Genomic DNA, 144,179 nt, shown 5'->3' on the forward strand with positions numbered 1-144,179 from the left:
ATTTGGATGTAGGACACTTAACCAAGTTGAAGTCTTGAAGAAATCCTCAAAATCGCCCAAGAACCGTGCTCCAAAACTCCAAAACGAAATGAAGGAAATGACCATTTTTGGTCCTTAAGTTTCTGCCCAAAAATACTATTTCGGTCGCTAAAAGTCCAATCCCGTCGCTAAAAGTGTCACATCTGGTCGCTAAAGGTGCACACCAGGACTATTTACACCAGCAGTTATATTTCACTAAAAAGGCTCTAACTCCATCATACGAACTCGGAATTTGACGATTCTTATTCCTATGAGTCACAAATAAAACTATGAACCCATTCGTTCAATCGAAACTCAATTCGGATCTCATTTGATCAATGTGATACCAGTTTCGCTCGTTAAACAATTAACTCATATTTCGCGCTTAAAACTCAATCGCGACTTGATGAAATTAGACCAAACTTTCCAGATCACTCCTATAATTCATTATCAAAATGTCGAAAGTCTCAAAATCGAATTTCGATCTCTAGAACTAAAAATGGACTTTTGGATCATTACATGCTTATGTTGAAAACATCAAACTCTTCCTCGACAGCCTGTAGTGTATCAATCATAACTTCTTGTACTCAACTCCAACTGCCAAACGGTTTAAAGTTCTTCAAACTAGATACAAAGTACTACAATTTTTATGTTTTTCTCATCGCCCAACTCCTTATAAATTGCGAGATATAAGCTCCCAAAGTCAGTTCTGTGCAGCAGAAATTTCTGGCGATGCACACTGCTATAGCCAAAATCTGCAGTATCAGCTTCAGTCAATCGATCATAACATTTTGTATAAATGTCTGAATGATAAATGGTTTATCATTCTGGAAACTAGAATCAAAGGGCTACAACTTTTATGTTTTGATAATGTTCAGATTCCTTATAGGTTTCGAGATATAAGCTTCCAAAGTCAGCTCTGCGATTGCACCGGTTGCTGTCCAAAAATAGCTTCTGCAACAGAAATATTCCAGCAGTTCCTTTTTGTCCGAAATTCATTCCGTTAACCTTCCGAAATCCACCCCAGGCCCTCGGGACCTTAACCAAATATACCAATATGTCCCAAAATACAATATGAACTTAGTTGAGGCTTCAAACCATGCCAAACAACGCCGAAATTACGAATCGCGCATCGAATCGAATTATGAGCTTTCAAATATTCCAACTTCTATATTTTGTGCCGAAACATATCAAATCAATTCCGATTGACCTCAAATTTTGCACACAAGTCATAAATGATATAATGGATTTATGAAAATTTTCAGAATCGGATTTCGACCCTGATATCAAAAAGTTAACCCCTCGGACAAACTTCCCAAAAATTTAACTTTCGGCATTTCAAACCTAATTCCACTACGGACTTTCAAATAAAATTTTGATCACGCTCCTATGTCCAAAATCATCATACGGAGCTGTTGAAATCATCAAAATTCTATTCTGGGGTCATTTGCACATAATTCGACATCCGGTCACTATTTGAACTTAAACTTTAAATTTTTCATCAAAATTTCATATCTCGGAATTTGAATCCGGGCATACGCCTAAGTCCCAAATAACGATACGGACCTACCGGAACTGTCAAAATACTTATCCGAGTCCGTTTGCTCAAAATGTTGATCAAAATCAACTCAGTTGAGTTTTAAAGCTCTAATTCACATTTTAATCCATTTTTCACCTGAAAACTTTTCCGGAAAATTTTACGGACTGCGCACGCAAGTTGAGGAATGATAAATAGTACTTTTCGAGGTCTTAGAATACAAAATTAACTATTAAATTTAAAGATGACATTTTGGGTCATCACACCTTCGATCCTCGGCTCGATTGCACAGCAGAAGAGAATTTGCAACAGCTTTTGCAGCAGCTATTTAAGTCCCATTTTTGATCCGTTAACCATCCGAAACTCACCCGAGGCCCTCGGGACCTCAACCCAATACACTAACAAGTTCTAAAATATCATACGAACTTATTTGAAACCTCAAATCACATCAAACAACGCTAAAATCAAGAATCACACATAGATTCAAGCTTAATGAACTTTGAAACTTTCAATTTCTACAAACAATACCGGAACCTATCAAATCAAGTCCGATTGATCTCAAATTTTGCATGCAAGTCATAAATGACATAACGGAGCTATAAAAATTTTCAGAATCGGATTTCGACCCCGATATCAAAAAGTCAACCCCTCGGTCAAACTTCCCAAAAATTCAACTTTCGACATTTCAAGCATAATTTCACTACGGACTTCCAAATAAAATTTTGATTATGCTCCTAAGTCCAAAATCACCATACAGAATTGTTGGAATCATCAAAATTCTATTCCGGGGTCATTTGCACATAATTCGACATCCGGTCACTATTTAAACTTAAACTTTAAATTTTTCGTCAAAATTCCATATCTCGGGCTAGGGACCTCGGAATTTGATTCCGGGCATACGCTCAAGTCCCAATTTACGATACGGACCTACCGGAATTATCAAAATACTGATGCGAGTCCGTTTGCTCAAAATGTTGACCAAAGTCAACTTAGTTGTGTTTTAAGCATCTAATTCACATCTTAATCTATTTTTCACCTGAAAACTTTTTGAAATTTTTTTTACGGACTGTACACGCAAGTCGAGTAATGGTAAATAATGCTTAGATCACATAATTAATCATTAAATTTAAAGATGACATTTTAGGTCATCACACGTCTACTATCAAATTTACACATAAAAAAAATGCATTTATAAGAAATCAAATTTAACTGTACAATATATTGTCAAATTAAATATGTATACAACAGATTTAATAAGAATATATAATAAAATCAAGAAACATTGCAGTAAGAGATTCACATTTACCAAATCAAGTGAGAAATTTTATTAGAAAAGAAAATTAAATAAAAAGTTATTTATTGTTCATTTAATATGAATCTGATTTGAATTTCACAATAATTCAATAAAATCTCATCACTCTCCGACTTATTACGTATGACTAACTACGTGTGAAAATTAAGGAAATAACGGTTATCTTGATATGTGAAATAGACATAATAAATAGAAATAAAAAAATAATGAATTTGAGAATATGAAAAAGGTATTGAAAAGAAAAACAAGATGTTATATAAAACAAAATTCATGAAAAATTGAACATAAATCACACATTAAAATAAATATAAGATGGATTAAAAAGGCGAAAGCAAAATTAAAGAGAAAGAAGATAGTACCAATGTGCTGTAACGGAGATGAACATCTCCTTCTTCTCCTTTACGCAAAGCAATTAGATCCCCGTAGGAGTTGGAGTTAATTGGAACTCCATAAAATTCATTATATTGCACTGCGTTTTTGTGGGATTAATAAGCTTAAACATTAGGGTTTTCTAGTTCAAATAAGGAAAAATTTAATAACTAAAATTTTAGCTAATTTCAAATCTATAAATATTAGAAAAATATTAAATTGCACTTTTATCCAATGTAAACGCTATTTTAAAAGGGTAAAAATGACGAACGATATTTTACTAAGAGTTTTCGTGCTTTTAATATAATATAGATATAGATATAGATAAATCACATTATGCAGAATAAGATCTTCATGTGAGTCACATATTGTGTATTTACCGCTTTCGAATTTTTGAAATTGGATTTATGATTTATCGACTTATTTCATATCATGGTTCAGGCGTTAAAAATCGGTGAGATTTACTCTTCCTTTTCGATGCCCGTGGAACTACCGTCAATGGTTTACTCAATTACTTCTTGGGAAAAAGAAGAAAAAAAAGATTACTATTGCGTTTACCTATTGCATTTCACAACTCGCATGTTGAAGCCCTATTTAGTTATCTCTATGTATATTAAGGTCTTTGGGGAAAAAAGATCGTCTATTTTTGAGATTTTTACGTGAATAATCTTTTTTAAAGAGTTAATAATATAAATGGTATTTCTTTTGCTTTATTCCAAAAACATCAAGTTGATTTACAATTATGGCATGTTTTAAAATCTCATACGTTTATTTGCCTATAAGTTTTAAAAGATTCATTAATTAAGGAATCACTAATTAAGGGATGGATTACTAATTTGTTCTCGTTAATTTATTCCTCTATACCTAATCTCTCTCTCTCTCTCTTCCCTTTATACAGACGACTCCATTCTCTCTCTCCCCTCTCATCTTACATCTTCATCTTTTTCAACTGGACCATAATGGCTCTTTCATTGTTTCATAATATATAATGAATATTATGCTATGTATTTTTATCAATTCCATAAATATACAAGAATATGTTCTAGCTAAAACAAACATGCGCAAACACATATACATTATACCATTAACATATCATTTATATAATAAAATATTTTTAATTAGATATGCTATATGCCAAAATTATTTCATAAATATATAATGAATATATTATATACCATAAATATTCCTTGTATAATTATTAATGATTTTAAAATCTTGTTTGTTGTACAAATCATAATATATAGTTCATATATATATACTATGTAGCTTTTGTGAATTATAGGATTTGGTATTGTTAATTTATATTTATCTTGATTCACATTTAAATACACATGATACGATAATTATACAATTTATAACCATCAGAATATCGCAGTTGCTTATGATAGTATAAGTTTATTATAGCAAGGGGCATATTTTTGGAAAACAAAGAAAAAAGGAAATTAAGAAGAAAAAATTGTAAGGAAAATAGAGCTATTCTCATATGAAAGAAGGATATAAAAAATTTGAATAGCTGCTATTCTCATGTGAACATCGCTGCCTTTTATTGTTCATCTTTTACTTTTTTACCAAGTCTTCATTCATTATAGTTTTGCTAAAAGTGATGAATTAAAGAATGCAAAATTGACATATTATATACCATGTATATATCTAGTATAATTTATAATAATTTTTAAGAAATTATATTTGTATAAATCATATTATAATTCATATTACATACCATGTATTTTTCCTAGTATATATACAATGTATTTTTACATTGTAGGATGTGATATTTTAACTTAAATAACAAGTATGTTTAATTTATATACCTTGATTCCCACTTATATACACATTATAAATATGATTGTACCATTATTATACAATTTATATATCATGTATTTTTAATTTATATATCTTTATATTCACACTTAAATACACATTATATTACTATTTATACAATGTATATAACATAACACATGATGCAATTAATATATGCAATAGTGGATAACGTATATAAACTTAGACAAATATTACAGCCATATGCAAGTGTCCATTGTGATGTACTGTGCCAAAGGCAACAAGGGGATCTAATCCTTTTTGTTGGATATTTATCGATAAAATAGGAAAATAGTTAATGGGGTTGAGTGGGCGACATATACGGATACGTTTCTGCTAATTTTATAATTATTTTACTGCTATCTTTGTTTATTAAGTAACCCTGCTGGGTTGGTATAATTACTTTTTAAATATTGCCCACTTATGAAACTTTCCCTTTATTTATTTTTCAATAACTGGCTCGAAAATGGCTAGCCTGCTACTTTCGCCACATAAGTCCATGGATTGACGACTTTATTGGGCTTTAATTGAAGTCCAGTCTTCAATTTATTAGTTAGGTTTGTTATAATTTTTTGAGAGCTAGTCTTGTCTGATCCATCCACTGGCACATTTAGAGTTGAGATTAATATTTATTTATTTTTGGAAATCTTATAAATGTCCCAAATAAATTCAAAACTTACCAACCTCTAGTCATTAATCATAAACTTACCAAAACTAGCCAAACACATATAAAATTGAAAAACTCAAATAAATAAGATTCTTTCTCTCCAAGAATCACACACAAAGATCTCCTTCCATATTTTTAAGCGTGATCAGCAATATTAGATGCAATACAGAAAAAAAAATTTCATGGATGAGATAGCAAACAAGGTGATGAAATACAAATATATATATATATATACAAGATTCCAAAAATCTAAAGATTTCAAAAATCTAAGAAAAAAAGGATCTTTTTTCAATGGGTATGATTGAAATTTATTGAAAACATATAGATGAGTCAATATACAAATTTTGAGAAAGATTAGAGGTGATTTGGACTGATTTGGCATTAAAATTCGTAGTTAAAATCGAGTTCAAAAAAATTTTCAGTGACACTTGTATCCAACCTATATCACGCATGTATCTCACAAATAGGTATACATGAATATACACGTGATACACATTTGATACAAATATGATACATATATGATACACATATCATTTTTTTCATGTTCGTTTATCTTCTATTTAGAATTTTCAATTCAAATCACCTCAAAACTTCATCAAATTATCTCAAATTGAGATTCAAGCTCCTTAAGATATACCTAATCATTCTAATAACACCACTCAAAAGAAAGCAAAAATTTAGCCTTTTTTTTTTTTGGTTACAAATAGTGAATTGGCTAATATATTAGTAATATTTTATGAATTGACCAATTTTTGTAATAAGTTACTTATAAATGGATATAGCTAGTAGTTTCCCTTTATTTTTTACTTAAAAGGAAAATAAAAATCTGCTTAATATCATATGGATCATGCATATATATTGAGAGAAAGAGTAGTTAGGAAATCAAGATTAATAAGTTAAGTGGTTAGTAAAGTTAGTAGAAGAGGGGTTTAACGTCTCAGTCTTATGTATATCGCCACTTCTTCAACGAAGTTAGGAGACTTATAGAGGAAATGAATAATTAGAATCTATAAAAAAAAATCATTTGCTCTCTTTTTATCTTCTCTTTTCTTTCTTCGAGCTAATTTGACATAATATTTGGATGCTCAAAATTGTGACAGTCAATAAATTGTGACAAATTCGTTACAAAGTCATATTTGTGACAAAATTGTGATGGATTTTTCGATTCGAGTATTTTTTTTTTCTTTTAGTGAAGGTGTATAATGTACGTTTTTCTTAGGATACCTCCCGTTGGAATTTACAGAATATAGGCTGCCTAAACATTATACTTTTTGGGCTGCAGCCCTTCCCCGAATCCTACGTGAACGTAAGATACTTCGTGCACTAATCAGTTGTCTTTTATCGATAAATTAAAACTCTCCTTTCATCTTAATTTTACGACCATTACAAAAACCATACTTGTTTTCACCTTTTTTTTGTTCTTCTAACTCGGAATTATGCAAAAGACATCCTAAAAGTTAGAAAATTTTAAATTCATGTGCATTCTAATATGCCTTGTCAAGACCTTATCATGTATAGTACAAGTACAAGATGCTAGAAGGAAATATTTCTCCTATGAATACAAGAAAAATAGTGATCAAGCGATCCACTACATATTTTTCAGTTTCTTCCCCGATCTCCAGTATTCGTGTAGGTCCGACTAAATTTAGAGTCGCATCAGAAAGTCCTATATTAGGATAATCGCTCCCTAACAAACACGATTTTGTATTCAAAATTCAAACTCAAAACCTCTCATTATGACAAAGGAATACTTACCCCTCCATAACTTTTATTGATGATTGGCTACATTTAAGTGCTAGATAAGCTTACTTATTACTCCTAGTGGGATCCCATACTCAAACCATTAAGATAGAGTTGGAGGATACTTTTAAAAGGCACTACACTTTGTGGAATCTCCCCAATATGGTAGCAACAAAGAGAGGACACAATACGAAGTCAACTAATGATAGTTTATGTCATTAGAATACAATTTTAGTTGACCTTGTTTTGACATGGTGTAATCTCAAAGAAGTGTTAGAATTTTTTTATTTTTTTTTCCTTATTGGTGTTTGTTACTTTCTTTGGGGCTCGATTAATCGGGATTCGCCCTAAACAGTCTAACTTTTGGGGTAAACTGTTCCCTTCAAAATAAGGACTCCATATTAAGGCACGGGCACAAGACATACGAACATGTTTGCTACTTATTGTCCAAATATATTATTTTTATCAAATAGAACTAATATCACTGCATTGCATTCGAACAATTGAGCCACCTACTATCAACCTTCTTTGAATAGGTTATAGATTTTTTTTTTCCGCTCGTGCGTCTTTACTTTTCTCTAATTGATTTTTAATAAAAATGTGTTACTACACCATGATAAGCTCATTCATGAGCTATGCTTACAAATAATTTAGTACTATAATTTAGTCTTCAAACCAATAGACTGAAATTAATTATCCTCTTAAACGAAAACAATTAAAGGAAAAAGAGAACTCGTTTTCCATGGTCAACGAATTGAGGCACCAATTAGTTTATTCTGCGCTCACCTTTGACTGGACGTTATCTTGTCTTGTTAGTTTGGAAAGGACAAAGAACTCTTTTGTTAAATGTTATGTTTGGAAGGTATTATATAATTTATTTTTGGTAGAACTAAATGTACAAATTAAATGAAGAAATCTTCACCAGAATATGACAAATCAACTTGAATAATGAAAAGATAAGTTACCTTAACCAGAAGAGAAATTTGACACGACCTTTTTTTTTTTTTTTTTTTTTTGTCATTTATGTCTTCAATTTTAAGAAGAGAAAAGATTTTTTTTTTTTAATCCCAGGAAAATCCGCAGTCGCTACAACTTCTGCCACAGTATCTGCCCTTCGGGTGAGCACTCTGTGCGCACTGGGTAAACTTCCCACTGTATAATGGCCTACAAATCATACAGGGGATGTAAACCGCACTAGGCAAACCTCGTGCGACATGCTCAGACCCAGAGGGCATTGAGGGGGGATCAAACCCGCGTCGCCAGTGGCGAAGCTACACATTGGTGAGGGTGGTCAACTGACCACCCTTTGTTGTGAAATTACATTGCGTATATAGGTAAAATATCATGTTTTAGAGGTACATTACATATATTGAACACTTTTTGTCGAAATTTTTTTTTTTACTTTTTTCAAATTTGAACACACTTGAAAAAATTTCTAGATTCGCCGCTGCGCGTTGCCGTTGTGGACAACACCTTCCAAACTAACTGGGCCGTCCTTCGGGACAGCAAAGCAGAAGAAGAATAGATAATATAAATAAATAAATAAATAAATAAATAAAAGATCAGGAAGCTACAGTCAGCAACTACGAAATCAGTTATTGAGACGTGACTATGTAATGACAACAAAAATGACAGTACCAAATGATGTTATGCTTACAAGAGGCACAAATCACTTTTATTATAATAAAATTAAAAAAAATGCTCTATAAAACGTGTTCATTTGTTATGTTAATTGAGACTTTAAAAAGTCGTTTATCCTAATTTCTTTCTTGTACAAAATCTTGTCTATTAAGGATCTAAGGCATCAAAAATGGAATAAAAGATTTGACGACGTTATTCTTTGAATGGAAAGAATAGGATGAAAAGGGAGTGAAAAAGAGTAAAGGATTCTGTTCTTATTTGGTTTATAAAAAACTATAAAATTATAAAAGAAGAGGGAATCTTGAAAGGAAAAAAGAAAAGTTTTATGAGATATATACAGTGAACGTAACTTTCAAATTTCACCAAATTTATATTTACCCCAAAAAAAGGAAGCAAACATGAAATTTATCTTTTATGAAAATCATTTTCCAACAATCGATTTCTTCTCTTCTTAAACGTTGTACCGTCGGTTCTTCTTTCCTATAAATAGAATTTAATTCAACGGCATTGGTATAATGTTAAATAAGCTACTAATTTATTTGTTTTTTCCACGTGATATTCTGTATTAATTTTTGTGATCTCAATTAATTTAAATTTTGTGTCACGTAAAGTTTATTATTTCTCTATCAAAAGTTATTTTTATTAACAAGGTTCGAAGTCGAAATCGCTGATTAAAAGTAGATAGATAGTATCTATTCCACGCAATCTTTAATATTTTGGTATAATAATATATCAATTTACAATCAATAAAGAAAAGAAAGGAGGAAAAGCACTACCTTAAATTCCACAATGTATTACGTTCATGCACATAAAGTTTTTTCAACTCTAAATGCAATATGCACTACAGTATTATAATGAAAAGTGCAACTAAGGACTTCTTCTAGAAACTTTGCCCACAAAAGGCATGATGAATGGATAACGCACTTTTAACTTTTTGAAACACTTACTCGTAACTCCCTCTTTTTCAATTTTGATGAAATATTTCATTTATTCGAAGTCAATTTGATTAAATTTATCATAAATAATCCGCTTGCCCCGAAATGACCTGGACCAATAGGGAAATCCCAAATTATTGGGCCTTTCGATACAATCAAATAGAAAGCCCCAAGGGCGCCATATTCTAGGAGCCCAATTCTTCTTTCATTTTCCATTCTTTTCGGGTCGGAAACGCGGGCTGCTAGTGGGGGACTGCAATTCGTCTGAGCTTAGTCTTCTCTTCTGAGACGATTGGAGGCTGGGGAAAGGGCGTTGCAAGCAAATGGTTTTTGAAAAGCGTTAGAAATCGTGGTCAACATTTTTCCAGTGCTTCAGCGGGCTTTGGCCTTTTTTTGTTATAGGTATTTAACCGTCCGATTTGCTGAGGCTAGCTTGACTTCACTCAGTTAAATTAGATTAGTTCAACTTAGTATTTTAAAATTAAAATTTATATATTTAAACTCCGAAAAGAACTATAAATTATAATTTTTCTCATGTCAATATGGTAAAAAAATATTTTAAAATATTGGTCAAACTTTACATAGTTATCTTATATCTGGTTCGTAATTAAATATTTATACATATCTAATAAATTTTATAGTACAAATATAAGATTTACGCAAAAACTACTGGGTTCATTTGAATTGGCAGATAATACTCTAGTTCCATCCTTACTTACAACAATGAAAATCACATAATATTAAACTACAAATAAGGGAACAATTTTTTCTATTGTAATTGAATATATGGAATGACAAGAATGTATATATAAACTTATAAAGGGATATAAATTGCAATTTTTAAAGAGAACCAAAATTTTGAAATAATCAAAGGAAAATATGAAATTTCGACATTTATTATGTAGTTTTTTATAACTATGGTATACGAGCCAGCTTGCATATACTTCGATTAACTTCGCGGAACACCTGCTACCTCCAACCAGTACATAACATTCATTCCTTATTGATGAAATGCTCTATGTTGAAAAACTTAAAAAACTAAAACTTTTCGTTTCTTGATGTTTAGTTGGAAAAATGTTGAAAAAAATTTCATTTGAAAAATATTTTTTACAAAAAGAAATTAAAAATGGGGTTGAAACTCTTCTTCAAAATTTGAAAGAAGCTCCATTAAAAAATCTCATTCCAATAACAACAACATACCCAGTATAATCCAACAAACATTTTCATTCCCTTTGGTAGAAATTTTGATAGTGTATGCTAAATATTCTTCTTTATCAACAAAATTGCTTTCAAAAATTTTCTTTTACAAAGGTTTTTCCCCATTTAGTAATTTCTACAAATACATTTGACTTTAAAAGAGCTTTTCACACAAAGGAGAATAGCCTCCATCATGATGACAAAAGCATGAAATCATCATACTTGAATATCCACAAACTAAACTCCAAAAGATATTAAAAAAATAATAAAATTAGCTGTCCCTTTCAACATTCAACTTACAGAGTTTCCTCAATCTGAACTCCCATTGTCTCATTTCCCACATTCTAAAAACTCTCATATAAATAGGAGAACATAGTTTACAAGAGAGACACAAAAAATTTCCAAGAATTGGCCATTTATGAGAGCTATTTTTAAACAATTGTTAGTGAATTATTTCCCATTTGTTAGAGCTAAAATACTATCAAGAAAGGCAACTTCTATCAGAAATATTATGTCTGAATCAAATCAATATGATTCTTGTTTTGATAGACCAAGATTGGTAATTAAGAAAGTTTTGGCTAAGCCTCAAAGTGAAGGGAATAGAGCTGTTGTTAGAAGAAGCATTGGGAGGTATATATTGGAATTTGAGATTTTCATATTTGTCCCTTTTTTTCTTAATTTTACAACTTTTTGTCATCTGGTTATTCTCCTTTTTTTAAATAAAAAAATGAATTTCTTCATTTTGGAGTCTAAAACAGAAAAAATTCCCTTAAATAATCTCAGCATGTGCACATAGGTTCAAGGTGAACACCATTCGTCGAAAAACATTATTTTTTGTATATATATATTAAATCTTGAACAATTATAGAGATTTTTCCGCCTTCGCCACTAAAATTCTCAGCCCCTGAAAAAAGTGAGGAATATATGTGTTTGAAACTTGGACCTTGATTTGTTTCATTTTGTAAAGTCTTTGTCTTGATGATATATGTGTGTGTATATATATATATATATATATATATATATATATATATATATATATATATATATATATATATATATATATATATATAGAAAGTGAATGTTCATGAAATGTTGAATTTTGTTTTGTATAATTTGATTTTGCAGGCCTGAATTGAGGAATCTTGATCCATTCCTCATGTTGGATGAATTTTCAGGTACTGTATTGAGCTTCTAACTGGAATATATTGTTTATTTATTTCTCTTAGTTTTGTTGAGTCAAATGAAGTTGAAATAGTACTGTTTTATTGTTTCAGTTTCTGCTCCTGCTGGATTTCCTGACCATCCACACAGAGGTTTTGAGACAGTAACTTACATGCTAGAGGTAAATAATTAAGTTCCATAATTCAATCCAATATAATAATATTTGACCATGACCTGTTGACACTGTTGAATTCGTACAGAGGCGGATGTAGCATTTACTTGAACCTAGTATTTTAACACGTAAAATAGATATGCGTGTGAAAAATCACTAAAATGTCAACGGACACTAAATTTTTGAACCTATAATTTTAAAAGTAAAACATTGAAAATGCTAATGTGGTGTTTTAATATTTTAGGGTGCTTTTACTCATCAAGATTTTGCTGGTCACAAGGGTACAATCAATACTGGTGATGTGCAGGTACAGAATTATCAGCTCTTAACATTTTTAGCTACAAGAACAAAGAGAATTCTTTTTGGTTGTTGATAATCTGATATATTTTTCTTTTGGATGATATATATTGCAGTGGATGACAGCAGGAAGAGGAATAATTCACTCAGAAATGCCTGCAGGAGAAGGCAGTCAAAAGGGGTTGCAACTTTGGATAAATCTTTCTTCTAAGGACAAAATGTAAGTCATTTACATCAGTTTTGTCTTCTCTTTTCTACGGTCCATTGGAAATTTACACTATAGGATTTCAGTGCTTTTCATCCCTTTTGACTTGACCCCATCTAGATACTTTTCACACCACCACTTCTTATCTATTGTACTTGACTTTTAACATATTAGTAAAAAATAATGTTAGCTCTTATCTACCATTTTTTTTTTTTTTTTTTTTTTTGTGTGTGTTAGCTTCACTCCCAATTAAGAGGTTGTGAGTTCGAGTCACCCCAAGAGCAAGGTGGGGAGTTCTCGGAGGGAGGGAGCCGAGGGTCTATTGGAAACATCCTCTCTACCTCATGGTAGGGGTAAGGTCTGCGTACACACTACCCTCCTCAGACCCTACTAGTGAGATTATACTGGATTGTTGTTGTTTTTGTTGTTTCTTCTAAATCAATAGAGAAAATGGAGATTTCCAATAATAGGCAAAGGGAATGGACCTGGTGGATGATGTTTTTTGTTGAGGTTAATCATTCACTTTGATTAAGTGCTCAAGATTTTGGACATCTTATGATAAGATGTTCTAGAAATATAGAACTATAAATGTGAAATCTAGACTTGCTGTCAAATTCATGTATATCTTCTCTAATCATGTCAAAATGGACTTTAAAAAAGTCAGTTTTCCTGCTTGTCCTATAGCTCACTTTGATTTAGTGTGAACCAATATTTTCCCAAGTCAAGTTATAGCACGAAAAATGAAGACTTTGTGGCGCCAATGGGACACTCCAAAAAGTCTATTGGAATTGGCTCCGTATCAGTCGAATCATGTTTGATGTTGGAGCTATTGCCTTTTAAATTACAATATTTGAAATATATTAGAAGTGATAGATTATAAACTATTCTAGTTCCTATTCTGATGATTCAATGGAATGAAAAATGATTCTCTCTGTTCACTAAATTGAAAATACAACTGCAGGATTGCGCCAAGGTATCAAGAACTGCTGAATGAGGATATACCAAGAGCAGAAAATGAAGGAGTTGAAGTAAAAATCATAGCAGGTGAAGCAATGGGAGTTCAATCTCCAGTTTATACGCGAACGCCTACAATGTACCTCGATTTCACCCTACAACCAACATCTTATTATCATCAAGCCACTCCTGAGTCTTGGAACGCGTTCGTATATATAGTTGAAGGAGAAGGCGTATTCGGAATTCCAAATTCAGGTCCTGTATCAGCTCACCATTGCTTGGTTTTAGGCCCTGGAGAAGGACTTAGTGTGTGGAACAAATCTTCAAAGCCATTAAGATTTGTTTTATTAGGTGGACAACCTATTAATGAACCTGTGGTTCAACATGGTCCTTTTGTGATGAATTCACAAGCTGAAATTGATCAAACATTTGAAGATTATCAGTATTGCAAGAATGGTTTTGAGAATGCTAGATACTGGAGATCAGGGCACTGAAGAAATCAACAACAACAACAAATACTGTGTAATCCCACTAGTGAGGTCTGCGAAAGATAGTGTGTACACAGATCTTACCCTTATCTTGAAGGTAGAGACGCAGTGCACTGAAGAAAGCCACAAAATGCATCTTTTTATGTTTCTTGTTCTTTTCATAAATATTCCTACTAAAGAAATAATGGCTCAGCTTATCTTGAGTTTTCATTTGAAAATTGTAAGTTAATGTTATTCTATTCTTATTTCAATGTTGATAGGTCATTGTCAAAAAGTTGATTGTTGTTTCTTCTTCCTATAGTGAAGATTGATTCCGAATCTTTGATAATATCTTGATCTTGGATATGGATATAGTGGTGGAATAGTGGTGGTGGTGATGGTAGGGTAAGATTCTTTGTTGTAAGTTGGTTTCTCAATTATAAACAGGTGACCATACACCAACTAATGTACTTGCTAAAAATAATGCAAAAAAGATGAAAGTTAACTAAATGGGTCATGGCTGGAAGGTAGAGGCGGAGCCATAATTTGAAGCTTATGCGTTCAGGATTCAAGTTCTTTTAAGTTACTGGGTTCTAATTTAATAATTTGTGCATATTCAATGAGTTTCTTAAGACAAATATAAGGTTTGGACCAAAAATACTGGGTTCGGCCGAATCCGTAGCCAAAAGACTGGTTCCGCCCCTGCTCGAAGGGCAGGGCAGTGCAAGGTAGGGCAACATTTTGGAAAAATGCTAGACGGGACAGGGCAGGTCAAGGCTTGTCTTGCCCCGCCCCATTTACATCCATATAAACAGGTGACCCTACACCAACTAATGTAACTACCACTTAACAGCATAGCAGAAAATGTTGCAAATTTTGTCACAGGTTGATTTGCCAATTATTGAGAATCATCTTCTATCATTACAGTCTGTTGCTTCAAGGTCATATCACTGCAATGATCTTAGTAGATTTTGATGGTCTTACCAAAACTTTTTATTAACACATCCTATAATTTTATTTTAAAGAAAAAAGAACTTATGAAGTGAATATAGCAATTTTGGTAGATCAAGATTGAATAGCAGAATATCTTCACAGTAAAATTAGTTTAAAACAATCAGAAAAGATAATAATTATTAATTGTTTAATTTAAATTATACATCATGAAATAACTGATAATTAGTCCTGTCATTGTAATTTATTTCACTTTATATATGGTCGACATAAGACGTCAGTTCTTTATTAACAATATTCTTTTTTCCATAGACTTGTGATAAATGCAGCCCCTACCATGTTACTGTAAGAGAAATTTCATTTTATAATATATTTTTTTCATTCTTTGGAAGAGGAAGAATTTGATAGGACAAATTAAGGCCTTATCTTTTACTCCATTTTTTAAGAGAGTGAGGAAATTTCATGTTATCTATCTCTTTACCTATTATTTTTGCAAAAACGACTTAAGAGATAAGATCAGACTGAAGAAATAATCTATATTAAGGTGGTAGATGGGTGTATACTCTAGCTATATTGAACATCCTAGTGCCTCATTAAAAATGATCCACCTACTACTAAATAGCATTATCCAAGGTATGACTGTTCCCATTCTTTACGCAAATAATCAGTTATATTCATTATTTATTTTTTCTAATCATATACATCGTTTATATATTGATTATACATAATTATTCACATATAATACGTAAATTATGCGTATATTATACCTTCACTGACTTTTTAGTTTAACCGATTTGGTGGGCGACTATTCGGGTTAATTCTTCCTAACTTTTTCCCCTGTCAAGTTTGAAATGTAGGGAAATGTCTCATAATGTTTCTAGAACAAGAATAGTAGTGAGGATGAAAGAAAGCATTCACTCTTATTTGGTGAGAAAATGATGTTTGTTCAGTTTCTAGAAGATGTTGATATGCATAGTTTTTTGATAAGCTGACCTTGACAGATTCTATTATCTTCTTCTTCTTCTAGCAAAACATTTTGGCCTTAAATGATTGGATACAACTAATGTAGGATTTACATCAAACTTATCCAAGTTATTATTTCCTCCCACCTTTATTATATATGAATTTTATTCTGTACCCAAGGGTGACACAGAGGAGCATTAGTGTAAATTAATAGATGAGTTTAATTACAAATAGGATTTGTATTGCTTGCGCCCTATAAATTTGCAATAGCAATTGCGATTAATAAATCGTATTTGCTAATCGCATTGTATAAATCGCATTTGAGTATTGCGCTTTATAAATCTTATTTCAATTGCATTTTATTCCAACTGCGCTCTATTAGTTAATTGCGCTTTGTAATTAGGAAGGTGAGGAGATCGAAAATCAAGGTGGACGGCTAGTAGGTAGTTGAGAGTATTAGTGTTAGTCCTTTTTTACCTGTTGTTCTTTGCGTCTCGATTTCTTACTATCTTATTGTTGTTAGTGCTAGATTTTTTTTTCTCGTGAGCCGAAGGCCTATATGGGAAACAGTCTTTCGACCTTCAAAGTGGGGCTAAGGTCTGTGTATAAACTATCTTCCCCATATCTCACTTATGAAATTATACTGAGTTTGTTATTATTGTTGTTGTTAACTTGTAATTGTTTCTGACGATTGCATTTTGAGGCTCTATTTAGTTATCTCTATGTATAAAAAGGTCTTTGGGGAAATTAATTTTCTTGCAAGGACGCTGCTTGGAATCATTTAACTGGTGATTAGTTTAATAACTAGTGAATTTTTCGTCCTTAGCGCGATTTTAGATTAAAGAAAATTACTTTATACATCTATTTCTTGTTAACTTAAAACTTCTTCCAAACACATAAATTTCACAAACAAAACAATAAATAAAAGGCAAGACGTACATATGAATAAATAAATTATTAAACTGTTTTAGAAACTCTACGATAGTTGTATTATCTTGCTTAGTAAATAATTTGGTTACATGTATATTATTTAGAAAAATAGTTTCGTCAATGACAGAATCAATTATCAAACCCAAATTTACACATTTATTCTTTTTATCTATCCTTCTCTTCCCTTCATTCCTGTTTTCCCCTTTATTTTTCTTCTATCCTTATAGTTGCCTATTTTTGCCTACTCTATTTATTAAATGTTTCGGAATGGTATCCTATCGCAGTTGAAAAAGAGTTTTAATTTTAATTAATAATTGCAATTTCCAAGGTCATTGAAGGAACCGTTGTAGCGTTTAAAATTTTGGTAGCCTGAACACTTGCAACTGGTTTTGATAAAGTAGAATTACAAATCTTGCTCAAACATTGTTAAATTGTATTTGAAAATTAAAACAAAAACGTAAAGAAGGATTCAATTTTACCTATTGTGAGTAGTACTTGTTGCCTGAACATTTTTTAGTTTTTTTTTTTTTAAATCATTACTTTCTTCTCGTGCAAACGAATTACTATCAAGTTCCGTAGGAGTATTATTATTGTCTTATTGAATGTTTCATATCTGCAGATTCCAAGTCTAAAATTTTCACCATTTTTGTGACGGATCAGAATATAGATAAGCAGGGGAGGACGGAGAATAGACGGTACATGTTGGTCGTAGTTTAGAATTCAATAACTTAAAAAGTTTAGAATCTCGAACCCATAAACTTCAAATTCTGACTCCGTCTCTCTAAATAAGTTGACAATCCTTTCAAACTCATGTGTATTTGGATATATTATCACTACCAACCTCCTTTGAAACCGAAGAACATCCTAAAAAGATTGGAATAAAATATCTCAACTTCTTCGACTTCACTTTTCGGTCCTGACCCGTTGGACTTCCTCCATGAAAGTAGAGCTTTTTCAACCTTGTTTTTCATATAGCACTAAACGCTCTTGAAATTCTCTTACACCCTGAATTTCAAGCAATATTAACTACATATTAATAAATATTCATTATAAGGAAGCGAAAAATATTTAATAGAGCGTTTTTGAATTCTTAAACATAAGTTGGTGAAAAGAATGGAGGAAGAACTGTGAATTTTATTCATACCTGGATATAGACATTGCAGTCAAAATCCTGAGGAAACAAACACATGCATATTATTACATCTCACTGATCAGCATAGTGATATAGAAAACTTTTGTTTATAAATTGAATAAACTACATACCAGTACATATTAAATTAATTACCAATCAAAACTATTATATATTTATTAAAATTGAACAACGGCACTTGAAAAAACTTGTCACTATCGATAGGAAAGAACTACTAACTTTTTAAATATTTAATACAATAAAACAACACGTACATAGCATTGGTGGCTTGGTATTTCAAAGAAGACTAGCTGTCGTAGAACTTAGCAAAAAATATCATGATTGTCAGTTGCCACGCATTTCCTAACCGTTGAATGGCGTCCTCTTAAATTATATGGAGTAATATTTGCATGCACCGTTATAATAACCGTTGCATTTCTTCGTTATGGAAGTAGAAAATAGATGTTGAACACGCAAAATGAAGAAAAAAAATGAGAAAAAAGATAAATAGCTTTCTTGATTATATAGAGGCGCCACATCACTTTTTTATTGCCCTGCTTTATATTAATATATAGATATTAATGGAGAGAGTAGAGACTACCTAATTTATAGATATGGCATCATTTACCGTCAAAAGCATCTCAGAGATTTCTGACCCATAGATTCCGTAATCTACCATAATGTTATACTTCGGCAAGCAGTGACGAAGTCAGAAAATTCAATAAGAGTGTTCAAATTTTAAATTCCTTTTGCTATACAGAAGTGTTGAAGGTCTATTTTTATATCAATAACAAATAATATTTTATCCTATACATAATATAATTTTTTGGCGAAGATTGTTCAGTTGACTATCCTTGGCTACACATAGCTTCGCCCTTGTTGACAAGCTAGGTTGTTGGTCCTAATTAATTTCACAATCAAGCAAATAAAATAGATTCCATAGAAGTATGATCCTTTTACTAGTATAATTAGATTTGTTTGTGGAGAAGGAATACCTTAAAAGAGTTACTTAAGGATTATAAGATGACAAGATTAGAGGTTGTGGTAAACTCACTGCTCGAATTATATATACATATGTTAAAAATTAAAATATTATACATATAATAAGATCAAATTTGTCTTAAATCAATTGGCTTTAAAATTTTAATTTCCGCGTGGCGGAATAGAGCAAGACAAGTGAAACCTTGTTGTGTATACCTCGTTTAGAATACATGTAACATTTTATCAATACACAGAGGCGGATCTAGGAATTAAAGTGTATGGGTTCCTACCGCAATTTTAAGTCAATATATCATAATAATCGAACTAAGGAATGAATATCGATATTCAACATAAATTTCAAAATACAAAATACTTAAAGAAAACATATGAATATAAACATTATCATTACAATTGTATTCGACGACTTGTCATGTTTTGAAAATGATCAATGATCGCATCATTAGGTACACTTTCAAATACTTCATCCTCTATATAACAAACTAAACAATCATTCAAAAATTCATCACCAATTCTGCTTCGCAAGTCATTTTTAACGTACTTCATCGAAGAAAAAGCTCTTTCTACCGTTGCTGTAGCGACATGCAATATCAAACTTAACTTTACAAGCAAATAAATAAGTCTCCAAGTCATGTGCAAATTTGTTTTAACCAACGTCTCTGAAAGATCACCAAGTCTTTTAAAGTTAGAAAATTCATTGCCCGCTTCTCGCACATAGTCAATATAGATGTCAAGCTCAAAACTAAGATCCTCAAGCATAGAATCAGTGAACTCGTTCGGATAGTGTGTAGCAAGTTTCATAATCCTATATTTATCATAATTTGCGAAAGATTTTCTGGACTCAAACTAGCCATACTAAAAAATTTTCTGGATATGCTACTATGTGGACGATTATTGCAATAATTTGTGGTTGACATGTACATCAAATTGGAAATAACGAGACTTGAGTATTTCATATTTGACCAATCAAATTTTAGAAGGGAAATATTGCAAGGTATAGTCGATAGTATCATGGTTGGAGAATGTCGAGGAGATAAAGTTGGTCAGAGAGTAATACTTCCGACATCATTTATCGGAGGTCCTAGGGATATGCGTTGCCGATATATGGATGCTATGACACTGGTTCAACGTTTTGGCAAACCAGGCCTAGTTATCACAATGACATGTAATGCTGATTGGGGGAGATTCAAGAAAATTTATGTGAGGGCCAACTTCCTCAAGACAGGCCTGACTAATTGGTGACAAGAGTTTTCAGAGCTAAATTGCAGGACTTAAAGGATCAAATATTCCACAAACAAATATTTGGGCCAGTCGCAACGCATGTATTTGTGGTTGAATTTCAAAAAAGAGGTCTACCTCACATACACCTTTTATTAATACTTAAAGAAGGACACAAGATAACATCACCAGATCCGCATAGCAAGTTTATTACAACGAAACTGCCAGACAAAGACGAATATCCACTATTGCATGAATTAGTTGTCAAGAATATGATGCACGGTCCATGTGGAAACTATCGTCCATCAAATCATGGTCAGTGCAAAAACCATTATCCTCGACCATTTAGCAATAAGTCAATACAGGGAAAGGATGGATACCTTATTTATAGGAGAAGAAATGATGGAAAGAGCGTAAAAGTTTGTGGCACGTTCATGAATAATCAGTGGGTTGTGCCGTATAATCCTTATCTACTAACTCGATACAATTGTCATATTAATGTGGAAGCTTGCTCCGGAGTTAAGGCAATAGAATATTTGTACAAATATATATATATATATAAAGGTCACGATAGGTGTGCTGTTTATATTGAGTCAGATGATGGGAAAAGAATAGTTGATGAAATTAAAAACTTCCAAGATGCGCGTTGGGTGTCTCCGTCAGAAGCACTTTGGAGAATTTATGAGTTTATTCTCAATGAGATGCAACCTCCGGTCATTAACCTTCAGATACATCTTCCAGATAAAAAAGCAGGTATAATTTTTATATCTAAAGTGAACTTTGTTACAGTATTCTTACTAATTAAGATTAAAGTGACCTGAAGAAAGTTATCTAAGTTTCTAATAAAAGTTTAATAACAATATTCCATTGAGTATACTATGCTCAGTTGCATACTTCTGCCATGAATTTTTAAATCAAATTCATATTAAATTATGAAAACAGAAACAATTTATTGTCTTCATTTGTCTTCATTTTTCGATAGTGCATAACATGAAAGACCCTTTCAAACCTTTATTGTCTTTATTTTTCTTTAGTTCTCTATCTTCTACAGGATTTGTCGGGTCTCAGGATTTCAAATATATTAAGTTACAATGCAGGATTTTTCTTTTCATAACCATGATAATTTAATTCTCTTTATTACCTTCTAAGCTGCTACTTTTCCCCCCAACTTTCAATGTCTCTTTCGTATGCAATGAGTGACAAAACGCATTCCATGATATCCTGCTTTGACGAAGGTTCAAATTTGTGTGTAGGTTATTGCATTTGCCACATTCACTGTTAAATACAAGTTTTTAGTTCTTATGTCTTTTTCGGCCACATGAGATATATTGTGTTCAAATATGTTGTGCTCACGTTATTGGTTTTATAACTTTAACACAAGATATACTGACCTATAATTTTATATCTTTATTTATCTACTGGAAAAGGCAAAATTTGCAAACTGTTATAGCATCAGACAATGTCAAAAAAACAATGCTCACTGAGTATTTCAAGATATGCTCAACGGACGGGGAAGCGCGAATGTACCTATACAAAGAATTCCCAGAGTATTATGTATGGAACTCTCAATCAAAGACATGGGCAAAAAGACAAAAAATATCGGTAATTGGTCGAATTGCTACAGGTAACGAAATTAATATTTCACTCAATAAATATTTTATATCTTTTTAGAAATTTCATCTATTTTCCTTTTATCTTGAACAATGCAGCTAATCCTAGAGAAGCTGAAGGGTACTACTTGAGATTGTTGCTGAATCATGTCAGAGGACCCTTTTCGTTTGAAGACTTACTCATGGTTAATGTAAGAGAGTGTCAAACATTCAAGGAAGCTGCAAAAGAAAGAGGGTTACTAGAATCAGATAACAGTATTTCTGAATGCTTACGCGAGGCAGTTCTCTTCAAAATGCCATCGGCTCTTAGAAATTTGTTTGCAACTATATTGGTACATTGTAATCCAATGGACGTTAGAAAACTGCAGGACACATATTACGAGGATATGTCCGAGGACTTTAGAAGAATACATGAAAATTTATCTGATACTCAACTGCAATACACGTTGAAGAGCATTAATTATTTCCTACAAAGCATAGGCAAGAGTGCTGAAAAATATGATTTACCTAAACCCGATCAGTGTCGAGATGAAAATGTTCCCACAGAATGCAGAGAGATTATTGAAGAAAAGACTATACAAGTGTCTGAAGAAGATTTTAATGCACAATCAAAGCTAAATCTTGAACAAGAGCAAGTTTTCAAGATTATATTGCAAAGAGTCGATTCTGGTAGAGCAGGTTTGTTCTTTGTGGATGCTCCAGGAGGAACCGGAAAAATATTCCTTTATCGTGCATTACTTGCAAATGTCAGATCAAGAGATATGATAGCATTAGCAACAACAACAAGTGATGTAGCAGCAATAATTTTACCAGGGGGTCGTACCGCTCACTCTAGATTCGACATACCTCTTCAAACGAGTGAAACAACCATCACAAATATGTCGAAGCAGAGTGGTGGAGCTAAATTGATACGAAAAGCAAAGTTTATAGTATGGGATGAAGCGCCTATGGCAAGGCGTCAAACTATTGAAACAGTTGACAGGAGCTTCCGAGATATAATGGATGTAGATGAACCGTTTGGTGGAAAAGTAATAGTTTTTAGAGGTGATTTTCGTCAAGTACAACCAATAGTTCCAAAATCAACAAGAGCTGAGACTGTAAATGCTAGCTTGGTTAGATCGTACTTATGGCCTAAAATGGAAAAGATTCAACTAACAATAAATATGAGAGCAAAGACAGATCCATCATTTATTGATTTTTTGCTTCACGTCGGCAATGGCGAAGAGCATACAATAAAAGTGTCACGGCCCAAAATCCAACTAGTCGTGATGGTACCTAACCTAACCCATTAGGTAAGCCAATTACCAACTGTCCAATTTCAATGAAATTAATTAAAAGAAAATATCTAAAACCAATATATTTTCCCAAGAACTGGTAGTACAAATCATGAGCTTCTAAGAATAGAGTTTACAAAGCAGAAATGAAATAAATACATAGTCTGTTTGAATAATACATAAACAAAGCTTTTATAAATCTAAGGCTACCATGAACAAGAGGCAGCTACAACAGGAATGTAGGTACATCTTCAAATCCCGCAACCATCGAGCACAACAACAGCAGCAGCCAACATCTGCACGCAATGTGCAGAAGTATAGTATCAGTACAACCGACCCCATGTACTGAGTAAGTAACAAACCTAGCCTTAGGTTGAAAGTAGTGACGAGCTTCTACCAAGGTCGGGTCCAAAATCACTAATCCACAACAGTCCATAACAACATAAAATAAATAATACCAGAAGTAACTCAGAGATAAAATGCACAGTCAAATCATGATTTCAACAATAATAGTTCTTCCTTTCAAGTACATCACTGAAAACCCAAATCTTTTGCCGAAGTTGTCAAAAGTATGAATAGTTTGAAAACAATAAATTTCTCCCAAAATCTTTTCAATAATAAATAAGATGTTTCATTTTCCTTCCGGATAACCTGTGTAAAAACAAATGCATCACTATGCCCATCTGCCAAAATGTGTGGAAAATCATGAATGATGTGATGTTGTACATCTTGAGAAAAATACATCTCTATGCCTGTATGTCATGTGTGCGTGACAATGCTATGCAACTCAGTGATAAAATCATAAACAGTCTCTCGGGCAGACCTCACAATCACTCGTATACATCCCCTTAGGCTTACCTCATAATCACTCGTAAACAGCCCATCGGGCATACCTTACAATCACGCATGCCTCCCAGTCACTCATCACTCGACACTCGCACTCAGTAGGTACCTGCGCTCACTAGGGATGTGTACAGACTCCGGAGAGGCTCCTTCATCCCAAGCGCTATAATCTGCACGGATAACTCACGTGCTGCACGGCAAACTCACGTGCAATAGTGTAATATAAGGATCCGCAAGGCCAACTCACATGCAATTGTATAATATATGGATCCGCACGGCCAACTTATGTGATGCACGGCCAACTCACGTGCAATAGTATAATATATATAAAGCCAACATGGCATGCAGCGGCGTGCAACCCGATCCCAAAAAGATCCTCACAATCAGGCCATCGGCCTTCCTCAATCATCAATCTCTCCAGTCTCTCTCTCATGGGCTCACAATGTCATGAGAATTACCCAAAATAATGATATGATGTATCAATAAATAATAACAGAGATTGAGATATGATATGCAATGAAATGAATATGATTGAGTATGAATTTTCAATTTAAAATAAATAATTCACAATAATATGTCCTCTATGGGTCCCAATAATATTGGCACATAGCCTCAACATAATTTTTAATATATTTTTCGGCTTAATTACATAAAACTGCATGGAAAATGCCAAGATTATTTACTACAAAATTTCCACAGAAATAATTATATCACAATTTCTATAGTGCACGCCCACAAACCTGTCACCTAGCATGTGCGTCACCTCTTAACAATTCACATAATACATATATTCAGGGTTCATACCCTCAGCTCCAAGATTAGAAGAGTTACTTACCTCGAACGAGCCGAATCCAATGTCGAGCAAGCTAAACAATGCTCCAGAAATCCCATTTTGCACGTACCAACTCCCGAACGGATCGAATCTACCACAATTATTTTGATTCAGTCCACACAATTTATAGTAATTAATTCCATATCATAATACTAATATTTTCCACAAAATTATGCCCTAAAACTCACCCGTGGGGCCGATATCTTGAAATCCGACGAAACTCAAAAAATCCGACAACTCATCCAATTACGAGTTCAACCATACTAATTTCACTCTAATCCGACTCCGAATCGGTGTTCAAATCTCGAAAATTTATTTTATGAAGTTTCTACAAATTTTTACCTCAAAATACTAATCGGATGATGAAATCATTGATATATTCATGTATATTAACCAAATTCGAGTTAGAATCACTTGCCCCGATGAATTTCTTGAAAACCTGCGAAAAATCGCCACAAACCGAGCTCCCTAGGTCCAAAATGTGAAATGATACCCTAAACCCTATTTATATAGTGCACCTCTGATCTCCTACTTAGCGGTCCGCAAAAGTTTGAGCGCGGCCGCGCCTCACAAGTCCTACAGTCGCGAAATACTGGTGCGGTCCGCAAAATTCTTGGTGGCTGCACTGCCAGGCTTTAGTATTTTAGCCATAACTTTCTCTACAGATGTCCAAATAATAAGTTCTATACCTTTCTGGAAAACTAGACACGAAGGGCTACAATTTTTATTTTTTCATCATCTCAACTTTCCTTGTAGATCAAAAGATATAGGCTTCCGAAGTCGGACTAGCGAATCTGCAGAACTCCCTGGAGCGCGGTTGTGGACAGAATTGTGCGGTCCGCGAAATTCCAAGTGCGGCCACAAAATTCTGCTGCGGTTCGCACTCTTATGTGCGGTCAGTGCCCCTTCTTCGCCTCAGCACCCAAAAATGTGCGGTCCGTACCCCCAAAAATGCCAGAACAATATTAGAGTTCCGAAATGCCTAGACTCGCTCAAAACTCACTCCGAAACTCATGTGGAACCTCCCGAACACAAACCATATATGAATTTCAATCATAAAACATGCTACGGACCTGCTCGTGCACTCAAAATACTGAAAAGATGTCGTCTTGACCTGATATTGACCATGGCCAAACTCCCAAATTTCTTAACTTTATTAATCTCTCAACTAATTATCCAAAAATACATCCAAGCCCCTCGGGACCTCAACCAAATATACCAACACGTTCCATAACATAACACGGACCTACTCGAGGGCTCAAATCACATCAAACAACATCAAAACGTCGAATCGCACCTCAAATCAAAATCTATGAATTTTGAACTTTCAAATTCTATATCTTGTGCCGAAATACATCAAATCAATCCGGAATGACTTCAAATTTTTCACACAAGTCATAAATTACATAACAAATCCATTCAAATTTCCATAATCGGATTCCGACCCCGATATCAAAAAGTCAACCCCTAGACAAACTTCCCAAAAATTCAACTTTCGGTATTTCAAGCCTAATTCTACTACGGACCTCCAAATAATTTTCCGGAGATGCTGCGAAATCCAAAATCACCATACGGAGCTGTTGGAATTATCAGAATTCAAATTCGAGGTCTCTTACACATAGGTCCACATCCGGTCAACTTTTCTAACTTAAATTTTCAATAATGAGACTAAGTGTTTCATTTCATTCCAAATTCCTTCCGGACCCGAACCAACTAACCCAATAAGTCATAAATAAACTGTAAGGCATAAATTGAGCAGTAAATTGGGGAATGGGACCGTAATACTCGAAACGACCGACCGGGTTGTTATATTCTCCCCCACTTAAACATACGTTCGTCCTCGAACGTGCCAGGAGTTATTTCCAAGCCACCACATCACTATTCCATCTTACCACGCACGTACTCGGGGGTGATCTCACGTCACCCTGTTCTATATAGGCTTGACAACACAATACCACTGAAATTATTGATTTAACTGTAGCCCATAAACCTTGGAAATTAATTTCCAACCTTTAGAATTTCTTTCATGAAATGAATCTTATATTTACACACTGTATGAGTTTAAACAAGATGTATCAAGCCATAACCATTACCATAAAGCGGAGAGTTTGGGCAGCTTAGCACATTTACCGGTAGTAGAGAGGCCTTTAGCCTTGGATGTTCAGGCCTTGGCTAACCAGTTTGTTAGATTGGATGTTTCGAAGCCGAGTCGAGTTTTGGATTATGCGGTTTCTCGATCTTCTTTATATTATCGCATTAGAGAGCGCCAATATGATGATCCCCATCTGCTTGTCCTTAAGGACACGGTTCAGCACGGTGATGCCAATGAGGTCACTATTGGGGATGACGGTGTATTAAGGATGCATGTCAAGCTATGTGTGCCTAATGTAGATGGTTTGCGTGAGTTAATTCTCCAGGAAGCTCACAGTTCGCGGTACTCCATTCATTCAGGTGACGCGAAGATGTATCAAGATTTGAGGCAACACTATTGGTGAAGGCGAATGAAGAAATATATAGTTGGGTTTGTAGCTTGGTGTTTAAATTGTCAACAGGTAAATTACGAGCATCAGAGACCGGGAGGATTACTTCAGAGACCGGGAGCGCATTACCATAGACTTCATAGTTGGGCTAGATATTGAGGAAGTTTGATGTGGTTTCGGTGATTGTACATTGGTTGACCAAATTCGCGCATTTTATTCCAGTTAGTACTAATTATTCTTAGGAGCGGTTGACTGAGATTTATATCCGCGAGATTGTTCGCCTACACGGTGTGCCAGTGTCCATCATTTCAGATCGGGGTACATAGTTTACATCATAGTTTTGGAGAGCAGTGCAGCGAGAATTGGGCATACAGGTTCAGTTGAGTACATCATTTCACCCTCAGACGGACGGACAATCCGAGCTCACTATTAAGATATTGGAAGATATGTTACGCGCTTGTGTTATAGATTTTGGAGGTTCTTGGGATCAGTTTCTGCCACTCGTGGAGTTTGCTTACAATAACAACTACTAATCGAGCATTCAAATGGCTCTATATGAGGCTTTGTATGGTAGATAGTGTTGGTCTCCGGTGGATTGGTTTGAGCCGGGTGAGGCTAGACTATTGGGTGCTGACTTGGTTCAGGAAGCTTTAGAGAAGGTCAAAGTGATTCAGGAATGGCTTCGCACGGCGCATTCTAGATAGAAGAGTTATGCCGACAAGAAGGTTTGTGATGTTGTTTACATGGTTGGGGAGAAGGTTCTACTCAAGATTTCACTCATGAAGGGTGTGTTGAGGTTCGGGAAGAAGGGAAAGTTGAGCCCTCGGTATATTGGGCCTCTTGAAATACTTAAGAAGATTGGAGAGGTGGCTTATGAACTTGCATTGCCCCCTAGTCTATCGAATGTTCATCTTGTGTTTCATTTATCTATGCTCCGAAAGTATGTCGGGGATCCATCTCTTATTTTGGATTTCACTACAGTGCAACTGGACGGTAATTTGACTTATGATGTGGAGCCGGTGGCTATTTAAGACGGCAGGTTTGAAAGCTAAGGTCAAAGAACATAAAGTCAGTGAAGGTACAATGGAGAGGTCAGCCAGTCGGAGAGGCTACTTGGGAGATTGAGCGGGAGACTCGGAGCAAATATGCACACCTATTTGAGACTCAGGTATAATTCTAAACCCGTTTGAGGACGAACGTTTGTTTAAGAGGGGGGAGAATGTAATGACCCGGCCGATCGTTTCAAGTATTACAACCCCGTCTCCCCATTTACTGCTCAAGTTATGATTTTCAGTTGTTTTATGATTTACCGGGTTAATTGGTTCGGGTCCGATAAAATTTGAAATGATTTGGAACACTTAGTTTGAAAGTTTAAAACTTAAGTTGAAAAGGTGTTGTGGGGTCGAGGTAGATTAATTAGTACAAAGGTTGTAGAAATTTCTCGCGGCGAGCTTGCGAACCGCGGCTCGGACTTTTCGGGTTGAACAATGCACCGATGTGTAAAGAAAATTTTTACCGGAAAAAAGGTCATTTATGTGGCCCACTATGCAGTCGCAAAATCAATTTGCGGACCTCATAATGGCCGCAGAGTGGATCAGGAGAGGGGCAAGTGTGGAGGAAAATTTGCGGCGCATTATGCAATCGCATATCAGTTATGCGGTGAATTATGCGACTGCAGAATAAGTCTACGGACCATATACTGAGGCAGCCTTGCCCAGTTCCGGAGGCCACATTTCGCGGCCATTTCGCGAGCCGCAGAAGCATTATGCGGTCGCATATGCGACTGCATTGTGTGTTTCGGGGCTTAATTTTTCTGGTTTTATAAACCCGACCCCATTCTTATAAAATACTATTGGGGGTCATTTTGAAGGGTTTCATCTGATATTTTAGAGAGAGGTAAGAGCATTTTAGAGAGTGAAAGTGAAGACTTAGTGTCACGACCCAAAATCTCAACTTGTCGTGATGACGCCTATCTCGATACTAGGCAAGCCGATAATCTCAATAAATCAAAATTTCTCTTTAAGGTTGAAAATATAATATTTAAATACAATACAAACACTCCCTAAAACCTGGTGTCACTGAGTACATGGGCATCTAATATGAATACAAGTGTGGAAAATATAGTCTATAATAGTCTGAGACCAAATACAGTAAACAAAGAGATAGAGAAGGAGAGACAAGATCTGCGGAACACGGCAGCTACCTCAAAATCTCCTGAAAATCAACCGCGCGAAAGGATCAACATCCGCTATATCCGGGAACACCTGGATCTGCACACGAAATGCAGGGTGTAGTATGAGTACAACCAACTCAGCAAGTAACAATAATAAATAAGGAACTGAAGATAATGACGAGCTACACAGTCATAGTTCACTTTCAGTAGTTCCAGCAAATAATAGACATGCTTTTAAATCCGGCAGTTTAAGTCAAATCAATTTTATACAGTTCAATTTCAAGTAATTCGGATATAAATTCTTTCAGAGATTTTACAACAATGACTGATAACAACCATGTGCAACAACAAATGCAAAGCAAGTACAGCCTCTCAGGCAACAATCACTCAACTTATCAACCAAGTGCAACAACAAATGCAAAGCAAGTACAACCTCTCAGGCAACAGTCACTCAACTTATCACAACAGCTCAACCATTCGGCTCTCAACCCTCAGCACTCATACTCAATGGGTACTCGTGGTCACTGGGGGTATGTACAGACTCCGGAGGGGCTCCTACAGCCCAAGCGCCATAATCTGCACGGACAACTCACGTGCTATAATATCCTGCACGGACAACTCGCGTGCCATAATATCCTTACCTCATCGACAGGCCCTCGGCCTTACTCAGTCCTCAACCTCTCAAGTCTCTCGGGCTCTCAGAAATCACAAAGATTAGCCCAAACAAAGATAACATAGTATATCAACAAATATCCAGAAGACTGAGGTATAATACGCAAGAAAAATCATGATTGAGTATAAGACAACAATTAGCAAATAATTCAACAAGTATGCGACCTCTACGGGTCTCAACGGTACTATAACATAGCCTAAGCATGATTTCTAACATGATTTATAGTCAAATTTCTTCAACACATAGAGATCATATAGCTAACAATAAATTATTCAACTTTACAGTTTCCCGGGACGGACCAAGTCACAATCCCCTCGGTGCACGCCCACACGCCCGTCACCTAGCATGTGCGCCACCTCCAAAATAATCACATGATACCAAAATCCGGGGTTTCATACCCTTAGGACCAGATTTATAATTGTTACTTACCTCAACCCGTGTACTTATTTATTCTGCTACGCCCTTGCCACGAGAATTGGTCTCCGAAAGCCTCGTATCTAGCCACAATTAATTCGATTCAGTCAATACAAATTATTGTAATTAATTCCATAAGGAAATACTAAGTTTTCCAATAAAATCCGAAATTAACTCAAAAATCGCCCGTGGGGCCCACGTATCGGAACCCGAAAAAAGTTACAGAATATGAACGCTCATCCAATCACGAGTACAACCATATAAATTTCACCAAAATCTGACATCAACTCGACCCTCAAATCTTCAATTAAAATCTATGAAGATTTCTACCATTTTCAACCCAATCCGTACCCATTTGAACTTAACAATCCTTTCACAACCTTATTGGTATGTATACATAATACTCTTACACCCCAAGAATCATACTATTAATCACCCATCTTTAATCCAAACCCGAAATTGAAGAATTAGGGAAAGAAATTCTTACCTCTTTGAAGCCCTAGCAAGATCCTTGTGAAATCTTCAAACTTTGAACAAGAATTGATGGATAAATGACTAAGTCTTCACTTTCTCTCTCTAAAATGCTCTCACCCCTCTCTAAAATACCAGATTTGGGATCAAAAATGAGCTTCAAGGGCTATAAATCGAAGTTGGGTCGGGTCAAAAATTAAAAAGAATGGAAGCTCCGACGCAGTTATGTGGTCGCATATGCGATCGCATAACAGGTATGCGGTCCGCATACCGGCCGCATAATTTGGCCTCAAAAGCTGGGCGTTACTGACCAGGTCTGCGGTCATTATGCGGTCCGCATACTTATTCTGCGGTCGCATAATGCACCGCAAAACAGATCTGCGATCGCATAGTGCACCATATATTTTTCTCAAATCTTGCCCTTCTCCTGTTCCACTTTGCGACCATTATGCGGTCCGTAGGCTGATTCTGTGACCGCATAGTGGTCGCAGTAATGACCTTTTTCCGACAGAATTTTCCTTTACACATCGGTACATTGTTCAACCCAAAAAGTTCGAGCCACGGCTCGCAAGCTCGCCGTGAGTATTTTCTATAATCTTTGTACTAATTGATCTACCTCGGCACCACCAAACCTTAATTTCCTTAGCAAAATTTCACCGGACCCAAACCAATTACCCCGTCAAGCCAAATAACAAATGAAATTCAAAATTTAAGTAGTAAATGGGGAAACAGGATTATAATACTCAAAACGACCGGCCGGGTCATTACACTAAGTTATTTATCTATCAATTCTTGTTCAAGGTTTGAAGATTTCACAAGGATCTTGCTAGGGCTTCAAAGAGGTAAGAATTTCTTTTCCCAATTCTTCAATTTCGGGTTTGGAATAAAAGATGGGTGATTAAGAGTATGATTCTTGGGTGTGAGAGTATTAGTTATACATACATATACCAATAAGGTTTGTGGAAAGATTGTTGAGTTCAAATGGGTAAAGATTGAGTTGAAAGTGGTAGAAATCTTCAAAGACTTTAACTTAAGATTTGAGGGTCGAGTTGATGTCGGAATTTGGTAAAATTTATATGGTTGGACTCGTGGTTGGATGGGCGTTCATATTTTGTAACTTTTGTCAGGTTCTGATACGTGCGATATTTGAGCTAATTTTCGGATTTTTATGGAAAATTAGTATTTTCTTATGGAATTAATTTCAATAAATTTTATTAACTGAATCTAATTAATTGTGGCTAAATTCGAGGTGTTTGGAGGCCAATTCACGAGGAAAAGACATTGCAGAGTAAAGAATTTCACGGTTTGAGGTAAGTAACAATTATAAATCTGGTCCTGAGGGTATGAAACCCCGGATTCTATGTCATGTGATTATTTTGGAGGTGACATACATGTTAGGTGACGGGTGTGGGCGTGCACTGAGGGGATTACGATTTGGTCCGTCCCGTAGAAACTGTAAAGTTGAATAAATTATTGTTAGCTATGTGCTCTCTATGCGTTGTGAAAATTTGACTGTAAGTCATGTTAGAAACCATGTTTAGGCTATATGTTGGTACTGTTGGGACCCACATAGGTCGTGTACATGTTGAACTATCTGCTTAATTGTTGTTTTGTACTCAGTCACAATTTACTTGATTATTTTATCCCAATATCTATTGTTCATTATTGATGCATCATATCATTGTTGTTTGGGCTGATTTCATGATTGTTGAGAGCCCGACAGACTGGGGAGATTTATGACTGAGCGAGACCGAAGGCCTGATTGTGAGATATTATACTATAGCACGTGAGTTATCCGTGCGGATCCAAATATTGATACTATAGCACGTGAGTTGTCCGTACAACACGTGAGTTGTCCGTGCGGATCCAAATATTGATACTATAGCATGTGAGTTGTCCGTGCAACACGTGAGTTGTCCGTGCGGATTATAGCCTTGTCCGTGCGGATTATAGCGCTTGGGCTGTAGGAGCCCCTCCGGAGTCTGTACACCCCCAGTGAGCGCGGGTACCCATTGAGTGTGAGTGCTGAGGGATGAGAGCTGAGTGGTTGAGTTGTTGTTACGAGTTGAGTAATTGTTGCCCTGGGAGGCTGTACTTGCTTTTCATTTGTTATTGCACTTAGTTGCTATCTATCATTGTTGTGAAATTCTCTGAAAGATTTTATATCGGGATTACATGAACTTGAACTGTATAAAACTGATTTGACTTAAACTGCTGAAATTGAAAGCATGTCTACTCTCTGTTGGAATTACTGAAAATGAATTGTAACTGTGTAGCTCGTCACTATTTTTAGTTCCTTATTTATTATTGTTACTTGCTGAGTTGGTTGTACTCATACTACACCTTACACTTCGTGTGCAGATCCAGGTGTTCCCGGACATAGTGGGTATTGATTCTTTTGCACAGTTGATTTTCCAGAGATTTTGAGGTAGTTGTCGTGTTTCGCAGACCTTGCCTCTCCTTCCCTATCTCCTTATTTACTGTATTTGGTCTCAGACTATTATAGACCGTATTTTCCAGACTTGTATTCATATTAGATGCTCATGTAATCAGTGGCACCGAGTTTTGGGAGTATTTATATTTGTACTTGTGAGATTTCTTCCGCTGAGTTTAAATCATTATGTTTTCAAATTTAAAAGATATGTGGTTTATTGAAATTGTCGGCTTGCCTAGTAATGAGATAGGCATCATCACGACGGGTGAGATTCTGGGTCGTGACAAGAAATAACAATAATTTTCATAAGATATTCCCGTAGAAAACCTCAAATATCACAATAAGGTATATATGCATATTTCCATGGACAACAATTCTTCCTTTATTGAGCTAACAAAATGGAATCAACATTCATTATTTTCAAAAACCAGTATTTTTGCTTTAATTTTAATTTTATAAGTCAAATATATTATTTGATAATATTTAATTTTTAAAATTATGTATTCAATAGTATGAGTACACGCGCAAAGCGCGTACCCCTAAATAACCTTATAGAGAAAAAAAACAAAGCTGCTCAAGAAATGATTATACTAGTGATTAAAATAACAATCAAGAATGATAAATGCATAAAGCAAACACGGAATACAGATATATTAGGGAAAATAAGCTTTTTTCATTTTAGCTGCTATTTAGAATAGAATATAAACATCAAGTTCCTGACCATTACAAAAGTATTCCATCAAAATGAAATCAATAAACAGTATAAAACAAACCAAATAATTTAATGAACAATTCTTATAAGCTTAATAGCCCTGATTCTCTGGTTTGATTACCATTCTTGTAACAATTATCAATCACCTAGAACAACAAGAATAGCCTTGATTTTGTTTTGATCCATCGGTACCATTGTCGACGAGGCTAACTCTGTTGACAGATAATTCAGCTTTATAAGAATCAGAATTCAAAACCTTTCTGCTAACACTATTATAGATCTCTCGAATCACCATCTCGAAAGCCTTGTTTACGTTCGTCGCGTCAAGGGCAGATGTCTCCATGAAGAACATCCCTTCTGATTCCGCCAGGCTTTTGCCTTCTTCTACGCTCACAGCTCTTATGTTATCCAAATCACATTTATTTCCCACGAGCATCCTTGCAACCGTGGTATCAGAATGAGCTGCATGTAATTAGTCGTTTTAGTTAAACAAGGATTTGAAATAGGTAGAGATTGAGTGTGATAAAGAGAAACCCTGTGCACTAAGCTCCCGCTATGCGCGGGGTCCAGGGAAGGGCCGGATCACAAGGGTCTATTGTACGCAGTCTTACCCTGCATTTCTGCAAGAGGCTGTTTCCACAGCTCGAACCCGTGACCTTCTGGTCACGTGGCAGCAACTTTACCAGTTACGCCAAGGTTCCCCTTCAGAGATTAAGTGTGATAAACATTGAAAATCTGAAAACTACATCGAACACTTCCGTTACATGTAATGTGTATATAAATAAACTGTCGGAACCAAAGAGAGGTAATCGTAGAAACTAGAAAGTATCATTTCAAGCAAAAATGTGAAATAGACTTGTGAATGCAATGTTTAAGCGCAGCACCTACACATATAAATGGTCAGTAGAACTTAATATTACCACTACTTTCCATATTTCCTTCGAAAGTATGTAGGTGAAAATTCTTAAGTTTTAGCTATGTCGTTGTCGCTTTCACATGAGGAACAAAAATGTTACACCTCATTAACACAGAATCCCCTCTTTGCTTCATAGGCATTTGTAGGCTAAAGATATGACTGTGACTGCTTGGAGAATGAATCAGTTTAGTTGACACGATTGTCACGGCTATTGTGACTACTGAATTTGATTTTATGACATAATCCTCTGCTCATTTCAGCCCATATTAAATGAAGCTTGCGGAGTACAAACATCAGTAAGGGTTACCTATGCTGCAAACGCTAACATTCTATCTATCACATTGCCTTGGCACTAAATTAGAAGGCCGTGTTTGGAAAAGGACTAAATTAGAAGAGTTGATGAAAGAAGGATCATACATAGTTTGTTGGATATCTGGTTATACTTAGATGTTAACTGATCTCGAATATTTTAACTACATGCACACAAAAGAAAAGATGCAAATACATTCTGCACAAATTAGAAATCCCACACCTTGCGCATTGTCATGCCAAGCTAAGCAATATACTTAGTTTTCCCCCCGAGTCAATACTCATCTGCTTTATGGTCATTAAGTTCTAAAAGTTTCAATTTTTGCGAAAAGTGAGCACAAATTCATTCATTTTCAATTTTCAAATGATATTTGCAAGACAAGAACAGATTGCGCAAGTATCACATAGCAACTTACGGCCCAAAATGACATAAGTACACTCATGTCCAGCCAAAAGTTTATTAGCTAAGGGCTTAACAGAGAGACTACCTAAATCATAGATTCATTTGACATCTTTCACCGTCAAAAGAATCTCTGAGGTTTCGATCAATCCCAGAGATTCATTAGTACCATGATGTCATACATCGGTAAGCTAGGCTGTTGGTCCTAATTAATTTCACAATCAAGCAAATAAAATAGATTCCATATAAGTATGATCTTTATACTAGTTTACTTAGATTTGTTTGCGGAGATAGCAAAGCATGATTTGAGTTTCCATTACTAATATACATTCAATTGACAGTCTGTCTATTTTGTTCTTATCCTAGGTTTCCAAACTGCATCTAGACAAAATTGATCATGACAGTTACATTGGCATATATACAGCTTTCTTCATCATTGCTTCAAGTACAATTATACATAGTCAAGGCCTTACTAGTAACAACAACAAACCCAGTGTAATCCTGCAGGTGGGGTCTGAGGAGGGCAATATGTACGCAGACCTTAACCTTACCTTGTGAAGGTAGAGATGTTGTTCCCGATAGACCCTCCGCTTAAGGAGCAGTGAAAATAAAGCAACATGCCTTACTAGCTAACATCACCACTTATTTCTATGCCTGGTAAGTAGAATTTCACTAATAAATTTGAATTAGACATGATGTCAACTGTAAAATTTTGCTTTATCCAATCAAAGCGAGAAGATACAAAAACAAGATTCAAGAAACAGGACTCAACAAATCCATTATTCAATTCTAGGAACACCCAATTAAGATTACCTTTACTCCATTGTCCTAATAGTGAAAGTAGCCAGGATTCTTCAGATCTACAAGATATCTTACATACTAATTATCAAGAAACAGGAATAGTACAAGTCAAATCTAAGAATTACCATTATATCATAACATCATCAAATCTAAAAAACTACTAAACCCCTCAATATATCTCAAAAAGGTGAGAACTTTTTATGCACAAAGAAAAGATATGTACTAAACTTTGATGGTAACTCAACATAAACCAAAACCAAGTTTTACAAAAATGGATCTTGACAGACTTGGCAATTTATTCAATACATAATTACCAAGAAACAGAATGTAAAAGTCAAATCTAAGAATTACCATCCTATCTTAACACCATCAAATCCAAAAAAAACCTGAACTTCATAGCCAATCCACCAAAAAAAGGTGAGAATTTTTTATGCACAAAGCAAAGATAAGCATAAAACTCTGATGGTAATTCAACATAAACCAAAACCAAGTTCAAAAAATTGGGAACTGTAGCAACAAAGACATACTTTTGAACCTATCAAGTTTAAATTCCGGATCCACCTATGGGCTATGAATCTCATTCCACTTTTATCTAATACCTAATTATCAAAAAAAAGACCATTTTATCATAACACCATCAAATCTCATAATCCAAACTTTATAGCCAATCTACCAACAAGGTGAAAACTTTCTATGCACAAACACACAAATGCATAAAACTTAAATAAGAATTCAACATAAACAAAAACCAACTTTAAAAAAATTGAAATTTCAGCAAAAAGAGGCATACTTTTAAGCTCATCAAGCCAACGAGGGATGCTATCAAAAGTGGTACGTCTACTAATATCATAAACAACAAGAGCACCAAAAGCACCACGGTAATAAGCAGAAGTCACAGCTCTAAATCTTTCTTGACCAGCAGTATCCCAAATCTGAGCTTTTACTTCTTTACCATCAATTTCAAGAGTTTGGGTCTGAAACTCAACTCCAATAGTTGCTTTTGAATGCAAGTTGAATTCATTTCTTGCATAACGTGTCAACAAATTTGATTTTCCAACTGCTGAATCACCAATTATTACAATCTTGAAAAGATACTCCTCACCACTTTCATCATCTGATGAATCCATTTTGAAGTTTTGAAAAGTGTAAGAGTCTTTGGGGGGAAGTGAGAGAAAGTGGAAATGGTGATCTAGAGAGAGAGAGAGAGAGAGAGAGAGAGAGTTGGGGTTTTGTACAAGAAGTAATGGGCAGAGCTGGCAAAGATTGGCACAGAGAATGTGTAAGAAAGTGGTCTTTGCTGGATTTGTTTTTTAATTTTGTTTTTGGGTGAGTTTCCTTATTTTGAATGATTAATTAGAAAAAAAAGAGATTAATTAGTGGGTGTCCTGTTTGGGTAAATAAAGAGGTTTTTATACTTAACATCTCTTTAAAAAGGAAGATTAAACCGTTGGAGTTCTATAGTTAAACTTTCTCATTTTTTAAATTTATAGCCCTCAACGTTTACATCAAATCAACCAAAGTAAAATAAATATTTTTCATACACACATTTTGCCATTTAGCTAAGTGATATATTAACATCACTTTAATTTTTAACTGCTAAGATTATTTTTATTGGTTGGTGTAAATAGTAGATACATGTAAATATTTATTCATGAACTTTAACTTTTATAAAAAATAAATACACATTTGGAAATTACATAAAGATAGTATAAGTTACAATTTTCAATAAGTAATGTTAAAATTATTGGTTGTTTGGTGCAAAGTGATGGCAAAGCTGTCAAAGATAGGTACAGAGAATATGCAAGAAGTGGTGTTGCTGGATTTTATTATTTTTCCTTTTATTGAATGATTTCATAAATGGGAGATATTTTAATAAAGAAAGAGGTTTATTATAATTATATTATTTTTCTTTCAAAGAAGAAGAATGAGCTTCTATTATCTTAAACCGGAGATTTTTGCAAGACTAATGGTAAATTGAAATTAATTACATAATTCTAAATTCGATACTTCCGTTGTCCCAAAAGATGATTGACCCGGATTAGGACGATTAATGTGTCTGATTCTAATGCGAATTTGAATATCAATTCTTTTTTTTTTTCCGTAGAAAACTCCAAGTTAATATGAATCGCACGAAATTAATTCTCGAGTCAATTTTTAAAAAACATATATTGTTTGTAAAAGAATATTTTTTGGAATTAGTGTGACGTCGTTTAAACTTTAGATCAGGTAAATTGTAATTGAATTGCTGATTTTATAGCGAATTTGTCTCAATCTATCAAATGGTACTGAAACTAATCCAATCTCTTTCACCCTTCTTGTGCGAGTAAGTAGTAGTAAGGTGAAAGAATTTTCTTTTTCTTTTTTGAAAATCTTTATCATTGTATAAGGAGATGAAAGATGGATTAGAAAGAGATAACATAAGGTGGAATTTGAACCTTCCACTTATGTGATGGAAAGTGGATTCGCAAGCTAACATCATTCCTATTGTAAAAGAAATTAATTGCAATTATAATACCACATGTACTCAATAATAGAGAAATGATTGTGAAAACTACATGCACCATGTTTTCATTGACATCCACTCACTATAAATACAGCAACAATATAATTTATATATTCTCACAAGTGGGATCAGGAAAAGGTGGATGTATTCAACTTTATTTTTATTCGAAACGGTAAAGAGTCTGTTTTCGGTAGACCTTCGGATTGTCACGAATAATCAAAGCAATAAAAAAGGAAATATAGTAGTGAAATCACTCACCATAAATATGATAATATACTGCCATTACATTTCCCATTCCATGATCCAAACAAAAGGTAAGATATCAAGAAATGAACATACTTTCCACTATGGCTACAAGAATTACTATCAATACAATCTTGAACAAATGAAGGAAATGAAAAATAAACTTCAACGAAAACACATCAAATTTCGAAAAAAAGGACTATAAGAAGCTGAAATTCAGAACATATCAGAAAACTATTGAATGCTGCAGTTTGTAGGCTTATTTTTGAAACATAAGATATAGCTCTGTATACTTATTTAGAATTCCAGTGCCTTGCCCTTTCAAATCCATTCTTCCCAAGCTGATAATCTTGATAAGCCTGCATTATCTCACTCTTGGTGTTCATAACAAAAGGACCATATTGCGCGACCGGCTCGTTAATTGGCTGTCCTCCTATCAAAACAAACCTCAATGGCTTCGAAGATTTGTTCCACACACTTAGACCTTCTCCAGGGCCTAAAACTAAGCAATGGTGAGCTGGTATAGGCGTTGAATCCGAAGAGCCAAAGACGCCGTCTCCTTCCATTATGTAGACGAAGGAATTCCAGGACTCGGGGATGGGTTGGTGATGTTCAGATGCTTGTTTTAGGGTGAAATCAAGGTACATTGTTGGCGTTCGTGTGAAAACCTGAGATTTTACACCCATTGCTTCCCCTGCTATGATTGTGACCGAAACACCATCTTTTTCTACCTTTCGTATGTTCTCTTGTAGCAGTTCTTGATACCTTGGCTCAATCCTATACATAGACAAAAGGGTCATTCTTTTCATTTCAGAAAAGCAGACATAATCATCAACCAAATGTACATTTTACTATGTATTCTGAGATTCTCAAGTTACAATTCCATTATTTTTGTTTATAAGCAGATGAAGACCTATGCTATAGGGATAGGGGTCACCGGCACCCGTAAAGTTCGACAAAAATTTCATGCATAAATGTATATATCTTTAGAAAATAGTGATATATTAGTAGTGAGAATCTAAAAGTACATCCGCGATCTTCAAATTCTGGGTCCGCCTTAATAATACGGATGATTTATTGTGTCTAGAACCATAGTATAACCAAAAGTTATGCAACAGTCTTAAGAATTTTGATCAAATTGCATGTTATAGGCATATGATAAAATGAAAAAGATTGTTCAGACAACTAATATTGTTTAAGCCAAAGTTAAGATTGAATTAATGTAAGAGGACTAACTTACATTTTGTCTTTGGAAGAAAGATTAATCCAAAGTTGCAAGCCCTTATGAGTACCTGGACCTGCAGGCATTTCTGAGTGCACTATACCTCTACCTGCTGTCATCCACTGTATTGAACCAAATGGAAAATTATAAAATTAAAAAAAATTAAAAAAAATTCTTTCTACCTTAACGGGCGTAACTTTCCTTTTTATTTTTATTTTTATGAGTTTAATTGTTTCTATGTACTGATAGCGTAAAACTTTTTTTAGCACAATCATGTCATATATAATGTAATTATAGGTAAATCTCGAGAATAAACATTACCTGCACATCGCCCGTCCTGATTGTACCCTTGTGACCAGCAAAATCTTGATGAGTAAAAGCTCCCTAATACAGAAAGCACAAAATTAGCTCCAAAATATTACTACTGTATAAAAAGGCAGCCTGGTGCACTACGCTCCCGTTACGTGTGAGGTCCGAACCACAAGGGTCTATAGTACGCAGCCTTACTCTGCATTTCTACAAGTATTTTTGCAAGAGGTTGTTTCTACGGCACGAACTCGTAACCTACCGGTCACATGAATTATTACTGTATAATGTTTGGAATTGAGCAACAAAACTGAAGTTTACCTGTAACATATAAGTTACTGTCTCAAAACCTCTGTGTGGATGGTCAGGAAATCCAGCAGGTGATGAAACTGCAAGAAATCAGAGTGTATGGTTTTCCCAATTAGTAAAAATCAAATTCATTTCTAAAGTAATAAAAGAATTAAATAAAACAAAGAATATCATTGGTGTTGTAAACATTTACCACTAAACTCATCTAACATGAGGAAAGGATCAAGATTCTGCAATTCAGGCCTGAGAATCAAAATTTTCAAACAATTATAAAAGAAAAATCAGCACTCAAATAGATTAAGAACATTTCCAGTTCTAATGGTAATCAAATCATAGACCTGAATTTTTACACACTTTAATACACTATAAGTCCTAATGGAAAACAAGTTACCAAGAGTTTAAGACATCTTTAATTTAAAAAAAAAAAAGGAAAAAGAAAGCACACACACAGAAAATATATGAATTTTGGGAAAGACGGAAACACAAGTAGGAAAGTATTCATTTTCCCCAAAAGCTAAAAAGGAAAATCAGAGCGCATGATGTGTGAGCTAGTTATAAGTCATAATACGGTCCATGCTATATTAAAGTGGAGAAGTACAGAGGAGAGGAGCGAACTCATTATTAGAAATCGGTCTCGGAATTTTTTGGAGGGAGCCTTGGCGTAACCGGTAAAGTTGTTGTCATGTAACCAGGAAGTTACAAGTTCAAGCCGTACAAACAACGCCTTGCAAAAACACAGGGTAAAGCTGCATACAATAGACCCTTCTGGTCCTGCCCTTCCCGGAGCCGTGTAATTTCTCAGTTATAAAAAAGAATTAAGAAAAAGGAAACAAATTTCCAAAAATACCTTCCAATACTTCTCCTAACAACAGCACCATCACCTTCATTTTGAGCTCTGGCTAAGATTTTCTTGACAACCAATTTTGGTCTACTGAAAACAGAGGATTTAGACATGATTTTTGAGGATTTTGATGTTGTTTGAATTGAATATGTTTTGTGTAAATTTATGTTGTGTTATGTTTCTTTTGAATCTACCCTGCTATTTATAGGTGACGAACATCTGATTTGGCAAGTAGAATAGAAGTTTCAAGTGGAGTCATTACTTATTTTTGGGATTTTTGTAGTTTTGATGATTTCATGCTTACATCATTATGACGATTGCTTCTCATTATAATATTTTTATTTGGTTAAAATGATCCATCTATCTTTTGCATGAATTATAAAAATGGAAGGAATTAATGATACACAAGCAATTAACAAAAAAGAAAAGAAGTAAAAAGAATTAACAAAAAACATAAATAAGATACCAGAATTGACCAAAAAACTATAGAATCTTAGATTGTTCTAGATTAGTTGATAGAATAATTGTTGTATAATTATATAATCTTGAACAATTCTTTTCTCAATGAAAAATCGAAAATCATATAAATGGATTTAAAAAAATACTAAAAATACCATAGTCATGATTTGAATTTTACACGTAAGAATCAAAACTATATTAAAGTATCTATAAAGTTGTGTGTTTACCTCAAAAATAAAATATAAAAAACTTAGACGTAAAACAAATTTTGAACTTTATTTTTGCTACACTTGAATACTTTTTTGTGTCAAGAGAAACTTTTTATATATAACAAAAATATTCGTTTTGCACTATTGTGTAAAATAAGGTTTTGGCAAAAATATTGTTTGAACAATTTTATCGACACCTAAATTCGCTTTTAATCTCATGAGCTAATTTTTGAAGCGAAATTAACTACTGTATTTATTTTGTTAGATAATAAAAAACTAGCAAATTCATAAATCAACAAGAAACAGCGTTTGGTAGTTGTCTGCCTGTAAGTTTATTTATTTTGCCGCCTCGATTCGTTGACCGTCACATGGTCTCTGGATTGACCAAATTCTTCATTTAAATACTTTTTTTTTTTGTTTCATTTCGTTTATTTGTATGTTACAAGTGACTTCCTAGTAAAATTTACTATTTTAAAAAGACAATTTACTATTTGGCAGAGTAACGTGGTTGATTTTGCAAAGTAAAAGGAAACATCCAATCTTTTTTTTTCTTCAAAAAGCAAATTAGAAGAGTTGACGATTTCTAGATAATTGGAACTTCAAAATTTAAACAATCCATTATTTAGTTATGGAGCTTGGAGAGTTTTGACGAAGACATGTTTAACAATGAAAATGCAGAAGAAAGTTACGGAGATACAAAGAAGGACTAAGGTAACAGATAAAGAAGGAACAAGATTTCAATAAATTAAAAAGAATGATGTATTTATGAGGAGGTACAACAATCGTTAGCATTGGTCATTATGAAGTGTCATGATGGAATTGTCATTTCGTGACTGACACAGCTGCAAAAAAAATCTAAAAAGCGTTGAGAAACTGCATATTCAATCATAAGAAGCCACGTGACACGTACATTAAATAAATATGACATACGTCGCATCGATTCTGAAGGAAGCATAATAATACCGGGGAAACGACGGCAAAATTTAAGCAATCCATTATTTGGTTAAGGAGTTTGGAGAGTTTGTATTTTAAATGGATTCAGAAGTTTCAGGAAAGATGAAACTAAACTTCAAATTCATTTGCCAACGTAAAATTAAATGGCTGTTCCCTGTTGACTTGATATTTTATACTGTTAGAATATAATAATGTTTGATCCAACATGAAGTTTAAGAAAAGATTTTTTTTTATCACATATTAAAAGTACTATTATAACTTGTAATGCTAAATATACCATAGCATATTTAAGACTATAAGAATATATAAGAATAAAATTTAAAGTATAAATTCAAGTAGTTCCAAATATAAAAAAATATCATTTTTATACAAATTAAAAAGCAAGGTATATGTCATATAAATTGGAAGGTAAAGAGCATCAATTTTGCTACTTTAGTGGCTAATGCAACTTATGTTAAAACATTCAGTAATGATTATATAGTCATACATTCAAAAAAAAAAAAAAACACTATCACTCATGACTTGTCTGGCTTTTCAGTAAACTGTTGAATTTAAAAATTCGAAAATGATAATGCAATCTGCGGTGTTAAAATTTACATTTTGCATTTTTCAAAGTAAAATTTTTTGGTGTAATAACACTTTATCGTAGAAATGGCGTGGGTAGCCATTTTTTAACATCGTATTTAATTTTTATCCAGTATTTTTAATATTGAGCAAAAATAGTCACTACTCTAATAAAATTAATACGATAAGATATTTTTACCCTTTCTTTATGAGTGTTGTGTAAATATTAAGGATATGGTGTCCTTAACATTTACACTGCACACATAAAGTTAAGGACGCCATGTCCTTAACATTTACACTGCACATATGAAGTTAAGGACATGATGTAAAGTTTAACAACGGAAGGTGCAAATACATGACACTTTGTCCTTAATATTTACACAGCATTCATGAAGTTAAGGACACCATGCACTTACTATTTACACAACACTCATAAAGTTAAGGACATTATGTCCTTAACATTTACACCGCACACATGAAGTTAAGGACACCATATCCTTAATATTTACACTGCACATATGAAGTTAAGGACACGAGGTTCTAAAGTTTAACAACAAAATGCGCAAATACAAGTTAAAGACATTATGTCATTAACATTTACACTGCACACATGAAGTTAAGGACGCCATATCCTTAACATTTACACTGCACATATGAAGTTAAGGACATGATGTCCTAAAGTTTAACAACGAAAAATGCAAATACAAGACATTTTGTCCTTAATATTTACACAGCATTCATGAAGTTAAGGACACCATGTCCTTAATATTTACACAGCACCCATGTCTAGTACATGGGTATTTTCGTCCGAACAATTAAAAATTTATTTAGCACTCACTAAAAAGTAAATATATTTTAAATAGTGATTAAAGAGTAAAAACATATCTAATTAGTGGCTAACTATGCACCTCTACCCACTTTATTAGCCTCGAACGCCACGTTCTTTTAACCTTTTTATGCGACAAATGCCATCATCATTAAGCAAAACCTTTAGTAGGACTTTATACATTATTCCTCCGGTCTAGGTTAAGTTATTATCTTATGTTTCGTACATCCATTAAGGAAATACGAACTCTTAGAAATAAAAAGATATATTTATTAAATTAATTTTAATTAATTGTTACCTTGACACATTGAAATATGTAAATAAAGGCAAATTTTTAAAAAATAAAAATAATTACTTCTTGATTATGTAAAAGACATTTATTTTAGATCAAAATAAAAAGATAAAATTGTCAATTATTATGGATCGGAGGGAGTAACATTTTTCATGATCATATCAGACAGGGAAAATTTAGAAAAAGTATTGTTGAAAATTTGATGGATGCATTTGATCATAGAAAAGAATCTATGATAAAAATGAAACCACGTAGACGCATTTCGATTGATAATTTAGTAAAAAGACAGCGATTTTTCTCTTGAAAAAATTACACATTTTCACAAAAAAAAAATAAAAAAATTATCGATCGTGATAAGAGATTTTAGAAAGAGCTAATGGTCTTAGTCTACATTTGAATTAATTTGAACTTCTTTCATGTAGTGTCAAAGCCATATCTTAGTAAGAGTCACGATCCTTTCTTGCCTTAAGATTTTGCATTAGATCGCATTTTACCATGTGAGACTTTTAATTAAAAGTAAATTATCAAAATTTACCTAATGAAAATTAAACCTAAATTATTCACCCTCATATAAAAGTCAAATTAACTCAAATTTACCAAATTCAACAAGAATTAATTGCTTTTTAAAAGGATTAACACATTTTCATGAAATACCATATTCATACACAAACCCTTTCTCGCTTTAAGATTTTGCATTAGATATTCATAAATTACGGGGCAGATCCAGCCCTTTGTTATTGGGTTCATTTTAGCGTGGATGGAGCACAAAATTTTATGAGTAAAAATTTCTTAAAATTACAACAAATAGTAAATATGAACTCACAACTTTAAAAATATAATAAGTTTAAAACTAAAAATCTTAGAAGTTGAATCAACAAGTTTTAAATCTTGTATTCGTCTATGATAATTTGTATTCTACCATGAGAGACTTTCAAATAAAAATAAATTAACAAAATTTCACATATAAAAAATTAAAACCAATATATTTTACCTTTATATAGAAGTCAAATTTACTTAACTTTACAAAACTTCAACAAAGAATCACAATCTCAATTAAATCCCAACTAAGCACCCGTTTGACTATAAGAAAATTTTTAATTTTTATAAAAAATTTAGTGTTTGGTCATAAAAGTTTTCAATTTTACTTAAAGTTGAATTTCAGAATTTTTCGAAAATTTTAAAAACTCCAAAACTGTTTTTAAGTCACTCACAAAAATAAAACAGTACCGAATTATATTATGCACTTAAATTTTCAATTATCATTTTCACGAATTATTTTTAACTTTTTCCGAAATTTCACAATTCTATATATCCAAACGCCCATTAAATTATCCACAAAATGGTTTCCATATGGTGGGTCCCACTTCAACATGTCATGCCAACCCTTTCAATTATATGGGGCCCACCAACTTTTGACCTTAAATAACTCAATCAAACATTATTCAACAAAACCAAAACCTCAAAATTCTTGGATTCTTAGAACTTGCAAAATTTCCAATGGCAAAAAAAGCAGTGTTAATCGGAATTAACTACCCAGGAACAAAAGCAGAACTGAAAGGCTGTATTAACGATGTTAAGCGAATGTACAGTTGTTTAATCAACCGTTTCGGATTTTCAGAGGATGATATTACTGTACTAATTGATACTGATGATTCTTACACACAACCAACTGGTCGGAATATACGTAAAGCTTTGTCGGATCTTGTAGGATCTGCTGAAGAAGGTGATTCCTTGTTTGTTCATTATAGTGGACATGGGACTAGACTTCCAGCTGAAACTGGTGAAGAAGATGATACTGGTTATGATGAGTGTATTGTTCCTTGTGATATGAATCTTATTACAGGTATTTTACTTACTATTTTTTGGATTTAAATCATGGGTTTCCTCCAAAATTTGTTTTTTTGTGTTTGTATAATTTGTGGAGATTGAGAGCTTGATTGGGGATTTTTTTTTTTTTGGGGGGGGGGGGGGGGGAGGGATCTTGAGAGGGGGAGATTTGGTTTTGTACTAAAATTTGCTGATGTGTGTGTGCAGAAGAGGATCAACCCTTAAAATTCTTAGCAGTGAACTCTGTAGTTCTGAAATTATGGGTTCGTAATCTAATTTTTGTTAAAATTTTGTGATTTTTTGCGCGCACACACACACATAGGAGTTTGAGATCTTGAAATGGTGGATTTGATCTGTTTCTGATGACAATTCAGGTGGATCTGAGTTTCAGGGAAATTTGAGAAATTGGGAAATGGAACTTTATAAATGAGAAAAAATGTGTTATTGAAATTGTTGAATGGAGGATGAGAAAAAGTAGGCAAAAAAGGGAATAAAGTTGGTGTTTAGAGGGATTAGCAGTTTAATACATTTAGATTTAGTAGCTTTACCATTGACTTGAAGAGAAAAATAGTAACTTTTTTCCACAAATTTACGGAAAGTGCAGGAATATCCAGGGAACTTCCCCCACTAGTTTGTCTGTTTATGATTTGTGGAGTAGGAATATTGGAATTAAGATATGCAAATGGTTCAATTGATCTGATATTGCCAACAATTCAGGTGGATCTGGATTTGGGGAAAAAATTCAAACTTGAGAAGGTGAATACTAGAAATAGAATTTTGGGTCCGGAGTGCTCAAAATTGTTGAATAAGGAATGAGTAAAACCGAAAAAGAGGGAATAAAGTTGGGGACAGTGAAGGAAAATCCACTGGTCAGTCAAACATTTACAAGAAAGTCATTTTCCTTCCCTTTTTTTTTTTCCTATCCTGCATTTTTCTGTGGAAACACACTTTTACAACTCGTTCTATTCTGTTGGAAACTGAAATCGTTCTTTGCTCGCTACAAGTACTTCACTCTAGCTCTCTGGTTTTCTCCGTGCTTCAAAACCATGTGCTTCTTGGGAGAGGGAAGGTTGCGCCTAATATCACCCCAAATGCTGCTAATGTGGCTATTTAGCTATTTCTTTAGAAAGCTCCTACTAAGATGGGAAATTGCTCGATAAAACTACAAGTACCCAAGTAGAACGAAAAGAAAAACTCCTTTTCTCGTTGATTGAAAGCAGCAAAGGAGGAGCAGCAAAAACTTTTAAGGTTCTAGCGGATGAGCTCTCTTTGTTTTAAATTTTTTCTCATTTCTCATCAAGGTGCTTAATTTGCTGTTCTTTTTCTTAAACTTAACTAAGATCCCTAACTATGTTAGTTGCTTTGTTGAAAAGAATGCCTTACTCATTAACAGGCGGGAAAAAAGTTCCCTTTTTTAGGGATTATGAAGATAAGAAGGATTTGAGGTCTAATCTTATAGAAATTCGTTTCGGGTCAGAGGGGTTTATGAAATGTCTTAATTCATACAGCGGAAATGTGAACTCGAATATTCACCAAATTGTTTTCTCATCGCATACTTCATTCTTTCCATCCCCTTACAGATTTCCATCCTTATTTTCCCTTTTAGGAATATTTGAAAAGCTATTGATGTTTTCTTTGCCAATCCTAGTTCGATATAGGATATCCTATCGCTTTGTATCAGTTTTCATAGCTTTTGTTTTACTTTCTACTTCAGAGCCTTCAGATCTGGTGGTGAAAATGTATTGTCATTTGCAGAAACATAAGAAACTATAAACATTATTGTTAATATTATTGGCAAAAATAACATGCAATTGATCAACTGTTGGATTGGGTGTTTCACTGGTGATCAGATGATGATTTTAGAGAGCTTGTGGACAAAGTTCCTGAAGGTTGCCGGATCACAATTGTATCTGACTCATGCCACAGCGGCGGCCTCATTGACAAAGCTAAAGAGCAGATAGGGGAGAGCCACAAGCAAGGCGACGATGACAATGAAGGCCATGGATCTGGTTTTGGATTCAAGAAGTTCTTACGCCGAAGTGTTGAAGATGCATTTGAATCCCGGGGTATCCACATTCCACGCCGCCACAACCGACGCGGGGAAGAAGAGGAGAGTTTTGCCGAGAGTAGCGTGATTGAGACGGAAGATGGAGATCAAGTCCATGTGAAGAACAAATCCTTGCCTCTTTCCACCCTCATTGAGATACTTAAGCAGAAAACAGGCAAAGATGACATTGATGTCGGGAAACTTAGGCCAACACTCTTTGATGTATTTGGCGAAGATGCAAGTCCTAAGGTCAAGAAATTCATGAAGGTCATTTTTAACAAACTACAGCATGGTAACGGGGAGGGTGAAAGTGGCGGTTTCTTGGGTATGGTTGGTAACTTGGCTCAAGAGTTTCTGAAACAGAAACTTGACGAAAATGATGAGAGCTATGCAAAACCTGCGATGGAAACACACGTTGAAGGCAAGCAAGAGGTTTATGCCGGTTCAGGAAGTAGAGGTCTTCCGGACAGTGGCATTCTCGTCAGTGGGTGCCAAACGGACCAAACATCTGCCGATGCTACACCTGCAGGTGGAGACTCTTATGGCGCTCTAAGCAACGCGATTCAGGAAATCCTGGCCGAATCAGATGGTCCAATCACCAATGAGGAAGTTGTTAGCAAGGCCAGAAAGAAGCTGCAGAAACAAGGCTACACACAACGCCCAGGCCTCTACTGCAGTGATCATCACGTTGATGCTCCTTTTGTGTGCTAATTCTGCAGTACGTTTTCAGGTTGCTGTCGAAACACAAGTCTGATGTTAATGAGTGTTATAAAACAATATCCCTTGTTTATCTGTGTGGTTTATTTGTGCTAATGTTGCAGTAGCTCTTCAAATTTGGTCTTATGAGGTATTATAGAACGGTCTCTATCATTTGGATGTGTGGTTATTTGGCTCTGTTTTTTTTTTTTTTTTTAAAATTTGGCCAGAAATAAGGTGGAAAAGATCCGCGGTTTGTCTGTATTGTTGGGAAACTAACTCTGGGAGATTATTTTGTATTACTGAATGTGGTATAATTTAAACATATCTGAATTACTTATCCTGGAATATTCCCCCCCCCCCCCCCCAAAAAAAAAGAAGTTGATTTTACAGAGTCAAAACTATTGATTCTACAACTGCAACTGATAGAAGCAAACCCAGAAATTTGCTGAAGGTCTATGGTGCTCGCGATTTATAGCATCCATTGTTGAATTAAGAATGAAAGGATCAGAAGATAACTCAAATTAAATCATCATTTGACAGTAACTTTTGCAAGTTTATTCTTGAGCTTCAAGTAGATTACTTATCTTGATTTTCGAAAAGCCGGTAGCTACACTAATTTTCACAAGTATAAAATCATCAATTCACTAATTGTCCAAGTAGTTTCAAAAGCTACAAATTTTTGCTTCAACTAAAAGTACGTTTTTATCCAAGTCTTTAAAACACAAGCCTGTTCTGACATATATTGAAGTTAAAATTGAAATAATAAGATGAAGTTGAATTGCGTTTGGGTAGTTATAGATTTTTGGGGAAAAAATTCATTTTGTGAATGAAATTGAAGATTGAAAAATATACTCTTGAAATGCATTTCCATACCACAATCTGAAAAATTCTGTTCCAAATTCAAATTTTGTTCTCAATTTTATAACTAAATGCGAACTTGCAAACTGAACATCTATATTTGCAAGTGCAATCCATAATCAAGCGCCAGACATTGATCGTAGAACAGCTTATATCACACCCAGTAAGGATTTTACCTGAAATCCTGGATCACCATGGGCAAAAAACAAGTAAAATGTAAACCCCGACACACGGTAATGCAGTGAGGAGAGTATGAATCCAAGCAAAATGGCTATTCCAAGTTACGACGAGACACCAAAAGCATGAAGCATGATTTTTCTCGCGTCTCTAGGACAAATCCTTGGACGATCCTATGCCCAACACAATATCACAATGCATGTAAGCAAAGTTACTCATGCTAGAACTAAAATATGGTTCAAACACTTGTATTTCAATCACATTTAACTAATCGACAAAGGACATTCTTGAAATTCTTGTACAAGTTTCAAAAAGCTATAGCAATAACTCCAGCTATGTCCATTCTGAAGCTTTATCCACTGGGAAAGGTAGAACTACCAAAGTAAAGCAACAAAGCCAGCTAATGGGTGACCTACTTTTGTTCCTTCTTTGCTTCAGCATCACTTGGCTTTGAAACTGGTTGAATTCTCTGGTAAGGTTTCCTTGTCAGTGTTTCGCCCCTTAAAGCTGCAACATATCTGTCATTCGTGTTCTCCTTTCTCTGCAGTTCACCGAGGTATTCTGCTAACCTCTCTTTATTAACTTGACCCATCATCTTTAGAAATACCAAACAATATATCAAGCAGTTTACCAGTCATAAGCAGAATTACTCAAAACTAAACAAGCCAATGAGACCAAACGAAACCATCTGAGCCGATACAATTTATCTTCTGTGAAGGTGAAGTCAAATAGTCAATTTGGTGCCAGATGATAACATAAACTTGTCACTCCGTTCCCCCAAACTCCCCTTCATAAAACAGTCAAAGTAAATAATATATATAACAGGAAAAATCCCCACAAAAGCAAAGAGCTGCAAAAAGTATTTGCTATGGACTGATGGAGCAAGGAAAAGACCGAGCAAGATGGAGAAATAAACATTAAAGCTATTTGTAATTTCTAAACATCCTGCAATTTGTAAGAATAATATTTTAACAGTAACATCCCTTTCCCTTTGGTTCGCATAGATGGGCAGGTGGCCGATTTGACCAAAGGTGTAAACCAAAGTAATGCACAACTGCTCATGACTCGGGCTTTATTTTCAACAAAGACGAGACGTATATGGGCGTAAGAGAATGCTACAATTCATCTCACAGTCTATGGACTTCAAGGAGATTCTATCATTCAAAAGCAAATTAGAGAAAGAAAAAAGGTTGTTGCAATATGAAAAAGATTAGCATTTGGTAACTTTTAGCGATAGCTATCACCTAAAAGTCATCAGAGAAAGAAAAGGTACTGTCAAATAAACAAAATAATTGTGTTTTAACCGTGTTGTTAAAGGCTCACTTCATGTGCATTTAAACCTAAAAGTTAGGTTATCTAATTAATGGAAATGCATGTGTTGATAGCAAATTTTCTTGCATGTGCCAATTTTTTTTTAATATAATATTTCCTCATTTATGCCTTCATTAACTAAATCCATGCTTAATTACACTTTTCAATTAAAGCCCTAGCAGATATCAACGATGTTTTTGCTTTTGAAAATACTAGATGCAGTAAAATAATTTTCATAGGTAAAATGAAGTTTTAGTTTCTAACTGCACCAAATAGGAGCAAAATATATACAGCGAAAGATTTAGATCATCCCTTAATCTCGAGGAGTCTATGAAGTCCGCAAAAGAATTTCATCACAAGCAAAAGCCACATTACACCAATAGTTTAAGTACACACACCTAGATTTAAAGCAAATATTAGCTGCCTTGCTTAAAGAACTTAGTAGTTCCTTTCTTTTCAAGTTCCAAATTCCAAAAGTATAAGCTGGTATTCTTCTCCATATGTCTATTTTCCTTCTTAATTCTCTGTCCTTGCCAACATTCTGGTGCTGCTCTTACTGACCCCGGCATGGTCCATGTCAGTGCAGTCCGAATATGTTTAGGGAACAGACAGCACACCTTCCAAATATAGATGCAGCCAAATAGTAGGTGGTAGGAGGATTCTAGATTCTCAAATGCAAAACACACCTATTGGGCAAATTAAATTTCCATCTCTATAAGTTATCCTGTGAGAGGTAGGCCTCATATACAACCTACTAAAAACATGATGCACATCCCCTCTGATCTACATAAGGTTTAGTAGTAGGATTTAACAGAGAATGCATCATTTTTATTAAGAGTCCATCTTAGACAGATGTTCCCTACATGTTTCAATTCCTCCATTTTGCATATCAATCTAGAAACCACGTAAAATTTCCAATCATATTTGTTATGAAATTGGTTCCCCATCCATTCGCTCTCCTGCACTTTTCATTGGTTGCATTCTTATCTGGTCCAGTGCAATAGTGTATAGGTTTGGGAAATCCAATCATAAAGGCTCTTCTGCACCCCATTTATCCTACCACAACATGATTTTTCTGCTGTCCCAATTATGTTCACTTTATAAGTTGATCCCAGTTGTTCATTAACCTTCTAAGTACAACCCAGTAAGGGTGGTTACTGCTCCAAAAACCCTTCATTCCATATTTAATTTTGATAGCTTCCTCCCACAAATAGCCTTGATCATTCTCAAACCACCATAATCATTTAAACAGGAAGCTCTTATTCAAACACATCAGATTAAATTGAATCCTTTTTCGACATCCCTTTGTAGACATCTTCACTACATGAAATTGACTATAGTGAAACTGCTAATGCTATTATTTCTGTAATTCAATAAAACAAAAGGAAAGATCTTCACCAGGTGAAGTTAAAAAGAACTACCTTTTCAATTGGCCAAGAAGTCAATCATGCAAAAGCTATAATACCTTATAAGGAGAAATCCGGTGGATAAAATCTGATAAAGTTAGGGCTCAATGAAATTTATGCTTTTCATGCTACTAAAACTCCCTTGCCCAATTCATTCAACATTATTTCGTTTGAAACATTTAAAAAATGCTTTATAGCTAATAATAACTTTTTGTATGATAGCGGTGTCCGGGCCAGCTTGCGCCCATCTCAACTATTCCAACTATTCCACCAGGCACCAAGGCAATATTTCCGAAACGATCATAATGGAGGAAGTTACAATACATATGGAGCACACAGTATTAACACTATCAATAGGCGAAGAGGAAGAATATTTCCGTACAAACATAACTGCATAAGGTACAACACATATGAAGCACAAAACTGATCTCGTAAGTATTATTTAACATTACTATTATTATTATTATTAGGCAAAAAAGAGGAAGACATACAAGGGTATCAGGGCGAGCGTTTTGACGGAGCTTAGCTTCAAGTTCAGGACTACGAGAATTAGTCGCCGACATAACGCAGAATCCAATAATCCCCGGAACGACGCCGCAAACGGTGGCGAATCCGATGAAAAACGGCTTCGAATCCCTCGTTTGCCTCACTAGCCACCTCCATGTCCCGCTCTTCTCCCACAGAATCGACATCAGTGATTTTCTGATTTCTCGCACCCGCTTTCGCTCTCTTAAGCTGCTTTCTTCTATTTTCTTGAACATCGATTGGGAAAATGAAATACTAATGAAATTTAGATTATGCTTTGCACCCCCAAAAGTTTTGTTTAAATGCAATTACTAACACTAAAGTCGTTCAAAATTACGAGCTAGAGATTCGAACTTTGAGAAAAAAACAAAAAAGATCCATATATTTGGAATTTCATCTAAAAAGATCCCTAATAAAGTATGGCATAGAAGATATTATACCTGTTAATCGGGCCGGGCTGACCCGTTTACAGCCCGGTTTCAGTCCCGGGTCAGTCCGGTATTGTAGCGTGGGGGCGGGCTGGGACGGATTTCAAACGAACAGTTTTTTGATATCGGTGCACCGGAACCCGCTAAGCCCGTTAACTGGTTTTTAACGGGCTACAGCCCGGTTCAGTCTTTTTTTTTTTGGGACCGTTGCCAACGGTCAAATTCAAATATTGCAAATTATCCTACTATTGCAAATGGTTTAGTTCATATTGCTGAAATTTCTCTTTTACTACATAATTTGGAGAAGAAAGAAGGATATATTTCTATTGTTGAATCTATGCTAGATAAGTTTAAAAAATATTTCTACTCAATTCCCCCATATTTACCTAATTGGTGTTATTTTAAATCCTTCTATCAAAATGACCACTTGTCGCCAATTAATCACTGCTTTATATTCTTATATGGATATTGGACCAACTGAAACTCCTGATATTGACACTTGTATTTCTGATCTACACAAACATTTAGAAACATTATATAATTATTATGCTAACATTGTTGATGCTTCTTCTGTTGTAGATGCAAATATTCCTTCTTCTGTAGCAACCTTTGGGAATTCTAGTGTGCTTCAAAGATTGGATAAGATCAAAACAGCGAAATCAAGGGCGTGCCGAGGTAGATGAAGCGGAGGACCAAGAAATTGGAGATATAATGGTTTATGGTTCTGATTCATCCAATGCCGGAAACCAAGAACCTCACGTTGATATGGATGAACTTACAAAAATGATGCAAAAGCATGTGATGTACTATTTTTTTTTATTTTTTTATTTTTTTTTTTGTAATTGCTGTAAACTTTTAATTTGCAAGCTCAAAAATAACAAAATCAAAAAAGAACTTGCAACTTAATTTGAAGTATTATATATTATTCAATAAAAATATCAAATGAAAGTCTTCAAAGCTTGATTCTTACATATTGTCTATTGGTCTTATTAAATAATTTTTTGTAGCCACTTACTTTCAAATTTTAATTTTAAAATTATAAAATTCAAAATTCAAATTTAAAACTTTAAACTTCAAAGTTTAATTCTAAGCCTTAAAAGTTTGCAAACACTTAAGTATCAATAACATTGAATAAGAAAAACAAAATTTACTTTAAAAAAATAATAATTGCATGGCCCGCTAACAACCCTCTAAGCCCGAACCCGGACGGACAACAAAAAACCCGAAAAAGTACAGCCCGCTAACTCATGAGCCCGCAACGTTAAATGGACAGGCTGGTTTATTTTGTGTCCAGCCCGTCCCAGCCCGCCTGTTAAACACCCATAGAAGATATACTTCAGCTCTTTCACGAAATTTTCATTATTGGATTAGTGTATATATATATATACTAGTTTTAGTGTATGTGCGTTGCACGTGTAATTTAACTTGTCTCGTTCTCAAGAATTATACTAAATCACCAATACTATTTTTATCTAATAAATAATTATCCATATAAAGATATACAAAAGAAAATTGGAGGTACCTGTGCAACATAGAATGATCTTCCTTTTTTCACCGCCAACCTTGTCATTTTGCCTAGGGGTTCAAATTATCTTTCGTTGAAAAATAATTCCCGCAACCATGAACTTCCATGGTGATTTTATTTTTGGGTGATGTGAAGCTATCAGATTTGTTGGGGTTTCTGGAAACTATATTTTGGAGTTCCTTTGGCTTTAATTTTTTTTTTGTCATTCGTATATAGGTGTATAGACTTTAAAGTTGATCTTTCTTTGGTTGAGAATAAAAGTGAAAATTCATTAATGATCTCTCCTAAATATTAGTAGTTCATTTATAAAAATAGACTTAGAGCATTTAGTATCGTTATGTAGATACAAATCAAAATTAGGGAGGATGTAATAACCAAAATCAGCTAGAATACACACTTTGCGCGTGTACCCTATCTCGATGAGTGTTTTTTAAAAATAAATATTATATTGCAAATTATTTAAGATTAAAATAAAAATGTAAGCTCTAGAATTGATAAATGTCAATTCTATAAAGTTAACTCAATAAAGAAAGAAATTCCGCTTCATAGAATTCGTAGATAATCATTCCAAATATTCAACTTAAACTTAGTTTCAGTTCTATAATTTTATCATCTCAACTTCACAAATTATTATGCCTCCTTTTTATTTTATGCAAGAACATATAGAGTTTGACGATTTAAGAGCTTTTTCTAATTATTTTTTCTGTAAAACTATTTTAAGTTCATTCTTCTTTTTCGTCATTTTCAAGTTGATTCTAAAAGAAACAAATATGGTCAATTAACTAATAGAAAATAATCTCTTATTTCTCGTAAACAAAGTACAAATTATATAATTTTTTTAATAATAAAAATACTATATGAATTGCATTTGACAGATTAGAAAAGAATAAATTACTATCGCAAGAAATATAATCCAATATCTAATTTTAAACTATAAAGTTTAGTTGATATCAAAGTCTTAAATATTAAAAATTAATTAAATGACTTTGTTTAAAGTAAAATTTATTTTTAAAGGTCAAAAAGTCTATCAAAATTTTGCATTAGAGATTCGTGCTTTTATAAATGTACATCGCACATGTATTTCATGTGAATTTAAAGAGCATATTTTTTTGAATATGTTATGAAAATTATTAGCATTTCATGATCTAATATTGTATTCAAACTATTAAATTTTGTTTGAACCCACAAATTTGAAAAACTAAATTTGTTAAATATTTTTTGTGATTCAATTTTATCACAATTAGGTCTAGTGTTATTATTACAATCTATTCTAATACTTTAGTAAACTGTTTTATACGTACCTCAATAATTAATATGTTTTTTCAAGGAATACCATTTTTTAGTATTTGATTGTTTTTCTGCTTGTTAATTCGAATGCACTTATAAATTTTTCGCGGACTACATTTTCTTCAATAATTTACACAAAGATAATCCAAAAACGTTGACCATTTTTTGTAACCTTCAGAAGACAATTATTGCTTAAACTTATTTGGATAAAATTGAATATTTAGTAATTTACATAATAGTACTATAAAGTCAACTAATTCGATTTTGTCTCTATTGGAAACTTTTATACCTTTCTAACATACTTTAAAATTCTTCCTCACACGTCCAAATCCTAATTGATGAATACGTGAATATGTACTTGGAAATGTAGTTGATTTATATAAGGTAAAATATTTATTAATTTTGAAGTCCTACATATTAGGAATACATAATTCAAATAAGGAATTATTTAATGAGTACAATTTTAGTTGATTTAATGTCCTAAATATTAGGAAATTTAATTAAATTGATTATTTTGTCCGGTGTAAACTTTATTTTTAAAGAGTAAAAAAGGCGAACGATATTTCGCTAAAGGCTTTCGTTCTTTATATATATATATATATATAGTGTTATAGCGATTCACGTTATATCATCAAATGATACAAGTCTTATATGGTGTTTTAATTCTTTCATTCATGGAGTGCTCATAAGCATATATTGTTGTTGACTTCTTTCTTTACCCTTTTTTTCACTTCGAATACCTTCATAATCATTGGCAAGATTTTTTTTTTAAAAGTCATGATAAACTTATTGTCACGACCCAATTTCACCTATAGATCATGATGACGTCCAATACTACAGCTAGGCAAACTAACTAATAATTTAAACCCATATTCAATTCTTTAAAAATTAACAGAGTAATTACACTCTTCTTAATTGCAGGAATTTAAAACAATATGAAAAGATTCTAGTAAATAAAAAAAATAATACTAGTGTGTGTGCCAAGACCTGGTGTCACAAGTGTATGAGCATCTAGTAGATTATACAAAAATTAAATGAAATAGATAGAATAAAAATTCAGTAAGATGCACTAGTTCTTGCAGAATGGCTCAGAAGGGCAGCTCACCACTAAGCCTCTGGATATCGAGGGTGCGCGCCAATAGGTCCAACAATAGCACATGTTTCAGGTCGTGCACAAAAAGTGCAGTAAGTGTAGCATGAGTACGTAAATAACGTGTACCCAAGTATCAAGCCTAATCTCGAAGAGGTAGAGACGAGATGACCGACTTTGACACTCACTAAGGGTCAATAATAATAATTGAAATAAGACTAGAATATCTAAATCAACATGATTCATAGAGTTAACAATAATTTTATTTAACCAATATAAATAATTAAATTCCTTCAATGCGACAATTTCCAGTCTATTAATTAAATTCACAAACTGCAATTAAAATAAAATGCATCGTATAATTATTATTATTATTAGGCACGATATCTGCCGAGGTCGTACGACCCGATCCAGAGTGTCGTGTACACTGCCGAGGGACGTGCGGCGCAATCCATATATGCATCTATACTGCTGAGGCGTTCGGCCCGTTCCACAAGAAAGGAGGACATTTTCTTATGTACCTCCGGAAAGAGAGTATATTTATTATAGGTAAATTCAAGAGGATGAAATTTTTTTTTAGCAATTAATTAATTTAAGTAGAAAATTAAGTATATAAGATTTTTATTTTTTTACTATCTATCCCTAAAAATTCACAATATATTTCAAATAATTTAATTAAATAAAGGATATAATTTACACACATAATTCATGCTTTGAGTCACGACCCAAAATCCATTAGTCGTGATGACACTTAACCCAACCCGCTAGGTAAGCCAACTAATAACCATCCAATTTCACTAATATTATTAAGACAATTAAACAAAAAGAATTATCTAAATCTTATACATTCCCCAAGGACTAGTAGTACAAATCATGAGTTTCTAAGAATATAATTTACAAAGCTGATGTGAAGTAAATACATCTTCTATTTGAAAAGTACATAAACAGAGTTTTTATAAATCTAAGGCTACCATGAACAAGAGGCAGCTACAATACGAATGCATGTACATCTTCAAATCTGGCAACCATAGAGCACAACAACAACAACAGCCAACATTTGCATGCAATGTGCAGAAGTGTAATATTATTACAGCCGACCCCATGTACTGAGTAAGTAACAAACCTAACCTTAGGTTGAAAGCAGTGACGAGCTGGAACATAGGTCGGGTCCAACACCAATAACCAATAGCAGTTCATAACAACATAGAGCATATAAATAAGAAAATAACTCAGAGATAAAAAAAATGCTCAGTTTTTTCACAATTTTCCGAAAATAGTTCCATTTTTAAAAAATATCAGTGAAAACTCAAATCCTTTACCGAAACCGTAGTAAAAATATGAGATAGTTTTTCCAAAAATCATCTCCACAATAAATTAGATATTTCGTTTTCTTTCCAAATAGCAAGTGTGAAATACCTCTCTGTGCCCACATATTAATGTGTGTAAAAAGTCATGAATGACATGATACCGTATATTATGAGGAAAAATACATCTCTATGTATGTATGTCATGTGAGCATGCCAAAGCCATGTATCTCAGAGATGAATCATGCACTCACACTCTCAGAGCGCTCAATCTCAATGTCTCACACTTTCCACTCATCATGCTCAACCACTCGGTACTTTATATGGCCCAGGGAAATCCATCCCGGAACATATACAGAACTGACTGTAAGTCTACCAGTACTGAGGAAAAAGGGCAATCCAACCATGTGGAGAAATCCATCTCCAAGTATCAAATACTTCGGACAAATCCATGTCCAGGGAAATCCATCCCTCAATAATATCATCCGTGCTCACTGGGGGTGTGTACAAACTCCGGAGGGGATCCTTTAGCCCAACCACTATCATAAATCAATATAACCGCTGCGACATGCAGCATGATCCCATAACTGTTACTCATAATCAGGCTCTCGGCCTCACTCAGTCATCAATCTCTCTAGTCTCGCCCACGAGCTCACAATGTCATGAAAACTGACCCGGAATAATGATATGATATATTAATAAGTAACAACTGAAACTGGGACATGATATGAATGCATGAATGTGACTGAGTACGGAATATCAATAAAATCGATGAGATGACAACAAAAAACGACCACTATGGGTCCCAACAATATCAATATAAAGCCTAAACAGGATATCTAGCATGATGTATAGCTCAATTACTTAATCACATGGTGAAAACACAGATATCAACAAAATAGGGCACTAAACAGTGCCATTAAACAACAGAGTCACAAATTCACAGGGTGCACGCCCACACGCCCGTCACCTAGCATGTGCGTCGCCTCAATATCAATCACATAGCACGTAATTCAGGCTTCATACCCTCAGCACTAAGTTTAGAAGAGTTACTTACCTCGAACAAGCCAATTCCAATACCGAGAAAGACAAGCGATGATCCAAGAATGCCCTCGAGGGCGTAGCGACCTCTGAACGGCTCAAAACTAGCCCAGAGCAACTCAAATACATCAAATAAAGCCCAAGGAAACCGATTCCAAATGATAAAGATCAAATCCTAAATCAAATCCCAAATCCGGCCAAAAATCACACCCGGGACCGCACCTCGGAACCCGACAAAAACTCCCAAAATCCGACAACCCATTCAATTACGAGTCCAACCATAGTAGTTCCACTCAAATCCGACTCCAAATCGGTATTCAAAACTCAAAACTTCATATTATAAAACTTTAGGCCAAAACCCCCAATTTCTCTTTAAAATTCCTCAACCAATTGCCAAAAATGGAGATAGATTCATGAAATGTAATCAAAGTTGAGTAGAGAACACTTACCCCAATCCTTGTGATGAAATTTTTCTTCACAAATCGCCTTAATCCGAGTCCCACATCTCAAAATATGAAGAAAGAACAAAACCCTTGATTTTTATAACTTCTGCCTAGTACTTTCCGCATTTGCGGATAAATAGTCGCATCTGCGACCACCGCATCTGTGGTAAAAACTTCGCTTATGCGAAAATAGCCTTGCCCGGAAATTCCCGCACATACGGATGTCAAATTCTGCTTCTGCGAAACCTTACGCACCTGCGATCCAAATCCCGCATCTGCGCGCACGCAGGTGCGCTACAAAAATCCGCTTTTGTAGTCTTCCTCACCCAACCTCTTCTCGCTTCTGCGACACCTCTTCTCTCTTCTGCGACCATCGCACCTGCGTAAAATAAAGGAAAAATAGCCCGAAATCAATCCAAAACACGCCCGAGCCTCTCGGGACCTCGTTCAAACATACCAATAATTCACATGACATAATACGGACCTACTCGAGGTCTTAAAACATACATAACAACATCGAAACGACGAATCACACCTCAATTCGAAATCATTGAACTTTGAAACTTCAAACTTCAACTTCCACAACCGATGCCGAAACCTATCAAATCACGTTCGATTGATCTCAAATTTTGCACACAAGTCACACTTGACATTACAGACCTGCTCCAACTTCCGGAATCGAAATTCGACCTCGATATCAAGAAGTCCACTCCCGGTCAAACCTTCCAAAATTCCAACTTTTACTGTTTCAAGCCAAATTCTACCGCGGGCCTCCAAATCAAAATACAGACGCGCTCCCTAGTCCAATATCACCAAACGGAGCTAACAGAACAATCAAAAATCCAATCCAAGGTCAAATATTAAAAGTCAACTTGTTAAAACCTTTCCAAATTTAGAGCTTCTAGCTGATGATCATTCTTCCAAATCAATTCTGAATAACCTGTAAACCAAAACTGATGATTCACATAAGTCATGATACATCATACGGAGCCACTCATACCCTCAAACAACCGAGCGAAGTGTAAATGCTCAAAACGACCGGTCGGGTCGTTACACTTTGAGTCCTAAACTACTCGGACTTTTAGCATAGATAGTAGCTACGTACGAACTCTCGTCACCTCGTGAGTACATAGCCCCCACAATTAGCAACAATTATTAATTTAATCACCTATGGGATAATTTTCCCCTCACAAGATTAGACAAGAGACTTACCTTGTCTTGAAGTCCACTTTTCGATCAAAATGTCGCGTAAAAACTTCAATTCAATGCTGAAATATCTGAAACTATCCAAAAGTTATATAAAATAATTAATACATGTTCATTAACTCGAAATTCATATATTAAATAAATTACCTTATCCAAAATGGTAAAATTCCTAAAATTTACAGCCCACGTGCCCGGATTCCGGAAGTTTTCGGATAAAAACGTTACCCATAATCTCAAGAACTCAAATATATAATTTCTATCCAATTCCATAACCATTTTCATGGTTAAGATCTCATTTTTATAAAAATCTAGGATTTCATCTAAACCCTTGATTTCTTAGATTAACTGGTTATAAACTACCCATAATCTATGTATTAAACTCAAGGGGTGTGAAATTAACTTACCTCTAAGTTGTTAGTTGAAATCCCCTCTCAAAAAGCTCTAAAATCGCCCAAACATGGAAGAAAAATGGACAAAAATGGACTGAGCTTCGTCCGTTTTAAGGTTCTGTCCAAGCAGGTTTTTCGCACCTGCGAAGGGATTTATCACACCTGTGGCTTCGCACCTGCGAAAGTTCCTCGTAGGTGCGAGTTTCACTAGCCTTGGCCAAGCTCGCATCTGCGCACATTGCTTCGCACCTGCGCGATCACAGGTGCGCCAAAATTCCGCATCTGCGGTGATGGCCTCCCCTTCCCTTTTCCGCTTCTGCGCATAAACCTCGTATCTGCGAGAGACGCACCTGCGGCTGTCCAAGCACAGGTGCGAACGTACCCGAAGCAGAAGGCTTCAGCTCTTCTTCCAAAATTGATCTGAGCCTCATCCGGTTAACACTCGGGGGGCCCGGGCCCCGCCCGAACATACCAACAAGTTTGAAATAATAAAACGGACTTGCTCGAACTCTCGGAATGTGTAAAACAACATCAAATCTAAGAATCATACTCTAAACCAAATTGATTCAACTTAGAAATTTCAAATTCTTCAAACTTACTAAGAATGCGCGGAAATATACTTATACTACTCAGAATGACACCAAATTTTGCGTGCAAGTCTTAAATCACTATACTGAGCTATTCCCAGACTCGGAGTTCAAAACGGACCTCGATTACTCCAAAACCTATTCCAAACCAAATTTAAAGAACTTTAAACCTTCAAATAGTTGATTTTCACTATTAAGCGCTAAAACGCTCTCGGGTTATCCAAAACCCGATTCGAACATACGCCCAAGTCTGAAATTATCATACGAACCTATTGGAACCGTCAAATCCCGATTCCGGGGTCATTTTCTCTAAATGTTGACCGAAGTCAAACTTAGCCTTTTAAAGCCAAACTAAGGAACCAATTGTTTCGATTTCAACCAGATCACTACCAAATTCTGAACCAATCATCCCCGCAAGTTGTAAATTATTATAAACACATTCGGGAAGTTTTATTTAGGGGAACACGGTTCTAAAAGTCAAAATAACCAGTTGGGTCATTACATTCTCCACCTCTTAAACAAACGTTCATCCTCGAACGGGTTTAGAATTGTACCTGGAGTGCCGAATAAGTGTGGATATCTACTCCACATGTTTTCCTCAGACCCCCAAGTCGCTTTCTCGACTGGTTGACCCCTCCACTGGACTTTTACTGCAGAAATCCTCTTGGACTTCAACTGGCGAACATGTTTATCAATAATGGCAACTGGTTTTTCTTCATAGCCAAAACTATTATCTAGTTGAACTGTGCTGAAGTCTAACACATGTGATAGGTCGGCATGATACTTCCGGAGCATAGATACATGGAAAACCGGATGAACTCCTGATATATTGGGAGGCAATGCAAGCTCATAAGCAACCTTCCCAACTCGTCTTAACACCTCAAATGTGCCTATAAACCTTGGGCTCAACTTGCCCTTCTTCTAGAATCTCATGATTCCCTTCATCGGCGAAACCTTCAAGAGAACTTTTTCACCCATCATTAATGATGAATCACGGGCTTTCTGATCCGCGTAACTCTTCTGTCTGGATTGTGCTGTACGAAGTCGCTCCTGAATCAAATTTACCTTTTCCAAGGTATCTTTCACCAAATTAGTACCATATAACTTAGACTCACAGGGCTCAAACCATCCAATGGGCGAACGACATCGCCGACCATATAAAGCCTCAAATGGAGCCATCTCGATGATGGATTGGTAACTGTTATTATAGGCAAACTCTGCCAAAGGCAAGAAACGATCCCACTGACCTCCAAAATCAATCAGATATGCCCTGAGCATATCATCCAAAATCTGAATTGTCCGCTCTGACTGCCCGTCTGTATGCAGATGAAAGGTTGTGATGAGCTCTATACGGGTCCCCAATTCACTCTGTACTGCTCTCTAGAAATGGGAAGTAAACTGAGGGCCTCTATCTGATATGATAGAAATTGGCACATCGTGCAACCGAACTATCTCCTAAATATAAATCTGGGCCAACCTCTCTGAAGTATACGTAGTCACAACCTGAATGAAATGTGCCGACTTGGTCAACCTGTCAAAAATCACCCAAACTGCATCAAATTTCCGTAAAGTCTGTGGCAACCTGACTACAAAGTCCTTAGTAATGCGTTCCCATTTCCACTCAGGTATAGTCATCTGTTGAAGTAGGCTACCTGGCCTCTGGTGCTCATATTTAACTTGTTGACAATTTAGACACCTAGCTACATGCTCAACGATGTCCTTTTTCATTCGTCGCCTCAGGTCACGATACATCTTCGTAGCACCTGGATGAATAGAATACCGAGAACTGTGTGCTTCCTCTAGGATCTTTTTCCTCAGTCCATCCACATTAGGAACACATAGTCTATCCTGGAGTCGCAGAACACCATCCGCGCCAAAAATAACTTCCTTTGCACCACCCCATAGTACCGTTTCTCGAAGAACCATTAAGTGTGGATCATCATACTGGCGAGCCTTGATCTGTTCAAATAGTGACGATTGATCTACCATACATGCAAGAACTCAGCTGGGCTCTGAAATATCCAGCTGCACAAGTCTGTTGGCCAAGGACTGAATATCCAAAGCTAATGGCCTCTCCTCTACTGAAATGAAAGCCAGACTACCCGTACTCTCTGTCTTCCTACTTAAGGCGTCTGCAACCACGTTTGCTTTGCCCGGATGATACATGATAGTAATATCATAATCTTTTAGTAACTCAAGCCATGTGCGTTGCCTCAAATTTAGGTCTCTCTGCTTGAACAAATGCTGCAAACTGCGATGATCAGTGTAAACTTCACAAGACACCCCATAAAGATAATGCCTCCAAATCTTTAGAGCATGAACAATCACAACTAACTCCAAATCTTGCACTGGATAATTCTTCTTGTGGGGCTTCAGCTGGCGTGAAGCATATGCAATAACTCACCCTTCCTGCATTAATACACAACCCAAGCCAATGCGTGAAGCGTCATAATACACTGTATACATCCCCGAATCGGAAGGCAACACTAACACTGGTGTTGTAGTCAATGTTGTCTTGAGCTTATGAAAGCTCACCTCACAATAATCGGACCATCGGAATGGATCACCCTTCTGGGTTAATTTGGTCAAAGGTGCTGCAATAGATGAAAAACCTTTCACGAACCGACGATAATAACCTGTTAAACCCAGAAAACTCCTAATCTCAGTCGCCGAAGTGGGACGATACCAATTCTGAACTGCCTCAATATTTTTGGGATCAACTTTAATGCCCTCGCCCGATACAATATTCCCCAAAAATGCTACAGATTCTAGCCAGAGCTCACATTTGGAAAACTTAGCATATAGCTTTTGTTCCTGGAACGTCTGAAGCACCACTCTCATATGCTGCCTGTGCTCCTCCTTACTGCGCGAGTATATCAAGATGTCATCAATGAAGACAATAACAAACGAATCAATATATGGCATGAATACCCTGTTCATCAAATCTATCAACGCTGATGGGGCATTTGGTAAATCGAAGGACATTAGTAGAAACTTATAATGACCATATCTAGTCCGGAAAGCAGTCTTCGAAACATCCGAATCCTGAATCTTCAACTGATGGTACCCCGACCACAAGTCGATCTTAGAGAACACCCAAGCACCCTGCATCTGGTCAAATAGATCATCAATATGTGGCAATAGGTATTTGTTCTTAATAGTGACTTTGTTCAATTGACGATAATCAATACACATTCGCATAGTACCATTATTCTTCTTCACAAATAATACCAGTACACCCCAAGGCGATACACTCGGTCCGACGAACCCTTTGTCTAGTAACTCCTCAAGTTGTTCTTTCAATTCTTTAGGAGCCATGCGATACAGTGGGATAGATATAGGCTGGGTATCTGAGCCAAGTCAATACAAAAATCAATATCACGATCAGGTGGCGTGCCTGGAAGATCTGACGGAAATACATCGGAGAACTCCCAAACTACAAGCACTGAATCAATAGTCGGAGTCTCTGCAGTAGTATCTCGAACATAGGCTAGATAAGCCAAACAATCCTTTTCAACCATGTGTTGAGCCTTCATAAATGAAATAACCCGATTAGGTACACTAACAGACGAACCCTTCCACTCCAACCTAGGAAATTCTGGAATAGCCAAGGTAACAGTCTTGGCATGGCAATCTAGGATGGCATGATATGGAGATAACCAGTCCATACCCGGGATAATTTCAAAATCGGCCATCTCAAGCAATATGAGTCTACTCTAGTTTCATAACCACATAATATAATAATACAGGACCGGTAGATCCGATTCACAATAATAGAATCGCCCACAGGAGTAGACACATAAACGGGACTACTCAAGGACTCACGAGAAACACCTAGAAATTGAGCAAATAGAGAGGACACATAGGAATATCTAGATCCTGGATCAAATAATACAGAGATATCTTCGCCAAAAACAGAAATAATACCTGTAATCACGGCATCTGAGGCCTCTGCATTTGGTCTGGCAGGGAAAGCATAGAACTGAGCTAGAGCGCTAACTGGCTGGCCTTCGCATGGCTAACCTCCACCTCTAGAACGACCCCTACCTACCTGTCCTCTACCTCTTGGCGGTCGAACGACTAGTGGAGCAATTGGTGCGGTAATCATAGGCTGCTGACCTTGTTGCATTGTTCTACTCTGAAGCCTAGGGCAGAATCTCCGCATGTGACTGGGATCCCCGTACTCGTAACAACTCTTCGGTGCAATGGGCTGCTGACTAAGAATCTGGCCCTGGTGACCTGAATACCTACTGGAAAAACCTTGAATAGCTGGTGGGCAATAAGAACTCTCTGGTATAACACTGAAATAAGGTCGCACTGGAGCACCCCGAGGAGGCGGTGGTGCTGCATATGGGGGCCTGCTAGACTTCCCTCTCACAAACTGACCTCTGCCCCCAGACGGAGCACCTCTAAACTCTCCAGAGTATCTAAACCGCTTATCTTTTATAACATGCTCTCAGCTCCGCTGACGCACACCTTCAATCCTCCAGGCTATCTCCATGACTAGCTCATAAGAAGTACCCATCTCAACCTCTCGAGCCATAGTGGCCTGAATACTAGTATGTAAACCCGCAAAAAACCTCCGCAGTCTCTCCGCCTCAGTAAGGAGTATCATAAGTGCATGACGAGATAACTCAGAGAACCTCGCCTCATAATCGGTCATTGACATTTGACCCTACTGGAGCTATTCAAACAGAAACTGCAACTCCTCCCTTTGGGAGGGTGGAATATACTTGTCCAGGAAGATATGGGTGAACCTGTGCCAAGTCATGGGAGAAGAATCTACTGGTCTGCCAAGAAGATAAGACTTCCACCATCTACGGGCTCTGCCCTCTAGCTAAAAAGTAGCAAAGTCAACCCCATGAGACTCCAGTATCCTCACGTTGTACAATCTATCCTTGCATCGATCAATGAAATCTTGGGGATCCTCATGTCGCTCACCCCTAAAGACAAAAGGATATAGTCTAGTCCATATGTCCAATAGTTTCTGCGGATCAGTGACTACAGCTGGCCTGGGCTCAGGTGTAGCTACTGCCACTGGCTGGGCTCCACCCACAGGTAGTGCACCCTGGGTCTGATATACAACAGCTGCCTGCCCATGAGCCTGCGCGATAGGGGTATGTGCTCCCCCCCCGCCTGAGATGTGGCTGGGTCTGCCGGAAATAAACAGGCCTGAGTCATAGTGTCCATGAACCGCAACATATGACCCATGACCTCCTGAAATCCCGGTGCAGATGTGAAATCCACCGGAGCTGGCTCTTCCATAGGCACCTCACCCTGTTCCTCAATAATGGGATTCTCTACTGGACCCACTGGCGGCATAACTGGAATAGTAGTCCTCGCCCCCTACCACGAGTTGGAGACCTCCCTCGGCCTCTGCCTCTAGCAACTGGGGGAGTAGCTCTTCCCTGGTCTGAAACCTCATTAGAGCGTGTTCTCACCATCTGTGAGAGAATAAGAGAAAGATATTTAGTACTACAACAATTGCACGATGGAAGATGAAGAAAGATTATTTCCTAATACCCTATAGCCTCTCGAAGATAAGTACAGACGTCTCCGTACCGATCCGCAAGAGTCTATTAGGCCTGCTCATAACTTGTGAGACCTACGTAAACCTAGTGCTCTGATACCATGTTGTCACGACCCAATTTCACCTATAGGTCGTGATGGCGCCCAACACTAAGCTAGGCAAGCCAACTAGTAATTTAAACCCATATTCAATTCTTTAAAAATTAACCGAGTAATTAAACTCTTCTTAATTGTAGGAATTTAAAACAATATGAAAAGATTCTAGTAAATAAAAAAAATAATCAAGTCCAAAAATTATACTAGTGTGTATGTCAAGACCTGGTGTCACAAATGTATGAGCATCTAGTAGATTATACAAAAATTACAAATACTGTCTGGAATGAAATAGACAGAATAAAAATTTAGGAAGAGGCACTAGTTGCTGTAGAATGGCTCAGAAGGGCAGCTCACCACCAAGCCTCTGGTATCGAGGGTGCACGCTGATAGGTCCAACAATAGCACATGTCTCAAGTCCTGCACAAAAAGTGCAGCAAGTGTAGCATGAGTACGTAAACAACGAGTATCCAGTAAGTATCAAGCCTAATCTCGAAGAGGTATAGACGAGATGGCTGATTTTGACACTCACTAAGGGTCAATAATAATAATTAAAATAAAACTAGAATATCTAAATCAACATGATTCACAGAATTAACAATAATTTTATTTAACCAGCAGAAATAATTAAATTTCTTCAATGCGGAAATTTCCAATCTATTAATTAAATTCACAAACTGCAATTAAAATAAAAGGCATCGTATAATAATAATAATTATTAGGCACAATTTCTGTCGAGGTCGTACGACCCGATCCAGAGTGTCGTGTACACTGCCGAGAGACGTGCGGCGCGATCCATAGATGCATCTATACTGCCGAGGTGTTCGGCCCGCTCCACAAGAAACGAGGATATTTTTTTATGTACCTCCGGAAGGAGAGTATATTTATTATAGGTAAATTCGAGAGGATTAACAATTCTTTTAACAATTAATTAATTAATGCAGAAAATTAAGTATATAAGATTTTCATCGTTTACTATCTATCCCTAACAATTCACAATATATTTCAAATAATTTAATTAAATAAAGGATACAATTTACACACATAATTCATGCTTTGAGTCCTAAACTACTCGGACTTTTAGCATAAATAGTAGCTACGTACGGACTCTCGTCACCTCGTGCGTACGTAGCCCCCACAATTAGCAACAATTATTAATTTAATTACCTATGGGGTAATTTTCTCCTCACAAGATTAGACAAGAGACTTACCTTGTCTCGAAGTCCACTTTCCGATCAAAATGTCGCGTAAAAACCTTAATTTGATGCCGAAAAATCCGAAACTATCCAAAATGGTAAAATTCCTAAAATTCATCCTGGGCCCACGTGCCAGGATTCTGAAATTTTTTGGATGAAAATGTTACCCATAATCTCAAGAACTCAAATATATAATTTCTATCCAATTCCATAATCATTTCGTGGTTAAAATCTCATTTTTATAAAAATCTAGGTTTTTCATCTAAACCCTTGATTTTTATGATTTACTGGTTATAATCTACCCATAATCTATGTATTTAATTCAAGGGGTGTATAATTAACTTACCTCCAAGTTGTTAGTTGAAATCCCCTCTCAAAAAGCTCTAAAATCGCCCAAACATGGAAGAAAAACAGACAAAAATGGACTAAGCTTCGTCCGTTTTAAGGTTCTGCCCAAGCAAATTTTTCGCACCGGCGAAGGGATTTATCGCACCTGCGGCTTCGCACCTGAGGAAGTTCCTCACAGGTGCGAGTCTCACTAGCCTTGGCCAAGCTCGCATCTGCGCACACTGCTTTGCACTTGCGCGATCGCTGGTGCGCCAAAATTTCGCATCTGCGGCGATGGCCTCCCCTTCCCTTTTCCGCTTCTGCGCATAAACCTCACATATGCGAGAGTCGCATTGCGGCTGTCCAAGCGCAGGTGTGAACGTACCAGAAGCAGAAGGCTTCAGCTCTTCTTCCAAAATTGATCCGAGCCTCGTTTGGTTAAAACGGACTCGCTCGAACTCTCGGAACGTGTAAAACAACATCAAATCTAAGAATCATACTCCAAACCAAATTGATTCAACTTAGAAATTTCAAATTCTTCAAACTTACTCTGAATGCGCGAAAATATACTTATACTACTCGGAATGACACCAAATTTTGCGTGCAAGTCTTAAATCACTATACAGAGCTATTCCCAGACTCGGAATTCAAAACGGAACTCGATTACTCCAAAACCTATTCCAAACCAAATTTAAAGAACTTTAAACCTTCAAATAGTTAATTTTCACTATTAAGCGCTAAAATGCTCTCGGTTTATCCAAAACCCGATTCGAACATACGCCCAAGTCCGAAATCATCATACGAACCTATTGAAACCATCATGCGAACCGATTCCGGGGTCTTTTTCTCAAAATATTGACCGAAGTCAAACTTGGCCTTTTAAAGCCAAACTAAGGAACCAATTGTTAGCACATGATGTCATCAAATGATACAAGTCTTATATGGTGTTTTAATACTTTCATTCGTGAAGTACTCATAAGCATATATTGTCGTTGACTTCTTTCTTTACCCTTTTTGCTATTCTAAGTGCAATATGTATTAACATGATTTATAGTCAAATTTCTTTAACACATAGAGAGCATATAGAAAACAATAAATTATTCAACTATACAGTTTTCACGGGACGGACCAAGTCACAATCCTCTCGGTGCATGCCCACACGCCCGTCACCTAGCATGTGCGTCACCTCCAAAATAATCACGTGACACAAAATCCAGGGTTTCATACCCCCAGGACCAGATTTAAAACTGTTACTTACCTCAAGCCGTGCAATTCTTATTCTGCAATGTCCTTTCCTCGTGAATTGGCCTCCAAACGCCTCGAATCGAGCCATAAATAATTCGTTTCAGTCAATAAAATTCATTGGAATTAATTCCATAAGAAAATGCTAATTTTCCATAAAAATCCGAATTTAGCTCAAAAATTGCCCATGGGGCCAAGTTCTCGGAACTCAACAAAAGTTACAAAATCCGAAAGCCCATTCAACCACGAGTCTACCCATACCAATTTTATCAAATTTCGACCTCAACTCGGCCCTCATATCTACAAATCTTATTTCCAAATTTCTAAGTTCAAATCTCCTATTTACACCTCAAATACATGTAAAGCTCTAATTTGTCAAAAATGGCGAATGGGACGAAGTCCTTGGTTTTATAATTCTTCCCAGACAGCTTCAGTTCTGCCTCGATCTTGGCCTTCGATCGAGGTCCTCGATCCTAGGCCTCAATCCTAGGACTCGATCCTGGCCCTCGATCATGGCTTCAATCCTGATCCTCGATCATGGCCCTCGACCCTGGCCTTCGATCATGTCTTTGACCATGGTCTTCGACCCTGCCTTCGATCGTGGCCCTCGACCCTGGGCTCGCATCTGGGCTCGATTTCTAGCTTCGATTCTGGGCTCGATTTTTGGGCTCGATTCTGGGAGATTTTGGGCTCGATTCTGGGAGATGGAATTTGCAGCAGAAGAAAATTTCAGCAACTATTTTAGTCCAATATTTGATCCGTTAACCATCCGAAACTCACCCCGAGGCCCTCGAGACCTCAACCAAATATACCAACAAGTCCTAAAACATCATACGAACTTAGTCGAGTCTTTAAATAACATCCAACAACACTAAAAACACAAATCACACATAGATTCAAGCCTAATGAACTTTGAAACTTTCTATTTCTACAAACAATGCCGAAACCTATCAAATCACGTCCGATTGACCGCAAATTTTGCACACAAGTCATAAATGACATAACAAACCTTTTAAAATTTTCAGAATCGGATTTCGACCCCGATATCAAAAAGTCAACCCCCAGTCAAACTTCCCAAAAATTTAACTTTCGGCATTTCAAGCCTAATTTCTCTACGGACCTCCAAAAATTCTTCCGGACACGCTCCTAAGTCCAAAATTATCATACTGAGCTATTTGAATTATCAGAAATCTAATCCGAGGTCGTTTACACATAGGTCCATATCCGGGAAACTTTTCTATCTTAACATTTTCAATTATGAGACTAAGTGTCTCATTTCACTCTGAATTCCTTCCGGTCCCGAACCAACTAATCCGATAAGTCATAAATTAATTTTAAAGCATACATTGAGCAGTAAATGGGAGAACGGGGTTATAATATGCAAAACAACTGGCTGGGTCATTACAAATATTATCCATTTTCAAAACAATTTTAAATTTATTAATAACAAAAAATTAAATACGGAAGTAAAGTCTGAAATGAAGTGAATAATCCATAAAATAACGGTGTTTAAATACCATCCTAGAATTGGTGTTACAAGTGCACGATCTTCTAGAATAATACAATTAAAGGTCTGAATAAAATAAAGCTATCTGAAAATAACCACACAACTAAAGTAAAGTAGACGAGAACTTTAGAACTGCGGACGTCGTGCAGTTATACCTCAAGTCTCCTCTGGGTAGCTGAAATTCGAGAAAGTCTATGGTATGCCGGTGGGAACAACTCCGAAATCTGCACAAGAAGTGCAGAGTGCAGTATCAGTACAACCGACCCCATGTACTGGTAAGTGCCGAGGCTAACCTCGACGAAGTAGTGACGAGGCTAGGTAGGTCACTTACAATAACATGTATGCAATAATAGTAATAACAACAATAATAGAAATACATCAGGTAACTCATTTTAACAGTTGAAGCCAATTCAACAGTCATAACCAATTATTATTTCCATCAATTTCCGTTGCAGCGTGTAACCCACTCCCACAACATATTTATTTTCAATCCTCCCATATATTTAAATTAATCAAGTATATATAGACTTTTAAATAAGTCTGTTGCGGCGAGCAACCCGATCCCCCAATATGGGCTTTTAAACAAGTCTGTTGTGGCGTTCAACCTGATCCCCCAATATGGACTTTTAATGAGTCTGCTGCGGCGTACAACCCGATCCCCCAATATGGACTTTTAATAAGTCTATTGTGGCGTGTAACCTGATCCCCCAATATATTCATTTCAATCAATTTTGTTGCGGCGTGCAACCCGAGCTCAAAAATTGGAAATGGTTGAAAATGGGTCGAAATCCCATTTCCAGAACTTAAGTTCTTTTTTCAGATATTTATTCATCGCGATCGCGAAAGTTCGTTCGCGATCGCATAGAACAAGTTCTGCGAGGTTTATTTTACTCTTCGCGATCGCGGATAATTGTTTGCGATCGCGAAGAAGATTTTGGCTGCCCATTTTATTAACTCTACGCAATAACGTAAATGGCCATGCGATCGCATAGAACATTTTCCAAACCTTACGCGATCGTGTACTGACTTGTGCGATCGCGTAGCATAAATTTGGTCCGTCCGTTTCTGCCTCATTCCTTCTTCGCGAACGCGGCTTTGCCCACGCGTTCGCTGTGCCTTAACTTTTCCAACTGTTCGATCGCGTACAATACTATGCGATTGCATAGTACAAATTTTCATCAGTGCTCTTCAAGCCTTCGCGATCATGGATGAAGCCACGCGATCGCGATTAAAGAAACCAGAACTGGGAAATACCAGATATTTTCAAAGTTCAAATAGTCCGTAGGCTACCCGTAACTCACCCGAGCCCTCAGGGCTCCAAACCAAACATGCACACAAGTCCAAAAATATCATACAAACTTGCCCGTGTAATCAAATCGCCAAAATAATACCTAGAACTATGAATCGGATACCAAATCAAAGGAAATTTTTAAGAAAACTTCAAAACTTATATTTTCACAACCGGACGTCCGAATCACGTCAAATCAACTCCGTTTCTCACCAAATACCGCCGACAAATTATAAATATTATAGTGGACCTATAGTGGGCTCCAAAACCAAAATACAAACCCGGTGTCAATAAATCCAACATCAGTAAATTCTTAAAAAATCATTAAGCTTCCAAACTTTTAATTTTTCATCAAAATTTCATATATCAGGATAGGGACCTCAGAATCGATTCCGGGCATACGTCCAAGTCCCAAATTACGATACAAATCTACCGGAACTGTCAAAATACTGATCCGAGTCCATTTACTCAAAATATTGACCAAAGTCAACTCAGTTGAGTTTTAAAGCTCTATTTCACATTTTAAACCATTTTTCACACAAACATTTTTCGGAAAATTATATGGACTGTGCTCGCAAGTTGATGAAAGATAAAAGTACTTTTCGAGGTCTTAGAACACAGAATTAATTATTAAATTAAAAAATAACATTTTGGGTCATCACAATTTTATACAAGTTGAAGTTCCTACTTTTGCATACCCAAAGGGCAAAGTTGATGGGTATACTTTCCTGCTGAGGCCAAATTTGAGGGCTTATTTATTATACGCCGGTTAACCCATTTTTTATCCATATTAAATATGGATCAGGTCGAATAATTTATTCATTTTGCAAAAGTCTGGCGATGGTTGCCGCTTTCTTCGCTCTCTGTCCACTTTCAGATATAGTATTGCATGATATTATTTCAGATGAATTTTGCAAGAAGATTAGAAATGGAGACAATAAAATAGACGCTATCGGAGAAAAGCTTTTTCCGGCCAAGTTCACTATCCTCCATAATCGTCAGCGCTCCATTATTTATACAATGTGCAATCTGTGTATAATAATTGTATAATTTGGTGTATAATTAGTGTGTATATATTATACACAAATGATATATTTATTATACACGTATTATACAAAACTGGACGTGAAAGATTACGGTGGCTATGGTGAGTATTGAAAATATTATATATAATGTGTATGTATTATGTATGCACATTTATATAAAAGGTGTATCTACACTAATATAATACATATACATTTTTATTTCTTTTGTAAAAGATAAAAAAGGGGGATCGTAATTTGTGTATAATAGGAAGAAGTTTGGTGGTTATGGAGAAGAAGGTTGGTTGGGTTTAATGGAATTTTTAGGCTGAAAAGGTGGATTTTGACAGAAAATTTACTAGGTTTGAAGGATTTTTGGTGTGATTTGGCAGGATTTGAATTTTTTTGACTGCTAATATTAAGTATAAAAGAAGGTTAGGTGACTATCAAAGGTTGAGCTAGCAACTATTATGGTTGCATTGAGGAGCCAGAGTCTCCCGCTGGTTTTCTGGATTTCACTTGCTAGTCCTTATAATTGGTTTTGGGCTATGAATTGTATGCCTTATTTTATGGCTACCAGTTGTCGTTAGTTTTCACCGAGTGGCTACAAATGATTGTTGCTCAATATTATTTCAATCTTACTTTGTAAATATTTTGATAAGTAAATATATGTTTAGTAAATATTAAAAGAATTGACAAACATATCATCTATTAACATATTCTTATGGTAGAGTTTTCTTAGTAACATATGATAGTTATATTTTTAGTCGTTTAACATAATTTTTCGTTAGTGTACACCTTCAAGGTTAAATAAATTTAATAATTAAACATAAAAAATTAATATGATACATATATAGTGATATGTTCTATTTAATTTTAAATTATCGAAATACTACTTCAAATTCAAAAAAGATATAAGAATTTAATAGATGTCGACATATGAATAGGGAAGAACAAAGAGATTGACGCATTTCACTAACACTTGATAAGAAAGTGATCATATAACTCATTATTTCATAAGAGAATTACAAATATTTAAAGAAAATTCTATGAAAAGTCTTAAAAGTATATGAAAATTATATTTATATGTTGGTTTGGTTCGGGTTTTTTACTCAATACCAAACCAAATCAAACCACATAATCGAATTTTTTAATCGATTTGGTTTGACTTTTCGGTTTGGTGCGGTTTTTCGGTTCGGTTTGTACACCCCTAATTATAAGCATGTATCAAACATTGAATGTGAAAGACCAAAATGACCGTATAATACTATTCGACTTTTATGCCCTTAAAAATTATATTAATAATACCTTCAATATTAATAAAAATGTAAGCTACAAAAGTTAGTTTTGTAATGTTAATTTAGACTTGAGATTGTCAAAGAATTTATTAAGGTACATGTATCTAAATTCATCACTTTATAAAGTTGAGCTTTTGAACTTTCCATGCGTATAATAACTTTTTTGTGAGCTAACATTTACAGTTCTTATATTATCTTCTCCTTTTGTTTTTCTTAGCTTAAATATTTAGATTATTATAATTCTAAGTGCAACTCTTTTTTTTATTTTTTATAAATGCAATCATGATTCAAAGAGCTTTACCATCTATGTACAAAATAATATAATTTTTTAAATTTTGTACTATTTATATGGCATACACGCGCAATATGCGTTCCCAGAGACTAGTATATAGGAAATACATTAGTATATTAAATAATAAACCTTGATGACAGTTTCGGTAGGTCCGCATCATGATTTGGGACTTGGGCTGTCACGACCCGAAATTTTCCACCGAAGGGACCATAATGGCGCCTAACATTTTACTTGCCAGGCAAGCAAACGTTAGAGAATCACTAAACCAATTCGTTATTTCCATTCAGTAAATAACAATAATTAACTAAAATAAAATATAATAAGTGCGGAATATCATAAAACTGTATTAATTACTACCATCCGGATTAATTAATAAGTGAAGTCACAATTCATGAGCATTCTAGAATTTACTACAAGTAATAGTCTGAAAGAAATACAACTGTCTGAATGAAAGAAACAGTAGAACAGAAAAGATAGATGGGGACTTCAAGGTCTGTGAACGCCGACAGATCTACCTTGAGTCTCCAGACAACAGATCAATAGCAAAATCTCGATCAACCTGAGACGGTATCAAAATATGCACAGAAAGTGTAGAGTGCAGCATCAGTACAACCGGCCCCATGTACTGGTAAGTGTCGAGCCTAACCTCGATGAAGTAGTGACGAGGCTAAGGCAAGACACCTACAAATCAACTTGTACAATTTAATAGTGTATATAGAAATAACAGAAATGAAAAACTAAACAGGAATTTGCCGGGAGGGAACATACTGAAGGGAATACAAGATGAAGAACTACAACAAAATGATCAACGGAGCAGTCAATATACCATGAATCAACATGAATAGTGAATATAGTAAGGAAAAATGCACGGCATCACCCTTCGTGCTTTTACTCTCAATCTCACCATAAAATTAATAAAAACGGCACGGCATCACTCTTCGTGCTTTTACTTTCATATCATGGCACGACATCACCCATGGTGCATTAACACTCACAATATGGCACGACATCACCCTTCGTGCATTAACACTCACAATATGGCACAACATCACCCTTCGTGCATTAACACTCACAATATGGCACGACATCACCCTTCGTGCATTAACACTCACAATATGGCACGGCATCACCCTTCGTGCATTAACACTCACAATATGGCACGACATCACCTTTCGTGCATTAACACTCTCCCTTACCATAATGCAATGCATAAATAACAACAGGGAGATAGAATAACAAGTACAAACCTTACTTCAATATTTGGTTCCATAATATCAATCTCAACTTTGAAATAAAAACTCAAATATCTCTAGAAAATCTGTAAACATGATAAGAACGATAAATTGAATAACACTAGCATAACAAGTAGCAATTTGACATAGGAAAAGACAATATAAGAAAAAAAGAGAAACATGGAAAACAGGTAAATTGGCGGCGCATAAGTACTCGTCACCTCACATATACGCCGCTCACATGGATTTCACTTAGCAAGTAATGTAAGGTTCCTAATTCCATCAAGTCAGGGTTAGACACAACACTTACCTCGCTTCGAAGGCCACTTAATTCTCAATCACAACTTTTCCTTTGGAATTCACCTCCAAATCACTCGTATCTATTAAACAATGACTCAATAATATCAAATATTACTAAAGGAATCAATTATATTGCATAAATTAAATTTCTCAAATTTTCCTCCAAAAAGTCGAAAAATCGACCCCGGGCCCGCTTGGTCAAAACCCGAGGTTCGGACCAAAGTCTTTTTACCCATTCACCCCCGAGCCCGGATATATAATTAGTTTTGGAATCTGACCTCAGATTGATGTCTAAATCCCCAAATTCCTGAAATCCCTAGTTTCTACCCTAACAACTAATTCTACCATGAAAACTATAGATTTTAGGTTGAAAATTCAAGAAATGTAATGGGTAATTGAAAGAAAATGATTTATAATCACTTACCAATAATTTGGGAAAGAAATGGCTCTTGAAAAATCGCCTCTCACCGTTTTGTTTTTGAGAAAAATGAATTTTGGCTAAAATCTCATTTTTGGATTCTGTTAAGGGCTGGGCGACAATGTTCATCACGTACGCGAGAGCACTGTTGCGTTCGCGAAGAGTATAGGCTGCCAAGCCTTCGCGTTCGCGAGGTAGTACTCGCATTTGCGTAGGCTACCCTTCCCTGGTCTTCGCGTTCGCGAGACACTGCTCGCGTTCGTGATGAAGAAAAGGCTGACTCCCCCTCCCCAGTGCCTAACACTATGAGTTCGCGAAGTGTAATGCCTCCATCACTTCGCGTTCGCGACCAAGCCTTCGCGTTTGCGAAGAAGAAAAATTCAGCTGCCCAGTTTACTCTTCGCGTTCGCGAGAGCACCTTCGCGAACGCAAAGAAGGACATGCGAAAATACAAACTCTGCAGAAAAATCCAATTTCCAAAGTCCAAAACATCCCGTGGCCTATCTGAAACTCACTCGAGCCCTCGGGGCTCCAAACCAAACATGCACACAAGTCTAAAAACATCATACGAACTTGCTCGCACGATCAAATTGCCAAAATAACACCTAGAACTATGAATTTAGCACCAAATCAAATGAGACTCTCAAGAACACTTTAAAATTACTATTTTCTCAACTGGACGTCCGAATCACGTCAAATCAACTCTGTATCTCACCAAATTTCACAGACAGATCTTAAATATCATAATGAATCTGTACCGGGCTCCGGAACAAAAATACGGACCCGGTACTAACAATGCCAAACATCAATCAATTCTTAAAAATAATTAATTTTTCAGACTTTTAATTTTCATCAAAAATTCATAACTTGAGCTAGGGACCTCCGAATTCGATTCCGGGCATACGCCAAGGTCCCATAATTCGATACGGACCTACCGGGACTGCCAAAACTCAGAACCGGGCCCATTTACCAAATATGTTAACTGAAGTAAACTAAAATCAACTTTTTAAGGTAAAAATTCTTATTTTCATTAGTTTTCAACATAAAAGCTTTCCGAAAACCTGCCTGGACTACGCACGCAAATCGAGAAGGATATAAATGAGATTTTAAGGCTTAAGAGCGATAATTTGAGTTCTAAATCATAAGATGACCTTTTGGGTCATCACAGTCTCCACCTCTAAAACAACCGTTCGTCCTCAAACGGACATAGGAAAGTATCTGGGCTGGAGAAAAGGTGGGGATATCTACTCCGCATATCGGACTCGGCCTCCCAAGTAGCTACCTCAATAGGCTGACCTCTCCACTTCACTTGAACTGAAGGGTAACTCTTTGACCTCAACTGACGAACCTGCCGGTCTAGAATGGCCACCGGCTCCTCCTCATAAGTCAAATCCTTGTCCAACTAGACAAAGCTGAAATCTAACACGTGGAATGCGTCACCATGATATTTCCAGAGTATAGACACATGGAATACCGGATGAACTGATGATAACCCTTGAGGCAACGCAAGTCTATAAGCTACCTCCCCCACTCTCTCGAGGATCTCAAATGGCCCGATATACCTGAAGCTCAACTTTCCTTTCTTCCCAAATCTCATAACACCCTTCATGGGCGATACCCAAAGCAATATTCTTTCTCCAACCATGAATGCAATATACCGAACTTTATGGTCAACATAACTCTTTTGCCTGGACTGAGCTGTACGAAGTCGATCCTGTATAATATTGACCTTGTCGAAGGCCTCCTGAACTAAATCTGTACCCAATAACCGAGCCTCCCCGGCTCAAACTACACAACTGGCAACCTACACCGTCTACCATATAATGCCTCATAGGGAGCCATCTGAATGCTAGACTGGTAGCTGTTATTTTAGGCAAACTCTGCTAACGGAAAAACGGATCCTAAGAACCTCCAAAGTCAATAACACAGGCGCAGAGCATATTCTCCAAGATCTAAATAGTACGCTCGGACTGCCCGTCTGTCTGAGGATGAAATGATGTGCTCAACTCAACCCGCGTACCCAACTCACGCTAAAATGCCCTCCAAAAGTGCGAGGTAAACTGCGTACCTCGATTAGAAATGATAGACACGAGCACCCCGTGAAGACGGACGATCTCACGAATGTAAATCTCTATCAACTGCTCCGAGAATTAGCTAACTGCCACAGGAATGAAATGCGCTGACTTAGTCAGCCTGTTCACAATGACCCAAACTGCATCGAACTTTCTATAAGTCCGTGGGAGTCCAACAACAAAGTCCATAGTGATACGCTCCCACTTCCACTCAGGAATATCTAACCTCTGAAGTAAACCACCAGGTCTCTGATGCTCACACTTTACCTGCTGGCAATTTAGGCACCGAGCTACATAGGCAAATATGTCCTTCTTCATTCGCCTCCACCAATAACGCTACCTCAAGTCCTGATACATCTTGGCGGCGCTCGGATGAATAGAATATAGGGAACTATGGGGCTCCTCAAGGATCAACAAATGAAGTCAATCCACAGTAACCTGCTTGGCACCAACATGCCGCACTGTGTCTCTAAGGACAAGTAAATGAGGATCGTCATCCTGCCGATCTCTGATGCGCTCAAACAAAGAAGACCGAGCAACTTTACAAGCTAGAACATGACTGGGATCAGAAATATCTAACCTCACGAACTGGTTGGCCAAGGCCTGGACGTCCAATGCTAGCGGTCTCTCACCAACTAGAATATTTGCAAGGCTACCCATACTGACTGACTTTCTACTCAAAGCATCGGCCACCACATTGGCCTTCCCGGGAGGATACAATATGGTGATATCATAGTCTTTCAATAGCTCCAGCCACCTCCTCTGCCTCAAATTGAGTTCCTTCTGCTTAAACAGACACTGCAAGCTCCAATGATCGGTGAATACCTCACACAGAACGCCGTAAAGATATTGCCTCCAAATTTTAAGTGCGTGAACAATGGCTGCCGGCTCTAGATCAAGAACAAGGTAATTCTTCTCGTGAACCTTCAACTGTCGTGAAGCATATGCAATAACCTTGCTACCCTGCATCAATACCGCTCCTAGACCAATACGAGATGCGTCACAATATACTGTACAAGATCCTGAACCTATGGGTAACACCAATACCGGTGCCGTGGTCAAAGCAGTCTTGAGCTTCTGAAAGCTCACTTCACACTCGTCTGACCACCTGAACGGGGCACCCTTCTGGGTCAATCTGGTCAACGGGGCTGCTATGGATGAAAACCCCTCCATAAATCGACTGTAATAACCTGCCATACCTAGGAAGCTACAGATCTTTGTAGCTGATGTGGGTCTAGGCCAGTTCTAGACTGTCTCAATCTTCTTAGGATCTACCTGAATACCCTCTGCTGATACAACGTGACCCAAGAAAGCAACTGAACTCAACCAAAACTCGCATTTTGAGAACTTAGCATATAAATGGACGTCTTTCAGAGTCTGAAGAACGATCCGAAGGTGCTGCTCATGCTCCTCTCGACTGTGGGAGTAGATCAAGATATCATCAATAAGCACAACCATAAAGGAATCCAAGTAGGGTTTGAACACCCGGTTCATCAAATCCATGAATGTTGATGGGGTATATGTCAGCCCAAATTACATAACTAGAAATTCATAATGCCCATACCGAGTCCGAAAATCTATCTTAGGAACATCGGATGCCCTAATCCTCAACTGATGGTAGCCAGATCTCAAATCAATCTTTGAAAACACCTTAGCACCCTGAAGCTGATCAAATAAATCATCAATCCTCTACAATGGATATGCGTTCTTGATGGTGACTTTGTTCAACTGCCAATAATCAATACACATCCTCATCGATCCATTTTTCTTCTTCACAAACAACATAGGTGCACCTAGGACGAGACACTAGGTCTAATGAACCCCTTATCAAGCAAATCTTGCAACTGCTCCTTCAATTGTTTCAACTCTAGCGGGGCCATGCGATATGGTAGAATGTAAATAGGCTGAGTGCCCGGAGCCAAATCAATACAGAAATCAATATCCCTGTCGGGGAGGAAACACCTCTGCAAACTCACGAACAACCGGCACCGAATCTATGGAAGGAACTCCGCACTAGAATCACGGACATAAGCCAAATAAGCTAGACACCCCTTCTCGACCATATGCCGAGCCTTCACATAAGAGATATCCTTACTGGCAGAATGGCCAAGATTCCCTCTCCACTCTAATCGAGGCAACCCCTGCAAGGCTAAGGTCACCGTCTTGACATGACAATCTAATATAGCATGATAAGGTGACAGCCAATCCATACCCAGTATGACACTAAAATCAACCATGTCGAGAAGCAGAATATCTACACGAGTCTCAAGACTCCCAATGGTGACCACACACGAATGATAAACACGATCTACAACAATAGCATCTCCCACTGGTGTGGACACATACACAGGAGCACTCAAAGAATCACGGGGCACAACTAAATAGGAAGCAAAATAGGATGACACATAGGAGTATGTAGATCCCGGATCAAATAGAACTGAAGCATCTCTACTGCAAACTGAAATAGTACCTATGATAACAGCGTCAGATGAGTCAGCCTCAGGCCTGACTGGGAAAGCATAACACCGTGGCTGGATGGTCTCCACCTCTAACGTCCTGACCTCCACCTCTAACTGTCTGGCCCCTACCTCTTGCTGCCTGACCCCTACCTCTAGCTGGCTGAGCAGGTGGTGCAGCAACTGGTGCCGGAACCATGGAACGAGAACTCTGATGTTGTGGGCTGCCCGTTGCCCGAGGTAAAAATCTAGCAATATGCCTCGGATCACCACAAGTATAACATAACCTCGGCTGATGTGACTGCTTTCCCTAAAACTGACCCTTTCGACCTGAATAACCACCCTGATAACTCTGGAGTGGAGGTGCACTAATAGGAGCTGGTGGTGTATTGTAGCTAGCTGGTCGGAATAATGCATCCGAGGACCACGACCACCTGAGGCACCGTGGGATGCCTGGAGCGCTAAATGAAACGGCCTGGGAGGATGGCCTCTTCCAAAAGTACTCCTGCCTCTAGATGAGGCACCGCTGAACTCACCGAAATGACGAGGTCTCTTGTGAGACCCCTGACCTCCCTAAGTAAGAACCATTTCAACTTGTCTGGCGACATTAGCAGCCGCTTGAAAAGAAATCTCACTCCTAGTCTCCTTAGCCATCTGCAATCTGATAGGCTGAGAAAGTCCATCAATAAACCTCCTCGCACTCTCTCTCTCTCAGTGGGAAGCAGAAGCATAACATGACGGGCCAAATCCACAAAATGGGTATCATACTCGGACTCCCAAGTAGCTACCTCAATAGGCTGACCTCTCCACTGCACTCGAACTGAAGGGTAACTCTTTGACCTCAACTGACGAACCTGCCTGTCTAGAATGGCCACCGGCTCCTCCTCGTAAGTCAAATCCTTGTCCAACTGGACAGAGCTGAAATCTAACACGTGGGACGGGTTACCATGATACTTCCGGATTATAGACACATGGAATACCGGATGAACTGAGGATAAACCTGGAGGCAACGCAAGTCTATAAGCTACCTCCCCTACTCTCTCGAGGATCTCAAATGGCCTGATATACCTAGGGTTCAACTAGCCCTTCTTCCCAAATATTATAACACCCTTCATGGGCGATACCCGAAGCAATATTCTTTCTCCAACTATAAATGCAATATCACGTACTTTACGGTCGACATAACTCTTTTGCCTGGACTGAGCTATACGAAGTCGATCCTGTATAATCTTGACCTTGTCCAAGGCCTCCTGAACTAAATCTGTACCCAATAACTGAGCCGCCCTCGGCTCAAACCACCCAACTAGCGACCTACACCGTCCTCCATATAATGCCTCATAGGGAGCCATATGAATGTTTGACTGGTAGCTATTATTGTAGGCAAACTCCGCTAACGGCAAAACCTGATCCCAAAAAACTCCAAAGTCAATAACACAGGCGCAGAGCATATTCTCCAGGATCTGAATAGTACGCTCGGACTGCCTGTCCGTCTGAGGATGAAATGATGTACTCAACTCAACCCGCGTACCCAACTCACACTGAACTGCTCTCCAAAAGTGCAAGGTAAACTGCGTATCTCGATCATAAATGATAGACACGGGAACCCCATGAAGATAGACGAACTCACGAATGTAAATCTCTGCCAACCGCTCCGAGGAATAGGTAACAGTCACAGTAATGAAATACGCTGAGTCCGTGGGAGTCCAACAACAAAGTCCATAGTCAGCCTGTGTACAATGACCCAAACTGCATCGAACTTCCTCTAAGTCCGTGGGAGTCCAACAACAAAGTCCATAGTGATACGCTCCCACTTCCACTCAGGAATATCTAACTTCTGAAGTAAACCACCAGGTCTCTGATGCTCACATTTTACCTGCTGGCAATTTAGGCACCGAGCTACAAAGGCAACTATGTCCTTCTTCATTCACCTCCACAAATAATGCTGCCTCAACTCCTGATGCATCTTGGAGGCACCCGGATGAATAGAATACCGGGAACTGTAGGACTCCTCAAGGATCAACTCACGAAGTCCATCCACATTAGACACACAACTACGACCCTGCATCCTCAAAACTCCGTCATCTCCAACAGTAACCTGCTTGGCACCACCGTGACGCACTGTGTCTCTAAGGACAAGTAAATGAGGATCGTCATCCTGCCGATCTCTGATGTGCTTAAACAAAGAAGACCGAGTAACTGTATAAGCTAGAACACGGCTGGGCTCAGAAACATCTAACCTTACGAACTGGTTGTCCAAGGCCTGGACGTCCAATGCAAGCGGTCTCTCACCAACTTCAATATTTGCAAGGCTACCCATACTAACTGACTTTCTACTCAAAGCATCAGCCACCATATTGGCCTTCCCGAGAGGATACAATATGGTGATATCATAGTCTTTCAATAGCTCCAGCCACCTCCTCTGCCTCAAATTGAGTACCTTCTGTTTGAACAGATACTGCAAGCTCCGATGATCGGTGAATACCTCACATGGAACGCCGTAAAGATAGTGCCTCCTAATCTTCAGCGCATGAACAATGGTTGCCAGCTCTAGATCATGAACAGCTTAATTCTTCTCGTGAACCTTCAGCTGCCCTGAAGCATATGCAATAACCTTCACAACCTACATCAATATCGCTCCCAGACCAATACGAGATGCGTCACAATACACTGTATAAGATCCTTTACCTGTGGGTAACACTAATATCGGTGTCGTGGTCAAAGCAGTCTTGAGCTTCTGAAACCTTGCTTCACACACATCTGACCACTTGAATGGGGCACCCTTCTGGGTCAATCTGGTCAACGGGGCTGCTATGGATGAAAACCCCTCCACAAATCGACGGTAATAGCCTGCCAAACCCAGGAAGCTACGGATCTCTGTAGCTGATGTGGGTCTAGGACAGTTCTGGACTGCTTCAATCTTCTTAGGATCCACCTGAATACCCTTTGCTGATATAACGTGACCCAAGAAAGCAACCAAACTCAACCAAAACTCTTATTTTGAGAACTAAGCATATAAAAGGCTGTCTTTCAGAGTCTGAAGAACGATCCAAAGGTGCTGCTCATGCTCATCTCGACTATGGGAGTAGATCAAGATATCATCAATAAACACAACCACAAAGGAATCCAAGTAGGGTTTGAACACCCGGTTCATCAAATCCATGAATGTTGCTGGGGCATTTGTCAGCCCAAATGACATCACTAGAAATTCATAATGCCCATACCGAGTCTGAAACGTTGTCTTAGGAACATCGGATGCACTAATCCTCAACTGATAGTAGCCAGATCTCAAATAAATCTTTGAAAACACCTTAGCACCCTGAAGTTGATCAAATAAATCATCAATCCTCGGCAATGGATATTTGTTCTTGATGGTGACTTTGTTCAACTGCCGATAATCTATACACATCCTCATCGATGCATCTTTCTTCTTCACAAACAACACAAGTGCACCCCAGGGCGAGACACTAGGTCTAATGAAGCCCTTATCAAGCAAATCTTGCAACTGCTCCTTCAATTCTTTCAACTTTGGCGGGGCCATGCGATATGGTGGAATGGAAATAGGCTGAGTGCCCGGATCCAAATCAATGCAAAAATCAATATCCCTATCGAGTGGCATCCCCGGTAGGTTTGCAGTAAACACCTCTGCAAACTCACGCAAACTCACCTCTATGGAAGGAACCTCCGCACTAGAATCGCAGACATAAGCCAAATAAGCTAGACACCCCTTCTCGACCATATGCTGATTCTTCACATAAGAGATAACCCTGCTGGCAGAATGGCCAAGATTCCCTCTCCACTCTAATCGAGGCAACCCCTGCAAGGCTAAGCTCACCGTCTTGGCGTGACAATCTAATATAGCATGATAAGGTGACAGCCAATCCATACCTAGTATGACATCAAAATCAACCATGTCGAGAAGTAGAAGATCTACACGAGTCTCAAGACTCCCAATGGTGACTACACACGAATGATAAACACGATCTACAACAATAGCATCTACCACTGGTATGGACACATACACAGGATCACTCAAAGAATCACGGGGCACAACCAAATAGGAAGCAAAATAGGATGACACATAGGAGTAAGTAGATCCCGGATCAAATAGAACTGAAGCATCTCTACTGCAAACTGAAACAGTACCTGTGATAACAGTGTTAGATGACTTAGCCTCAGGCCTTTCTCGGAAAGCATAACAGTGGGGCTGGGGCCCACCACCCTAAAGTACGTCCTTGGGATGGCCTCTAGCTGGCTGGTCTCCACCTCTAACATCCTGACTTCCAACTCTAACTCTCTGGCCCCTACCTCTGGCTCCCTGACCCCTTTCCTCTGGCTGGTTGAGCAGGTGGTGCAGCAACTGGTGCCAGAACCAAGGCACGAGAATTCTGATGTTGAGGGCTGCCCGTTGCCTGAGGGAAAAATCTAGCAATGTGCGTAGGATCACCATAAGTATAACATAACCTCAGCTGCTGTGACTGCTGGCCTTGAAACTGATCTTGTCGACCTAAATAACCACACTGATAACTCTGGACCGGAGGTACACTAATAGGAGCTGGTGGTGCACTGTATGCTAGCTGGTCGGAATAATGCATCTGAGGGCCACGACCACCTGAGGCACCGTAGGATGCCTGGAGCACTGAATGAAATGGCCTCTACCAAAAGTACCCCTACCTCTAGATGAGGCACACTGAACTCACCGAAATGACAAGGTCTCATGTCAGACCCCTGACCTCCCTGAGTAAGAACCATTTCGACTTGTATGGCGACATTAGCAGCCGCCTGAAAAGAAATCTCACTCCCAATCTCCTTAGCCATCTACAATCTGATAGGCTGAGCAAGTCCATCAATAAACCTCCTCACCCCCTCTCTCTAGGTGGGAAGCAGAAGAATAGAATGATGGGCCAAATCTACAAAATGTGTCTCATACTGAGTAACAGTCATACTGCCCGGCTGGAGATGCTCAAACTGACGGCGATGCTCCTCTCTCAGTGTGATAGGCAGAAACTTCTCTATGAAGAGCTGAGAGAACTGGTCCTAAGTAAGAGCAGGCGACACAGCTGGCCTGGTCAACAAGTAATCTCTCCACTATTTCTTGGCGGAACCAGTCATATGAAATGCAGCAAAATTGACCCCATTGGTCTCCACTATACCCATGTTTCATAAACCATCGTGACAACTGTCAAGATACTCCTGGGATCTTCTGAAGGAGCACCACTGAAGTGAACAGGAAAGAGCTTGGTAAACCTTTCCAATCTCCATAAAGCCTCAGAGGACATAGTTGTCCCATCTCCGACCTCTGCCGCAATAACCGGCTAAACTAATCCTACTAGCTGAGCTGTTGGAGCCTGATACTGGGGAGCTATCTTCTCCGAAGCGGGAGTGGTGGGAGTCTGGGCTCCTCCTCCATCCTGAGAGACTGCTGGTGCCATGGGAAATATGCCAGTCCGGGCCACACTCTCCATAAGGCCCACCAAACGGACCAAAGCGTCGTGAAGTACTGGGGTAGCAATGAACCCCTCAGGAACCTGAGCTGGTCCGGCAGGAATAGTCTGGGCTGGAACCTCCTCGTCAAGCTCTATCTGAGGCTCCACTGCTGGGGTTGCTGCTCGGGCCCTAGGTTGAGCCCTGCCCCTGCCCCTGCCTCGGCCTCTAGCACGGCCTCAGGCTCAACCTCTGCCCCGCGTAGGAGCTGTCACTGGAGGCTCGGGCTGCTACTCAGCTGAGGAAGCGGTACGTGTTCTCGCCATCGGCGAGAGAATAAGAGTAGAAGAGTTCAATCAGTATTGAGAAAGCAAAATCGCATGACAGAGAAGAATAGAAGTGAAACTTGTTCCTAAACTTCATATCCTCTAGAAGATAATCACAGACGTCTCCATACCGATCCTCCAGACTCTACTAAGCTTGCTCGTGAATCGTGAGACCTAGGCAACCTAGTGCGTTGATACCAACTGTCACGACCCGAAATTTCCCACCGACGGGACCGTGATGGCGCCTAACATTTCACTTGCCAGGCAAGCCAACGTTAGAGAATAATTAAACCAATTACTTATTTTCATTCAATAAATAACAATAATTAACTAATATGAAATATAATAAGTGCGGAATATCATAGAACTATATTAATTACTACCACCCGGATCTAGAGTCACAATTCACGAGCATTCTAGAATTTACTACAAGTAATAGTCTGAAAGAAATACAACTGTCTGAATGAAAGAAACAGTAGAACAAAAACGATATACGGGGACTCAAGGTCTGTGAATGCCGACAGATCTACCTTGAATCTCCGGACAACAGACCAATAGCAAAATCTCGATCAACTTAGCGGGTATCAAAAACTGCACAGAAAGTGCAGAATGTAGCATCAGTACAACCGACCCCATGTATTGGTAAGTGTCGAGCGTAACCTCGATGAAGTAGTGACGAGGCTACGGCAAGGCACCTACAAATCAACCTGTACAATTTAACGCTGTATATACAAATAATAGAAATGAAGAACTAAACAGGAATTTGTCGGGAGGGAACATACTGAAGGGAATACAAGATAAAGAACTACAATAGAATGATCACTGGAGCAGTCAATATACCATGAATCAACAGAAATAGTGAATACAGTAAGGAAAAATGCACGGCATCACCCTTCGTGCTTTTACTCTCAATCTCACCATAAAATTAATAGAAACGGCATGGCATCACCCTTCGTGCATTAACTCTCATATCATGGCACAACATCACCCTTTGTGCATTAACACTCACAATATGGCACGGCATCACCCTTCGTGCATTAACACTCACAATATGGCACAGCATCACCCTTCGTGCATTAACACTCACAATATGGCACGGCGTCACCCTTCGTGCATTAACACTCGCCCTTACCATAATGCAATGCATAAATAACAATAGGGAGATAGAATAACAAGTACAAACCTTACTTCAATATTGTTTTCCATAATATCAATCTCAACTTTGAAATAAAAACTCAATTATCACTAGAAAATCCGTAAACATGATAAGAACGATAAATTGAACAACACTAACATAACACGTAGCAATTTAGCATAGGAAAAGACAATATAAGAAAATTAGAGATACATGGAAAACAAGTAAATTGGCGGTGCATATGTACTCGTCACCTCACATATAAGCCGCTCACATGGATCTCACTTAGCAAGTAATCTAAGATTCCTAATTCCCTCAAGTCAGGGTTAGACACAACACTTACCTCGCTCCGAAGGCCACTTAATTCTCAATCACAACTTTTTCTTTGGAATTCACCTCCAAAATCACTCGTATCTATTCAAAAATGACTCAATAATATCAAATATTACTAAAGGAATCAATTATATTGCATAAGATAAATTTCCCAAATTTTCCTCCAAAAGTCAAAAAATCGACCTCGGGCCCGCTTGGTCAAAACCCGAGGTTCGGACCAAAATACTTTTACCCATTCACTCCTGATCCCGGATATGTAATTAGTTTTGGAATCCGACCTCAAATTGAGGTTTAAATCCCCAAATTCCCGAAATTCCTAGTTTCTACCCAAACCCCTAATTCTACCATGAAAACTCTAGATTTAAGTTGAAAATTCAAGAAATGTAATGGATAATTGAAAGAAAATGGTTTAGAATCATTTACCAACAATTTGGGGAATAAATGGCTCTTGAAAAATTGCCTCTCACCATTTTGTTTTTGAGAAAAATGAATTTTGGCTAAAATCCCATTTTTGGATTTTGTTAAGGGTTGGGCGACAGTGTTCATCGTGTTCGCGAGAGCACTGTCGCGTTCGCGAAAAGTATAGGCTGCCAAGCCTTCTCGTTCGCGAGGCAATGCTCGCGTTCGCGTAGGCTACCTTCCCTGGTCTTCGCGTTCGCGATACATTGCTCGCGTTCACGATGAGGAAAAGGCTGACTCCCCCTCCCTAGTGCCTAACACTATGCATTCGCGATGGGATTGTCGCGTTCACGAAGGGTAACGCCCCATCGCTTCGCGTTCGCAACCAAGCCTTCGCGTTCGCGAAGAAGAAAACTTCAGCAGCCCAGTTTAATCTTCGCGTTCGCTAGAGTACCTTCGCGAACGCGAAGAAGGACATGCCAGAACACAGACTCTGCCAAAAAACCAGATTTCCAAAGTCCAAAACATCCCGTGGCCTATCCGAAACTCACCCGAGCTCTCGAGGCTCCAAACCAAATAACACACAAGTCTAAAAATATCATACGAACTTGCTCGCGCGATCAAATCGCCAAAATAACACCTAGAACTACGAATTTAGCACCAAATCAAATGAGACTCTCAAGAACACTTTAAAATTACTATTTTCTCAATTGGACGTCTGAATCACATCAAATCAACTCTGTTTCTCACCACATTTCACAGACATGTCTTAAATATCATAATGAACCTGTACTGGGCTCAGGAACCAAAATACGGACCTGGTACTAACTATGCCAAACATCAATCAATTCTTAAAAATAATTAATTTTCAGACTTTTAATTTTCATCAAAAGTTCATAACTTGAGCTAGGGACCTCCGAATTCGATTCCGGGCATAAGCCCAGGTCCCATAATTCGATAGAGACCCACCGGGACCAACAAAACATGGATTTGGGCTCGTTTACCAAAAATGTTGACCGAAGTCAACTAAAATCAACTTTTAAGGCAAAAATTCTTATTTTCATTTGTTTTCAACATAAAAGCTTTCTGAAAACCAACCCGGACTGCGCACGCAAATCGAGAAGGATAAAAGTGAGATTTTTAAGGCTTAAGAGCGCAGATTCGAGTTCTAAATCATAAGATGACCTCTTGGGTCATCACATGGGCATATGTCCGGAATCAAATTTCGAGGTCCCTAGCCCGAGATATGGCATTTTGATGAAAAATTAAATATTTTAAAAGCTTAAGTCAAATAGTGATCGGATGTTGAATTATGTGCAAACGACCCCGAAATAGAATTTTGATGATTCCAACAGCTCCGTATGGTGATTTTGGATTTAGGAGCGTGATCGGAATTTTATTTGGAAGTCCGCAGTGAAATTAGGCTTGAAATGGCTAAAATAAGAATTTAAGTTTGGAAGTTTGACCGGGGAGTTGACTTTTTGATATCAGGGTCGGAATCCAGTTCCAAAAATGTTTATAACTCCGTTATGTTATTTATGACTTGTGTGCAAAATTTGAGGTCAACCGGACTTGATTTGATAGGTTTCGACATCAAATGTTCAAGTTAGAAATTCTTAAGTTTCATTAAGCTTGAATTGGGGTGTGATTTGTGATTTTAGCATTGTTTGTTGTGATTTGAGGTTTCAAATTAGTTCATATGATATTTTAGGACTTGTTGGTGTATTTGATTGAGGCCCCGAGGGCCTCAGGTGAATTTCGGATGGTTAACGGATCAAGAATTGAAGCTGGGAGACTGCTGAAGTTGAGTTTGCTGGGTTTTTTTGGCTGATCTGGTTTTTCCTTAATCTGTCAAAATCGGGGTCCAGGACCGAGGGCCATGATCGAGCCCAGGACCGAAGTCCATGATCGAGGTCGAGGACCGAGCCCCATGACCGAAGTCTATGACCGAGGTCCAGGACCGAGCCTCAGGACCGAGGTCCATGATTGAGGTCCATGATCGAGGGCAGCCTGGACAGATCTGAAAGTTATAAAACAGGGGACTTCGTCCCATTTGCCATTTTTGACGAATTAGAGCTTGAGGAAAGGCGATTTTGATATATTTTCAAGGAAAAATATTGGGGTAAGTGATTCAAACTTGTATTTGGTCAATATACACGAATATATCATTGTTTTCACCGTTTAATTAGTGCTTTGAGATTGAAATTTTAAGAAAATTTTAGAAATCTCATAGAAACGCATTTTTGAGATTTCAGTGTCGATTCGGAGTCGGATTTGAGTGAAACTGGTATGGTTGGACTCATAATTGAATGAGTTATAGGATTTTGTGAGTTTTGCCGGATTTCGAGATGTGGACCCCACATGCGATTTTTGAGCTAATTTCGGATTTTATTGAAAAATATAGTATTTTCTTATGAAATTGATTCTTATAATTTTTATCGACTATATCGAATTAATTATGAGTAGATTCGAGTCGATCAGAGTCAGAAAATCAAGGAAAAAGCATACTACTTCGTTAAATTGGAGCAAGTCGAGGTAAGTAACTTGTCTAACCTTGTGTGGAGGAAATTTTCCCTAGGATTGGTATTAATTGTAATGTGATGAAAGTCGTGTACACGAGGTGACGAGTGTGTATACAGACTAAATGTGAAGGATTATGTTTTTAAATTGTGTAGATCACTGTTGTATATTAATTAAATTATTAAATTTTGTTATATTCTCCATCATTGATTTGATTTATAAACTTTAAATTTGCTTGACCTTTTCCTGTTGATTGGTTTATCTGTTTAGTTGGAACTTGATTTCTTTTATTCTGTGCATTATTTGAAGTTGATTTTCTTTAAATTAAATATTATTAATATAAAGTATTTGACATTTTTTATATTTGGTATTGAAGCAACGTATTAAAGATTTTGAAATATTATTTTGCTGAATTATTTATTCCTGAATATTTTTGTAAGATTTTCGTACTCATTGTTATGGAGCCGTGAGATCTTTATTGTGGAAAAATATTATTGACGATTTATTTTGGCATGAGCCGTGAGCTCTTTATTGTGGAAAAATATTGTTGTTGAATTATTTTGGCAATTTAAATTATTTGAGCACTTGAGGTACAAATTGTGATATATTGTGATATTGATACGCATGCGGTGGTATAAGGTCTGGGTATTGAAACGCATGCGGTGAGATAAGGGTGGATTGATACGTGTGGCTAGTAGGGGGAACTACAAGAAGTCATGCGGTGTGATAAGGATGGTTATAACACGGGATGCTATTTCGGGAAAAATATTTTCTTTAAAATAAATTGTGAAGGCTCCCGCGGTGAGATAAGGAAATGAGATATTATGAATTTATTTATGATTTGGGACTATGAGGCGGTAACTCGGGAGTGCCCTTGTTGATATTGATTTATGGCCGTACTTGCCTTTGATTATTTGTTGTGATTTTCTTAAAGTTGAAAGGAATTCGGTTTTGATTCCATGAGATATTATTTGCCATTATTTTGTGTAATTAAATGGTGACATGCTACTTGATTCATTTCCATTGTCATTTTATTTTATTATATTGTTAAATATTTTACCATACAATTATTATTTTCTAGTAGGGTCTGACCTGACCTCGTCTCTACTCTACCGAGGTTAGGCTTGGCACTTACTTGGTACCGCTGTGGTGTAATCATACTATGCTTCTGCACATCATTTTGTGCAGATCCAGGTACTCCTTACCAAGCCCGACATCAGTGAGTTACCTGTACATGGAGACTTCGAGGTATATCTGCCAGCGTCCGCAGACTCTAGAGTCCCCTTCTATCATTATTAAGTTACTTCCTTGTTTTCTTTAGACATTGATATATATATAGAGACATTGAGGATAAAATTCTTAAAAGTTTGTGACTTATTTCTACCAGGTTTTGGGAGTTGTAATTATTTAATGTTTCAGATTTCTATTTTTATTCCGCATTGATAGGCTTACCTATTCTTAGAGACTAGGTGCCATCACGACATCCTACAGAGAAAATTTTGGGTCGTGACAGTTATGTATTTTAAATACATGTATTCATCTGTATTTTACTGATAAATAGTTATTATAGTGACTTTCACTGTTTGTTTTTATATTTACTTAGATGTATTTAGATGTATTTAGATATATTTGTATATATTTACATGACTTTCACTGTTGTACTTATGAATGTGTTATGTATTCCAAATACATGTATTCATATGTATTTTACTGATAAATAGTTATTACAGTGACTTTCACTGTTTGTTTTAGATGTATTTAGATGTATTTAGATATATTTGGATGTATTTACATGACTTTCACTGTTGTACTTATGAATGTCTTATGTATTCCAAATACATGTATTCATCTGTATTTTCAATATTTTATTTTATCTTTTTAATTTTTGTTGTATGCAGGAAATTAAACTCTTTGTTAAACACCCGCCTATTGTATCACCACATATGAGTTCCTACACTAACACATACATAGTATCTGACCTCAAAGAGAAGCTTACACCATATCAGTACAAGTTATTTTGTAATACTTGTTTTGGAAGTTTCATCGAAATGAAGTATTGTGAGGTTAAACATCAATTATTCAGGTGCTTCATGGTTCTGCAGCTGGAAGAAAGCCATGATGATTCATTTTCATTATATGTGAATGGTACAAAATTGGTATTCTTAATCAGGGAGTTTGCGGTAGTCACTGGTCTCAATTGTGTTAGTGACACTGAAGATTTTCGATTTAACACAAAGAAGCCTAATAGGATTGTGGAAACATACTTTGGCGGTGCAAAGAATGTCAAGAAGAAAGATTTGGTGAAGTGCTTTGATGACAAGAATTGGGGTTATGATAACGATAGGGATGCTATTAAGATAGCTTTGTTGTATTTTATTCATACTTTCATATTATCCTCCGAGAAGAACTGCACAACAATCCCAAGACTACATTTTGACTTGGTCGAGAGCGGGAGATATTCTGATTATCCATGGGGTAAGGATGCATTCCAGGCCCTTGTTAAATCTGTTAGCAAGAAGATGGATTCTCATAAGAAGTACTACAGGATAGTTGGGATGCCTCTTGCTATGCAATTGCACTCCGAGTTGATAACTGGTTGCCCAGAATACTCAATTGGAAATCTACAGTCAACCAACCAACTTATGCTTACTTGATGAACAACATGTTCAGTGACCAAGGAAACGTGGTAAGTTACTATTATTTAGTTGTCTGTTATTTTAGAATACATATATTTCTGTTAGTAAAAACAATTTTTTTAATATTTAATCAAATACAGTTGAATACTTGCCACCATATTGAAATTAAAAATTAAATACAGTTGCATACATTATACAACTGTATCACAAATTTCCCTTCTTAGTGGAATACATTACAATATTGTCACGACCCAAAATCTCACATGTCGTGATGGCGGCTAACTCAATACTAGGCAAGCCGACAATCCCAATGAACCACCATATATTTTAAATTTGAAAACATAATAATTAAATTCAGCGGAAGAAATCTCACAAATACAAATATAAACACTCCCAAAACTCGATGTCACTGAGTACATGAGCATCTAAATGAATACAAAGTCTGACTGGTAAAAACAAATCACCGTCTGAAATATAGAACAGTACAATAACTAAACAGGAAGGGAATCAAGTCTGCGGTCTTCAAGCAGTTACCTTGATAGTCTCCAATGGAAAGAACTACGAATTCTAATAGTCGTCATATCCGGGAGCACCTGGATCTGCATACGAGGTGCATAGTGTAATATGAGTACAACCAACTCAATAAGTAACAAGACTAACCTCTGGGCTGAAAGTAATGACGAGTTCCGTAGGTACAGTCCAGTATAAATAATTATATAAAAATGTAGGCATGCTTTCAAGTTCAACAGTTAAACTCAGTACAAATGAAATAGATCAATACTTTATGATATGAGGAATATGACATCTCAGTAGAAGGAACTCATGTAAATACTGGTCACAAATCATCTGGTCACTCAGTACTGTTTATGGCGAATATAGCTCAGGGGTGTTCCAACCCGTATATATATACACATCGACTGACAGTCAGTCACTAAGTACCGTATAAGGCCAATCCAGCCCTAGGGTAATTTATCCCCGAATATAAATGATACGGACAAGATCCTTGTCCAGATAAACTCATTACAATATAAATACTTCGGGCAATATCCATGTCCAGGGAAGCTCCATCCCTCAATATAAATGTTTCGTGAAAGATCCATGCCCAAGGAAGATCCATCCCTCAATATAAATGTTTCGGGCAAGATCCATGCCCAGGGAAGATCCATCCCTCAATATAAATGAATCGCGCTCACTAGATGTGTGTGCAGACTCCGGAGGGGCTCCTTCAGCCCAAGCGCTATAAATCAACCACGCTCACTAGGGGTGTGTGCAGACTCTCGGAGGGGCTCCTTTAGTCCAAGCACTATATAAAGCCTATATGGCCTACTGCAGGCGGGGCAGTCCCGATCCATATAATAATAAAGCCTATAAGGCCTGCTGCAGGCGGGCAACCCCGATCCATATAATAATAAAGTATATAAAGCCAATATGGCTTGTTGCAGCGTACAACTCGATCCCCTAATTATCCTCACAATCAGGCTCGTGGCCTGACTCAGTCATCAATCGCTCCAGTATCTCTCTCATGGGCTCACAATGTCATAAAAATAGCCCAAAAATGATGATATGATGTATCAATAAATAACAACAAAGACTGAGATATGATATGTAATGACATGAATATGAATGAGTATGAATTTTCAATTTAAAATAATTAATTCAACAACAACACGACCCCATGGGTCCCAAAATATTGGCATGTAGCCTAAACATGATCTTTAATAAGAGTCTCAACTCAATTTCCTAACACGGGGAGAATATTCGGATAATAATATGATTCATTAATTTTACAACTGCACAGGATTTATTCAAGACACAATTTTTGTGGTGCACGTCTACATGCTCGTCACCTATCGTGTGTGTCACCTCCAAACAATTTATATCATACCAAATTTCGGGGATTTATAACCTCAGAACCAAGTTTAGAAGTGTTACATACCTCAAACCGTGGAATCCTTTCCTTCGGTATGCCTTTGCCTAATGAATTGGCCTCCAAACGCATCGAATCTAGCCATAAATAATTTAATTCGGTGAATAAAATTTATTGGAATTAACTCCATAGGAAAATGCTAATTTTCCATAAATATCCGAAATTACACTCCAAAAATTGCCTGTGGGGCCCACGTCTCGGAATCCGGCGAAACTCACAAAATTCGACAACCCATTCAATTACGAGTTCAACCATACTAATTTCACTCAAATCTGACTCTGAATCGGTGTTCGAATCCCAAAAATTTGTTTTATGAAATTTCTACAATTTTCCCCAAATTGCAATTTCAAAATACTGATTACATGATGAAAACAACGATATATTCATGTATGTTAACAAAATCTGAGTTAGAATCACTTACCCCGATGAATTTCTTGAAACACCCACGAAATATCATCTCAAACAGAGCTCCCAAGGTCCAAAAATGAAATAATAACCTAAGCTTCGTTTATATAGTACATTCCATGAACTCACCATGTGCGGTCCACACAATTCCAAGTGCGGCCGCACATCCCAGCTCTTGCGGTCGCACAAAATCTATGCGGTCCGCAGTTCGCAGCCTCTCCACTACCAGGCTTCCGTAAATTGACCATAACTTTCCCTACTGATGTCCAAATGATGATTTATTTATCTCTTAGAAACTAGACATAAAGGGCTACAACTTTTATTTTTTAATCATCTCCAAATTCCTTGTATATCAAAAGATATAAGCTTCCGAAGTGAGACCAGCGAATCTGCAGAACTCCCTGGAGTGCGGCCGCAGACAGAATTGTGTGGTCCGCACTCCTCCTCTGAGGTCCGCACATTTCTGCTGCGGTCTGCACTCTTATGTGCGGTCCGCACCTCTCCTTCGCCTCAGCACCCAAAATGTGCGGTCCGCACCCCCAAAAGTGCCAGAACAATATCAGAGTGCCGAAATGCCCGGATTCGCTCAAAACTCACCCCGAAACACACCTGAGGCCCCTGGGACCTCAACCAAAGATACCATCAAGTCCTAAAACAAAATATAAACTTAGTCGAGCCCTCAAATCACATCAAACAATGCTAAAACTGCGAATATGTAACGACTTGGCAGGTCATTTTGAGAATTTAAGTCCCGTTCAGCGGTATAAGGCCCTGAGCAGTGTATTGACTTGCGTGCGTGGTTGAATTCAGTTACCGGATGATTCGGAGTGATTTGGGACACTTAGTCCCTAAAATGAAAGTTTAAGTCTTAGGATTTTGACTGTAGTCGGAACTGTGTGAAGACGACTCTGGAATTGAGTTCCGTCGGTTCCATTTTGTGATTTTGGACTTAGGAGCGTGTCCGAATTGTGTTTTGGAGGTCCGTAGCTTATTTAGGCTTGAATTGGCGAAAGTCATTTTTTTGTATTTTTGGGTCGGTAGTGGAATTTTTTATATCGGAGTCGGAATCTGACTCCAAAAATTGGAGTAGGTCCGAAATGTTGAATATGACTTGTGTGCAAAATTTTGGGTCAATCGGACGTGGTTTGATAGGTTTCGGCATTGGTTGTGGAAATTTGAATTGGAGGGTGATTCGTGATTTAAGCGTTGTTTGATGTGGTTTGAGGGCTTGACTAAGTTTGTATGGTGTTTTAGGATTTAGTTGGTATGTTGGTAGAGGTCTCGGGGGCCTCGGTTGAGTTTCGGATGGTTAACGGATCAATTTCAGACTTAGAAGAAATCTGAAGTTTCTGCCTTCTGGTGCAATCGCACCTGCGGAACCTGGCTCGCAGGTGCGACCATGCAGAAGTGCAATGGACATCTCAGGTGCGCAAGGTTCGCAGAAGCGGAAGGGATTCCTGCAGGCGCGCACGCGTAGGTGCGGCCCTTTTATTGCAGGTGCGGAGGCAGAGGGGGGCAAGTGATTTGCGCAGAAGCGCTTATTTTGTTCGCACAAGCGCACGCGCAGGTGAGATCCCAGGCTCCGCAGGTGCGGAAATGCCTGGGAAGTGTTCAAAACCGAAAGGGTTCGTGATTTTTGTCATTTTGGACTTTGCAAACTCGGTTTAGGGCGATTTATGAGAGCATTTTTGAGGGATTTTCAGAGGAAGCTTTGGGGTAATGATTCCTAACTTGTTTTTAGTTGTATTCCATTAATCTATAGTTGTTTTCTCCATTTAATTTCGTAATCTTTGGGTTGAAATTGGGAAACAAATTGGAAGAACTTCTTGAATAAAGATTTCGAGTTTTGAAAGGGGATTTTTTGTCGGATTTGAGTAATTCTTATATGGTTGGACTCCTGAGTGAATGGGTATTCGTATTTTGCAATTTTTACCCGATTCCGAGACATGGGCCCGGGTCGACTTTTTAGGATGGATTTCGGAATTTTTACGAAAATCTTGATTTCATTAATTTGATTAGCCTAATATAGTTGTATTTATGATATGTAATTATTTTGGCTAGATTTGGGCCATTCAGAGTCGGATATTCGTGGGAAAGGCATTGTGACCGATTGATTGAGCTTGGTTCGAGGTAAGTATCGTGCCTAATCTTGTGTGGGGGATTTCCCCTTAGGATTTGAGTCTTTTATGTTGATTGTAGTCCATGTATGTGAGGTGACGAGAACGTGCTCGGACTTATTTGTGGAAAGTTGGCTTTTTAGGGTTCTTAGGTCCTTATATTCAATGAGTATGAAGTTGTTCTTGATATGATTTAGTTCCTATTTACTAGTTTCACCTCTACATGCTTTAATTAAAATTAATTGCTTTCAGGGTTCACTTTTATGCCTATTTGACTCTTATTTGACTTAACTGAAGATTTTACCTCCTCTATTGTCATGCTATCTTTTCGTACTTCTTATCTTTATTTGGAATTATTATTATCTCATCATATAATTTGTTCAGTCTTAATTGAGGTTATGATTATCTTTCCGCTGCTTATCCTTAATTGAATTGTTGAATATCCTTCAAAATTCCTCAACCTTAAAAGACGTTTTAGATATCCTATATCTTAGTCGACTTATTTTTTTGGAAATTATTTGACTCGTGATAGATTCCCTGTTGTTGAAATGTATATTGTGGGATCGTTGCTATATATTAGTTTTCCCTTATTGAGATGTTCTCTTTACGCCTGACATCATTTACTGTGGTTATTCCTTGTGAATTTGTTCTACCGTTTCTTTGTGAATTAAAGTTCTTGAGTTGATTCACTTGTCGTACTTTGTATTATTATCATTGTTATTTTTGTACTTGTTTTTATTGCGATGCATGAGGTTTCTGCCATGCGGTTGCTATTATTGTGATGCACTAGGTTTCTGCCGTGCGGTTGTTATTATTGGGTTGCACGAGGTTTCTGTCGTGCTATTATTACTATTGATATTTGCACATGCGGCATGACAAGGCGGGATATATATATATATATATATATATATATATATATATATATATATATATATTGCGCATGGGACGAGACAAGGTGGAAACATTATTATGCACGTGTGGCGAGACAAGGCTGGCATTTATGTTACTATTGCACACGTGGAGAGACAAGGTGGGCTGTGTCGGGGATTGATTTGTGATGATTTGTGGCCTTGGGGAATTCTTGTTGTTGATATTTGTGAAGTGGTATACGTACTTGTGTGAGCTTTAGCTTGTGAATGCTGTGAGAAAATATTCTACATGTTGTCCGTTCTTTTTCCTTATATTTATTTGCTGATATGGACAATGGTAGGACACTCGCACAAGCATACACGTAGTTAAGCACTCTTATCGGATAAGAGGTGTTCTTGATATTGTTGAACATAGATGCTCACCCTTGTTTACTTACCTTTTATGTGAGAATGGCTCAATTGACATATGAGTCATCAGTGCGGTTATGAGGTGTTATGAGGGCACAGGATGTCAAGTGTTAGGGTTCAGGTATTGAGACCCGTAAGTTATGAATTGTCCAAGGTTCGGTACCTCATGGAGTTGTTGACTAAAACCTTATGTAAAAGCAGTTGTAGTTGCTGAGTTATTACTTGTCCTTTCTGTATTTGTGATTCCGGATTTAGGTTGTGTTCCATTTATTTCTCTGTGTCATTTTCATGATATTTCGCTAACACTTGTTGTTTCCTTCCTTATTGCCATTACTGTACTGTGAGCCATATTACATAGTCTTTATGTAGACATCATACTTCTACTGCTTATATACTTGTATTTGTATAGTTTATTAGACCAATGGGTGTCTTGACTGTTCTTCGTCATTACTCCACCGAGGTTAGTTTTGATACTTAGTGGGCACCGCTGTGGTGTGCTCATACTACTCTTCTGCATATTTTTGTGCAGATCCAGGTATTTGTTCATTAGCTAGCTGTGTGGACTATTGCTGCGGAGATTCATGGTAAACCTACCGCTGCGTTCGCAGGCTTTCGAGTAACCTTCAAGTTTTCGTTTTGCACTGTTTATTCCTATTTATGGACAGTTGTATTTAGAGGCTTTCTAGCAAAAACTCAGTAGAGTTTATGACTTGTACTATCGGTTTTGGGAATTGTAAGAGATTCTATTTAAATAATATTGTTGTTTCAATTATTGTTAGGCTTACGTAGTCCCTAAGACTAGGTGCCATCACGATACCCAAACAGATGGAAAATTGAATCGTGACAAGTTGGTATCAGAGATCTAGGTTCATAGGTGCTACGAGTCATGAGTGCGTTTAGTAGAGTCTTGCGGATCGGTACAGACATGTCTGTACTTATCTTTGAGAGGCTACAAAATTATTAGGACAATCTCACTTCTTCCATTCCTATTGTGCGAGCTTATTGATCTCGGAGTTTGAACTTATATCATTCCATTCTCTCACAGATGGTGAAGACACGAACTGCAGTTAACGACGATGCTGCTTCGGGAGAAGGTATCGCTGGAGGTAGAGGCAGAGGCCAACGAGGAGTAAGTGTCGCTGCCAGAGCACCTACTAGAGTAGTAGTTGAGGAGCCTCCAGTAAATCTAGTTGGGGAGTAGGTACCAGAGGCGCCTGCTGTTAATGCCGGACTTTAGGAGACCTTAGCACAGTTCTTGAGCATGTTTGGTACATTGGCTCAAGCGGGGTTGATTCCGGTTGCACCAGCTACTTCACAGACCGAGGGAGGAACCTAGACTCCCACCGCCCATATCCCAGAGCAGCGAGTTCATGTTGGTCAGGTTCCAGGTGTCATGGTGATAAAGCATGTGGTTCCAGTTCAGCCCGTGGTCAGGGCAGCAGCATCTGAGGAAGAGCATCTTAGACTTGCAAAGTTGAAGAAATATGACCCTCATACATTCAGTGGTTTGTCTTCAGAGAGTGCACATGGTTTTTTGTAAATGTGTCATCGCATTCTCCGTACTATGGGTATTGTGGAGACGAGCGGGGTTGATTTTACTACGTTCCAGCTCAGGGGAGCGACTTATCAGTGGTGGAGGGCATCTGAGTTGGGTAGCCTAGTCGAGTTAGCTTCACTTACATGGGTTTCATTTTCAGAGATGTTCCTGAGAGAGTTTGTACCTCATTCCCTTCGAGATGCATAGAGCATGGAGTTTGAGCAACTGCGCCAGGGTACTATGTCAGTGTCAGAGTATGTCGTGAGATTCAGTGATTTGGCCAGGCATGCACCTGCTTTGGTTGCCACAGTTAGAGAGCGTGTCCGTAGATTTATTGAGGGACTCAGGCATGATATTCAGTTTAGCATGGCTCGGGAGTTAGAGTCAGATGTTTCGTTTTAGTAGGTGGTAGGGATCACTCACCGAGTAGAGGGCATGTGGGACCATGAGAGAGAAGACAGGTGAGGCCATGCGAGAGAGTACAGGCGAGATCAGAAGAGAGAGGACAGGGAGGTGAGGAGGCCTCGTTGACCAGAGAGATCTACTGGTCCTTATTTTGGAGGTAGAGAACGATATGGTAGAGGTTTTGTGGGTCAGCCAGTTTAGTTTGCACTTCAGGCTACGCACAGTATTTCAGGTGCTCATGGGTCTTAGAGTACCCGTACCACACAGTTCCCACAACCACGTCGTTAGAGAGGTTGCTTCGAGTGTTGAGATACCAGCCACAAGGTGAGAGATTGACCTAGACTTCCGACAGATGTGTCACAATGGGGTATTCAGGCGAGTAGAGGGCGCCCAAGAGGGGAAGGCCCATCCCGTTGATGTGTCTCATATAGTAGGCTTGAGTCCGCTGCGCCATATGATGTTAACAAGTATGCTTTTGATTTGTTACAGAGGGGCACCATTCGTATTTTGATTCGATTATTCTTATCGGGGCGAGTTCCCATTTTTATTGTCCCACCTATGGGTGAGTTCATGACTTATTATTATGTTTAGGTGTTTCCCCCTGTTAGGAGATTCTATGAGTGGTAGCCTGTGTCTATCATTGTTTCTATTCATTATTGAAAGTTACGAGACTAAAAGTGAATTCATGTTGTCCATTATGGCAAGTTTGATGTAATTCCTGAGTAAATAATTATGATTTGTGATTTGATACTCTACAGGGGTGAGATTTTAGTAAGTGTTGTGATTTTATTGGCAGAATTGAATTAGTGGAAGATTTCCATTGGTATGATGTGTATTCGACTTGTGATTCAGAGTTGAGGGTGAGACCCTCGCGATTCCATGTGATTTGATATGTTTGAGTCGGGCTGCGTGCCGCGGTGGAAGGTTATACCAGGATGAGATCCTTATGATTTGTTCATGTACATTGATTTTTCCTTTTGAATTGATTCGTAGTATGTTACAGTTAGAGAGTTGTGCCTGTCGGGCTTGTTTAATATTTCCATTATGTGTTTCTCTTTACATATTCAGTCATTTTCATTATGTGTTTCTCGAGTTTTAGCTTGCGGGGTGTGTGCCCGGTGGTGTTAGTTATGACTTGTTGATTCAGGTATACAGTTAAGAGGTTTTCATGTTTCTTGCATTGTTGTTAGTTTTGTGGAGGTTTGAACAGGGTTCTAACAGATATAAGGCTAATTGTCGGTGCTGGTTTTGATTACGGACAACTATTGTGATCAAAAATGTTATTATGGGCCTATGTGTCGTGTATCTTGTTATGTGGTCGTACCTTGTGGGTGTAAGCATGAGTTGTTACAGCTGGTTGAGACTAATACCGATTATGGATTTAGAATCGGGTCTTTTAAAAATAAATGGAAGGTGAGAATTTTGACTCTAAGGCTTATCTGTGTTGATAAAAAGGATAAATTATAGTTGGGATGGTGTCGTCAGGCTTATGTGGATTGGGGTGACGTGGGGTCCCCCGCGGGTGTATGTTGGATATGTACTTTCAGTGATTCGAAGACTTCATTCTTAGCACGTTCGAGGACGAATGTTTGTTTAAGAAGGGAAGGATGTAACGACACGGCCGGTTGTTTTGAGAATTTAAGTCCCGTTCGGCGGCATATGGCCCTGAGCAGCTTCGTATTATGTGTATTAACTTGTGTGCATGACTGAATTCAGTTACCGGATGATTCGGAGTAATTTGGGACACTTAGTCCCTAAAACGAAAGCTTAAGTCTTAGGATTTTGACCGTAGTTGAAATTGTGTGAAGACGACTCCGGAAGGGAGTTTCGTTGGTTCCGTTAGCTCCTTTGGATTATTTTGGACTTAGGAGCGTGTCCGGATTGTATTTTGGAGGTCCGTAGCTTATTTAGACTTGAATTGGCGAAAGTTGATTTTTTAGAATTTTGGACTAGTAGTGGACTTTTTGATATCGGAATTGGAATCTGATTTCGGAAGTTAGAGTAGGTCTAAAATGTTGAATATGACTTGTGTGCAAAATTTGGGGTAAATTGGACGTGGTTTGATAGGTTTCGGCATCGTTTGTGGAAATTTGAAGTTTCAAGTTCATTAAGTTTGAATTGGAGGGTGATACGTGATTTTAGCGTTGTTTGATGTGGTTTGAGCGCTCGATTATGTTCGTATGGTGTTTTAGGATTTGGTTGGTATGTTGGTCGAGGTCCCAGGGGTCTCGGCTGAGTTTCGGATGGTTAACGGATCAAATTCGGACTTAGAAAAAACCTGAAGTTTCTGCCTTCTGGTGTAATCGCACCTGCGGAACTTGGCTCGCAAGTGCGACCACACAGAAGCGCAATAGACATCGTAGGTGCGCAAGGTCCGCAGAAGCGGAAGGGATTTACGCAGGCGCGCACGCGCAGGTGCAGCCCTTTCATCACAGGTGTAGAGGCAGAAGAGGGGCAACTAATCTGCGTATAAGCGCTCATTTTGTTCGCACAAGCGCACGCGTAGGTGCGAGCCCAGGTTCCGCAGGTGCGGAAATGCCTGGGCAGTGTTCAAAACTGAAGGGCTTCGTGATTTTTGTCATTTTGGACTTTGCAAACTCGGTTTAGGGCGATTTTGAGAGCATTTTCGAGGGATTTTCAGAGGAAGCTTTGGGGTAATGATTCCTAACTTGTTTTGGTTGTATTCCATTAATCTATAGTTGTTTTCTCCATTTAATTTCGGATTTTTGGTGTTGAAAATGGGGAAAGAATTGGAAGAACTTCTTCAATAAGGATTTCAATTTTTGAAAGGGAATTTGTGGTCGGATTTGAGTAATTTTTATATGGTTGGACTCGTGAGTGAATGGGTATTCGTATTTTGTGATATTTACCCGATATCAAGGCGTGGGCCCGTGTTGACTTTTTAGGATGGATTTCGGAATTTTTACTAAACTCTTTATTTCATTAATTTGATTAGCCTAATATAGTTGTATTTATGATATGTAATTGTTTTGGCTAGATTTGGGTCATTCGGAGTCGGATATTCGTGGGAAAGGTATTGTGACCGATTGATTGAGCTTGGTTCGTGGTAAGTATCTTGACTAACCTTGTGTGGGGGATTTCCCCTTAGGATTTGAGTCTTCTATGTTGATTGTAGTCCATGTACGTGAGGTGACGAGTACGTGCTCGGACTTATTTATGGAAAGTTGTCTTTTTAGGGTTCTTAGGTCCTTATATTCACTGGGTATGAAGTTGTTCTTGATATGATTAACTTCCTATTTACTTGTTTCACCTCTACATGCTTTAATTAGAATTAATTGCTTTCTGGATTTACTCTTATTACCTATTTGACTCTTATTTGACTTAACTGAAGATTTTACCTCCTCTATTGTCATGCTATCTTTTCATAATGCTTATCTTTATTTGAAATTATTATTATCTCATCCTATAATTTGTTTAGTTTTAATTGAGGTTATGATTATCTTTTCGCTGCTTATCCTTAATTGAATTGCTGGATATCCTTCGAAATTCCTCAACCTTAAAAGAAGTTTTAGATATCCTATATCTTAGTCGACTTGTTTTATTTGGAAATTATTTGACTCGTGTTAGATTCCCCGTTGTTGAAACGTATATTATGGGATCGTTGCTACATATTAGTTTTCCCTTGTTGAGATATTCTCTTTACACTTGGCATCCTTTACTGTAGTTATTCCTTGTGAATTGGTTCTACCGTTTCTTTGTGAATTAAAGTTCTTGAGTTGATTTACTTGTCGTACTTTGTATTATTGTCATTATTGTTGTTATACTTGTTGTTAGTGTGATGCAAGAGATTTCTGTCGTGCGGTTATTATTATTGTGATGCACGAGGTTTCTGTCGTGCGGTTGTTATTATTGGGTTGCGAGGTTTCTGCCGTGCTATTATTAATATTGTTATTCGCACATGCGGCGTGACAAGGTGGGATATGTATATATATATGTGGTTTGCGCATGTGGCGAGACAAGGTGGGAATATTATTATGCACATGTGGCGAGACAAAGCGGGTATTTATGTTACTATTGCACACGTGGCGAGACAAGGCGGGCTGTGTCAGGGATTGATTTGTGATGATTTGTGGCCTGGGGGCATTCTTGTTGTTGATATTTGTGAAGTGGTATATGTACTTGTGTGAGCTTTATCTTGTGAAAGCTGTGAGAAAATATTCTACATGATGTCCGTTCTTTTTCCTTATGCTTATTTGCTGATATGGACTATGGTAGGACACTTGCACAAGCATACGCGCAGTTAAGCACTCTTATCGGATAAGAGATGTTCTTGATATTGTTGAGCATAGATGCTCACCCTTGTTTACTTGCCTTCTATGTGAGAATGGCTCTATTGGCACGTGAGTCGTCAGTGTGGTTATGAGGTGTTATGAGGGCACATGATGCGAAGTGTTAAGGTTCAGGTATTGAGACCCGTGAGTTGTGAATTGTCCGAGGTTCGGTAACCCGTGGAGTTGTTGACTAAAACCTGATGTAAAAGCGGTTGTAGTTGCTGAGTTATTACTTGTCCTTGCTGTATTTGTGATTCTGGATTTAGGTTGTGTTCCATTCATTTTTCTGTGTCATTTTCATGATATTTCGCTAACACTTGTTGTTTTCATCCTTATTGTCATTACTCTACTATGAGCCATATTGCATAGTCTTTATGTAGACATCATACTTCTGCTGCTCATATACTTGTACCTGTTTAGTTTATTAGACCAGTAGGTGTCTTGACTGTTTCTCGTCACTACTCCACCGAGGTTAGTCTTGATACTAAGCACCACTGTGGTGTGCTCATGCTACTCTTCTGCACATTTTTGTGCAGATCCAGGTATTTGTTCGTTAGCTAGCTGCGTGGACTGTTGCTGTGGAGACTCAAGGTAAACCTGCCGCTGCGTTCGCAAGCTTCGAAGTCACCTTCAAGTTTTCATTTTGCACTATTTATTCTTATTTCTGAATAGTTGTATTTAGAAATTTGTAGCAAATCTCTGTAGAGCTTATGACTTGTACTACCGGTTTTGGGAATTGCAAATTTTATAGAGATTTGTTACCACTAATTCATAAGTGTTAGGCTTACTTAGTCTCTAAGACTAGGTGCCATCACGATACCCAGACGGAGGGGAAATTGGGTCGTGACAGAATCATACCCCAATTCAAGCCTAATGAACTTTGAAATTTTAAGTTTCCACAAACGATGCTGGAACCTATCAAATCACGTCTGATTAACCTCAAATTTTGCACACAAGTCATAAATGACATAACAGAGTTATTCAAATTTTCAGAATCGGACTCCGACCCCGATATCAAAAGTCAACTCCCCGGTCAAACTTCCAAACTTAACTTTCTATTTTAGCCATTTCGAGCCTAATATAGCAATGGGTTTCTAAATAATTTTCCGAACACACGTCTAAGTCCAAAAGCACCATACGGAGCTATTGAAATCATCAAAATTCAAATCCGAGGTCGTTTACACATAAGTCCACATCCAGTCAACTATTTCAACGTATGCTTTCAGCATGAAATTTATTCTTCCAAGCTAACTCTGAAATACCTTAAAACCAAAACGGACAATTCACACAAGTCATAATACCTAATAGGAAGTTATTCAAGACTACAAATAGTTGAAAGGAGTGTAAATACTAAAATGACCGGCTGGGTCGTTACAAATATATAATATTGTTTTTAGCTTACATTCAGTGTGTTCCTGTTTTAGATAAAATACAGCAACATTTAACCAACCCCTATAGAGCTTGCTGTTATTCAGGTTCCTCCAAATGGCATTGATATAGACAAAATTCCAATTCCATCAGACAACAATGATGATGATTCTGATGACTTTAGTCCAACATCGCCTCTTCAACCTAAGAAAAAACCTGATGCAAGCGTTGGTCCATCTTCATCACCACCCCAAAAAAAGCGCAAACAACAGTTAAGTGATCCCTCAACTGCAGATTGTCTAATCCCACATGTGCCTGCAGTACATCAAACAAAGTTTCCTCCTACTGATAATATTGAATTCAAGGAAACTGTATTGAGTTCTAAGAAGTTGGCAAATTCTAAATCTGATGATTTGAATGCTTTGAGGTAGGATCTAAATTCATTCAAGGATTATGTAAGTATTGTTAAAACATATTCAACTTTACCGTTCATGCATTAACTTTCATATATGTTTCTAACCCATCTATAATTGTTTTTGTATTTATTAGGTGATGGGTGAGTTCACTTCTCTGCGAACATTGATCAACGAAAATTTCAAAAAGCTCTTTGAAAATGCAAAAGCCAATCAGAATACAGAAAGGGTTTACCAAAGGAAAAAATATACTGGGAGACATGATGGTGGTATTCAAATGTCAACCGAGGCCATCTTGCATAATAATCCCAAATTCCAAACACAACATGATATACCTGTTGGGGAGAATTCAGAGTTTAACATTTTTTAACCTTTCTAGTATATATGCAAGTCTATATATGTATAGCAGATTGTATATATAATCAGAATACACTTAAATACATGTGAATACAATATTGTATGTATATCAATACATGTTACATACTACAGTTACAGTTATATACATGTTCATACAGTATCACATGTTTCATGATTTACTAAATACATATTGCAATACATTATTCAGAATACTTTCGAATACATTGAAATACATTAACAAAATCATCATTTATATGCCTACTATGAAAATGTGAAAATTTCTTTGTTTTTTTCTAAATAGACAAATACATTCTTGTAAAACATGTGCTATATTAATATAATATATTGGGTATTATAAGGTTATGGAAAGGAAGTTGAACACCGACAGTCTTGTCGATGACCCCCCACAATCTAATGAGGTAAATCCTATATGTGGTGACACATTAGCTGCATCTACTGATGTTAATCCTGTATGTGGTGAAGTAAGAAAGGAAGGCACTACTCCACCCAAGGTGCCGCTTGTCATACCACCTGAAACCGACGGGGATGTATCTAAAGAAATACATGTATCACAATTTGAGCTGGCGGATGAGTACCTTCCAAGTCAAATTCCAAACACTAGAATTACGATACATCAAGCAACAAAAGTTGTTGATTCAACCCCTTTAGCCTCTCATAGGACTCGACGTCCAAGTCGATGGTATTCTTCGCCTTACGAGTCAAATTTCGACTCGGCCGGTTAGTAAATACATATATAAAATCTATGTTTTATGAAGTTTTGATATATTTCCTCATGATAATTATAATTAAATGGTCACGACCCAGAATTTCCACCGCCGGGACCATGATGGCGCCTAACATTTCACTTGCTAGGCAATCCAATGTTAGAGAATCATTAAACCAAATCCTTATTTCCATTCAGTAAATAACAATAATTAACTAAGATGAAATATAATAAGTGCAGAATAATATAAATACTGCCTTAATTACTACCACCCAAATTTGAAGTCATAATTCACGAGCATTCTAGAATTCACTACAAGTAATAGTCTGAGAGAAATACAATTGTTTGAATGAAAGAAACAGTAAAACAGAAGAGATAGACGGGGATTTCAAGGTCTGTGAATGCCGACAAATCTACCTTGAGTCTCCGGATAGTAGATCTAACTGCTAAAATCTCGATCAACCCGAGTCGGTACCAAAATCTACACAGAAAGTGAAGAGTGCAATATCAGTACAACCGACCCCATGTACTGGTAAGTGTCGAGCCTAACCTCGACGAAGTAGTGAAGAGGCTAAGGCAAGGCACCTACAAATCAACCTGTACAGTTTAACAATGTATACACAAATAACAGCAATGAAGAATTAGATAAGAATTATCGGGAGGGGGAAACATGCTGGGGGAAATACAAAATAAAGAGCTACAGCAGAATGAGAACTGGAACAACCAATATACTATGAATCAACAGGAGCACGAATACAGTAAAGGAAAAATGCACGGCATCACCCTTCGTAAATTTACTCTCAATCTCACCATAAAATCAATAGAAACGACACGGTATCACCCTTCGTGCATTAACTCTCATATCATGGCACGACATCACCTTTCATGCATTAACACTCACAATATGGAACGGCATCACCCTGTGGTCTTTTGCACTCACAATATGGCACAACATCACCCTTCGTGCATTAACACTCACATTATGGCACGACATTACCCTTCGTGCATTAACACTCTCCCTTACCATAATGCAATGCATAAATAACAACGGGGAGATAGAATAACAGGTACAAGGCTTACTTCAACATTTGGTTCCACAATATAAATCTCAACTTTGAAATAAATTCTCTATTATTACCAGAAAATCCGTAAACATGATAGGAATGATCAATTTAACAACACTAGTATAAGCACGTAGCAATTAGGCATATGAAAGAGACAATATAAGAAAAATGGGAGAAACAGGGAAAATAGGTAAATTGGCGGTGCATAAGTACTCGTCACCTCATATATACGCTGATCACATGAATTTCACATAACAAATAGTCTGAGGTTCCTAATTCCCACAAGTCAAAGTTAGACACAACACTTACCTTGCTCCGAAGACCACTTAATTATCAATCACAGCTTTTCCTCTAGAATTCACCTCCAAACCACTCGTATCTATTCAAAAATGACTCAATAATATCAAATATTGCTAAAGGAATCAATTATATTGCATAAATTAAATTTCCCAAATTTTCCTCTAAAGAGTCGAAAAATTGACCCCGAGCCCGCTTTGTCAAAACTCGAGGTTCGGACCAAAATCTATATACCCATTCACCCCAAAGCCCGGATATATAATTGGATTTGGAATTCAACCTCAAATTGTGGTCTAAATTACCAAATTTCCGAAATTCCTAGTTTCTACCCTAACCCCTAATTCTACCATGAAAACTCTAGATTTTAGGTTGATAATTCATAAAATGTAATGGGTAGTTGAAAGAAAATAGTTTAGAATCACTTACCAACACCTTGAGGAAGAAAACAACTCTTGAAAATCGCCTCTAGTCCGTTTGTTTTGTGAAAAGTGGGAAAATGGCTTATTCCCATTCTTGATTTTGTTTTATGCACTAGGCAACAGTGTGCATCGCGTTCGCGAGGCCACTGTCGCGTTCGCGAAGAGTATCGGCTGCCAAGCCTTCGCGTTCGCGAGACCTTGCTTGTGTTTGCAATGTTTACTCCCTCGTGGCCTTCGCGTTAACGAGATATTGCTCGCGTTTGCGATGAACGAACGACCAACCCTACCCCAGGTCCCCAAGTGCTTCGCGTTCGTGATGAGCCGATCGCGTTCGCGAAGGGTAAATCCCCCATCACTTCACGTTCGCGACCAGGCCTTCGCGTTCGCGAAGAAGAAATTTCAGCCTGACCAGTTTACTCTTCGCGTTCACGAGAGTACCTTCACGAACTTGAAGAAGGACATGCCACAACACCTGCTGCAGCAAAGTACCAAATTTTCCCAAGTTCAAAACATCTCGTAGCCTATCCGAAACTCACCTGAGCCCTCAGGACTCCAAACCAAACATGCACACAAGTCTAAACACATCATACGAACTTGCTTGCACGATCAAATCGCTAAAATAACACCTATAACTATGAATTTAGCACCTAATCAAACGAAATTCTCAAGAACACTTTAAAATTCCTATCTTCTCAACTCGACATCCGAATCACGTCAAACCAACTCCTTTTCTCACCAAATTTCACAGATAAGTCATACATATTATAATAACCCTATACCAGGCTCCGGAACCAAAATATAGACCCGGTACTAACAATGCCAAACATCATTCAATTCTTAAAAAAACAAAAATTCTATACGGACCCACGGAACCGTCAAAACACGGATTCGAGCCCGTTTACCAAAAATGTTGACCGAAGTCAACTAAAATCAACTTTTAAGGCATAAATTCTTATTTTTATAAGTTTTTAACATAAACTTTTTTTGGAAACACGCCCGTACTGTGCATGCAAATCGAGGATGGTAAAAATGAGATTTTAAAGGCTTAAGAGCGCAGATTGGAGTTCTAAAACATAAGATGACCTTTTGGGTCATCACATAAATGTAGCTACTAATGACGACGATGAACTACATGTACCTTAGTATAGTTGATTGTCATATATGACAAGAAACACCCCTTTGAAGATTATTTAATATTGGGCCACATCATACGTTAGTCATTCAAGAGTTTGAGAAATGGGTTCGTGATGGTCTTTTGGCTAAACATGATCAAAAGTGAGCTAAATTCGTCAATCTACAATGTATGGTTTTTATCAATTATTATATGAATGTAATATTTGTTTCCAAATTATTGTAGAAAGGATAAATAAGATAATTACAAGAAACATAAGTCAACACTGCCTATACCGTTAGATTTTGGAGTTCATGAAATCACTTCAAAAAATTGGTTTTACCTTCTCTCCTTTGACGGTCAACTATGGAATGACGATGTAAGTCACTTTCAGTTTATTTCATATTTTGATACATGTTTTTCAATACATTGTGTTTCACTTCTTTGTTATTCTAATATAAGGTATGTATTCATGTTATTCATGTATCTGAACAGAATGTATTCATATGTATTCGATATTACAAGAAATGCATTGACATATAGTATTTAATGTATGTTAGTATATTCTATGCTCTCATTGAATACACTGTATTCTGATGTATGCACTATAATCAATGATAACATTTTATCCCAAACTTCATTGTTTTTCAGTGTTATTTCTAGCAATTTGTTATATGTAGTATGTATTCATCAGTATGTAATTTAACAGTAGGCATTAACCTATATGCACAGTTAAATAAGTATATGTATTCAGTATTTACTAATGTTATTTATTCATCTTTATATATAGCATATTGATGTTATATTCTACTACCTGAGGAAGAAGAGCAAGTACAACCATACCACCAACTTCAAATATACAACTGTTGATTGTATATTCAAGACAAAAGTTGCCGAAATATTCAACAAGTATAATGATACAGATAGTAATGCAAGTGTAGCCACGGAAGAAGATGTTGTATGTGAATACATAAGGGGGTACAAATTGCTAGCTAATGTACCATGGCATACGGTTGATAATGTCTTGATACCAGTCAACTTGAAGGACAAACTTCATTGGATATTGGCAGTTGTCTCATTTAAGGAGAGATGTATCAAGGTATATGACCCTTACCGATCAGTAGGCCATGATGTTTATGTGCGCACTGAAATAGATAAGCTTGCTAAGCTTGTACCGCTGTACCTATCGATCAGTGGTTTCTACAGAGATAAGCAAGGAATAGATTGGTCTCGTGAACCAGTATACAATGACAAGACACAAACTGATTCCTTTGCAGTTGTTTTTATTTCGAATGTGCCTCAACAAACGGCTGAGAGCATGTATGAATTCATTCCTTTTTGTATTCTTGTATCATTTATAATACTAATAATATGAGTTTTATTTAATTGTGTCAATCTACATTTTCAGGGACTGTGGGTTGCATGTCGTGGCATACGCAGAGTATTTGAGCACTTATGGATTGGTTCCTCAAATAACATTTGATGCCAATTTACTCCGTCAAAGATATGGTGCCCTTCTTTGGGACTATGCTATGCGGAAGATAAACGTCGATGCCAAAAGAGACAATGAAGCACCCACAAAGATTGTTAGACGAATGACAAATTTGGATACTTCTGTGAAGATAGTTTTAGAATAGTTTTTGGTGAATATAGTTTTGGAAGATAGTTTTTTGTGAATATAGTTTTTTGAATATTGTTTTGGTAAAGATGGTGTTCTGTTAAGAAAAACTCATGTATTCACTTTATGCACTATATCCATAGTGTTTATTCAGCAGTTTATAATTTCAAATATTCATGTTGTTTCAATGTTTTGTGCAGCAGTTAATATTCAGCAGGTTATATTCATATGTATTCAGCACATTTATATATATATATATTCAACATAATATATGAAGTATGTACTCATATGTATTAAAAGTATATATACAGTATGCATTCATCAGTTTACTAAAAATAATCCTTTATCAGATTGTATTCATATGTATATATGTATTCATATGTATTCAGCAGGTTGTATATGCATCATGTTTTGATATATATTCAAGAGATTGTATTGTATGTGTACTGCATTTTATATTCACATGTATTCAAATATATTCAGGAGATTAATATTGTCAGGAGATTAATTATGTATTCAAATATACTCTGGAGATTGTACTGTATGTGCTCTGCATTTTGTATTCACATGTATTCAAATATATTTAGCAGATTGTATTCATATGTATATATGTATTCAGCAGATTGTATATGCATCATGTTTTGATATATATTCAAGCATTTTATATTCACATATATTCAAATATTTTCAGGAGATTAATATATTCATGAGATTAATTATGTATTCAAATATATTTAGGAGATTGTACTGTATGTGCTCTGCATTTTATATTCACATGTATTCAAATATATTCAGATTGTACTGTATGTGTACTGCATTTTGTATTCATAAGAATTCAAATGTATCCAGATTGTATTGTATGTGTAATGCATTTTGTATTCAAATATATTCAGCATATTGTAATTATGTATTCAGATATAACTGCACCTGTGTGTATTCATATTTATTCAAAATATAAATGCAGTATATATTCAGCAGTTTACTAAATTATATTTTTACTAACTGTTCTAAAAAGAAATCATCACGCAATAATCCAATACACCAACAAATCAATATGTATTATTTCAAAATATCACCGGAATATATGACACATCGTTATTGCAGTAATACAAATTAGAACATGAACTAAGTCCTACATGGAGCATTTCTACAAGTACGCTTATTATGTCCTCCCTGCCCACATATGCTAAACGAATGTTGATTTTTCTTCTGCAACAATTCACTGAACGACTTATCGCGCTTCTTCTTTGGCCTTCCTGGAGGTCTTTTCCATTTGGGTGGTAAGACAACTTCCTCTGATATATATGCTGGTATATTCCATTCATTTCGGTCACGCAGCAGATACACGGGCACCTCGTATGTCATTACAACAGACTTTGATTTGTAATAGTCCGAGCAATAATCTTCTGGCATTAGAAACTTGCTCTTCAAGACAGCCCAAGCGTGTGGTCATGGTAATTTGTCAACTTGGAACCGCCCATAACTGCACTTTCTCTCTAAGAGGCAAACGGTGTAATGCCTTTCTTCATCATTCACCGTATGCAAGTATTCAGTCGATGGTACAACCTACATTTAAACATAGACCTATAAGTTTTGAACATTTCTAAAAAGTCATTTATATCTCAAAGAATAGAAGTATTAAATACAGTATAGATATATACAATAAAAAAAATTAAATATACAGCAGTAAATTATAACGATCCGACCGGTCGTTTTGAACATTTGCACTTTGCTCGGTTGTTTGAGGGCATGAGTAGTTCTGTATGATGTACTTTGACTTGTGTGAATCATCGGTTTAACTTTGCAGGTATTTCGGAATCGAATTGGAAGAAAGAATTTGATTGTTGAAGCTAAAAATTGGGAGAGTTGATCAAGTTTGACTTTTTAGCATTTGACCTCGGATTGGAATTCTGATGGTTTTATTAGCTTCGTTAGCTGATTTTGGACTTAGGAGCACATCCAGAATGTGATTTGGAGGTCAGTGATGGAATTAGGCTTGAATTGGCGAAAGTTGAAAATTCGGCGATTTCGGTCGATAGTGGAAAAATTGATATCGGGGTTGGAATGAAATTCCGGAAGTTGGAGTAGGTTCGTAGTATCATTTGTGATGTGTGTGCAAAATTGAGGTCATTCGGACGTGGTTTGGTCGGTTTCGGAATCGGTTGTCGAATTTGGAAGTTTAGAAGTTCTTAGGCTTGAATCCGAGGGTAATTTGATGTTTGGATGTTGTCTTGAGTGATTCGAAGGTTCGACTAAGTTCGTCTGGTGTTTTAGGATTGGTTGGTATGTTTGATTGAGGTCCAGGGGGCCTCGGGTGAGTTTCGGGGTGAGTTTTGAGCGAGTCCGGGCATTTACGGAATTCAGGTATGGTTCTGGTGCTTGGAATTTCGCGGACCGCAGCAAAATTTCGCGCACCGCGGCAAAATTTCGCGGACCGCGGTTGGAAGTTTTAAAGATCCACTGGTCCGACTTCGGAAGCCTATATCTTTTGATATACAAGGAATATCGAGATAATTTAAAAATAAAACTTGTAGCCCTTCGTGTCACGCTTCCAGAAAGGTAAAGAAGTCATCATTTGGACATCTGTAGAGAAAGTTATGGCCAAAATAATAAAGCCTAGCAGTGCAGCCACCAAGAATTTCGCGGACCGCACCAGTTTTTCGCGAACGCAGGACCTGTGAGGCGCGGCCGCGCTCAAACGTTCGCAGACCGCGAAGTAGGAGATCAAAGGTGCACTATATAAACGGGGTTTAGGGTATTATTTCACATTTTGGACCTGGGGGGCTCGGTTTGTGGCGATTGTTCGTGGGTTTTTCAAGAAATTCATCGGGGTAAGTGATTCTAACCCAGATTTGGTTAACATATATGAATATATCATTGTTTTCATCATGTAATCAGTACTTTGAGATGGAAATTTGGGAAAAATTATAGAAATTTCATAAAACGAATATTTGGGATTTGAACACCGATTCAGAGTCGGATTTGGGTGAAATTAGTATGGTTGAACTCGTAATTGAATGAGGTTGTCAGATTTTGTAACTTTTGTCGGGTTCCGAGACGTGGGCCCCACAGGCAATTTTTGAACTAAATTTCGGATTTTTATGGAAAATTAGCATTTTCTTATGGAATTAATTCCAATGAATATTATTGACCGAAATGAATTAACTGTGACTAGATTCGAGACATTCAGAGGCCGATTTGCGAGGCAAGGGCATAATAGAGTAAAGAATTTCACACTCTGAAGTAAGTAACAGTTTTAAATCTGGTCGTGCGGGTATGAAACCCCGGATTTTGGTATCATGTGATTATTTTAGAGGTGACGCACATACTAGGTGACGGGTGTGTGGGCGTGCACCAAGGGGATTGTGACTTGGTCCGTCCCGGGAAACTGAAAAGTTGAATAATTTGTTATTAGCTATATTCTCTCTATGTGTTGATAAAATTTGACTATAAATCATGTTACAAATCATGCTTAGGCTATGGTATAGTACTTTTGGGACCCACAGAGGTTGCGTACTTGTTGAATTGCCTGCTAAATGCTATATGTACTCAGTCTCAGTTTTACTTGCACAATTTATCTCAGTCTATGTTATTATTATTGATACATCATATCATTGTTATTTGGGCTGATTTCATGATTATTGAGAGCCCGAGAGACTGGAGAGATTTATGACTGAGTGAGGCTGAGGGCTTGATTATGAGATATTGATACCATAGCACGTGAGTTGTCCGTGCAACACGTGAGTTGGCCATGCAGATCCTTATATTATACTATAGCACGTGAGTTGGTCGTACAACACGTGAGTTGGCCGTGCAAATCCTTATATTATACTATAACACATGAGTTGGTCGTGCAACACGTGAGTTGGCCGTGCGGATCCTTATATTATACTATAGCATGTGAGTTGGCCGTGCAGATCCTTATATTATACTATAGCACATGAGTTGTCCATGCAACACGTGAGTTGGCCATGCGGATCCATATATTTATATTATGGCACGTGAGTTGTCCGTGCAGCATGTGAGTTATCTGTGTAGATTATAGCGCTTCGGCTGTAGGAGCCCCTCCGGAGTCTGTACACCTTAGTGAGCGCGGGTACCCATTGAGAGTGAGTGATTAGGGTTGGGATCCCAGTGAGTGATGAGGGTTGGGAGCCCAGTGAGTGATAAGGGCTGGGAGCCCAGTGAGTGATTGTTGTCCTCAGAGTTTGTACTTGATTTCCATTTGTTGTTGCACTTAGTTGCTATCTGTCATTGTTGTGAAATCTCTTAAAGATTTTATATCTGGATTACATGAACTTGAACTGTATAAAAATTGATTTGACGTTAAAATGCCAGATTTGATAGCATGACTATTCTTTGCTAGAATTACTGAAAATGAACCATAACTGTGCAGCTCGTTACTATCTTTAGTTCCTTATTTATTATTATTACTTGCTGAGTTGTTTGTACTCACACTACACCCTACACTTTGTGTGTAGATCCAGGTGATCCCGGACATAACGGGTGTTGATTCTTTCACACAATTAATTTTCCAGAGATTTTGAGGTAGTTGTCGTGTTTCGCAAACCTTGTCTCTCCTTCTCTATCTCCTTGTTTACTGTATTTGATCTCAGACTATTTTAGACCGTATTTTTCCAGACTTGTATTCAGATTAGATGCTCATGTACTCAGTGATACCAAGTTTTGGAAGTATTTATATTTGTACTTGTGAGATTTCCTCGGCTGAATTAAATCATTATGTTTTCAATTTAAAAGAGATGTGGTTTATTGAGGTTGTCGGCTTGCCTAGTATTGAGATAGGCGCCATCACGACAGGTGAGATTTTGGGTCGTGACAATTTGGTATCAGAGCTTAGGTGACATAGGCCTCACGAGTCATGAGCAGGTTTAGGAGAGTCTTGCGGATCGGTACGGAGACGTCTGTACTTATCTTCGAGAGGCTACCCTTAGGAAAAATTCACTTTCTTGTATTCTATCGTGCGAAATTGATTCAGCTTGAAACATAACTCTTTAAATTCCTTCCACGCATTCGTATGCGCACATGAGCGCTCGGTATCAACTGTGCATCGCCGGCTTGTGATCCTATGAACGAGGTTCAAGATATGTATTCTCTGTTTTGGTGATGGGCCAGTCTGGAGGACTTGAGGCTAGGTTTATACCATAGCTTAGGCTCGGTAGCTTCAGTTGTAATCTATACATTTGAACTCTTATGTCTGGTAATATCTTTACAAGTGGAATTTGTGGCTCGATGAGCGGTGGATTGGCTTTGTGATGAGTATCATGTAACTGCGGGATGTGTTAAGATGATTTGAATGTGACGGGAAGTGTTTCCTTGAAATGTAAAGGAAGGCCATTGGGTGCTTTATTTTCATTTTGATGTGACGTACATTCTCGAGTGTGAATGTTTTGAAAGATCTTTCATGTTGTTAAATTTTGTGGCAAATTAAATTCTCGTGTCTGGTTAATGAGTTTGGACTCAAAAAGATTAAGTGATTTTATAGTAATTATGGTTGCGAAAGGGTATAACAAGATGCCAATTTGAGACTAAACAGGTGGGTTATCTCCTGCGTAGTAATCTATGTAGGTCTATTCCTTATGATGTCAATAGAGAGTTTCTTTTCTACCAACAGGGATTATGCGTTGAGATTTGAATTTGAATCGGGTTGAGAAAATTTGACTTGATTGTTGCGAGAATAAATGCTAACTTAGCATATGATTGAGGTATTTTATGGTGGGTGTTGCATAAGCTTGAGAAGAATTTTCGTTGAACTGGCTGCAGTATTATGGTAGTAATGAAGTATGGGTATTATGAGTTATCGAGTGTTTTGTTCTTTGGATTTGAGCCATGTGGGGGAGTTTGCTATTGACAATTTGGTTTCATGGTTATGTGTTAAAATTTTAGTTGGTCGAAAACATAGTTGTGAATTAGTTATGACTTGCAGAGATGGAGATCGAGGATGACTCGAGTAAGGAAATTCTTGAATACGGGTTATATGGCACTTTATAAAAATATGGAAATGATGGAATGCTTAAATTGTTATTCTGAAGAACGTAGTGCACACGAAGTATGAATTTGACTGGTGGTGTTAAGGCATGGTTACTTCTTTGGGGGTTGTTGTGCTAATGGGGCTTGTGTCTTTCGGCCCGTTTGGTCGGTGCAATTTAGATTTGAGCAAAGTGGGTGACTCCCGAGAAAATTCTAATGGGTTTGAGAATTATATATAGCAATTGAGAATTTTTGGCGGATTTGTTTAGGGCTAAAATTTGAGATTTAAGTTGGAAGGTTTGAGACTAGTGGAATTTTTGTATATCATTATGGATTTTATATTTCGGTATCAGGAAGGTGAATGAAACGGCCTTAGACTCAAATAAGGTATTTTCATAGTGGGTGTTTCGGTTGTGGTATTTATAGGGGTAATTATGATGTGGTGAGACTTTACAAAAAATTTGGTGGCAGTATTCTTGGGTTTGGTGACCTGCGTGGCTTGGTGGAGTTATAGGGATTCAGTTCTGATAGCTTGGTTATGTGCAAATGGATTTCAAAGTGTTCTTTATGTTTCTACCATGGGTTGAACCGGATATATCCTACCGGTGTAGGGAACGTGTTGTGTATTATGAATTCCTCTTGGAAAGAAGCAAGACGAAGGTTACTGAATGACCAAGTATGTAATTTGTTAGTTACCCAAAGTTGATAATGAGATTCTCGTGCTTGTCACATGATGGCATGATAGATGTGGTGTGTGGCATAGGATTAAGATTTACATGCTGGGCTATACTTGAGGTTACAAAGAAGATGATTCCCTAAATAAACTGGGTAGTTACTAATTCTGCGTAAAATTGCCGATTTAAAGTGTGATAGAAGACTTTGCACATGCTTGCACTATGGCGTGCTATTTATACTAGTCCAGGAGCATGAGAATCTTATTTCATTATCATATACAAGTATACTTGTTTAATTGCTCATGTATGATATGCTTGGACTGGAGGCCTGTGACCATGTCGGGTGATTCATATTATTGGCACATGAATTGTCCGTGTCGTGTGTGGGAATTCTATTTCTATGATAATTTATCTGATTTATTAATTTCTTGCCTCTTTTATTGTGCATATTCGCCTACAGTAATTCTCTTCACGAAATTTGAGGAGTTGGTTATAAAATTGTGGTTGTGGTGGTGCTTGTTGAACTTGCAATATGGTTCTCTTCTTTGAGACATCTCCCATATTTGAGTACACAGATTGCGCAGTTGTGGCTTGAGTTATATTGATGTGGCTTGTCTGGGGGACAGTTGTGTTTAACAATATTAGGTCATTGGACCTAGAATGGGTACTATCAGGCTTGATTATGGTATATTCAAGAGGTTAATATTGAAAGTCGGCTTAAGAGATGAGTGTGGTTCTGGTTGGGGCGAGAGAGCTTCATGACTTGTTGCTCTGATAAGGGGTCATGAGATTTTTGCATGTTTCTTTTATTATCAATAGTGTACGAAGTTTTTGGGGTGATGTTTGGTTCGATATGGGGTTTAATACGAATACTTAGTTGGTTTTCGAGCAGTTACTATGATCAGGAATGGTGCTACAAGCATGCGAGTTGTGTAATATGTTAGGTGATTATGTTCGTGGTTATGGGTACGTTTATGGCTTGATACAGCTTGTTCAAATTTATACAGTGTGTAAATGTAAGAGTCGTGTCTTGAAAGAAATTCTAAAGGTTGGAAATTAACTTCCAAGGTTTTTAGGCTAAGGTAAATTAATGATTTTCAGTTATGCTGTGCTGTCAGACCTGTATGGGATAGGGTGACGTGGGATCACCCCCGGGTACGTGCATGGGAAAGTTACACAACCATTTGATGGCTTTTGGAACAACTCTGGGTACGTTCGAGGACGAACCTATGTTTAAGTGGGGGAGGATGTAACGACCCAGCCAGTCGTTTTGAACATTTACACTTCGCTAGGTTGTTTGAGGGCATGAGTAGCTCTGTATGATGTACTTTGACTTGTGTGAATCGTCGATTTTACTTTGCAGGTATTTCGGAATCGAATTGGAAGAAAGAATTTCATTGTTGAAGCTTTAAATTGGAAGAGTTGATCAAGTTTGACTTTTTAGCATTTCACTTCGGATAGGAATTCTGATGGTTCCATTAGCTTTGTTAGGTGATTTTGGACTTAGGAGTGCATTCGGATTGTGATTTGGAGGTCCGTGGTGGAATTAGGCTTGAATTGGCGAAAGTTAAAAATTTGACGATTTCGGTCGGCAGTGGAAAAATTGATATCGGGATCGGAATGGAATTCTGGAAGTTGGAGTAGGTTCGTGGTGTCATTTGTGATGTGTGTGGAAAATTGAGATCATTCGGACGTGGTTTGGTCGGTTTCGGCATCGGTTGTCGAATTTGGAAGTTTAGAAGTTCTTAGGCTTGAATCCGAGGGTAATTTGGTGTTTGGATGTTGTCTTGAGTGATTCGAAGGTTCGACTAAGTTCGTATGGTGTTTTAGGATTGGTTGGTATGTTTGGTTGAGGTCCCAGGAGCCTCGGGTGAGTTTCGGGTGTGTTTTGGGGTGCGTTTTGAGCGAGTCCGGGCATTTCCGGAACTCGGGTATGGTTTTGGTGTTTGGACTTTCGCGGAACGTAGCAGAATTTCGCGGACCACGGAAAAATTTCGCGGACCGCGGTTGGAAGTTCTGTAGATCCGCTGGTCCGACCTCGGCTATATCCTTTGATCTACAAGGAATTTCGAGATGATTCAAAAACAAAAGTTATAGCCCTTCGTGTCACGTTTCCAGAAAGATAAAGAAGTCATCATTTAGACATCTGTAGAGAAAGTTATGGCCAAAATACTAAAGCCTAGCAGTGCAGCCACCAAGAATTTCGCGGATCGCACCAGTCTTTCACGAACGTAGGACCTGTGAGGCGCGGCCGCGCTCAAAATTTCGCGGACCGCGAAGTGGGAGATCAGAGGTGCACTATATAAACATGGTTTAGGGTATTATTTCACATTTTGGACTTAGGGGGCTCGGTTTGTGGCGATTGTTCATGAGTTTTTCAAGAAATTCATCGGGGTAAGTGATTCTAACCCAGATTTGGTTAACATACATGAATATACCATTGTTTTCATCATGTAATTAGTACTTTGAGATGGAAATTTGGGAAAAATTATAGAAATTTCATAAAACAAATTTTTGGGATTTGAACACCGATTCAGATTTGGATTTGGGTAAAATTAGTTTGGTTGAACTCGTAATTGAATGGGTTATCGAATTTTGTAACTTTTGTCGGGTTCCGAGACACACAGATCCTTATATTATACTATAGCATGTGAGTTGGTCGTGCAGCACGTGAGTTGGCCGTGCAGATCCTTATGTTATACTATAGCACGTGAGTTGGCCGTGCGGATCCTTATATAATACTATAGCACGTGAGTTGGCCGTGCAGATCCTGATATTTATATTATAGCACGTGAGTTTTCCGTGCAGCACGTGAGTTGTCCGTGTAGATTATAGCGCTTGGGCTGTAGGAGCCCCTCCGGAGTCTGTACACTCCAGTGAGCGCGGGTACCCATTAAGAGTGAGTGATGAGGGTTGGGAGCCCAGTGAGTGATGAGGGTTGGGAGCCCAGTGAGTGGTGAGGGTTGGGAGCCCAGTGAGTGATTGTTGTCCTCAGAGATTGTACTTGATTTTCATTTATTGTTTCACTTAGTTGCTATCTGTCATTGTTGTGAAATATCTTAAAGATTTTTATATACGGATTACATGAACAGGAACTGTATAAAAATTAATTTGACATTAAACTGCTAGATTTGATACCATGTCTATTCTTTGCTGGAATTACTGGAAATGAACCATAACTGTGTAGCTCGTTACTATCTTCAGTTCCTTATTTATTATTGTTACTTGCTGAGTTGGTTGTACTCATACTACACCTTGCACTTTGTGTGCAGATCCAGGTGTTCCCGGACATAGCGGGTGTTGATTCTTTCACATAGTTGATTTTCCGGAGATTCCGAGGTAGCTGCCGTGTTTCGCAAACCTTGTCGCTCCTTCTCTATCTCCTTGTTTACTGTATTTGGTCTCAGACTATTTTAGACCGTATTTGTCCAGATTTGTATTCAGATTAGATGTTTATGTAATCAGTGACACCGGGTTTTGGGAGTATTTATATTTGTACTTGTGAGATTTCTTCCGCTGAATTAAATCATTATGTTTTCAATTCAAAAGAGATGTGGTTTATTGAGGTTGCCGGCTTTCCTAGTATTGAGATAAGCGCCATCACGACCGGTGAGAATTTGGGTCATGACATAAACTTTTATTTAGCTTTCAGAATCATCATCTATATTGAATACAAACAAATATGTATGTATAAAATACAATGAAATACAAACATATATGTAGATATAAAATACAAAGACATACATATACAATGAAATATATTGAATAACATGGAATACAATCTATATTTAGGCTGGCAGAATATTAAAGATGATGACATTTTAATTGATGAATACAATGATATACAGTAACATATAGACTATCTTCTTAGGAAATGCATCTGATTGGAAACAAAACCATTGAATTCAACCAATGAAATGCAAATGTATAAACAAGTAATGTATACATATAATGATCAGTTTTTTAACCTTTTCATAAAACAGAAAACATGCACAACTGCTATAATACAATGAGCATGCAGTATGTGAATTGTAGAAATTGTATCAGAAATAAATATATGTTGTACCAAGGCTAAATACATGATACAATGACTTAAAAAAAACAACTTACAGTCATACGTGTAGACATTGCCTCATTCAAAGTAAGCATCTCCTGGTATTTTTTCCAAGCATTGTGTACGTGTGTGAAGCTTCTTTCCGATTGTTGCAATTCCAACATCCAAACATCTTCCTAACTTCTTCGAGGAAGTCGTATATTGATAATTCTCTTGCTGACACAAGTGCGTCATTGATAACTCAACAATATTTGACGTCATGGTCCATCCCCTGTTAACAGGTGCATACAACCTAGCCTACTTTTCGTATCCAACTAATTCGAAGTATTCTTTCACCCTAATATCTACCTTCTCCAGTAGACTATCAAATTCAGCCTGTGTGTATGCTTTTGCCATCGAGAAGTATATCTCGCTCAACTTTGAATGACTCTTTTTAAATTTCTTATATACGTTGTTCCATAGATGCCATATACAAGCAAAATGTGGTACCATTGGATACACTCTCAATATAGATTTGATGATGCTCTCATTTCTCTCTGAAACGATGCACATGTTTTCCCTCTCACCATATGCTTCCTTGAATTTCTCAAAGAACAACGACCAAGCAGCATCGTTCTCTGAATCAACAACACCATATACTAGTGGCATTATATGACTTATAAATACAATTGCATACATATTAAAAAAATGTATATCAAGAAAGCTTTAAATCTCTGTAGCTGAGGACGGTCTGGGCCAACTCTGAACCGCCTCTATCTTCTTCGGATTCACCTTAATACCCTCACTGGACAACACGTGCCCCAAGAATGCTACGGAACCGAGCCAGAACTCACACTTGGAGAACTTTGCATAAAGCTTCTCCTTCCTCAATCTCTATAATATAATCCTTAAGTGCTGGACATGCTCCTCCTGGCTACGAGAGTACACCAGGATGTCATCAATGAATACAATAACGAATGAGTCCAAATAGGGTTGGAATACACTGTTCATCAAATGCATGAACGTTGCTGGGGCATTGGTCGGCCCAAAATACATCACCAAGAACTCATAGTGGTCATAACGGGTCCTGAAAGCTGTCTTAAGAATATCCAAATCTCGAATCTTCAGCTTGTGATAACCGGACCTCAAATCAATCTTGGAGAATACCCTCGCTCCTTGAAGCTGGTCAAATAAATAATCAATACGAGGCAAAGGATACTTGTTCTTGACAGTGACCTTGTTCAATTTCTTGTAATCAATACGCATCCTCATGGAACCATCCTTCTTCTTTACAAATAGAACTGGTGCACCCCAAGGTGACACACTAGGCCGAATAAACCCCTTATCAAGGAGTTTCTGAAGTTGTTCGGAAAATCACGTACAACCGAAACATAATCAATGGGAGGAGTCTCTGCACTAACATCCCTCACAAACACCAAATAAGATAGGCAACCCTTCTCAACCATACAATGAGCCTTCTAATATGAAATCACCCTACTAGGTACATAATCTATAGAACCGCTCCACTCAACCCTCGGAAATCCCGGCATCGCCAGCGTCACGGTCTTTGTGTGACAATCTAGAACAACATGACATGGAAATAACCAATCCATACCCAATATCTAATCAAAGTCAACCATACTGAGCAGCAAAAGGTCCACTCGGGTCTTCAGACCCCCAATAGGCACCACACATGACCGATATGCGCGGTCCACAACAATAGTATCGCCCACAGGAGTAGATACATGAACAGATGAAACTAAAGACTCACGGGGCATATCCAGAAAATTGGCAAAATACGAGGAAACATATGAATACATGAAACCAGGGTCAAATAATTCAAAGGCATCTCTGTGACAAACTAAGACAATACCTGTAATCACAACATCTGAAGAAATAGCATTTGGTCTGGCAGGGAGGGCATAGAAACGGGCCTGACCACCCCCTGATATGCCTCCCCCTCTCGGGCGACCCCTACCTGACTAGGTTTCTCCCCTAGTTAGATAAGCTCCACCCCTAGCTGGTTGTGCGGATGGTGGAGGAACTGGTGCTGGTGCCATCAGTCGAGTACTTCGTTGTGGAGTCCCACCCAATAACCTAGGGCAATCTCTCATAATGTGACCAAAATCTCTGCACTCAAAACAACCCCTCCTCTGACGAAACTGCTACTCCTGATGCCCAAAAGAACTACCCGAGGATACCTGAGTGGGCGGGGCATGGTGAGAACTCTACGCTGGTAGTACACTGAATGATGATTGGCCCTACTGATGACTGTGAGAACCATGGCCAGATAATGCACCACGGTGAAATGGCCAAGCTGTCTGAGCCTGTCTGAAATGACGACCTCTAACGTGCTGGAACTGACCCCCAAAAGGAGCACCTCTGAATCCACCCTGACCACGAGGCCTCTTGGCCTCCCTCTCAATCCTCTCCTGACCGCGAACCATTTCAATCTGCCGAGCAATGTCCAAAACCTCATCAAAGGTAGCACCAGACACCCTCTCTCTAGTCATAAGCAACTGTAGCTAAAAAGTGAGACCATCTATAAATCTCATGATCTTCTCCCTGTCTGTGGGAACCAACTAGATAGCATGACGGGCCAACTCCGATAATCTCATCTCATACTGTGTCACAGACATATCACCTTAGCGAAGTTGCTCAAACTGTCTGCGCAACTCCTCTCTACGGGACTGAGGCACAAACTTCTCTAAAAAGACCACGGAGAACTGCTGCCAAGTAAGGGGTTTTGCGCCAACATGCCTACGTCTCTCGTAAGTCTCCCACCATCTGAGTGCAACCCCAGAAAACTGAAAAGTAGTGAATGATACCCCATAAGTCTCCAGAATACCAGCTGTGCAGAGTATCCTCTGAAACCTGTCCAAGAAGTCCTAGGCATCCTCTCTTTGTGTGCCACTGAAAGGTGGAGGTTGGAGTCTCCCAAACATCTCCAACCTACGTTGGTCATCCTCAGGCATAGCAAAAACCACAAAATCCTGAGCAGTTGTAACCGACTGGGCTGGTGGCGCCTCCGGTGTCTGGAGTCCTAGAACAACCTGCTCGGGTGTGAGCGGTGGGAGTATGAGTGTCTCCCCCTTCCTGAGAAATGGTTGCGGCCGTCGAGATAGAGACCGCCTGAGCAAAGTCGGTACACGCTGTCAGAATCTGAGCTGGGGCCTCCTAGAAGCCTAGAATCACAATAGGCACAGGTGGTGCCTGAGCTGGTGCATCAACAACTGGAACTTGGTCCTGATCTGAGACAACTGGTGGATCTGCATGTACTGCCCCAGCTGTTGTATGGGCTGCACCTCTGCCCCTACCACGGCCTCTACCGCGGCCTCGACCTCTCGCAGCCCTGGCCAGTGGTACTGGTGGCTGGCCCTCATGACCGGTAGTACTTGCGCGTTTGTCTTGTCCACAGAATCGTGGAAAGACAATGGCGAGGCCAAGTTGGAATCAATGGCTTCCTCTGTATTACTATGGGATTTATTTCATTACTAACATTGGCATTTATAATCAGAGGTTCTACATGGAGAATTCTTTACCTTTGGACTTGTTTGCCAAATATTTTATACTCATTCTTAGTCCATTTTATAGTACCTGAATCTCCTAGATGGCTTTATATCAAAGGAAACAAAGAGGAATTTGTTAAGACATTGAAATGCATTGCACTCCATCAACAAGAAGTAGTTTAACCTTGAGTTTCTTCGGATCGTTCATTGAATTTAAAAATCAAGAAGTAGTCAACAATAGCAAAGTCGATCTATATTCGGCTATCAGGATGTTGGTGGAAAGAAATTGATCTTTTCGTCGATTAGTAACAGTAATGTGTGTTGGATTTGGTATTGGTATGACTTACTATGGTGTGCCATTAGGTGTTGGAAGTTTAAATTTCAATATCTACTTAAGCATTACATTGAATGCATTATCTGAATTGCCATCTTCCATTTTGATTATATTCTTTATTGGGAAACTTAGTAGGAAAGGTTCATTACTAGGATTTGCTATGCTAAGTGGAATTTGTAGCATAGGTTGTGTTATACTTGAGGGTGAAAAATTCAAGGAATTTCAAATAGGGTTTGAATTGATTTCATATTTTAGCATGTGTACATCGGACATAGGTCGGATATATCATTTATGATTTGTGTGTAAAATTTGAGGTCAATCGGACATGATTTGATAGGTTTCGGCATCGAATGTAGAAATTGGATATTTCTAGAATGTTGCGACATCATATCTTCAAGAATAAGTAGTATCATACTAAGCAAATAAGCTCCGTATTGAAATTACGGAGTCATAACAAAAAGAATCGTCGAATTCGGACATCGTATGAGAGAGTTATGTCCATTTCCGAGCGAAATAAAAAGATTTCCCATCGCCAACGCCTAGGGTAGGGTGGATGCTAGCCCTAGCATTGGGAATTTTGATGTTCTGGAAATTGATATTATATACTCACTTCGGGGTTCAGTATTCCCCATTCCTCTTGGCCGAATTTGGGGGGTTTTCTCCACTCTCTCAAAACCTCCAACTCTCCCATCTCCAAGGTGAATAATCCTCACTAATTTGGTGTTTCATTCTATCATTTTCACTCTAGAACTAAATTAATCCACCATGAAATCCTTAGATCTTCAAAAAATGTTTTCAAGAACTCAAAAGAGGGTTTTTGGCATGATTTCTTCCAAAGGGTAATCCTACACCCTTAGACATATATGCATGGATTTATTATGAGTATGTGAGAAAGAAATAAGTATTAACACTTATTGGATGGTGCTTGAAAGCCATAAATACTTAAACTAGATTATTGGGTGTTGTAGAGATTTTGTAATGAAATAATTAGTAACAACTGGGTGGATATGAGTTCATTGATAATTTTAATAGTGCTAAAGAAGGTTGTTTGTAGACAAAGGATGGTTTAGTATCTCTTGTTGGTGGGAATGAGGAAATGTTGGATGAAGAAACACCATTACTAGAGGTAGTAAAATGCTATATATTCTATGTGTTTGATAAAATACCTAAATGACCAAAAATCTGAAAATTTATTTACTAATATTAGTCCAATTGAATTATATTGATGTAGATTGAAATTGTAAGAGTAGTGGGAGGTTTTAATACCGCTAAAGAGCTGAATTAAGAAAGCTCGATTTGTGGCGATCTTATTTTCGAAGGATTTTCAAGGAAATCATCGGGATTTGAGACGTCCGGAGGTGGCTTCACTCGCAAAGATCATTTAAAGACTCGGTTTAGTTTCGTCGAGGTAAGTATCTTGCCTAACCTTGAGTGGGGGAATTACCCCTTAATCATTGAGTCTTATATGGAAATTGTATAATTGAAAACCATGTACGCGAAGTGACGAGTACGTACTTGGTTTATATGTGCAAATTATATCGGTTGAAATTCGTAGACCCCTTTATGTATTAAATTGAAAAATTATTGGAACTTAATAAATTCTTGATCTGTCATGCCTCATTCCTTGTTCATCGAGATTGTATTTTATATGATAATTTGGTGTGATTGCCACTTAAATTTTTATGTGAATTCCGTGTGTTTGTTGATTTAATATTTCTTGAAAATAATCACATTATGGATTTTTTCATGTGCAAATAATTAATTAAATAAGTTTAAAAGGAGGCATTAATATATTTATCAAAAATTTGGATTAAAGAAGGCGTTGTCCTGTCACGACCCAACATTTTCATCCGTTGGATATTGTGATGGCACCTAGTCTTAGAGACTAGGTAAGCCTAACATTTACTGAATAACGAAAATAATTAAGGAATATCTAACAATTTTTTTTTTGAAATGAAAATCTCTATAAAATTTACAATTCTCAAAATCGGTAGTACAAATCATAAGCTCTACTAAGTTACTAGAAAGCCTAAAAATACAACTGATTTGAAATAGAGATAAAACAGTGCAAGTACAATATCATAAGGTGACTCTGAAGCCTGCGAACGCAGCAACAGGTTTACTTTGAGTCTCCACAACGAGATCTGTACTGCTAGCAATCGGTCAACTGTCTCCACATTACCTGGCTCTACATAGAAATGTGAAGAAGTGTAGTATGAGTACACCACAGTGGGTACCCAGTAAGTATTAAGACTAACCTCAGTGGAATAGTGACGAGGTACAGTCAAGACACTCACTAGTCAAATAACTTGTGCCATACTAAAATAATAGAAAACAAATAGCAGTGATAGCAACAATAATCCACTAGTGCTATAAACAGTGAGGCAGCAAGAACATCATAATTATTACTCAGACGAATAAGAAACACAAGAAAAACCAATTAAACAAGTCTTTCACATATAATCTTTCTAAATAAATATCTTATATCATAACAATAAAATATGGTTCTCAACCCCATTTCATATTCTCACGGCACCTCGTGCCCATATCTCTAATCACAACCGCACAAATAACTCTCGTGCCAAATATTTCAATACATAAGATCCGCATGAGTAATTTATTTTCAATAAAGTAAGGTAACAATTTTTAAACCAAGTAAGAATTCAACAAAGAAAGGATCTTATTTTAGAAATAGTTTGATTAAAGAAAAATGACATTTCAATTTAAATAAAACATCAGATAATCTATTGCTTCGGATGTAAAACTCATTAATTTAAAACATAATTGTAACGACCCGGCCGATCGATTTGAGAATTTAAGTCTCGTTCGACTGCATAAGGTCCTGAACAGCTTCGTATTATGTGTATTGACCTGCGTGCGTGGTTGCATTCAGTTACCGGATGACTCGGAGTGATTTGGGACACTTAGTCCCTAAAATGGAAGCTTAAGTCTCAGGATTTTGACAGTAGTCGGAACTATGTGAAGATGACCCCGGAATGGAGTTTCGTTAGTTCCATTTGCTCCGTTGGGTGATTTTGGACTTATGAGTGTGTCCGGACTGTGAATTTGGGTGATTTTGTAGCTGATTTTGGCTTGAAATGACGAAAGTCGAATTTTTGGAGATTTTGACCAGAAGTGGACTTTTTGATATGGGGGTCGGATTCTAATTCTGGAAGTTGGAGTAGGTCCGCAATGTTGAATATGACTTGTGTGCAAAATTTGAGGTCAATCGGACGTGGTTTGATAGGTTTCGGCATTGGTTGTAGAAATTTAAAGTTTCAAGTTCATTAAGTTGAATTGGAGGGTGATTCGTGTTTTTATCATTGTCTGATATGATTTGAGGACTCGACTAAGTTTGTATGATGTTATAGAATTGGTCGGTATGTTTGGTTGAGTTCCTTGGGGCCTCGGGTGAGTTTCGGATGCTTGACAGATCAGAATTTGGATTTCTGTAATTGCTAAAAATTTCAAGCTTCTGGTGTAACCGCACCTGCGGTGGGGTGGACGTAGGTGCGGACACGCACGTGCGAGAGGCCAAGCATAGAAACGAGATTGAGAATATGGTCAGGGGTTGCAGATGCGACGGAAATTCCGCATCTGCAAGCTCGCAGATGCGCTTGAAGTTCCGCAGATGCGGAGAGTGAGCTGGAGGGGGAGTCCGTAGAAGCAGACATTTTTCCGCAGGAGCGGGCACGCAGGTGCAGCCCATTGCTCGCAGAAGCAGATCCAGGCCTGGCTAGCTGAGTTCGCAGGTGCGAACGATTTTTCGAAAATGTGAGAGCGCAGTGTAACGACCCGGCTTGTAGTTTTAAGCATTTACGCCTCGTTCAGTCACTTAAGGTCTCGAGCAACTTTGTAATAAGTATTATGACCCACGGGTATTGTCGAGTTTGATTTTTGGAAGATTCGGAATTAAATTAAAAGAATAATTCTTATTTAGAAGCTTAAAATGGAAAGAGTTGACCAGAGGGTTGACTTTTGAGCAAACGACCCCGGAATGGAATTTCAATGATGTCAATAGCTTCGTATGATGATTTCGGATTTAGGTGTATGTTTGGATTTGGATTTGGAAGTCCGTAGGTCACTTAGACGCATTTTGGCGAAAGTTGGAAAATAGAAGATTTTCGAAAGTCCGACCAAAGGGTGAATTTTTTATAACATGGTCGGATTTCGATTCCGGAAATGGGAATAGCTCCATTACGTCAATTATGACTTATGTGCAAAATTTGAAGTCATTCTGGATTGATTTGATACGTTTCGGCGTAAAATATAGAAGTTGGAAGATTTAAAAACCTATAATTTGATTCAACGCCCGATTCGTAATTTCGGTGTTGTGTGATGTAATTTGAAACCCCGAGTAGGTCTGTGTTGTGTTATGAGACTTATTGGTACATCGGACAAGGTCCCGGGTAGCTCAGATGAGTTTCGGATGAGGTTCAGATCGAATTTGGACTGGTTGAAAATGCTGGTATTTCTGTTGTTTCTGGGCAGACCTGTTGGGATTGCACCTGCGGAAACTTGGGCGCAGGTGCGACCACGCAGAAGCGACATTAGCAGGGCTGGTGTTTGGTCGCAAAAACGGACGAAAAGGCACACCTGCGATTCAGCAGACGCGAAGAGAACTCTGCAGGTGCGAAGGCCTCTGGTCAGTGGACTTCCGCAGAAATGAGTTTTGGCTCGCAGAAGTGACTTCGCGGATGCGGAAATGCTGTCCACAAATGTGAAATCTGGGCAAAACGTAAAGACCCAAAAATGGTCATTTTTCCATTTCGTTTTGGAATTTTTGGGGCTCGGACTTGGGCGATTCTGGAGAGAATTTTCACAAGCTTGGTTAGGGTAAGTATTATATATCCTAAAGTGATTATATTTCATGAATCTATGATTATATTCATCGTTTAATACGGATTTAAATGGAAGAAATAAAAATTTTTAAAAAATCTTCCAAAAATAAAAATTTACAATTTGGAGGTCGAGTTGTTATTGGAATTCGATAAAATTGGTATGGTTGAACTCGTATCGGAATGGGTGTTCGGATTTCATGAAAATTATGTTGGGTTCCAAGGGGCGAGCCCCGCGTTGACTTTTGTTGACTTTTTGGAATAAATATTTAAGTCGACATATTATTATTCGGAATTATTTCTGATAAATTTTATTGATGTTGTACAATTAATTTGGATAGATTTGAGGTGTCCGGAGGTCAATTCAATCAAGAAGGATATTTTGGAATATCGGCCTATTTTCAAAAAGGTAAGTGTCTTGCTTAACCTCGAGTGGGGGAATTACCCCTTAGGCATCGAGTCTTATGTGCCATTTGTAAAATGTGAAAAGCCGTGTACGCGAGGTTACGAGTACGTACTCGGGTTTATATGTGCAAATTTTATTGGTTTAAAGTCTTGGGAATATTGTGTAATAAATTCGATAAGTGTTGGCATATATTTAATTATCTAGTTGCCATGCCTCAAATAACATTTATTGAATTTGTTTTTACATGACAATTTGATGTGATTATTACTTGTATATCTATGTGAATTCCGTGAGTTTGATGGTTGATATTCTTGGAATTTAATTTCCATTATGAATTTTTTCTATACAAATAATTAATTAAGCAAGCTTAAGAAGATGTGCTAACATAATTACCTAAATTTGGATTATTGAAGGCTTTGCTTTATGCTGAATAATTTCTATATCTGTTGATTATTTTTGTGGTGTTATACACATTGTGTGGAGCCTTCGGCTATTTATTGTGAAATTAATTGATTTGTTTGTATATTTAGAATTTGGTTGTGGCCATTGGGCAAATTGTGATTTGAATTGATTTTTGTTATGTTGCCGTGATAATTTTCCGTATAAATTATTGTAATGTGTGAGTTGTTATTTTGAGGAGATAAGGGTGGCATTCCACTGTTGATATTATGTGGGTATAAGGGTGGCATTTCACTGTCGTTATGTTTGTTGGAATATTTTCTGGGCGGAGCGATAAGGGTGGCTATTGATATTGTCTGGGCGGAGCGATAAGGGTGGTTGTAGGAGCGATAAGGGTGGTAATAGGAGCGATAAGGGTGGCTATTGTCAGGGACGATATGTGATGATGTGGAGTTGTGGTGTTGGTGATTTTTATGTGATGTTATGATTTTCTTGTATTTATTTTTATACCTTGTGCAATTTGTCTTGTTATTGGTAAATTGATAATAATCTGATTTATGTTGAAATTGGGAGCCTGTGGCTATTTCTAAGCGGATTATAAAATGAAATGTGGGCACGAGGTACCGTGAGTAAATAATGAGGATACTGGCACGTGAATGGTTTATGAAAAATTGGTCTTTTTGGGTTCTTAGGTCCTTGTATTCACTGAATATGTTGTTGTTCTCGTTATGATTACGTTTTCTTAATTTACTAGTTTCACTTCTATCTACTTGTATTAGAATTAATTGCTTCATGATCCACTCTTGTTGTTCATTTGATTCATATGTGCCTTAACTGAAATTGTAATCTCTTCTATTGCCATGTTGTATTTCCCTTAAATGCTTATCTTTATTTGAAGTTATAATTATCTCTTCTGTAGTTGTTCATCCTTAATTGAGGTTATGATTATCTTTATATTGCTTATCCTTAATTGAAGTTGTTGTATTTGTTTTGTAATTGCACAACCTTAAAAGAAGTTTAGATATCCTATATCTTAGTTGATGTATCCTTATTTAAAATTTTTCGACTTGTGTTAGCTCCCTTGTTGTTGAACCGTACATTGTGGGACTGTTGTTACCTATTATTTCCTTCCATGTTGAGTTGTTCTTATTATGACTAGCATTCTCTATTGTGGCTACTCTTTGTGAATTTGTTCCTCCGTTCCTTTGAGTTCTGAAATTTCTGAGTTGATTTATTTGTCGTACCCTTGTATTAGTGTTATTGTTGTTATTGTAATGCACGAGGTTTCTTCTATGCGATTATTATTATGATGCACAAGGTTTCTGTCACACGGTTGTTGATATGGAGTTGCACGGGGTTTCTGCCGTGCTATTGTTATTATTGATATTTGCACATGTGGCGTGACAAGGCGGGATATATATATGTGGGTTGCGCATGTGGCGAGACAAGGTGGGAACATTGTTATACACGTGTGGAGAGATAAAGCGGACACTTACTTTATTATTGCACACGTGGCGAGACAAGGTGGGCTATGTCAGGGATTGACTTGTGATGACTTGTGATGTCCTGGGGGCATTTCGTTGTTGATGTTTGTGTAGTGGTACACTTACCTGTCATAATGACCCGACCGGTCGTTTTGAGCATTTACGCTCCTTTCAACTATTTGAAGTCTGGAATAACTTCCTACGAGGTATTATGACTTGTGTGAATTATCGGCTTTGTTTTTAAGGTATTTCGTAGTTAGCTTGGAAGAATGAAATTTCATGTTGGAAGCTTAAGTTGAAATAGTTGACCGGATATTGACTTATGTTGTAAACATCCTCGAAATTTAATTCTGATGATTCCAATAGCTCTGTATGATGATTTTGGACTTAGGAGCGTGTCCAAAAAATTATTTGAAGGTTCATAGTGGAATTAGGCTTGAAATGCCGAAAAATGAAGTTTGGGAAGTTTGACCGGGGGTGACTTTTTGATATCGAGGTTGGAATACGATTCTAGAAATTGGAATAGCTTCGTTATGTCATTTATGACTTATGTGCAAAATTGGAAGTCATTCCGGATTGATTTGATGTATTTCGGCACAAGATATAGAACTTGAAAGTTCAAAGTTTATTATGCTTGAATTGATGTGCGATTCATGATTTTAGCGTTGTTGGATGTGATTCGAGGCTTCGACTAAGTTCGTATGATATTTTAGGATTTGTTGGTATATTTGGTTGAGGTCCTGAGGGGCTCGGGTGAGTTTTGGGGTGGTTTCAGACCATTTCTAGGCCATTTTTAATTGTTGGTTTCTGCCTACAGAGGTGTGCATCGCGAACATTTGGTCACGTTTGGGAAGAGCAAACAACAGTTTGGGGCCTTGTGAATCGCGGAAGCTCTTTTGCGATCGCGTAGAACAAAATCTTTGTTGCACTAACCTAATTTTGAAAGTTTATATCTCACAATCTATAAGGAATTAGGAGATGATCTAAAAATAAAAGTTGTATCCCTTGATGTCTAGTTTTTAGAAAGGTAAACCATTTGTCATTTGGAGTTGTGTACAAAACGTTATGGTAGATACACTATAAGCTATCTGGGAAGAGTTTGGAAATCTCTGTTGCACAGGGCTGACTTTGGAAGCTTTTATCAAACAATTTATAAGTAATTGGGAGATGAGCAACAAATGAAAGTTATATCCTTTGGTGTATAGTTTTCAGAAAGTTAAACCATTTGCAATTTGGAGTTTTGTACAAAACGTTATGACCATTATACTAGAGGCTATCTGGAAGAGTTGGGGAGTTTGTTCTTTCCGATCGCGATTGGTTTTCCGCGATCGCGAAGAGCAATTTTGGGGCTGAAAATTTTTGTGCTTCGTGATCGCGAAGTGTAAATACCTGGGCAATAGCTATATTTCGAGGTTTCAGCCATTTTTAACATATTTGGAGCTATGGAGCTATGGAGCTCGGATTTAAGCGATTTTTTAGGCGATTTTCACCATATGGATTGGGGTAAGTGTTCTATATCCGAAAGTGATTATACTTCATGATTATATGGTTATATTCGTCATTTATTTCGGATTTAAATGGAAGAAATCAAGATTTTTGCAAAATCTCTCAAAAACACAAATTTAAGATTTGGAGGTCGAGTTGTTATCAGAATTTGATAAAATTGGTATGGTTGAACTCGTATCGGAATGGGTGTTCGGATTTTATAACTTCTGTCGGGTTCTGAGATGTGGGCCCCACAAGCAATTTTTGAGCTAAATTTTAGATTTTTATGAAAAATTAACATTTTCTTATGGAATTAATTCTAATAAATTTTATTGACTGAATCGAATTATTTATGGCTAGATTTGAGGCATTTGGAGGAAAATTTACGAGGAAAAGACATTGCAAAATAAGAATTTCACTGTTTGAGGTAAGTAACAGTTTTAAATCTGGTCCTGAGAGTATGAAACCCCAGATTATTGGATTATGTGAGTATTCTGGAGGTGACGCACATGCTAGGTGATGGACGTGTGGGCGTGCACCGTAGAAATTGAGACTTGGTCCATTCCATGAAATTGTAAAGTTGTATAACTCGTTGCTAGCTATATGCTCTCCTTGTGTTATAGAGAGTTGACTACAAATTATATTGTAAACCATGTTTAGGCGATATGTTGGTACTGTTGGGACCCACAGAGGTCGTGTACATGTTGAACTACCTGCGTAATTGTTGTTTTGTACTCGGTCATAGTTTACTTATTTATTTTATCTCACTCTCTATTGTTCATTATTGATGCATCATATCATTATTGTTTAGGCTGATTTCATGATTATTGAGAGCCCGAGAGAATGGAGAGATTTGTGACTGAGTGAGGCCGAGAGCACGTGAGTTTTCCGTGCATCACGTGAGTTGTCCGTGCGGGATATTATAACACGTGAGTTATCCGTGCGGGATATTATAACACGTGAGTTGTCCGTGCGGATTATAGCGCTCGGGATGTAGGAGCCCCTCCGGAGTCTGTACACCCCTAGTGAGTGCGAGTAACCCAGATATTTATACTATGGCACGTGAGTTGTCCGTGCAGCACACGAGTTGTCCGTGCAGATTATAGCACTTAGGTTGTAGGAGCCCCTCCGGAGCCTGTACACCCCTAGTGAGCGCGGGTACCCATTGAGTGTGAGTGTTGAGGGCTGGGAGCCTAGTGAGTGACTGTTGTCCTAAGAGGTTGTACTTATTTTTCATTTGTTGTTGCACTTAGTTGCTATCTGTCATTGTTGTGAAATTCTCTGAAAAATTTTATATCCGGATTATATGAACTTGAACTGTATAAAACTGATTTGACTTAAACTGCTGGAATTGAAAGCATGCCTACTCTCTGTTGGAATTACTGAAAATAAACTGTAATTGTGTAGCTCGTCACTATCTTCAGTTCCCTATTTATTACTGTTACTTGTTGAGTTGATTGTACTCATACAACACCCTGCACTTTGTGTGCAGATCCAGGTGTTCCCGGACATAGCGGGTGTTGATTCTCTCGTACAGTTGATTTTCCAGAGATTCAGAGGTAGCTGCCATGTTTCGCAGACCTTGCCTCTCCTTCCCTATCTCCTTATTTACTGCATTTGGTCTCAGACTATTATGGACCGTATTTTCTAGACTTGTATTCATATTATATGCTCATGTACTCAGTGACACCAGGTTTTGGGGAGTGTTCGTATTAGTATTTGTGGGATTTTGTATTGTATTTAAATATTATATTTTTCAAACTTAAAGGAAATCAGGGGTTATTGATGTTATCGGCTTGCCTAGTATTGAGATAGGCAACATCACGACAGGTCAGATTTCGGGTCGTGACACCCGTGTGAGATTTATCTTGTGGAAAGTTGTGAGAAAACATTCTACGTGTTGTCCATTTCTTTTCCTATACTTACTAGCTGGCATGAACCTTGTTAGGACACTTGCACAAGCATACACGTAGTTGAGTACTCTTATCGGTTAAGAGGTTTTCTTGATATTGCTGAGTATAGATGCATACCCATGTATACTTGCCTTATATGTGAGAATGGCTCTATTTATCACGTGAGTCGTTAGTGCGGTTATGAAGTGTAATACGGGCAGATGATGTCAAGTGTTAGGGTTCAGGTATTGGGACCTGTGAGTTGTGAATAGTATGAGGTTCGGTACCTTATAGAGTTTATTGACTAAAAACTTGGTATGAAAGTGGTTGTTTTCATCTAGTTGCTACCTGCCTTTCTTTTAATTGCGTTCATCGGATTTAAGTTGTATTTCCGTTCGTTCTTCTATGTCATTATTATGGTGTTCCGCTGGTAGTTGTTATACCCTTTTCTTACTGAGATTTACCGTATTAATTGCCACTTCCCGTAGTATTTTTGTAGATATCATACTCTGTTGTTTCCATACTTATACTTGATCAAGTTATTTAGTCCAGTAGGTGTCTTGATTATTTCTCGTCACTACTCCACTGAGGTTAGTCTTGATACTTGCTAGGTACCGCCCCTGGTGTACTCATACTACACTTCTGCAAATTTTTGTGCAGGTCCAGGATTTTGAATTCAGTTGATCATTAGCTAGTTGTGCGGATTGTTGCTGTGGAGACTCAAGGTAAACCTGTTGCTGCGTTCGCAGGCTTCGGAGTCACCTTCCTATTTTGTATTCACACTATTTTATTCAAGGGGATGTGCCATGGTGCATGCTATTCGCCGATGATATAGTTCTAATTGAAGAGTCGCGAGCCGGTGTTAACGAGAGGCTGGAGGTTTGGAGACATGCTCTTGAGTCTAAGGGTTTCAAGCTGAGCAGGACGAAGACGGAATACCTGGAGTGTAAGTTCAGCGCTGAGACAGGGGAAGTGGGCATGGATGTGAGGCTTGACTTGCAGGTCATCCCGAGTAGAGGCAGCTTCAAGTACCTTGGTTCGGTTATCCAGGGGGAAGGGGAGATCGACGAGGATGTCACACACCGTATTGGGGTAGGATGGATGAAGTGGAGGTTAGCTTCTGGAGTCCTGTGTGACAAGAGAGTGCCACCGATACTCAAAGGTAAGTTTTATAAAATGGTGGTTAGACCAGCCATGATGTATGGGGCTGAGTGTTGGCCTGTTAAGAACTCACATATCCAGAAGATGAAAGTAGCAGAAATGAGGATGTTGCGGTGGATGTGCGGGCACACTAAGATAGATAAGATTAGGAATGATGATATTCGGGAGAAGGTGCATGTGGCTCCCATTGATGGCAAGATGCGGGAAGCAAGGCTTAGATGGTTCGTACATGTTCAGAGGAGAAGCCCAGATGCTCCGGTGCGGAGGTGTGAGCAGCTGGTTATGGAGGGCACGAGAAGAGGTAGAGGGCGGCCTAAGAAGTATTGGGGAGAGGTGATCAGGCAGGATATGGCAAGGCTCTAGATTTCCGAGGACATGACACTTGATAGGAAGATGTGGAGGTCGAGTATAAGAGTTGTAGGTTAGGAGGTAGTTGAGTCGTGCCTTACTTCGTAACATGGTGGGACTAGCCATGTAGGGTTTTTTTTTTTTTTTCCTAAGATAACTAGTGGGAATGTTGTGGCTTACTATTTCTCTTTACAGTGCAGGTCCTATTTACTAGCTATCGCTTTTGCTTTACATCTTTCTTCTAGATTTCATGAGGTTCCTATTTTTCTTATGACTATTGTGGTGATACTAATATTTACTAATATTGTCTCCCTTTACTTTGCATCTTTCTTCTGGATTTCATGGTGTTCTTATTTATCCTATGATTGTTGTTGTGATACTAATATTGTCTCCCCTTTTTGCCTATTTTTGCCTCTTTTGTCTTTTTGTTTTTTTTGAGCCGAGGGTCTTTCGGAAACAGCCTCTCTACTCCTTCGGGGTAGGGGTAAGGTCTGCGTACACACTACCCTCCCCAGACCCCATTAGTGGGATTTTACTGGGTTGTTGTTGTTGTTGTTGTTGTTACTGTTTTACCTATTTTCCAAACAGTTGTATTTAGAAATTTGTAGCAAACTCTGTAGAGCTTATGACTTGTACTACCGGTTTTGGGAATTATTAATTTTATAGAGGTTTTGCTATGAGTCATAAGTGATTTAGTAGAGTCTTGTGGATCAGTACTGAGATGTTTGTACTTATCTTCGAGAGGCTACAGAACTATTAGGACAGTTTCACTTCCTTCATTCCTATCGTGCGAGTTTATTGATCTCGAAGTTTAAAGTTTTTATCATTCCATTTTCTCACAGATGGTGAGGACACGAGCTGCATTTACTAATAACGCTTCCCCCGGAGCATGTGTTGCTAGGGGAAAGGCAGAGGCCGAAGAGGAGCACGCGCCGCAGCTAGAGAATCTACCCGATCAGCAGTTGAGAAGCCGCTAGTAGCTCTGGTTGGGGGGCAGGTACCGGAGATGGCTGATATTACCCCCGGACTTTCGAAGACCTTAGCATAGTTCCTAATCATGTTTGGTACATTAGCTCAGGCAGGGTTAATTACGGTTGCACCAGCTACTTCACAGACCGGGAGAGGAGCTTAGATTCCCGTCGCCCATATTCTAGAGCAGCGAGTTCATGTTGGTCATGTTCCAGGTGTCATGGCGACACATCTTGTGGTCCCACTACAGCCCGTGGTCAGGGCAGTAGCATCTGAGGAAGAACAACTTAGACCTGATAGGTACATGAAGTACCACCCTCCTACCTTCAGTGGATTAGCGAAAACGATACCCAGGGTTTCCTGGAGGAGTGTCACCGCATTCTTCG

The 144,179-nt window shown here is 37.6% G+C and overlaps 7 protein-coding genes across 7 annotated transcripts; 4 read left to right on the plus strand and 3 right to left on the minus strand.

The window, feature by feature from the left end:
- Positions 1-11,602: 11,602 nt before the first annotated feature.
- On the plus strand, positions 11,603-14,729 carry LOC142168652 (pirin-like protein). Its single transcript, XM_075229191.1, has 6 exons — positions 11,603-11,864; positions 12,360-12,409; positions 12,509-12,576; positions 12,812-12,874; positions 12,981-13,084; positions 14,031-14,729. The coding sequence occupies exons 1-6, from the start codon at positions 11,653-11,655 to the stop codon at positions 14,515-14,517; spliced, it is 984 nt and encodes a 327-aa protein (XP_075085292.1). The 5' UTR covers positions 11,603-11,652; the 3' UTR covers positions 14,518-14,729.
- Positions 14,730-22,201: 7,472 nt separating this feature from the next.
- Positions 22,202-23,526, plus strand: LOC142169177 (uncharacterized). Its single transcript, XM_075230413.1, has 3 exons — positions 22,202-22,304; positions 22,390-23,402; positions 23,515-23,526. The coding sequence occupies exons 1-3, from the start codon at positions 22,202-22,204 to the stop codon at positions 23,524-23,526; spliced, it is 1,128 nt and encodes a 375-aa protein (XP_075086514.1).
- Positions 23,527-34,537: 11,011 nt separating this feature from the next.
- On the minus strand, positions 34,538-38,293 carry LOC107764506 (ras-related protein RABA5c-like). Its single transcript, XM_016583088.2, has 2 exons — positions 37,813-38,293; positions 34,538-35,058 (listed from the first exon to the last, which is right to left on the minus strand). The coding sequence occupies exons 1-2, from the start codon at positions 38,147-38,149 to the stop codon at positions 34,739-34,741; spliced, it is 657 nt and encodes a 218-aa protein (XP_016438574.2). The 5' UTR covers positions 38,150-38,293; the 3' UTR covers positions 34,538-34,738.
- Positions 38,294-39,767: 1,474 nt separating this feature from the next.
- LOC107827323 (pirin-like protein) lies at positions 39,768-42,639 on the minus strand. Its single transcript, XM_075229192.1, has 6 exons — positions 42,453-42,639; positions 41,799-41,848; positions 41,618-41,685; positions 41,312-41,374; positions 41,009-41,112; positions 39,768-40,545 (listed from the first exon to the last, which is right to left on the minus strand). The coding sequence occupies exons 1-6, from the start codon at positions 42,557-42,559 to the stop codon at positions 40,062-40,064; spliced, it is 876 nt and encodes a 291-aa protein (XP_075085293.1). The 5' UTR covers positions 42,560-42,639; the 3' UTR covers positions 39,768-40,061.
- A 4,551-nt stretch (positions 42,640-47,190) lies between these two features.
- On the plus strand, positions 47,191-50,660 carry LOC107827320 (metacaspase-4). Its single transcript, XM_075229193.1, has 2 exons — positions 47,191-47,593; positions 49,428-50,660. The coding sequence occupies exons 1-2, from the start codon at positions 47,248-47,250 to the stop codon at positions 50,333-50,335; spliced, it is 1,254 nt and encodes a 417-aa protein (XP_075085294.1). The 5' UTR covers positions 47,191-47,247; the 3' UTR covers positions 50,336-50,660.
- An 813-nt stretch (positions 50,661-51,473) lies between these two features.
- On the minus strand, positions 51,474-54,859 carry LOC107827321 (uncharacterized). The gene is made up of 2 exons (XM_016654415.2): positions 54,567-54,859; positions 51,474-51,953 (listed from the first exon to the last, which is right to left on the minus strand). The coding sequence occupies exons 1-2, from the start codon at positions 54,834-54,836 to the stop codon at positions 51,771-51,773; spliced, it is 453 nt and encodes a 150-aa protein (XP_016509901.2). The 5' UTR covers positions 54,837-54,859; the 3' UTR covers positions 51,474-51,770.
- Positions 54,860-96,354: 41,495 nt separating this feature from the next.
- Positions 96,355-96,960, plus strand: LOC142169178 (uncharacterized). The gene has a single exon (XM_075230414.1). It carries the CDS (start codon positions 96,355-96,357, stop codon positions 96,958-96,960), a length of 606 nt encoding a protein of 201 aa, XP_075086515.1.
- The last annotated feature ends 47,219 nt before the right edge of the window (positions 96,961-144,179 follow it).

The sequence above is a fragment of the Nicotiana tabacum genome, chromosome 14, assembly GCF_000715075.1.
Source record: "Nicotiana tabacum cultivar K326 chromosome 14, ASM71507v2, whole genome shotgun sequence".
In the NCBI taxonomy this organism is placed as follows: domain Eukaryota; kingdom Viridiplantae; phylum Streptophyta; class Magnoliopsida; order Solanales; family Solanaceae; genus Nicotiana; species Nicotiana tabacum.

Excerpts from the sequence above, each read along its gene's own strand:
- LOC107764506 (XM_016583088.2), bottom strand. The coding sequence starts at position 38,149 with ATGGATTCATCAGATGATGAAAGTGGTGAGGAGTATCTTTTCAAGATT. Across the intron at positions 35,059-37,812 it reads TTGGCTTGATGAGCTTAAAA|CTCATTCTGATACCACGGTT; the intron begins GTATGCCTCTTT and ends AATTACATGCAG.
- LOC107827320 (XM_075229193.1), top strand. The coding sequence starts at position 47,248 with ATGGCAAAAAAAGCAGTGTTAATCGGAATTAACTACCCAGGAACAAAA. Across the intron at positions 47,594-49,427 it reads TGATATGAATCTTATTACAG|ATGATGATTTTAGAGAGCTT; the intron begins GTATTTTACTTA and ends ACTGGTGATCAG.
- LOC107827323 (XM_075229192.1), bottom strand. The coding sequence starts at position 42,559 with ATGTCTAAATCCTCTGTTTTCAGTAGACCAAAATTGGTTGTCAAGAAA. Across the intron at positions 41,375-41,617 it reads CAGTAACTTATATGTTACAG|GGAGCTTTTACTCATCAAGA; the intron begins GTAAACTTCAGT and ends TTTCTGTATTAG. Across the intron at positions 40,546-41,008 it reads CTTTCTTCCAAAGACAAAAT|GATTGAGCCAAGGTATCAAG; the intron begins GTAAGTTAGTCC and ends GTCTATGTATAG.
- LOC107827321 (XM_016654415.2), bottom strand. The coding sequence starts at position 54,836 with ATGTTCAAGAAAATAGAAGAAAGCAGCTTAAGAGAGCGAAAGCGGGTG. Across the intron at positions 51,954-54,566 it reads ACGCTCGCCCTGATACCCTT|ATGATGGGTCAAGTTAATAA; the intron begins GTATGTCTTCCT and ends GTATTTCTAAAG.
- LOC142168652 (XM_075229191.1), top strand. The coding sequence starts at position 11,653 with ATGAGAGCTATTTTTAAACAATTGTTAGTGAATTATTTCCCATTTGTT. Across the intron at positions 11,865-12,359 it reads GTTAGAAGAAGCATTGGGAG|GCCTGAATTGAGGAATCTTG; the intron begins GTATATATTGGA and ends TTGATTTTGCAG. Across the intron at positions 12,410-12,508 it reads CATGTTGGATGAATTTTCAG|TTTCTGCTCCTGCTGGATTT; the intron begins GTACTGTATTGA and ends TTATTGTTTCAG.
- LOC142169177 (XM_075230413.1), top strand. The coding sequence starts at position 22,202 with ATGTACCTATACAAAGAATTCCCAGAGTATTATGTATGGAACTCTCAA. Across the intron at positions 22,305-22,389 it reads AATTGGTCGAATTGCTACAG|CTAATCCTAGAGAAGCTGAA; the intron begins GTAACGAAATTA and ends TGAACAATGCAG.
- LOC142169178 (XM_075230414.1), top strand. The coding sequence starts at position 96,355 with ATGAAGTATTGTGAGGTTAAACATCAATTATTCAGGTGCTTCATGGTT.